The sequence below is a fragment of the Cyprinodon tularosa genome, unplaced genomic scaffold (assembly GCF_016077235.1).
Source record: "Cyprinodon tularosa strain WSP-4 unplaced genomic scaffold, ASM1607723v1 ctg1106, whole genome shotgun sequence".
NCBI lineage: Eukaryota > Metazoa > Chordata > Actinopteri > Cyprinodontiformes > Cyprinodontidae > Cyprinodon > Cyprinodon tularosa.
In genome coordinates, this window is record NW_024037901.1 from 1 (window position 1) to 137,759 (window position 137,759).

Here is a 137,759-nt window from a genome sequence, read left to right on the forward strand (position 1 = left end):
CATATAAGGACTCAAGCTTTTTGTAAATTCTAAGACTTTGGAAGTTTTATACTTTATATATGAAATCAAATTATTAATCAGTGTTAGACACGTGATTTTATAAATGGTTTTCCATAAAGATATGCTCTGACTCTGGTACAGTCTGGAATTATTAAGATAATTAGCTTGTTGTGGCAAAATATCAGGATCCAACAAAGGCACCCTTAAAGGACTTACAGAAGACAGCTAAATTTGTCACAATTTCAAATCTGTTTTTCATACCTATGAGAAAACAAAACTGCATCGGCTTGAAATCATTTTATAGCATTAATAGTTTTATGAAATTATTAAAATCCTAACAGGGAACCTTTTCATCGATCTCCAGCTACATCTGCACTTCCTGCTAAGATTTGAGGCATGAAAAGCTTGTTCTTGCTCTGTTACTCTAACAGAATATGAAGTAAGATGGAGGCAAAATTCAACAATTAACAGTCAGACACTTCAGCTGTTCTACAAAATATTAACACACAACTTTTTTTGTTTTCTTTTGAGAAAGATGAAATGGAAATTACTATCTAGATTAGTTACACAATTCAGGAGAAGATAATTGCAAACTTAACCAAAGAAAATTACTGACTGTTTAACCATCAGATTCACTGGTTATAGGTTGTTGCATAACTTTTGAAAATTAAATAAACAATTAATGAAATCTGCAGAATGAGTCCCCCTGGCCACAAATCGTGCTGAGGCCACATTGATGCCAAGGGGTTAGGCCATGATTTAGTTTCCTTTTCAATTATTTCCTTGGAAACCTGTAGAACCTGTTAACACGTACTTGAGAGTTTTTTTTTTTTTTTAGATAAAAGATAAAAAAATCAGCAGAACATTAAATCCTTCAGAGAAGGTGTAGATAATGTAACACATTTTACAATCCATGTTTATGTCATATTTATTGGCTACTTGTGGTAATTATTGATCATTGTCAAATGCTTATCTAAAGGTATTTTTTGTTTTTGGTTGAAAACCATTTTTACAAAGAAAGTAAATCTATGTATTTCCTTTTTAAACAAATCATGACGACAAACCTCTCAGACCCTGAAAACAGATATATTTTTTGTATTTACTATTTTTAAAATTGTCGCTTTCTCCATCATAACCCAAGTGTCAAATGTGTGATCATGTTTAAACAAACGTATGATTACATTATATATCTCAGATTTTGCAGTTTCCTCAATTCTTTTGCTGTTTCTATTTTCTATCAAAAAATAAGGTTAAACTTATTTGCAATCTCTTTAGCACACATTAACTAATGATAATTAAGTACAGTTTATAACTGTTCTGACAGAACTATAAGCAAAATATTCAGCCTTTCGAATGCTCAAATAGTCTAATTGAAATAAAAGTGAATTGTTATTAAGTGGAAGCAAAATTACTGCCAACCTATTCAGAGTTGTTTCTGTTTGGATAGCCTGCACCTGGGATCCTGCCTGGTGTGGTAGATCTGGGTCTCTGATGCTCTGTTGCTCAAGGTTTGCTCCTGTGCTGCCAGGATCAGTGCTTCTGTGCTGTGCTTCAGTCCAACCTTCTCTGTTAAAATGAGAAGAAGCCTTACAGAGACCAACTCACCAAGGACACAGGAGACCAGAGAGGTAACAACCTCTATCTATCTATCTATCTATCTATCTATCTATCTATCTATCTATCTATCTATCTATCTATCTATCTATCTATCTATCTATCTATCTATCTATCTATCTATCTATCTATCTATCTATCTATCTATCTATCTATCTATCTATCTATCTATCTATCTATCTATCTATCTATCTATCTATCTATCTATCTATCTATCTATCTATCTATCTATCTATCTATCTATCTATCTATCTATCTATCTATCTATCTATCTTCAGATGTGCTATTTTCCTGGTTTCCTTCATTTTTTTTATTTTGTCTCCAGCTGACACATGCCTTCAGTAAAAGCAGTGAGCCTCACCTCAGCAAGAAAAACAATTATCCTAAATATCAAAACCTCAGTCGGCCGAAAATACGTCCCCCCAGCAACAATTTGTCAAGAAATCTACAATTCAGGGTAATATGCTTGTCACTGGTATGGGCTCCCCATCGTTTCAACAAACACAGACGGAGCCCTGCAGAACATCAGCAGACAACTCAGCCTCCTCCGCCAAAGTTGTCCTCATCCTGCTTGGCCTCTGTATCTGCCTCCTGCAGTGAGTAGTTTCTTAGCTTGCTGCATTTTGTACATCATCTTAAGGAGCATACAGAGGAAATCAGTTTGACAACTTATGTTCAGAATTTAGCATGTTAATTACAGCTTTTCTGTTTGATTTACACTTTTCTGGTGCACATTTTTTTTAAATGCACATAGAAAAAAACTAAATTAAAACATGTCTATTGTTTGTTTAATTAAGAACCCAGTCAGATCCCAAAGATGCCATTAAAGACTACTCAGCAGATCTACTCGATAAATTTGTGTTCAATTCTTCTTCTTCAGGGAATCCAGAAGTGATTATATAGCAAAAAATGCTCTCTTATTTTAAAACCAAAAAACATCTAATGCACCTAATAATATCTGTACTGAAGCAAAAATAAAGAATCTTTTGCTTCAGTACAATGATTGATTGTGACAATTCTGAAAAGGCTATTTTTAATTTGTGTTTAGAATGGCTATGGTGTGAATTCTTTTTCTCTCTTCAATGCAAGATGTACTCTATTTATGACCTCATGCCTACATTTTCCCATAATTAGTAGGACCATGGGACAGTAGCAGAGCAAAAGAGTGATAATGATTATGGTGCTCCTTTCTTTCTGTTTGCAGTGAAAGTGAGTCGACATCAGCAACTCAAGGACCTTTACAATGAAGCTCAACAGAGACCTTCAGCTATTAATATTTTTTTTCTCCCAAATGTACTTTCTAAGTCACGACATAGTAAAGAAACTATGAGAAATAAACTGAATTTTGGCATTTCACAGAGAAAATTGAATCTGACCCCATGGAGTCTAACATATTTGTCTCACACCATGTTTAATCTCATAAATAATAACATGAACAATGGAGATCAAAGATTTTGTACAATTATAAACACCTCCATTAACTTGAACTGACTAAATCCATAATAATCAAAAGCATTTATTTTCCCTGAAGAGGAAGGTCCTGTTGTTTGGACGGAGCTAATCCCATTTTTTTTTTTTTTTTTTTTTTTTTTTGCTCCTTGTTTGAAAGCTGTGAAATTACCATGACTACAGAAAAACAAGCGAACCTCCAGGCTAGAAACATTTACAGACAGATCCTAAATGTTTGTTGCTTTTAAAGCTGCTAGTTCCCCAGACGGTTGCTGAGCTTTTGATACACGATGCTTTGAGCTTTAATTGTGGGCAATGTGTGTTTCTTTTTAAAAATATTTTTAAAAAGTCCCAATAGTTTTTTTCCACAATCCGTTCTGATAGTTCCTGCCAATATTTTACATTTCTTCAACTTTTCACCACCTTAAGCCTCTAATGTAGTTTGTTTCTAAATGTTGTGTCTTCAGCTTTTCTACTTTACAGGTCATACCCTTGTTTTCTACTGTTTCTGCTGCTTTATTAGATCTCAGCAGGTTTTATTTAGTCAATTTTGGCTATATTCCTTCATCTTTGCATTAAGCTTTTTCTTTTTCTTACAAATTCAGCAGATTCTGTTTATTACAGCTTGCTCAAAGTAAAAAAATAAACATTTCTCTTTTCATTAAATACAGTTTCAGTCAGTTTTGCTTCAATTTCTCTTTGTTTCTGCCATTTTCAGCTTACAGTTTAGTGTACAGTTTTCATAGAAAATGCTACTTTTTCTATCTGTGCTTCACGTTGGGCGTGAGACATGGTCGCCAAGTGCACTTTTATACAAGAAATACTCTAAAAGCTTTCTATAAGATCGGGCTGTGTAATTGTTCATCTCTGTGTGGCAGTTCACCATAAAAGGCTTTACATGCTGTGTTATTAAGGTAGGCTTTTGTTTCTTTCTTACAAGACAAACAGTATTGGTGTGTTTCAATTCATTTCCTTCGAAAATTTTTTTTTATTTTTAATTATGGTTTTAATAATCTTGTGATCTGTTGAAACTGGCATCTTATAGATGATGAGAAAATTAATAAAGAAGCCAGATGCTGCTAATAAAATGCACACAATGGAAGGACCCAAAGGAGGTTGAGCGCTTAAAAGAAGCAATCTTGGCTTTTTACTGATGTATTGTTTGGGGTTATGTAAGATTAGTGCCCTTCAGGCATTTGTCAAACTGATCTGTCCTCGATTCCTCTTTGCAAGTATGGAAAGTCAAGAGTACAAATAGTTTCTTACTAAAACAAAATGATAACATTACCATGTAAAATGTTGATCTTCAATGATAAACACTGAAAAAAACTTTAAATGTTATTGTTAAAAAGAACAGTTAGGTTAATGCCCCTCTGTAATCAATTGGACATAAGTGCTTATAAATCGACTGGTTTCTTTTGTCAAGCGCCAGAGGCTGAACTGAACTGATGTCAGAAAAATGATGAATAGAATAGACTTGTTGCATCTCATGTTTACAAAGATGCCTTTAGGGGAATAGTAATTCTTAAACATTATAATTGGGTAACACTTTATAATAAGGTACACAAAAGCTCAATAACCATTAAGGAACATCTTAGAAACTAATCATGCATCAATGGGTAGTTAACAAGCACTTACTGGGGAACACACAGACCAGCTTTAATAACCAGTACTTAGTGGGAAACACAGAGTCCAGGCTTATTAACGATTACTTGCTGAAGGGACACAGCCCTGTAGAAAAAAGGGCACAATTGCTGCATTTATACAAACACACTCTATTGCCAAAAGTTTCAGAATGAACGGTGAGCTGTCAACAAGATGCATCGGCCACAGAGGACAGAGAACAACAGGAGATCAGATCCAGGCAAATGAAGGAAGGCAGGAGAGGGCGAAGGCAAATTCAACTAAAAAAGGATGCATTTTAGGTCCATTAAAGGCATTTGTAGGATTAACCATCCAACAGAATTACTACATATTGATTAAAAAGTTAAAACACTGTCTCACTATTGGAGTTTAAGCTGAATTTTCTGAGTAAAATTTGAAACTCATATTTTCCCTTGAATTCTTTTTACACACTGAACACAATCTGTTTGTCTGGAATACATCATTCTGTACTTTCATCTTTAAATAATCTCTGCACTATATACTGTATCTTTGTGTTGCAACAAAGCTGGCCATCATGACAAACTTACTAGTTGGTTCAAACTAAATAAGTCCGCTTCATAAACCTGAGTAACATGCGACTATTCTACAGCTTAAATCAGTTACACACAGAAAATAGTTATGGCTTTGTTGAATACAACACAAGTGTAGATTCATTTACCAAAATGAAGTAAAGATGCTTGACAAACCTGTTACTAGTTATATTAATGAACTAGCCGCTACTCCTTTCAAAGTAGTTAAGTCCTCTCATACCCAACAGAGTATGTGTTAAAACCTCCATGAAGCTTCAAAATGAAGCCAACAGCACAGATTATGGCAATAAGAAGAATACAGTGTGATTTTGGGCTTTATAAATCCTTTTCAAACACAATTCTGAAAGATAATTGGAAATGCAATTTTTCTAGAGCTAAAACAATTAACAGTTCTGAATTAGACATGAACATAAAAGGAAAAAAAAACATAAGCAGAGAATACAGTAGTGTTTCAGAAACCAGTGCTGAGCCTTTTAGATGTGCTCTGTTTCCACGCTGGCTGCTTTCTTCACGTGCTAGAGCACACTGATGATCTTTTTCCTGTCTCTTTTGAATGCATGAGCATCTGCTGTAGCCCAGTCAGAGTTCAACAAATGTCATCTTGACCTAAGTGTGGTACAAGCTGAATGGAGCAGCAGCCGCCCCCACAGGTGGGAGTTGTGCAATACCATTGCTGCGGGGAGTAAGCAACAACATTGAAAGGACTATAGATAACTGTGGAACTGACAACTGCAACATTTGTTCCCCAAACCGTAGTGCAGTACTTAAGTTCTCTAAAATAAAACTAAATTAGAAGTTAGAGTCCACTTCTGTGTAATTTAATCTCAGAAAAATTCAGTTATTTCAGGGTTTGCAGTTGTAACTCTAGGATAAATGAGTTGACAGGATTACAGTCAGTTGTCTTCTCCATAAATGTGACCACCAGTGAAAATGACAAGCACTGCATGAAAAGTGAGATTTTCGTCCCCGTAAACCCCCGTAAACTCCCGCAGATCTGCCTGACTTTCGTCAGTTTCCGACAATTTGCAACCCGTGCTTGTCCGCGTTTGTCGTGCCACAAATTGTCGGAAACGGACAGTGACGTAGGTGGAGAGCGATCAGCTGTACTAATGGCCCTAATTAGCATATGAATGCAGCAAACCCGCGCGGCTGGCCAGGTCTGGCTTGAATAACCTTCTCAGTATTGGCTGAAACCACTATTCTCAAACAAATGAAATCGCTCGTGATTGGCAGCAAAACCACACGTGGCCACGCCAGGCTTTAATTTTCTTACTGAGTATTGGACGGAACCACTTCTTTTTAAACAAGTGAAGTCGCTCGTGATTGGTTGGCATATATATATATTTACATATATATATTTATTCATATATATATATATATTTATTCATTCATATATATATATATTCATATATTTATTCATTCATATGCTGTGTATTTATGTTATCCTACACTACTACACAATTATTATGCTACCATCAAGGACATGAATGAATTTATACAGGAAATGAACATTTGCCAGGAAGCTGTTTATGCAAAGAAAGAGCTTTATTAAAACACACACAACTATATACAACGGGTATCCAAACACATGCGTATCTAAAAATTACAACTCCGTGAACGGTCCGTTTGCTTCCTCGGGGTTGGAGGTAACAGGCAGCATTCCCTCCGAGGCAGGTCCGATGTGCAGACGCATACTGTGCGTGGCCTTGTACTTCGACATCGCTTCTAACCGGGACTGCAGCTTAACACAGAGTTCAGTGAGATCAGGCCTACGAAATGGCGGCGACCGTACAATCCATCCAGAGACACCGCCGACGACGCCATCTTCTTCGTCGGACATGAGGTCGACGGTGGCGGACTTACAGAGTTCCACTTCCTCATCTGCCAGCACACTCTGCCTCGCCTTCAGCAGCTGAAAAAAAAAAACATGAATCAGCGCACTGCATATGGACACAACACATCTATCAATGCACCTGAAAAATAGTCACCAAATAAAGTCTTACCCTCTTTCGTCTGGCCCGACTCCGAGCAGATAGCCTGGCGGCCTCCGCACGCAGCGTGCTGGCTAGCAACGTGTATCTGAAGCTCCTGCATACCGTCTCATAATACGTCTTACAGGCAGCTGGAAAACAATTAAATGAGAGTGGTATGAATAAAAAAAAAAAAAAAAATCAAACGCAAGTCACAGTAACAAGGAAGGAGAAAACATTAAAACAAGTCACTTACACACAATGTCGTCTTTATCAACATCGTGCAAATCCAAACAAATAGGAGGTCACCGCCTCATTGTGAGGCGACTGTAGTCTGTGAAAAAAAAAAAAAAAAGTACAGCTATGGTCGGTATCCATCCGTATCCATGTCCTTTTACCGCAGAATGAAAGCATATTCTTTAAACCTTACCCCTGCCGGTTCATAGCGCCTGCAATTAGTCTCTGAGTTGTTAAGACGGCATAATGCTTCCTGTGAATCACAAAAAATACACTTTAGTAAAGCTTTAGGCTAGGCTGCTTTTAGCTTACCTAGCTAGGCTAGGTTGTCTTTAGCTTGCCTAGCTAAGCTAGGCTGCTTTTAGCATAGCTACCAGTAATCGAACATATTTACCGCTAGCGTGGCGTTGTGCACCCGTCTTCTCTTCCTCGAGTTCGTATATATCCCGCAAAGTTGCTCGACTGTAGATAGGGTGGCCAGATGTCCGGCTTTAGGGCGGACAGTCCGGATTTTCATTGCACTGTCCGGCGTCCGGCGCTGCACCCAGCCGGACGTGTATTTGTCCTCCTTTACCCCCAGATTCCACATACTCCGTCAGCGCTCCGCCCCGCTCACGTACGGAGTACTTGTCTGTCTTCTTCTTCTTCTTGTCGAGTTTTATGGCGGTTGGCAACAAACTGTTAGTAGCATTACCGCCACTTACTGGTATGGAGTGTGGTTCGTGATGGTTTAAATATTGATCCTGATACATTCTACCCTAACTTCTTCTAAACATACATTCAAACATTCACACTTAAAAATATAAACATATTTGTGCACAGCTTTGTATATCATTCCTTCACTCACAAACACACTTACTATAATTAAATTCTATGGAATAATTTCGTTTTCTTTAGAAATCGAATAATTATTTGTATGTGTTTACTCCCTAAATTTTTCCTCAGTATATCTAATAAATTAACCTTCTCCTTAATGTCTTCAAACTCTCTTCTCATATATCTTCTCTCTTTTTCATATTTATGACATTCTAATATAACATGTTCTATGGTTTCATATTTATCACAGAAATCACATTTGCCCGTTTTATGTTTTTGTATTTTAAAAAGTGTATGATTAAGTCCTGTATGACCAAATCTTAACCTTGTTATCACTCTTTCATCCTTTCTATTTCTTCTTCCATTTCTTCTTTCTCCTACCATCTTCTGAATTTTATAAAACCATCTTCCTGTTTTATCTTCATCCCACCTTTTTTGCCAAATTTCCATAAGTTTCTCTTTAATAATACTCTTTCCTTCTGATTTACTTATTTTAACTATAAAACTAATAGAATGTTTAATTGCCCTTTTTGCCATTTTATCTGCCCTCTCGTTTCCTTCCACCCCAATATGTGCTGGAACCCACACAAATGTAACTATCAGCCCCATGTTTCGTATTCTGAACAGTGTATGATTTATTTCTAATAAAATGTCCATCCTACTATCTGTATTACTTGTCTGTCATGTAAATCAATGAGAGCTGTTCCACATCCTCCGCTCGTCACCGCCCACGTACGTCTTCTCCGTCCTTCACCGTCAAAATACGGAGCTGAGCTATTTTTTGCTCCCCTCCGGTCCGTCCAGATCAAGACCCGCTATTGCAATCGCACCAAACAGAAAAAAGAATGTAGAGAAGACCCGGTTTGTCAAATTAAATTATAGTAAAAACAGATCGGTATCTAGAAATTAGAGCATAGTTTGTATATATTCCCAAAAACTAAAACAATAAATTTAGATTTTATTTCCTGGGAAAACATTCAATTCGGTTTATCCATTAAAGAAAAAAAAATTTGGAATTTTTAATCAATATTCTAATAATTGTAACAAAGTATTATATCCATAAATGTCGCTATGCAAAATGCTCCCTCCCAATCTCTGCTCTCAAAAATGAACTTTCCCTTTTCAAAAGATGTCTGAGAAAGATGCAGAATTTAAATGCAATTAAATTGTTTGAGTTAATTGAAGAATTTCAGTTGGTAGTCCTCACTGATTAATTTACTTTAACTACTATTATTATTTTATTTATTTTTATTTATTTTATTTTATACTTTGTTCCAGCCTGTGCATTTAATTTTATTTTTCAAAAGCAGGAGTTGTGATATTTCTTCTTGTATTGAAATATTTGTTATTGACTTGTTATTTGAGATTGTTATTGTTTTCTTATATATTCAATAACAAAAAAAAAAAAAAGTGGAAATCTAAAAAAAAAAAATTAACCATTACAGCCAACTGATTCTGATTAAAACAAATTTTTGAAGTAAATTATTTTGTGTATTTTTTTTACATAACATTTGCATACACAGTAATCTAGCGTACTTTAATTAAATAAATCAATTCAAGCTAAAATGTAAGAGTCTATAATTAGGCTATACTGAGCCTGATCTATTTCTACCATCTATTTGGGGGATATTTATTGCCACACTTTGGGCCACTTAAAACCAATTTAGCATGCTGACCTATGTCCTTATGACCACAGTGTACCAATCTTCTGATGGCTACTTCCAACAGGATAATGCGCCATGTTATAAAGTGAATCATCTCAGAATCATTTCTTGAAACTTTTCCACTTAAGTAATTGTGAATTGAGCATATTGACAGACAACATTTTATTTTTTATCTTAAATGCAAATTTAAAAAAAAATAATTACTGCTCTAAATGTATTGCTCTGTCAGCTAAAGATCTGTTTTGGTCTCTATACTTTAATTAAATAAATCAATTCAAGCTAAAATGTAAGAGGCTATACCTGATCTCTTTGTATCAGAGATTTTCTTACCCAGGGTTGCAGGGGGGGGTAAAACCCCCCCTGCAACCCTGGTTTGCATTTGCATAGCTCACAGCATGTTCATTTACATGTTAAAGCCTCCCCTAGAATTCCATGGGGGGGAGGCATGGGGGGAACACTGCCTAAGAAATTCCACGTCAATTTCTGACAATTTACGGGAGTTTTCGTCGAAGCCTGCAAATTGCCGTATACTGCCGCTAACCTGAAGTTCCACGACAATCTACAGTGCCGTATATTGACGAAAATCCCACTTTTCATGCAGTGAAGAAGAGAGAATTTGAAAGGCTTTCAGATGTGTTGTTTAAAACTGCCACAATATATGTAACCGTGTTTGTAGTTCAGCAGACAACATGTGGAAAACCTCTATTACATGTTTACTTTTATCAATATGGATATAATTTTCTAATTACCAAAATTCACGGATTAGGGATATGTATGGAAGTAAATATGTGCCATCAGAATTTGAATAAAAAATACCTCTGAAATTTGAATGTTGTATATTAGTGCTTACTTTTTCAGTATTAAAATAAATTCAGAATATATTTTTAACCTAAAAAAAATTCAATGTCATTATTTGTACATTAAAAAAAAATCAGTGTAATTTTTTTTACATGGTTGCAATTTTCAGTTAGTAAAAAAATTCACATTCCTATTTCAAAGTGATAAAATTTTCAATATACATATTTTTCACAGTTTAAATTTTCAGTGTTAAAAAATTCAGCATATAAACATTCAACTTTTCAAAATTCAAATGCAATATTTTCGTTGTCCTCCAATTCAACTTGCTCAAATTCACTGTCTCAAATTCAGCGTCTAAAAATTCGCTGTAAAAATGGCCAAGGTTACTTCAGGTCACAGACATTAGCAATGGATGTCCGATTCCAACATCCACCTAATCACATGACACAACCGTCATATTGAAGAAGTACCAGTATCACCCAGGTTGGCGACCATGGAGGCGAACTCAAACCCAACGGTAAGTTTAATGCTTTCATATTTCTGTAGTATATTTTATTTTGCGCATGAAGTTTGATACATTATCTTAAAGCCTGATTTAAAACACTGGTTTGGGCCGTTGTTAATCTTACACCGTGTAGTGCCGGCATATTACTTCTCGCTACCTCCGAGCTAGACTTGGCGCAAGTGGTATTTCTTTTTTAAATAAAACGGGGGAAATTGGGTGGGGGGGAGGGGGGGGTGCTCAGAGGTAGCGAGAAGTAATATGCCGGCACTACACGGTGTAAGATTAACAACGGCCCAAACCAGTGTTTTAAATCAGGCTTTAAGATAATGTATCAAACTTCATGCGCAAAATAAAATATACTACAGAAATATGAAAGCATTAAACTTACCGTTGGGTTTGAGTTCGCCTCCATGGTCGCCAACCTGGGTGATACTGGTACTTCTTCAATATGACGGTTGTGTCACGTGATTAGGTGGATGTTGGAATCGGACATCCATTGCTAATGTCTGTGACCTGAAGTAACCTTGGCCATTTTTACAGCGAATTTTTAGACACTGAATTTGAGACAGTGAATTTGAGCAAGTTGAATTGGAGGACAACGAAAATATTGCATTTGAATTTTGAAAAGTTGAATTTTTTATATGCTGAATTTTTTAACACTGAAAATTTAAACTGTGAAAAATATGTATATTGAAAATTTTATCACTTTGAAATAGGAATGTGATTTTTTTTGAATAACTGAAAATTGCAACCATGTAAAAAAATTACACTGAAGTTTTTTTTTAATGTACAAATAATGACATTTAATTTTTTTTAGGTTAAAAATATATTCTGAATTTATTTTAATACTGAAAAAGTAAGCACTAATATACAACATTCAAATTTCAGAGGTATTTTTTTATTAAAATTCTGATGGCACATATTTACTGCCATAGATATGCAGATATAAATATTCACCACATGCAAAACTCAACTACAGTACTATTTTTTTTGCATCTTTCTAAACATTTCTGAAAAGTCAAGACCAAACTTTTATCCAAAAATTTCACACATGAGAAATTTCTTAGAGTATTGTGGTAAAAAAGGAAGCATTGGTAAAATATGAGCATGTACACACATTTGGATCGTGAAAATTAGTTATAGTAGAGTAATTTTAATAAAGAAAAACAAAAACGTTTGAACAAGCCAACAGAAAATATTGCAGAGGGACAGATTGAAGATTTTTATACAATTAATCAATCAATCAGTAGAAAGAAGGACTTTTGCTGATGTTTTATAATATTTTATATTTAAATTTAACGTTAGTTTTGATTTAATTATTTGTTTATTTGACAGGGAAAAGGCTATTTTTCATCTGTTGTTGTCCCTGGACCGATCTTAAAATTGTCTAGCATTTAACAATGAAAAATACCAATATAAAAATGAAATCCTACACCAGAGAACCAACAATATTTCTCATCAGGTAAAGATCAACCATTTATTTGCTTAACAAGAGCTTCTAGCTTAGTTAGATCCAGTGTTTATATGAACTCGGACTGTCGTAAAACTGATATCTGGGACCAATTCAGCAAGGATCCACCCTCTCTAGTTACATTGTTGCTTGAGAAGAGCAGCCTTCACACATATATTTGCATCAATATATATGAAATTATGTATATTTCATCTTAAAGGTATGGTGAAGGATGTTCTTTTTCCGGGTAAATCGTCAAGATAAGTGATCCTTCTAATTCTCAATCATTCTAGTTATATGCTTACGTAAGGCCATCCTACGTGCTCATCCCTATTTTCACTTACCGTCGGTGAGTCTGACATAGTAGAAAAATTGCATACTCGGTGAGCATCCGTACTGATAAGAGGAATTCATCGTTAAAAGAGAAAAGCATCATTTGGCTACATTAATAAAAATTTTATAAGCACTACACTCATCAGATGCTGTTTATCAATGTTTGAAGTATCACCGGCTCTGATGAATGTGGAATTAGGACTGTTTTCCACTTTGAAAACGGTTTCATTTGAACGACTAAGAGAGAAGGTAAATACAGTATTTTCTTTTGAAGATATATAATTGTGCAGAGTTAAACCCCACTCTTATATTTGTACCTACTATTCTCTCTCTGTATCAAGCAAAATAATACATTCATTAAAATATTAACTTCACTATAAAAGTTGAACATCTGGGCTGTAGTTACTCTGTGTAGCCAATTTCATGTATTTTATCTGGGGCTGAAAAAATGAATCGTATTAATTGATTATGTCAATAATTGTCATCTAATTTAGTAAGTGATTCATCATTAACTGGAGTATAGAGACTCTAAAACATGGAAATTATACCAAAATGTTTTTGTCTGTCAAAAAACTTCCGTCACCTGAAGCACTGAAGGGCCAGCTGCTTCACCTACAAGCTGCCCTGCATCATTATTACTGGATATCTGTGTTTCCTATAATCATATAATGTATAAGTGCAATTTTAATAGTAAAGGATTAAATGTAACACAACCTTTCATCATGATCCTATATTGCTTACTGTCTGACTGTTTAAATAGCTCCTTATGTCTATTTTCTTTTTTAGAGGCATCATCTACAAACACAACACTAAGAATGAGCCTAAGGGCCGGATCTATCAAAGGTTTGCGTGCATAAAAAAGTGCGTCTTGTGGGAGGAGAACATGTAAATATATTAATTTAGCACTCGCAAGGTGATTTATTAAACCTGAAAGCAATTTTGCTAACGGTATCTGATTCTATATTTAACACGTTTCAAAAGAAGGTGCAAATGGTCTGTATGCGTAATTGCACACACATGGCAGCGGTTATTGTCGCAAGAAGGAGACATCGAAATGAAGCAAGGAGACGCAGAGAACGCATTTTTTCACTCCGTGTGAAGATTTTTGGAATGAACGAGGAAACTATCATCAAAACATATCTTTTATCCAGCATTGCCATTTTGGAGCTGTTGGGGGAACTCCGAATGGATTTGGAGCCAGCCACCAGGAGGACCCACGCAATACCAGATATCACAAAACTCCTTGCAATATTGGATCTCCCAATCTAGTTTTTCAGAAGTGCTGTCTGACGTTCTAAATGCCATGTCGCCCTGACGCCCTAACGGAGAAACCAGACCTCCCCCCTGCGCCTGTGGAGCAACATGCCAATGCTGCGGGGATGCGTACGCGCAGTAATCTCATCCACAGTCACTTCTTGTGAGCCATTTGGTATGTGCATTTTTCTACAGGCCAATACAAAACACCTGTTTTTTGTTTTTTTTTACTGCAGTGAAGTAGAAATTTAGCCACATACCGCCTTAGGGAATAAAGGTTGCCAAAGTTTTTTCTTTATATATATATATATATATATATATATATATATATATATATATATATATATATATATATATATATATATATATATATATATATATATATATATTTTTTTTTTTTTTTTTTTTTTTTTTTTTTTTTCTAAATGCACTAGTTTGTACAAACTACAAACTACTTTGCCGCACACCACAAAACGCGCAAAACCATCATTTAAATAGGGCGTCTCCAACAGTTTTGCACCTGCCACCAGTTACGCAATCACTCTTGTTAAATCATCTGGTACCTGAGCACCTGAACCATGGTTCAGCCCCTTGCGCAAAATTCCAGTTTGCGAGTGCAAATTACTGCACGCAAAGTTGGATCTTGATAAATCCGGCCCTAAGTGTATTTAAATATAAAATATCTTTTAACAATTATAAAAGACTATATAACACTATCTTATCTGTAATTTAATAATATCCAAAATAAACAGCCAGATTCCAGCATTTTTACCACACAGTTTGTACACAGTCAGACTGTGTGGAAATCTATGTAAGATAAAATCGATGTTAATATTCTTCCTCTGTTTGTTCTTGTCTTTATCCTATTTCTAGAAGTATAAATAGTCAATTAAATTACTATTATTATGTGAAAAATAGCAGATGTTTAGGTGCCATCTCTTGTTGTTATACTCTATAAGAGAACTAACACCTGCTAATAACAATACCTGAACTTCCTCAAAGAGTCATCAAAAAATGAAAACAATAATAGCAACTAAATATCGGTAAAAAGGAAACCCTCACATTTTCTTTTTTGGTTGACTGTGGCTAAGAATCAGAAATGTTGATGGCTTACAGCCTTTATTTGCCCATTTTTCCAGCAGTCTTCAGAACTCCTGGCTGACTCAGAATATTTCGTTTTATAAAAGAAAAAAAAAAGGTTTTTGTTTTTTAGTGTACAGTACATGATATTCATTTTTTAAATTGTTTTGTAGCCTAATATTAATTGTAGTAACCGCGGCATTCCAGTGTGAATAAATATTCAATTTTGTGCTCCAAGCACACGCAGACTAGAAAAAAGCCAATCAGAGAGAGGGAAGGCAGAACTTAAGGCGAACAACCAATGAGAGTGGAGTTAAACAGCACAGTTCCATGCATTGCTAAGTGAAAGGGACAGGAGAGACCAGGCAGAGAAGCTGCGAGAGGAAAAGAAGCCACTGCTGCAACAGCTACTGCTGTAAATTATAAACATGTTGCTCACATCCAATTATTGGTAGGGACAATTAGGTCGGTTCAAATTTTGTAGGGACATGTCCCTATGGTCCCTATGCAGACCTACGCCCATGTGGGAGAATAATTCTGTATCAGTTCACTGGTAGTACAATAAATACCAGAGGCGCTTTTCATTTGACTGCATTGTCTCTGGAAAGTGCCTTGAGATGACATGTGTTGTGAATTGGCTCTATATAAATAAACCAAATTGAAGTTCTTAGTAGCAGTACTCTATATGGACATATTTGAAAAATGATTTCTGGCAAGATTCACAATCTCCATTGCTTGAGCAGATTTTCCTTTGAAATCACAAAAGATTTCCTGTACTGACTTTTTGATTGGGGTAAACATAATCTGCTTCTAAATCTATTGAGCATACATGTGTGACAAGGTACATTAGAGCATTCTTATGATACCCTTTTACTCTCGCTTAGACAGAAACACCTTAAATGACGGCGGAACTCTAAATAAATTCTTTGAGTGAGGTGACCTCTCAACATGTTGACATTTCATGTCTCCTTCAAAGCAGCGGGTTCTTTTAGTTTATTCTGTGTTCAGAGCAACCTTTAAGCAACAGACACGGTGAACACAGAATCACAGAACAGTGAATATGTGTTGACATTTCAATAATTATGTCTGTAAAGTGCAAATGTAAAGCCTACAAAATACCTACTCTCAAATGTACCCAGCTGCTCCATGTAGCCTCTGTTCCCAGCTCCACTGTAATTACAGTAATTGCCTCTGTTAAAGTTCTAAAGAGTTATGATTCACAAACAGGTCAATATAGCTGTAAAGCTAAATCATTATTAAATACAAAGGACTTCAACAAATAACAAATGTGTTCAATATGTCTTTAAAATGATAAAGTTGTAAGAATAAAACAGTAAAAACAAGAACAATTTAAAACGTTATATCTAATACCACAAGGATTTATCCAAACTAAACCAAATTCAGTTCTAAATGTAAACCACAACTGACCTGAAAACACAGATCCACCAATTAATTTATTAAACTAAATCAAAGTGATGTAAGAATTTTATTATTTGCAGGACTGGACTGGGACAAAAACGTTGTACAGGCGACCCATCATTATTGGCCGGGTATAATCTTTATACGTTGATATTAAGATGGTAATTTAGGAAAAAATCTAATTTAAGTTGTATTTTTTCTCATGCATACTCTTTTTGACATGGTAAATATGGCATTTGTGTTAAAACATGAAATTTTACATTTATTTTATGTAAAAATAGAATAAACGAAATTCCCTGACAATTTAGTTTTCACAAATTTAGCTCTAATTTAACCAAATTCTGTGTCTGGCTTCACAGTTGGCTTTATTACTGCTAAATAATTATGTTAAATACCTAACATAGACTTTATTATAATCATATTTGTGTCATATTAAGCTTAATGATGTGATATTGTTAACACATATAATATTGGCCACAGTTTACATCTTTGCTACATAATGAAATAGCTAAAGGACACCTCTCAACTTTTTCCACAAAATAGATTACACAATATTTATGCATTTTTTAGAACAATAAATGCTTAGAAATTCTTTTTGAATTACTTAATGTAAAAATAAAACAAGGTTAGAAATCATACACTAAGTGATCATGTTGTGGAAACATAAGGCTCAAACTATTAAATTTAAAATGTTGTAAACTAGTCTCTCTTCAATCCGTCCCTCTACTTCGTTTTGCTGTTCAATGTTTTGCTGCAGAATTAGAATACAAAGCAACTATTTTTGTATTTTTGCTCATTTGGCTGCATCTACCTGCACATTTTTTCTTATGTTTTAACTTTCCTTCTGCATCCTGTATGCTTAACTCCTAGTCCCGCACTGGTTCTGAGCAACAATTTTTCTTGCCTATGAATTACTGGTATGTCATAGGAAAGAGGAAAGATGCAAAAGTGGAAAAGTGCACCATGGCCATGATGAAGCATAATGGCCAATCAAGAACACAGCAGCGTTTCTTGGTTTCCTTTGAATCTCTGCATATTATGGAGGAAAAAGAACAAATCAAGCATCAGAAAGCCCTTTGAAAAAATTATGCCATGCCTAATGTCAAAACGTTGAAGACTGGCAGTTCAGTGAAAGTTTGGTAGGCACAGTGACTTAAACTCAAAGACATAATGAACTACTCATAATGGACATAAATTTCTCAGAAACCCTAGCAAGTAGCGTTTGGCTATCTATCACATGAGCAGGTATTTAATTGAGGTTACATTGATGCCCACACCTTATTTAAATCTAGCTAAAATTGTGTCCAACATTTGTATTAGTTAGTGCAGCAAACCTTTTCGATTGAGCAGCTATCCCGGTTAACCAGTACTGCCACCTTCTTTTAATCAAACCAAACCGGTGTCAATCAATTGGGCTATGTGTGTACACAGACTTTTTGAAGGCCGAGGGTGGAAAGGAAAAAAGGGTACACATTTTATGTCTTAACCAATGTAGAGGGTCCTTTAGCGTGTGATTTGGATCCCTAGAGGGCTTAAATATGCAATCTTCAATCATCTATTGTTTGCATTAGTTTTGTGTTTGGTCATTTGACTCCTGATGAGACTGCTTGTGTACTCTCTTTGAAATGAGATAAAAGGCAGAGATATGAATATGCTTGCAAGGGGAAATCACTCTCATTCTCCTCTGCTCACTGATGGCTTTTCTCTTCTAACAAAGAAAACTTCCTTCCTAATTTTAATCATGTTTTGTTGGTTCCATGAAGCAGGTGACAGAAATTATTCACTGGCATACTTAATACATGACAATGATGTTAGGTAATTTGTTTATAGTACCTTGCAAAAGTGATTACACCCACTTACCCTTTTCATATTAAGTAACATTACAACCCATAGCTACAGTGCATGTTATTTTAATTTCATGTAAATATGAAGAACAGCAACACATGTGGTGTTTGAAAAAAAATCCATAAATGCAGAAAGCTGGTGTAGATTCCCAGTCATCCAGGTCATAGTCATTCCAAAAACAAAATCCTTGTTTGCTTAGAACACATGCAAATTGAACCGAAACAGGTCCATCCCTTGTAATGGGGAGTCATTAGGGTTCTTTTTGGACTGGCTTACAGGAGCGATGTTTTGGTCACTTGCATGGAGATGAGGATTTATGTGATAGTGGGAAGGAATCAACTGTAAAGCTGTGATATAGGTTTTCAAGAGCTGAAACCTGAGCCCTCTTCCTGTTTAAGGTTCTTTTTTCTCTCTTAACACAAATGGCTTCCTTCACAAACCCTTTCAAACCATCTGTCTTCTTTATCCAAAGTGTGAACATTTTGGTCCTCAGAAGAATGTCCTTTGTCCTTACATTGTAGGTGGACAGCAGAGTTAGCTCTCTTGTGTTTAGCCATGCGTCTGCGGAGAGATAAAGATCAGAGCCTTTCTCAGTGCACTGAACTGCATATACCATTCTGCTCATCTTAATTTTAGGTTTAAATTTGCATGATTTCTAAGCCATAACAAGACTTTCTTTGGGCAAATCTATAAATCCTGGAGCTCCACATTACTCCAGAAATTTTGAATTGAGAAAGTTTTCTGGATGGGATGTGACATGTCGTCAAACCTGGAAAAAAAAAAAGTCCATTGGTTTTGTTTTTAACTTTTTTGGAATAAATGCAGAAAGTTCAGTTGTGAAAATTAATAACATAGTTTATTATATGCATCCAGCAAGTTTTTTATAGAGCTACAATTTGATGCACTAATGGGAACAACTCCTTTAGTGGAATATTGTCTTTCTTTTATATTTTATTGTAAAACTGCTCAATTTCAGTCAGCTTGGATAGAGAACAACAGCACACCACATTTTTTAAAATATTGTTACATAATCTCAATTACATCAGTTCTTCGAGTGGACCATAAAGCCCTGAACACAATTAACCCGGGTTTGCATCTGATCTGACAGTAAATCATGTCGGATGAGGTTGTGGCGTTTAGCGCTCATTGAAAGTCAACGGCATGTTTTTTTGCAAAGGGGCATACTCCCGGGTGAAATAGACTCGAAGTCGATTTTAGGTGGAATATGCAATAATTCAGATGCAATTTCAGTTTGGAGGAAAAATATAAAAAATAGAATCTGTCATTTCGGCATACACTGTATGAGTTCTTGCCCTTTTCGGGCCGGTTCTCCAGTGGTGTGAGATTTTTTTGGGATCAGACTCATTGTGTAGCCTACGTTGTGTAGTGCACAAGGGGTAAACGAGTGGCGATTAGCCTTTCATGACCCCCATATGTTCAGGAACCGTAAGGCTGGGAGAAAATCAAACTTGTTTGAAATTCAGTTGGCCCTCGTAAGGTGTTCATGGGCAAATCCTGCTGTTGAAGCAGAGCTACGAGCCGATTTACCTGAACTTCACGCACTGCACATTTGCAAACAAGGAATTCTTCTTCTTCTAACTTGACAGGCACAACCAGCAGCATCTCTTGCCACTGCGTGCAATATAGAGTTTTTGTATGTGCAGTGTAAACAGTTAGATCACATAAGAGCATCGAGCCGTACAGTGTAAAACATACTGTGAACTTTTAAAACCTGCGGTTATGTCGGACAGTTTGAGCTGTAGCTGAGTACAAAGATTGAAAATATCTACCATGTATGCCTGGCTTAAAGCAGGTGGGAGAGACTTGTGCATAAGTAATAAATAAAACCTTTTAAACATCAGAATACTTTACCCCTGATGGAAGTTCAGTAGGAAAGAATATGGATAAAGTCGTCATTCTCTTTGTTTTACAAAAAACAATGACGGATAGTAAAAAAGCACGGCTTATCACTCACCTAAAAAAACAACCTTCTAAAAGCTACAAAAACCTCAGGATAGAAAATAGATAATGAAATACTGATCCTCTTTCAGCCTCATGACAACAAAACAATGAAGAACAGACAACGCAGGTAAGCAAGGCTTATCATTCTAACCTCTTTATGAAAAAAAGAAGAAAAAAAACTTCAACAAACTTCACAGATCTCTCTCTGAGAATCACCTTTCACTGCCTCATCCAGTACCCATATAAACCTCCCAACAGCCTTTACTGCTGCGTTTTTATATTCTTTAAGCATAGTTTCTAATATTTCTAATATAAGCCTATTAAAATCCTCTCTCTGTTCTGGTTTGAGATACAGCGCAGTACTCTGGTAACGGAGTGGTGCTTCGCTTTGTAGCAGCAATGCTTTTTTTTTGCTTTTGTTTTTTTAAAATACATTTCTATAATCTTTCCCAGTCGAATGTGGTACATTGTTTGAATTTGTGGGGCACAGAGACAGAAGTGAAACAAATCTCTATACGAAGCCAGTGTGACATGGAAAAAAGTTGGATTGGAGATTAAAAAGGTTTACGCAATCGGTCTCCTAGCTAACATTCCAAAGTGAGTAACGTTACTTAAGCAAACCATAATCTGTACCGATTAAAGACAATATTTTTTTTAACCTCAATTAACCTGTTAGGAAATATGCGCTCCATACACTCCCATGCAGATGCTGTACCTGGACTTCAGTTCAGCTTTTAACACCATCATCCCACAGCATCTGATGGGCAAACTGAAACAGCTGGCATTCAATGCACCCCTCTCCAATTGGCTGCTAGACTTCTTTACAAACAGACCTCAGTCAATCTGGGTTGGACAGGACACCTCTGATGTCATCACCCTGAGCAGAGACTCACCCCCCTCAGGGCTGTGTCCTGAGTCCCCTTCTGTTCACTCTGATGACATGATTGCGCCCCAAGGTTCACCACAAATCAGATCGTGAAGTATGCAGATCACACTACAGTGGTTTACCTCATCACCGGCCTAACCACGCTCCACTGCTCATTAACAGCTCAGCTGTAGAGGTGGTCAGCAGCACCAAATTCCTGGGAGTGCACATCACAGACACCCTCACTTGAACTATGAACACCACCTAACTGGTCAAAAGGCACAGAAGCTTTCATACTTCTTGTGGAGGATGAGATCATGCCCCCACCCATCCTCACCACCTTCTAAAGAAGCGCCATAGAGTGTGTTCTGACCAGTTGTCTCACAGCCTGGTGTTGAGGCTGCAGCACCTCAGACTGGAAGAAAGTGAGGAGAGTGGTGAGAACAGCTGAGAGGATAATCGGGGCCCCTCTTTCCTCCATTAAAAAAAATTTAATCCCATCGCTGCGTGTCCCAAGCCCCTAACATCATCAGTAACCCCTCACACCCCCACCATGGACTGTTCTCCCTGCTGCACTCTGAGAAGAGACCTCATGGTGCAAAACGGGGACTGTACCCCGCAAATAGAGGACATCTGGTCATCATATTATTGGGGGTTGTAGATCTGTGCTTGTCCATGGCCTACCTTGCACTGCATTATGTTCAGTCAATCGGTTGTTAAGAGGAATTTGTCGGGGTAATCCCTAGGCCTGTCACGATAACAAATTTTGCAGAAAGATTAATTGTCTCAAAAATTATTGCGATAAACGATAATATTGTTTGAAGACCTTTTTACACTGATTTAATGGAAATGATGTAATAATGCATGCATTTTCCTGCCAAAGATAAACACACTTTATTTTCAACAGAACTCAGTCTCTGTTAACTTAAAATACACTTTAATAAAAATTAAACACAAGATAAAACCACAGTGAAAATAAAAACGTATATACAAAATATCACGTTGGTGATATATATGTTTTCTGGGGAATTCATACTGTCTATCAAATGTCTGGAACATTTTTCGAAATGCCGGCTTTTCAACAATATTAAATGGAAGCATCTCTTTAGCAATTAAATGAACTACGCTGTCTGTGAGCGCGCGGCCGCGCGCCACTTTGCGCCGTCCTTTTTGAATGCTACCTGTCGATTAATTGCTTCAGGGATGGTGGACTGTCACAAACTTGAAGACACAGACGGGCCACCGCTTGTACTTTTTGTTTCCAGCTGGAAAATCTTTGCTGGGCGGTTGTGCTTTAGGTGCTTGTGTAGGTTGGTTGTATTGCTGCTCTTAGTTGCTACTGTTTTATGACAAATGCGACATACTGGCTCGCATAGGTCCAGCGGTTCGGCTCTGTCTTTTGGTTTGAATCCGAAATACTCCCACACTGCGGCTGTTGCGCTCGGCTTTCAAACCAGTTCCATTTCGAGCTTTTTCCCCCAAAAATAAGATGTGGGTTTTTTTTTTACCTCGCTAACTCCTCTAACTCCTCACGGGGCTCTAAAGTTGCAGAAGTACAAAATGATGACTACCTAATGTGATAGTCCACTCCTCCTCCCTCCTCAAAAATGAGGTAGGGGAGGGGTCACTAGATAGCACCGGAGTTAAGCCTTTTCATCCAGCGTCATCAATAGGAGAAAAACACAGGCAGAGACGATATAGCCGATAAATTAAATGAGGTGGATAATTGTTATTTATCGTGCGATTAATTGATTTATTGATTATCGCAACAGGCCTAGTAATCCCAGCTATTTAGATTGTATGTCACAGCAAATTTGGTTTCCTCTCATGCATGAAGGTAGTGTTAGCAATAAAATACATTTTTCAAGGTGTTTTTGATTAATATTTAATCTGTTATTATCCAACTTTTATTTAGTTATTTATTTTTGTGAGTACCATGTACCATGTACCAAAAGTACCATGACTCAGCACTTTATCTTTATTTTATAACCACCTCAAAATAGCAGCACATTACAAATTTTACAAATTACAAATTTAAATGGGATGCAAACCAGTTTGCATGTTCTACGTTCATCGAGAGCAGCATTTGTAGCTCATCCAAAATACACCCACTTATTGGCGGTGCACGTTTTTTGCCCATGCAATTTAGCTAATTTGATTCTTTAAATAGATGTCATGATCTTGGAGCTGACGACTGGCCTGATTACTCATATTATTCACCTGCCTGGCTCTGCCCAGTTATCATTACCATTCACCTCATCCGCCTGCTTTAGCCTCATTTTAACCAGCCTTCAACTAGTCATCAATGCTAGATTATTCAAGCCTTTGCTGAGAGTTATCTAGATTGTTTCTAATCGCTTGATCCTGACCCGTTCTGCCTCTGGAACTCTGGGCCTGCCTGTTCCCGTTCTGATCTGTTTGCCTAACATGTCTTCGGACTCCTGCTGGATTCTGCCTGTTTACCAAACCTGAAACTGATTCCTCACACCGTCTTGGATTTCCCTTTGGTTCTTATTTGGATCTGAAATTCTGGCATGGACTTCTGAGCACCTCCTTGACCCTGGCTTTAGCTTCACCCTTTGGATTATCCTGCCTTCCTTCATCTGCTCGGTTCTGATCTCCTGCCTGTTCTCTGGACTTCATCGTCTGGGACTCTCTGGGTGGTGGCCACCAGGTCCTATTGGCAGCCGACCGGCTGAAACCAATCTCGTCCTCTGGGCAAGGACTGAACTTTAATAATAATAATAATAATAATACTTTGGAATTGTAATGCACTTTATATTTCAACAAATCCTAATGTGCTACATAGTAAAACAGGTAAGTGCTAAATAAATATACATGGAGAGCATGAGAAATAAAAAGTAAAAGAAAAGATAGAATAATCAAAGACAATAAAAAAGGGGGAAGAGTTCAATTAAAAGCTCTCCTAAGAAGTGGGTTTTAAGGCCAGGTTTAAAAGCATCCACAGTCTATGGGGTCCTCAGGTGGCCAGGGAGAGCGTTCCACAGCCTGGGAGCGGCTGAAAAGAAAGCCCTATCTCCCATTGTATGAAGATTCGTCCTTGGTGGTTTAAGCAGATATGTTGCAGTAGAACGGATGTTACGTGTTGAGGTCTGTGGGTTGAGAAGTTCCTTAAGGTATGGTGGGGCATCACCATGGATGCACTGGTGGGTAAGGAGGGACCAGGTTAGTGAGTGACATGTTCATCATCATCCTTCACCAAAAAGAAAGGTTACTAAACCAGTGTTCTCCTCCTGCAGAGGTTCCTGCCTTAGACACTGTTGCTGTTTTTTACTGCTATTTCCTAAATAAACATTTTGTTAATCTTTACTGTCACTCTGCCTCAAATATTGGGTCCTCTTGTTCTGAGCCTGACAATAAAAGGCACTAAGAATTCAAATGATAAAAAAAAAAACTTTTGGTCTTTCATAGGTTTTTATTTTATGTCCCAATATATGGCCAAGCAAGTAGTAATAGAAAAAAAAAGAGCTATGGCAAAAAAAAAAAAGGCAATCAAGCTTAGAGGGAGGAGATGTGTGATGAAAGAATGAGGCAAGGGTAGAGAAATGACAGGCCAACCAGAGAAGCTAATTAAAGTAAATTAGAAACATTTAAGGGAAAGGGCATAACAGAGCAATCAAGAGAGTAAAAAGAAATAAACCTATCAATGTATCTAATAGAACTGATCTAAAGTATGAAAAACACAAGAATAAATTAAGAGGAATTGCAGAGGAACGACCTGATAAGGCAGCACAATTCTGAAAATAATGAACACATAAGATAACAAGATAAGTACGGGCATAACAAAGAATTATTAAAATGAAAATACAGATGATAATCAAAGCATAAAACCGGTAACAACTGTTCCTCCAGAACTGCCTTGTATTCAACCCTTCCCACCGACTCTGACCACTTTCCCTGATCAAAAAGAACCTCCTATTGCCACCGCTTTTTTTTTTTCATTTCAGTGATCTACAAATGTATGGCTGTAACGGGATTAAAAGTAAAACATTTAAATTATTTTGCAAAACATTGACTTTTGTAGAAGTGAACAAAAAATCTAATTTGTTAAGTAAGTCTTAAGATGAAACATCTTTATTGGTATTTTCATTAGGGCAGTACTTTAATACTGTGCCTTAACACTTTCTCACTACAGCACTTTAGGTGGCAGTAACTTGATTAAAGTGGGTCTGCAACCACAAAGAATGGAAGGGAAAGTTGAAGTTTACAGGAAGACCCATTAACGAGAACAAAATTAAGTACTCTTCCACAAAATAGTAACAGTAAAAGGACAATGGCAACTTTAAAGTTCATAAAAACAAGGAGACCCTCTTAATGCAGAGGAAAAGCAGCATAAAATGGCAATAGCAAAATTTGTTAAGAAATTTTGTTTTGTTTTACAGTACTTGAATATTAATTTGGCCAGAAGATAAAAAGTATAACAGTCTTTTTCTGTATGTATGTTATTGTGAGGACTTGTTTCTCCCTGCCTAGGTGTCCCTAATCATCACTTGCATAAAGGGGGGTCTCAAACATCGAGGGGAGTGGTGGTCTAATAGTTAGAGCATTGCACTTTGGTCTCGGAGGTTCTGAGTTCAAGTTCCACACAATCCTACTAACTGCCAATTTGGCTCCCAGAGAAAGACTCTTAACCCCAAGCTGCTCCCAGGGCGTTGCACGATAGCAGCCCACTGCTCCCGAAGGGGATGGGTTAAATGCATTGTTCTGTACTTGTGACAGTATAATGACAATCAAAGTTGTAAAAAAAATAAGTACAGAGGTTACTTTCCAAATGCCAGACTCATTTTTGCTCCCAGATGTTTCATTTCCTTCATTTTCAATTATTTTCTTGAAATAATTGTCATTAATAGTTATTTCTCTCTTGCAGCTCCTGAGCTTGAGCAACAACAAAGGCAATGCTGGAGTCTTGTTGAGAACATATACCGGTAACCATAATTGTTCATTACCTTTCAAAAAAGGTTCACTCCAACCAGCTTTGTGTTACCACCGTGATTCCTCTGGCCCCTTAATAACATACAAGCTCTTAGACCACATATTAGGTAGTATTTCCACCCTAACACAAGGTCTTTCAGTAATAGAAGAGTGCAGATTTAACCATCTGTTTGAGCAACGTAGCTCTAAGCACCAGCTGCAAGTAATCTTTTTGAAAAACTAAATGTCTTTTTATCTAACATACCCTTGTGCTTTTATGTAAAAAAAACAAAACAAATACACTACAAAAAATTGTCGCTGTAATTGCAGCTTTTTTATTTATTGGCTAAAATATGACTACCGGTAGTAAAGTTATACGACTTCACTAAATGGTCAAATATATTCAATTTATTCATACAATAAGTTATCTTGTAAATTTTAGTGTCAGAAACTGTTCAAATATTTCTTGTTTGCTTGGATTTCGGTCTCATAGCAGCCCACTTAACTTGGTTGGTTGTAAATAGCAATTTAACTTCTAGTTGTCACAAAAGATGATAAGTGCACACTAAAACGTTGTTTTTAAGGCAGTCGTTTTTATTTATCAAATGGAGAAATACAGAAGTGCTTTCTTTTCTTCACATAAGCAGATTGTCTTTAAACAGTAACCCTTTACCTTCACAATCAAAATGTAGCCAACCAAACATTATTCTAAAGGCAGTCAGTCACATCACTTAAACTCAAAGCCAGTTTTCTAAATCCGTCATCAAAGACACTTCAAACTAATGCTACGTATGTGTTGGATGAAAAGGAAATTAAATCACTCTTAGGACACATTGAATATGAAACCGTCACTCAGTTTTAGGTTGTTACTGCCTGGTTTTTCCTTGTTTTTAGCTATTGAACCTTCTTATGGAGAAACCTGGTTTAAACAAGAGTGCTAACATAAAGTACATGTGCAGGTTTTTGGATGCAGTTGTTTTCAAATACTCAAAACTGACATGATTCAACAGTAGACTCTGGCACAGACACAATGCGAGTCGGGAAGCAGTTTTAGATTGTTTATTGAAAAGTTTTCACTGAATGAAGTTCGGCCTGGCGTGGTGGTTCGGACTACAGCGGCTTAATCAGGAACTGCACGGAGAGAGATATAAGTTAGATGCTGGCAGGAGGATCTGAGTTATTTAGAGAAGATGCTGATTCCTTACAGTTCTTGGAGAGCAGCTGGAGGGGAGGTTGGATGAGCCCACTGAGATTGAGTTTTGACTGAGATGGAAGGGCTTCGACTTGAGAGCTCCAGAGGGTGGACAGGCAGGTGAGCAGTCGAGGAAGGATCCAGGAGGACTGAGAGGAGGACCGGCTTGGAAACAGCAAGGCTTCTAGAAGAGAGAAGGAGGACACGGAGGTAAGCTTAAGTCTAAACTATCTGTTCAGTCTTAGGAGAGCTAGCAGGTAGGTTACCACTGTGTGGAATTTTAACCGACTGGCGTCCGTCCCAGGGAATCCACTCCTCTAAATACTGCTCCCTGACTGCGTCCAATTGGAACCAGCTGGAGGCTCGTCAGGACTGGAGTCTAAGGAGGAAAAGGTAAGAAAAAACCCTAACCCAGCTCAGCACACAATCCAGTGGGCCCAACAAAAACATATAGATGTACTGCCATTAGAGCTGTTGTAACCACAAAATAAACCTTTAGGCAACTAGTCAAGTGAACTTTTTAATTACATTTTTGTCATTTTATATGCTTCTGTTTGTCAGTTCCCCTTTAACTACCTTTTCCATGACTGCATTTTTAATAATTTCAAAGCATGTTGTTATATAGAAGACATCAGAGATGGGGACTCGAGTTTGTGACTCGTACTTGAGTCGCACTTAAGTCGCATATTTATTGACTTTAGACTCGACTTAGACTTGCATTTGAAGGACTTCAGACTCGACTGAGACTCTTGATTTCTGACTTGTGAACAATATTTTATTTTTAAGGTTTTTTTGTTTTACTAACTTGACTGATCGCCGCTTGCCTTACCAGCACACAGCAGAGGTAAAAAATAAAAATAAATAAAAAAAAAAACGGCAGAGGGGCTGTCAAACTGTCACGTAATACTGACGTCACTGACGCAACGCTACGTGACATATATGCCCGCGCACCCTTGTGCATGCATGCATGATCGACAAGCTAAGCTTTAAAAACTTCATGGCAGTCGTAGAGGAGAAATATGTTGTGAATAATGTTGTAAATTGGCACTAAATAATTAAACTGAATTGAATTTAAAATACTGCCCTCCAAGTCGGTTCTGTCTGTTCAAGGGCATTAAGTTACAAAAAGTTATTGCCACAATGTTTCTTTCATGAAATAATTGTTATTGTCCCGGTATTTTAGGGTTTTTCTTTATCTGTTGTAGTTGCTAACTTCATATGTATTAACAAAAAGCAGGATTGTGATTGTTTTTTTTTTTTCCCACAGCCCTCATTTTCACTTAAAAATATAACAGCAGACATTTACTCCTAAAACTAGAAAAAGTTGTAACCACAAATGTCAGGTAAATACTGTAAGAAAATTGTTGTTTTTGAAAGAAGAAAATAAAGATGCAAAATTTAACTGGAAAAAAAATTGCGTGTGTGCTTGTTTAAATTGTATTTTTCATTTACCAGTTCAAGATAATGATCATTCCATAGATATAGTAACCTTTAAGCTATACCGTCTCAGTGACGGAGATGAAAACACAAGGAGAAACAAGCAAGCACGCAAATTATTGCACTTATTTTAATTAATCGAGTGATTAGAATTTATTGTGCGATTAATTGATAATTGTGACAGGCCTTCTCAAGACTTGAGACTTGACTTGGACTTGAGCTCTTAAGACTTGACTTGGACTTGCAAAAAATGACTTGTGAACATGTCTGGAAGACATATACTTTGATGTACCTAGTATGTATGGATGATAGACAGGCAGGCAGGCAGACAGACAGACAGACAGACAAACAAAGGACGATTATCCCTCAGAACTGTCACTGCTTATGTAATTCATTCAAAGGGTCCGGGGGCAAGCAGAGGGTATTGCTTTTTAATAGCAGCATGAAAATAGTGAATCCTTCAGCTTTAAACTATTCTGTACAAGACATTTATAAGTTAAAAAAAAGCAAACATTCTCTGAAGCCCAAGGTATTTGTACATTTGAATAATTGCACAAAAACAGAACACATTTCTCTTTCATGGGAATAGAAATACAAACATTTGTGCCCTAAGCATTTTTGAATCCTTAAAAAAAAGCAAAACTTTGGACATATTTTATAAAATAAAAATGTATGCTTTAAGTGTGTATAAAATTCTGAATTAGCAAGATGCCTGGAGGGTGGGTTTAGCATCTTCCGCATAAAACACCTGAAGCAGAGGGTTTACAGGTTGTTTTGTTTATAAGTGATTTTACCACTGTTATTGATTTACAAGAATGCTTATTCTTAATAACCCTTGACAGCCTCTGTTTCTGCTCTTTTAATTATTTTTTTGTAATGGCTAAAACACAGCAGTCTCCTATTTTGCTAGGGGTTTCTGCTTCATTTTATTCTGCTTAACATATGTTAAGAAAAGGGAACGTAATGTTACTGTGCCAGGTGTAAGTACATAAGGTACTCTTGAGACTAAGAAATTGTTATTTTTGTTTATACTGTTAATTTCCTGACCTAATACAGACTAATTTTACCCATTCAGTATATTTCAATACACAGCAGTTCCAAATATGTTTAGCTATGAAATAGCATAACTGCATTTTATCTATAAGCCTGAACTAGGAAACTGACCAAAAGAAAAAATTGCACCTGTAATCTTTTTTACCTGCAAAGCTTTGGAAAATCCATTTCTATTATCACCACTTGGACATGATGGGCTTCTAGAAAAATAATTGCATGCTTAACATGCTTCTGGTCCAGGGTTGTTTCTGCCAGCATTTCCTGCTTCTTTGACTTTTAGGAATCAAATTAGTGAGTGCATCATCCCAACTCCCGATAACACCTGAAATGACTCAGAAAAAGTGGATTAATTCTCAGAACACCAAAGGCCTTGTTGCAGTTTTCAGTGAAGTTGGAATGAACAAACCATTTTAACCTCCTTGATGAAAGGTGACAGTACTCATTCAAAATATCTTTTCACTAGAGAGGTTTAGATAATATATGCCTGAAACTGCCAAATTCTTTTATAACTAAAGCTATAAATATACTTCAAAACAATATTAATAATCTTACAGATTTTCCCCTATCTCATTTAAAAATCTTATTTCTGCACATATGATAAATAAATCCATAAAATGGCAGCCCTAAGCTCTGTTGTTTAAAGGTAAACATCATATTCTTAATTTTCATTACAGAATAACCATTACTCAATAAAACCTTTCAAGCATGTTCTCTTTCAGTTCAATGTTTAAATGCTTTAATTAAACTGTGTTAGTTACCTTATTTTCAAAATAAGGCAGCAAGCTGGAAACTTTCAGCAAACACTTTATTAGCGTTAGGGATAGGGTAAGGAGGATCAGACATTTTTTTTAATATTCACAGCTAACATTTTTTTAAGGCAAAAACAAATACAGCTACATACATATATACAAAAACTTTACTGTATACACATATATAGACTTATAACAGGTTTTAACACAACAAAAAACTCGACTTTAGCAACAATTTTTTTGTATGCCTCAATTTAGCAGGCATAAAAATGTACAGACATATGAGTTTTTTTTTTTTTAAGAAAGCTGCCGTTTGTGCTAAACATCTTATTCAAAAATGTTGGAGGAAAGATTTGAGCCTTTACCATATTCTTTAATAGGTAGTCCCAAACTGCTGAATATTCCCATCCATTGCCTTCCTCTATATGTAGTTTGCCCCAAAAACATTAGGATGTCTAATTTTTCATTCCATAAAAGTTCAAAAAATATCCACTGGACTTGGCTTCCAAGATTGGAAGACGTTTCGCTACCTCTCCAGGAAGCTTTCTCAATTCAAATGACTGGATCCGCAGTGAGTTTGTGACCGACCTTCAGAAACATAGACAAGTTTCAGATATTACAGGCTAACAATGGAACCAAATGACCCATTCATCGGTTACCATTTGCATGTTTCAAAGCGATACAAGGCTTTGTCCATATAAGACCCAAACGGATCCAGACATTTGAATTGAGAAAGCTTCCTGGAGAGGTAGCGAAACGTCTTCAAATCTTGGAAACCAAGTCCAGTGGATATTTTTTGAACTTTTACGGAATGACTATGACCTGGATGACGGAGAATCTTCATCAGCACGATGTCTAATTTTTAAAAAAAAAGGTTAAATGAAACTCTTCATAAGCCTTTTTTTTAACAATTTAAAAATCTCTATGTATATCACTATTTAACATATGCCTTTCTGTCCAAAAACAGAGGGGAAGATGCCAAACCCCTAATTGTCTCACGAACACTTAATTACCATCAAAGGCATTCAGAAAACAACATTTTAATGTTTAATTTTACTCACTGCTGCTTTAAGTTTTTCAGTTGTATCTCTCTAACTATTGTCTGAAATTTAAATTAAGCCTAAAAACAAGCAAATTTTATGTAACGCATCTGGAGGTACATTAGGAGATTAAAAATGTTCTAACCTTTACCGCTTGCATGTAACCATGGTACAACTGCTGAAGCTTCTCAGGGATTAAATAAAAACAAAAATCTGAGAAAATAGTCAGGAACCAGACAATATCAAACATGTCATCAATATTGGAGATTTTAGAATTGATTGCTACTGTGGATAAGTTTTAGTTTTTAGTTTGTTTGGTTACTCTCCACTTCCACTCACAACATGCAGGACAGCGGCTGTGCATTCAAACTGTTTTACATGCACACATTAAATCCTTTAAAGGTCCCATATTATGCAAAATTCACTTTACAAACATTTTGTAATTGTCATATATGTCCTGAAGCCTGTGTATGATGTTGACAAATGAAATAAAATCCTTTCACATCAGTTAATGTGTGCTCAAAATGCTCTGTTTGAAATAATTCCTTTTATGATATCATAAGGGGAACGGAGCTTTCCATAGCAGTCTGTAGAAGCCCATTGGTCAAGCTACAGCATTCATCTAAAGCAGGGGTCACCAACGCGGTGCCCGCGGGCACCAAGGGGCCCTCAAGGACCAGACGAAAATTGATGGCCCCTGGTGCCACACTCTAATCAGCTAATTAACTCAAACCACCTGCAAAAGCCTTTAAATGGTCTTTCAGTCTAGTTCTATAGGCTACACAATCATGGGGAAGACTGCTGACTTGACAGTTGTCCAAAAGACGACCATCGACACCTTGCACAAGGAGGGCAAGACACAAAAGGTCATCGCTAAAGAGGCTGGCTGTTCACAGAGCTCAGTGTCCAAGCACATTAATAGAGAGGCGAAGGGAAGGAAAAGATGTGGTCGAAAAAAGTGTACAAGCAAGAGAGATAACCGCACCCTGGAGAGGATTGTGAAACAAAACCCATTCAAAAATGTGGGGGAGATTCACAAAGAGTGGACTGCAGCTGGAGTGAGTGCTTCAAGAACCACCACACACAGACGTATGAAAGACATGGGTTTCTGCTGTCGCATTCCTTGTGTCAAGCCACTCTTGAACCACAGACAGCGTCAGAAGCGTCTTGCCTGGGCTAAAGAGAAACAGGACTGGACTGCTGGTGAGTGGTCCAAAGTCATGTTCTCTGATGAAAGTAAATTTTGCATTTCCTTTGGAAATCAAGGTCCCAGAGTCTGGAGGAAAAGAAGAGAGGCACTTCATCCACGTTGCTTGAAGTCCAGTGTAAAGTTTCCACAGTCAGTGATGGTTTGGGGTGCCATGTCATCTGCTGGTGTTGGTCCATTGTGTTTTCTGAGGTCCAGGGTCAACGCAGCCACATACCAGGAAGTTTTAGAGCACTTCATGCTTCCTGCAGCTGACCAACTTTTTGGAGATGCAGATTTCATTTTCCAACAGGACTTGGCACCTGCACACAGTGCCAAAGCTACCAGTACCTGGTTGAAGGACCATGGTATCCCTGTTCTTAATTGGCCAGCAAACTCTCCTGACCTTAACCCCATAGAAAATCTATGGGGTATTGTGAAGAAGAAGATGCAATACACCAGACCCAACAATTCAGAAGAGCTAAAAGCCACTATTAGAGCAACCTGGGCTATCATAACACCTGAGCAGTGCCACAGACTGATCGACTCCATGCCACGCCGCATTGCTGCAGTAATACAGGCCAAAGGAGGCCCAACTAAATACTGAGTGCTGTACATGCTCATACTTTTCATGTTCATACTTTTCAGTTGGCCAACATTTCTATAAATCCTTTGTTTTTATTGGTCTTCAGTAATATTCTAATTTTCTGATATGATGAATTTGAGATTTTCATTTGTTGTCATTTGTAATCATCAAAATTAAACAAAATAAACATCTGAAATATATGAGTTTGTATGTAATGTATGAATATAATATACAAGTTTCACTTTTTAAATGGAATTACTGAAATCAATCTACTTTTTCATGATATTCTAATTTTATGACCAGCACCTGTACATGTTGTATGATCTATGACTTTGCACCTTGACCATTATATTTTATAGCACGAGCATCTCTGTGTCAACAGAGCAACACAAAGTTCTGCATATTTGTGATGTACAAGGAAAAAGAAATATACTGACATAGTTAATATAGCTAGTATAGTTTTTAGGTTTGTTTCCAAATAAAACATAAAACTGTGGAATGCACCTTTTACTCAGACACCATTCTTCATACTGCTAATTAAAATTTAGTGCATCACTGAAACAAAAAAAGGGAAATTTTATACCGTATTTCAGCAACAAAATCCTTAAATTCATATTTGTTTAAACCGTCCATCTGAGTGTAATTTAATCTCAGTATAAATCTGGCTGTTCTTTCAAGGCCTCAGAGGTTTGTTAGCAGGCATCAGTGAACAAACAGCTTCACAAAGACCAAGAAAGACAACTTTGGGAGGTCAGAGAGAAGATTACAGAGATGCTTGAAGCAGGGCTTGGTGAAGGTATAATGGGCAATGGACGGATCACACTCCATCATACACTTTCAAAAGAGTATGACGCAACATACCAATCAACATACTTAATAGGTCAGACAAGGAGATGGTTTATTAGCTGCAGCAGAATTGCTGATGAGAAGGCTATAAGCTGCACACTTCACAAATCTGACAATTACTGACCATTACCAAAAGGTAACAAAAAGCAAGGTATTAGAAATATATATATATATATATATATATATATATATATATATATATATATATATATATATATATATATATATATATATATATATATATATATATATATATATTTATCAAATATATATCAAACAGAAGCTATTTAGGGAAAACAAAGAAAGACAAAAATAAAATATAGGCCTGATCGGTTTCCATGTATTAAAACAATAGCAAACTTTTTTTTTTTTTCATTTATGCCTTTATAAATAAGCAGATCATATTGTAATGATCAAACCATGCAAAGTTATGGGTGATGATATGTAAATATGAAAAAAATACCACCCCAAAAAAACTATTTATCAGATCTGAAAGTGATTATGGGCATAGCTTTTGCTTCTATTTTTAGCATGTTTTAAAGGGACCACTCTCTCTGTCTGCAGTCAGACACCTCCCTTAGGAACTATTTTACCCCCAGCAATGATCACAGACAAAGATCAGTGCTGATAATGCAGTAACAGAATGAATACACATTCATGTAATTTAGCACTCTTTATTGGGCCCCATGTGTAGAAATACTAAACTAAAAACAACCGTACAGAACACGGACCATTTTCTGTACAAAGTACCACAGGTACAGTACTTTGTAATTTAATTTATAAATGTTTATAGACCAGAAATACTTTGGCGAATCATGTGCTGTGCATGTGTGAATCTTGTATGCTTGTGTAAATCATGCTGTGTGTGTGGAGCTTGTGGTGTGTATGTGTGAGTTTTTTTCTGCTTGTGTAAATCGTGCTCTGTGTGTGTGGATTTTTTTTCCGTTTGCATGAATTGCACTGTGTGTGTGTGGATTTTCTTTCTACTCGCATTAATTGTGCTGTGTTTCTGTGGATCTTGACTTGTGCATGTATGAATCACATATGTTTGTTTGTGAAAATTGAGACCGATGCTCCATAGATTTACAGTGCACAAAACAATAAAACAGAACTGCAAAAGGATGGACAATTACAAATAAAAAAGCAGAGGAAAAATGTTTTTTACAAGTGTCTTTTACAATCTTAAATACTCCTCAGCACAGTGGCAGCTGTGTCTAGTTATCTCACGGCAACAATAGGTTCCACTGAGAGGATGTCCGTCCTCCCAGTGATGGGTTGCCTGGCTGTGAATAGCACATGTGCATCTTTCAGGTTGTGGCTCTGACTAGAGGAAGCCTGACTCTGCTGCAATGACCCCTGGCCTGGGTGGGACAAAGCATTGCTCTGCCTTGAGGACTCATGGTTGTCGGGCCACGCAGCTCTGTGACATGGAGCACAGGCGATCGCAGGGCCTCGCTCTGGCTCTAACCCAACTGCGGCTCTCCGTTTGAGTCGGCACCTGTCAAGGAGCAGCCGCAGCTCCTGACGGAAGGTGGGGTTCAGGCAGCAGTAGATGAAGGGGTTATAGCAGGTGGAGCTCATTGCAAGCCAGTGAAAGCAGAAGTAGAGAGCGTTGGAGGAGTGGATGGCTTGGCTGGACAGCAGCACCACATAGCAGTTGAGTGGAAACCAGCATATAGCAAATACACCAACCACCAGAAGCAGCATGGCTAATGTTCTCCGGCGCTTCCTTCTCTGGGTGGCGTGCTGAGCTGTTGTTGTGTCGCCGATGGCGTTGTGGCGCCACAGCCGGCGAGCTACTGTGGTGTAGGAGGCCGTGATGATAAGGAGTGGCAGCATGTAAAGCAGGATGAAGGTCAGTAGATCAATGTACTGCCAGTAGACATCTGATGGCTCAGGGAAATCTGGGACACACAGGCTGCGCTCCATTTCCTGGCTGTTTGGGGACAGAAGGAGAGTTGGTCAGGACACAGGACTTTAACCCAGCTCTCTGTTGTGTACCTTGCCACACAGATGCATATTTAAAACCTCTAGGGAAATATAGTCATAGATGTTGTACAAGGACTGAATTTACAATTCTGCCATTTGCAATCTTTTTGGTCAGTAAAATGCCCTAAAATTGTGTAATCCACTCAAATCTAACAGCCTGTCTCTATCCGATGCAACTGCTAAGTCTCAACCCCAAGGAGCATCAGTGGAATCGCTAGAAGAAGGCTTGGGTTTTCTAACAATCGGATAGATCTTTAGAGATCCTATATGCGAAAGGCATATAGGCCACATAATGTAGGAATTTAATTCAACCCTACAGAAGACTGAACACTGAGTATTTGATAAGAGTCTACAAAAATTATAAACCTAGGTGATCATCATCCTAATCTTTTAAATAGATTGATTATTAGCAGGATTAGTGATTTACAATACACTGTAGGCCATTATATGAGATGTGTGTAAAATTTAGTAAAAACTTGTCTGTAGTAGTATTTTAAGATTTTTTTTTAAATGGTAGATTAAACAAATACCTAACTATTGATATCAGGAATATCTATAAATCTGTATAAAAACCCTTTCATTTTTTATCAGAATGCTCTTTAAATCTCCTTTTAGGGAAAGCTAACAACCCATTTAATATCACCACTGCTTTTATAAGATGACCTCTTCAGTCTTTTACATACAGCAATTACTAACTAACTGAAGGTTACATGAAAAAATGAGAATAAAGTTTACTTATATCGAATCAAAGCAAGCAACTGGGTAATCTTATACCCATTCTATCAAAAGGTCATAATGTGAATTGTATGAGAAAAAGGTCAGATTTATTTTTGGGGTTTTTTAAAAGATTTAACATGGATATCAGTTGGTGTAGAGCTAGAATAAATGTGGTGCTTTGACACTAGATCTTACCGTGGTAACAAACTGGACAAAATTAATCCGGATAGATATAAGCTTTGTTTAAAGCAGCATTGTGCAATGATTCAGTATTTTTTAATACAAAGAACAAAAAAATACAGATGTGAAGGGGGGTTACACTGACATTGCTCAACAGCCCACCTAAAGATGTTGTTCATTGCCGCTTTAAAGTCACACATGACCCTTGAGATAGACATGCTCTTTAATGACTAAAACTACCTATAAAGCTTTAATACATTTAAAAAAATTTACTGTTGTATTCCTTGCCTCCACTTCTGTGTTGTTCATAGTAAATGAAAATGTCAGATCTAGTCACTTATATGAGCTTTGATTAATTTACCAGTAGTCATCATGCAATCTGTGAAGTATAGGTTTAATTCCAGCTTCTGCCAACCATTTGTTGATGTGCCCCTGGGCAAGGCACATAATCATTGCCATTGATCTGTGTACAGGTATACTGATGTGTTTGTGAGCTTGAATGGGTGAATGAGAAGCTTTGAATGGTCAGTAAAACAACAAAATCACTCTTAGTCCATTTAACATTATAACTTAATGTATCTTATTTATATATTTGTGTGTCTGGGTTAAAATGTGGAAGATTGGTAGTGAGCTATTGCATAAGAACAAACTCTTTTGGTTTATTGCATAATGCAAAGCCTGGGATTACTCCAAAATAGTCAAGTAATGATCAGTTGGGCTATTTAAAAATTAATGGCTAACAGCCTTTAAAAATTAGAATGAACCATGTGGATTATTAACTATTAACTTAATTAACAGTAAATTTAGATATTTAAACCAGTTGTGGACCTTGGATTCAATTAACCATTGGTACATTTTTATAATTTATTTGTTAATAAAATTTGTAGTTATCAAACCTTAACCAAAACCACAGGAAATGTCTGTATACAATCAAGCAAGTACAGTAATCAAGTAAATGTACTTTGTTACTAGTGTTGCACCGATACCGATACCAGTATCGGGCGGGGCCCCGATCCAGCACTAAAATGGTGGTATTGGTATTGGCGAGTACCAGCAAATACGGCACCATTACCTTTTTGAGAGCCAAAAGTTTATTCAACTATTGTCAACCATTCCGGGTAGGCAATAAGAAGTTCTACTGGATTCACTTTGTATTAGTCTTTCTCCTGCTTCACAAAGGTAGGCAGCAGCTTGACAAAGTCATGATGGCAATTATTTTATCACAGGACTTTCCAGTTTATCCAATAACAGAGACGGTTTCGATCGACAGCTGACTTGGGAGACAAATCTGGAAACTCTGTAGAATGCGTTGGGCAGGCATTCCATGTGTTCCCAACAAATGGAATGCTGCAAGGCATACTGGGAGCTGTAGTTACACTGCGTTTATAGTTTTGTATTGCCTAGATGGGATCTGGAGACCCTATAATTAATCTCAGTAGTAAAATCGTTCAAGATTTTGTGCAAAAGTAAATTTGTATTGCGGGCCAAGAACTGACTGGAACTGGAATATTGATCCCAGTGGCTCAGTTTGGATGATTTGATTCACTGAATGAAAATCTTATGGTGCTAGCAGGGAAATCGTAGTGAGTCTAAGGGTCATCCACAGGGAAGAAGTCCACAGGGCAGAGGCTCGCAGAAGGGCTAGACGAGAGGTGAGAGAATCCAGGTGAGAGAATCAGTAACAGTGACTAGGCAGAGGTCTCCAGAGAGACATATGCATGAGGCAGATCCAAAGTCCAGGCTAGGGTCATACAGGATTGAGAGAAAAAACTTGTCAAGGGCAAAGGCAAAAGCATGTGGTTATAAATCAAGACAAGGCTGATGTCCTGAGATCAGAAGTCGACAGGAGTATCATACAGGGGCAAAGCAGACAGGAAAAAACAGGAATAAGACGGTTGAGATCAGAAGGTCAAAACAAGGATTGCTGCCTAGTCTACCCTCATGAATAGCTTGCAGGAATCTGGCGGTTACCTAATTTTAGAGCTAAGAATATATAGTGCTCCTTCAAGGTGCAGCAATTCCTGGTAATTGGTGTAACTGCCCACACCTGATTGCCAGTGCAGCAGAGTGAGAAGGGTCAGAAGTCACAGGACTGCACACTTATTTATTTTATTTTTCCGCTGTTTAGGTATGTATACTTTTCCAATGTTATTTTTTTTTTGTAATTTTTACACCTCCTTCATCACCTGCTTCATTTACACAGCAAATGCCCTTTTTAAACCTCTGCCTTTTGAAATTCATGTCAGTTTTTTGACCTAATCTAGTTAAAGGGAAAAAACAAGCCAATCTTTAAATGCAAAAGCAAATTGCTTGTTTACTTTGAAGCTGTCAAATCAAGTGTGACACAAGTGTGAGACAGTCTCTCAGGGTTGAAACAGTAATCACATGTTTGTTTCTGATCTTATTAAGTATGACCATCCATGTCAGTGCCCAGAAATGTACCTGTAGGTGAAAGTCAGAAGTTTTTGGTAGATTGCATGTGGAAGGGAAAAGCAGCTGGCCATTATCCAGATAACAGCCACCCATACACCACCCTGCGCTGCAGTCATCCGTGGTCTGAGTGGATGCAATATCACCTGAGGAAACAGAGCAAACATCACTGATCAACTGCTCCACAGACACATGGCAAATCAATAGCAAACTAATTTTCATTGGGAATTCAATCAATTTGATTGAATTTTCAAAAGAGGGGAAAATAACAAGTATTTTGTGTTTTTCTTTTTCTTTGGTGTATTAGAAAATAACCTTTAAAAAAAGTTATGCAAATGTCAGTTTGTATAAGGTGAGTTAATTGACCAGAGGCTTTAAGGTAGAGACACAATGTACCATTGGCTTTTGTTGTCAGACAGCTATGAAATAAGAAATAAAGAAGTGGTGAATAAAAAACTAAATATACTCCAGCTACAAGGCCTTTGGAGAAGCCACAACAATAAGATTGATTTATTTTTTTTCTGATAATAGGTCAATCTTATTCTTCAGTGAGCTTTAAACACAACAACTGGTTGTGCAAGATTGGATAGAATGTTATTCTTTTCTAATCTACACAACGCCTTAATTTGGTTTTAAAGAGGATCCGAAGGAAAAGATGAGGATGGGAACAGGATGATCAATCATGGCTTCTCATCAAAAAGGAAAAGACAATGGACAGCAACAGGGTAGTTACAAAAGAACCCAGAGAAAAAGTAGGCGGCAGATTGATAACAGCAGAGGATGTGACCATAAGCTGGAGGATCTAGGACGATTTTGCAAGGGAGGTTGTTTACTACATGAAAATGTGCAGCGAGCAGAAACAGTGGAGAAAGTATAGAGATAACGATGGAGTAAAATTACACTATATACTAGACAGAAAATCTCATAAACTCATAATAAAAAGCAGGAAATTAAAAACCACCAGATTCAGAGTCATAATTTGTGCAAAAAATAACATCAATACCAACACATGCTAATATTAGGTAAATGTTCCTTTAACAGATTGTAAGAATAATAAGCATTCTGCATAATTCTGGGCAGTTATTTGACTTTGTACAACTTATTAGAATTTAAAGTTTGTTTAAATTATTAAATTTAAACAAAAAAAATATATCACAAATTTACAGGAAATGTAAACGTTTTTAGCCAATTCTATTAAAATATTTATACAAGATTATACTATAATTATCCCTTCTTGAAAAAAAGAACAATCTGAATATGTTTTTTAACAGCTAACTTAATGGGTGAATTAAACCTTTCATGGGGAACAATATCACTTATTAACACCTCTCTCTCCTGTAGAGTTTCTTTTGTTGTGTATTTATTTAAGGTTTAATATCATCAGTGTGCAGTCTCTACTATCTCTTATCTAGATAGTTTAGGGTTAAAAAATGAAAGAGGGCTTGTTTTCTAAGTAGGACCAGGACTCAAAGAAACGGGCAAACACTGAACAGCCTTCGAGCTGCGGAGTAACCTGCCTGGGCACACAGCACCAGAGATCATTCTAGCTAAAATAATAACTTAGCTACCAAAGACTGGACAAAACATTTGCCCAAAATTATTTCTATATCCATTATGTTTTTTTGTATATATTAAACATAGTTCGACAAACGTTTACGCATTTTTAAAAACTCAGAAATTTTGCCAATTTCCAAGTTCTGTCTTTTCAAAAAGATTTTGAACAAAAACAGCCCTAAAGCTTCCTTCCCCTGTCCGTCGTGAAGAAAAAGGTGTAAGAATGACATCAATACGACTTTTTATGCCAAAGTTATAGGCATTTGTTTGGCATAACATCGTACAGTAGATTAAGCCAGGATTATTAAGAGGAGATAGTGGCTGAACAACTATTTTAAAATACACACCTCTCCCAAACCATTTAATGAACAAAAATAAAACCTCGTATGAAACATTCTTCAGACCCTTTTAGCACTCATATTGAAAGACATTTTTTCAATGTCATTTATGGTTTAGCTGTTTAGCTGGGTTGTTTGGGCCCATGATACTAAGATTAGGATGTTTTTTGGCATTAGGACCTGCCTATACTCAAATGCGATGTAGTAACTAGAGAAAGACTATTCCATAAAGTTTATATTTTAATCTGCTAAAATATAATCGGAGTCTTATTTCTAAATTCCCATATAAATTTCCCATCCTACTTTTTACTTAATGAATCAATTAATTATTTTCTATAGTGTTATAATCGTTCTCAGTGATTCCTTTAGCGACAAAATCCAATATTAACCTTTATTTTTCTGCCAAATTTTTGATATTTTAATTCTTCCATGGAGTGTGTGATTCAACCTCACAGTGAGTTTATATATATATATATATATATATATATATATATATATATATATATATATATATATATATATATATATATGTATATATATATATATATATAAACATGAATTCAGCTCTGCAAGCAATTCTTACATTGACCATCACAGACATCAATGAGCTCCAATAAGCTAATATACTGCACAGCAGCAGTGATCCTAGAGATGCTTGGCTGTAAGAACAACCATGTGATGAAATATGAAATAATATGAAAAAGCAAGTTCCCAAGAGGCAGGGGAACAATAGTAGAACAACCCCACCAAGGCTGGAAACTGAAAAGTACTGGAAAGGCATATGGGAGAAGGAGGCAGCAAACAACAGGGAGGCCCATTGGCTGGTAGCACTGAGAGAGGACCACAGCAACCTCCCTGAACAGAATCCGGTCAACATCACAGTGGCAGACAACCAAGAAAGAGTCTCAGGCATGAAAAACTGGACTATACCAGGCTCCAACATGATACACACTTACTGGCTTTAGAAACTCACGGCTCTCCACGAACGCTTGGCAGCACAAATGAACCAGCTGAGAGATGGGAACCACTCTGAATGGTTAACCAAAGGGTGCACAACTCTGATCCTGAAGGACCCCTCAAAGGGTACAATCCCATCCAAATATCAACCCATAACCTGCCTCTCCACAATGTGAAAGCTCATGTCCGGGATCATAGCCACTAAGATAAGCGGGCTCATGGATCAATACATGAGCCAAACACCAACTCCTGGTAGATAGAACAGTCACTCAAGATTGCAGAACCCAAAACACTAACCTAAGCACTGCTTGGATTGATTACAAGAAAGCCTATGTCTCAATGCCACATACTTGGATCATTTAATGCTTGGAGCTATACAATATCAACAGGACTCTAAGAGTCTTCATTGCTAACTCATTGAGGTTGTGAAATGCCATCCTTGAGGCCAATGGCTAGATACTTCCACAAGTCTCCATTAAATGTGGCATATACCAAAGAGATGTGCTGTCCCCACTGCTTTTCTGTTTAGGTCTGAACCCCCTTGGCCAAATAATCAACAACACTGGCTACAGGTATCGAATCAGTCACCTCCTCTACATGGATGACATCAAGTTATACGCTAAGAATGAGCGAGACATTGACTCACTTATCCTTACCACCCGAATCTTCAGCACAGACATCGATATGTCATTCGGACTAGAGAAGTGTGGTCAGATGGTGACTAAGAAAGGGAAGGTAGTCCACACAGAGGGGGTCTCACTCCCAGAAGGAACACTAGCAGACATTGAGGACAGCTACACGTACCATGGAATCCCACAAGCGAATGGCAACCTTGAAAAGGTGACAAGGAAAGCAGCTATGGCCAAATACCTCCAAAGAGTAAGGCAGGTCCTAAGGAGCCAGCTCAATAGCAAGAGTAAATCTCAGGGAATAAATATCTATGCTCTGCCAGTAATCAGATACCCTACAGGAATAATAAGCTGAACAAAGGAGGAGGTACAGGTCACAGATGTTAAGACACGAAAGCTCCTAACCATGCACAGAGGGTACCACCCCAAATCCAGCACCCTGAGACTGTACGCCATAAGGAAGGAGGCCGAGGACTAATGAGTGTAAGAGCCACTAGGCAGGATGAAACATCCTCAGTGAATGTCTCAGACAATGGGGAACAGAAGATGAGGTGCCAGAGACTCCATCATGTGAGCATAAGCCTCTACATGGGATGTACCACCGAAACATAATTGAAGTGGCAGATATCAGGAAATCCTAAAAATGGCTAGACAAAGCCGGACTGAAGGACAGCACAGAGGCACTCATCATGGCTGCACATGAGCAGGCCCTAAGCACAAGAGCAATGGAGGCCCAGATCTACCACACCAGACAAGACCCCAAGTGCAGACTGTACAAAGAGGCCCCTGAGACAATCCAGCACATAACTGCAGGGTGTAAGATGCTGGCAGGGAAAGCTTACATAGAGTGCCATAACCAAGTGGCTGGAATACTATACAGGGACATCTGTCCAGAGTATGGGCTGGAAACCCTAATGTCATAGTGGGAAACACCTCAAAAGGTGGTAGAGAATGACCGAGCTGAGATCCTGTTAGACGTCAATATACAGAAGGACTAATGGTAATAGCAGTTATAGGAACAGCGAAGATACTGCACAGAACCCTCAAGCTAACTATCTATATATATGTATAGCTTTTAGACTGATAAAAATATTTTATTTAATGACACTGATGAGTATGATACAAAAAAAATAGGTCCAAGTCCGATTTATCAATAAAGCACACAAGCTTACTAAAGTATTGAACAAGAGTAAGATAAACAAGGGATATAAACCAAGATCAGTTGTATTAGTCTTTAAATGAGGAAAGACATAACAAACTTTCATCAAGCAAAGTAAACACAGAGGTTTCTCATGGGGGTTGATTTTATATCCTGAGGGTACATTGGTGAGACGTTGTGAGAATGTCTATTAAGACAGTGGTGCATGTGTAAACATGATAACCTACAACATTCTAACAATGAAACCCATTCATATTAAACTGTTATTATTTAAATATTCAGTCCTTTAATAATTAATTATCATTGATATCCAATATTTTTATTCCCATATCTTTACTTCATGCTGCTTTCCTTTTGCTGTTCAAGCCTCCATGTGATTTCAAATCTTATGAAAGGTGTTTAGTATTCAATAACTGTTATGACAAACGGTCTCAAGCAACCTTACAAGCTAAGTAGACATCATCTCGAAGTGACAGGATACAATAAAACCACAATAAAAAGGCTGGTCAGATAAAGGAAATAAAATCAATAGAAGATTAAAATATACCTAGTAAAACTATGGAAAGAAAGCAAATAGATCACATAAAACAAGTGATCAATGTTGCATAACATTGTGAGATTATTTTGGAAGATGAGGTCAGCTTTATTTTGCCTTATTTAGACCAAAATGTTATGTAGTTGTTTGTTGAAAAACTTTTCAGACTTTAGTGAAAATCCTTTCCAGTAGAGTATGGTGTACCCACATGGGTTTGTGAATAACCTTTAAAGTGTCATTCTCATTCAAAACATCTCACTGCTGCATCTACTTCATTAAGATAGCAATATGCATCAGAATAATCCTGCAGAGGATACAATCAGCCTTAGGGTAAAAAAAAAAGGACAGAGGGCTTGCTCAGGAGGAGTCCATCTCACAACTACTTTGTGAGATGGAAAGTAAATTTTTGACAAAAAAAAAAGATATCAGGCTCTACATTAGAAAGATGGGGAAAACAACTTAGGCTTCATTTAGATACGGCTGTCGTCACAAAGATTGGATTTTCTGAGGGGACCATGGTCCTTTCAGCTGAACAATACCAAATCACATTGTGCACAGCTTGCAATATGGTTGCCTCACACAGTGTAAGTGTGCTCGCAGGCTATTTAATGGCTGCTGAAATTTTTATTTTATTTTTTAACCAAAAGGATAGGTCAATGTGTCTTAAACTCTCTGCAAAAAGAATGTGGAGCCTTGGAAATCCTGTTTATTTTCTGATAAATTCTGTAAGGAAAATACATTTTATGGCTCAAAAGAGTTGAGTGTGTTGGCAAAATTCATAAAAACCTGCCAAATCCTCTTGCCAATGCAGTTTTCTTTGGACAGTTACATAAACAGAGGCCCCAGTAGTGCATTAGAGCTGACACCACCTTGCTGACACCCTGATCACCAGCTTGGTCACATGCTGCTCTGGAAAGCCGCCCGTCCTTGAACAAACATTTTATTGAATGTCAGCCCAGTTGTGCTAGTTACTCTGATACTCTGTGTAGTTATGATTTCACCATAGGCTAAAGAATCATGGCCATTGGTGTATAAACAACTGAAATCTCAGAGTCAAGTAAAAGTATAGGTACCTCTCCAAAATATGACTTTGGTAAAAGTCCAAGTCACTGACTGAAATGTTACAGTTGAAGTATTAAAGTATCTGAAATCTATTGTATTTAAGTATAAACATTACTGTAAAAATAGATGTACTCAAATAATGTAATGAAAAGCACAAGTTAAAAAAAAATCAAGGAAAATGCAGTTTGAATGACATTTTTTATATGTTGGTAAGCTTTGAAGGTCAAATTCACTTAAAATAATATACGTAACCAAGTGCAGGATAAATTTAGACCAAGTTTAGACAGACAATAGAAACTTTTTGTCAGCCTTCAGTTTTCCTTCTTCAAGTAAGGTCAGTGGATTCTAACAATTTCATTAGAAGTTTTTGTAAGATAGAATTTCCACGTCTTTGGGCAGGCATAACAGACACTTCATGCGGTACGACAAATCTTTTACACCCATGAAAGAGTACATTGGGTTTAAATAAGTTCTCATCACCAACTGGTAGTTTCTCTGTAGCCGAGTCTGGCATTGTTGCAGTCGTTGTCGTTGTCTCTCTTCTTTTGCATGTGGATACTACTGATTGTGAGACTGGTTTTGTGTTTAACTGGAGAAGCGAAATAGGTGTATCCTATTAAAAAACATGAAAAATTTATCAGAGTAAAAGTATGCAATTAGGTTCTGAAATATAGTGAAGTAAAAGTAAAACTTATATATAAAAAAAAATGTTATATCGAGGAAAGTATAACATACTCCAAAATATACTTAAGTACAGTAGTGAAGTATTTTTACCTCATTACTATAGAACACTGATCATGGCCTCTCTTTTTTATAGATGTTGCCCTTAAAAAAGTGTACCTGCTTTTATTTTAACTTCTCTAAGAAAAAAATCCTTTTTACATGGCACACTGTGTGACAGAAAAGGTAATCTTATTAAAATAAATTACTAATAGATCGCGTATATGAAGAAGTCCATTTTTTTTTAGTGTAGGTTCATTCTGTACAGCTTCTGGTTTCCAATCAGAAACTAAGGCTACGTTCACACTGCCTTGATGCTCAATTCCGATTTTTTTGTGAAATCCGATTTTTTTGCATTGCCATTCACATATCCAAATATATGCACCTTGTATGTGATCTCCTGTGTGAACTCCAGTCATTTAGCTTAATTGTCCTGCATGCGCAGTAGAGGACGCAATGATGTCAGAAGCAAGCATACTCTGTGTTTACGGAAGTAAACATTGAAGTAGTGCTAGAGCGCACCTAGTGATCTTTCCAAACCTTAAAACCTCAATCTTTTCAAGATAGTTAACAAAAATACTGTTCTCTGCATCATTGTCCGCCATGGTGTTTGTTTTTCTTGCCGCTTCTGTGTAGCAAGAAGCAGAATAGTGACCTCTGTTGGTTACTCATGGCGTTCAGGTCGGAAGAATGCGACCTCATCCTTCATACACAGGTCACATTTGAAAAGATCAGATTCGTATCGGATTCAGGACCACATAGCCAAGCGGCCTGGGTCGCATTGGAAAAAGATCTGTGTGGTTCAGACTGTCATGAAAAGATGAGATCCAGCTTGCATCTGGGCAAAAAAATACGATTTGGGTCACTTCAGGCTGCAGTGTGAACGTAGCCGTCGAGTATCTCCAAACCAGGGGTGTTTTCTCAAAACACATGCACAGCATATCTTGCAAAAACAAAGAGGCACGGTGTCTAAAGAAGCGAAAGCTGGAATACCCGCAACATTTACATCTAACAACTCAGAAAACATGAAAATTACAACGGTAAAATTTTTACCAATATAGGCAGGTTAGAAAGCTTACATTCTCCAAAGCACAATTAACACAGATATAGCAGCATGTCAAAATGTAAACATGACAAAGCAGCCACAACAATATATCTTTGAAGGCATCCAGAAGCCATTTTATAAATCCAATCTTAAATTGTTTATACTCATTCATCCATGATAAAAACATTCCATGATGAGAAAATCGCCACATGACATCACAATGTTTTTTGATGTCAGAAAAGTCAGCTGCACATAGCTAATGCTTAGAATCTTGCTAATAAGACTTACTTCCTCAAATGTTTGCCTGCGCTGTTTTTTTTTTTTTTTTTACATCGTCTTCCTACCTACAAGACAAAAGTGTCCTCATCTTTGTATGACTCGATTTGATTCAGGGACAGCCAATGAAGTCTCACAGGCTCATTGCTCCTTGCCTTTCAGCCTATGCCGCACCGGGTAGTTATTTACTAAATGAAATGTTTTATATTTTTATATGTTAATTTATTTTTTATGTAAAACTTTTCACACTTTAAAAATGTGTTCATAAAAGCTCAATGAATGAATTATATATACCACTCAATAATCAGATGAAAATGAAAAAAAGTGGAAAAATACTTGCTTCGTAAATGTTTTGTGGCCATTGAAATGCTCCAGTCTTATTCTGTGGGTCAAATGGCACAGTGGACACAACTGGCACAATTTGGAGAGGTTTGGAGACGCTGGTTACACCAAAAGTTCAAAGCCCCACAGCTCTGGAACTGTTATACCTAGAGGTCTGAAATTTTCTGCTGTTGTGGTTTATGTGATGTAGAAGAAACGTAATATAATGAAACATGCCTATTCTCGTTACTTCTGTTCAAAAAAGTACCTTGAGTCATGTTTGAACCGATGCAGTTTAGGTTGTGTTTTATATATGAATTATTTTTATTAGGTATATTTAAACATTTATACAAAAACTGAAAAAGAAAGAACAATAACAGTGCAAAACTTATACAGCACTGATACAAAAAACAAGACAAAATCAAAAATCGGAGGCATGTACATAAATTACAGCATCATATGAGAAATATAACCAATTTATACATACACGTCATTCAGATTCACATTACTGGTGTTTCATTTTTGAGATTTTGAAGTAATCAAGAATACATTCCCATCTTTTTTTAAAAGCATGAAATTTCCCATTCATACAGTATCTCAATCTTTCTAGTACAATAACTTCAGAAAGCAAATTTTTCCATAACTGGATTGAAGGGGCATCAGAGCCAACCCATTTAAGCATTATTGATTTTCTGGCCAACATCAATAGAAATTGCACAGTTTCTTTATGAGTATCCAGATGACTGGGTATGAACCCAAGGAGACACATGACTGGGCTAGGGAGAAGTGCCTGTTTCATAGCGGAGCTAATTTCTTGACACACAGCTTGCCAGAATTCCTCTATAATTTTACATTCCCATAAACAGTGAATTCTAGTCTCGGTAATTATTTTACATTTGGAACAATTTGGGGAACTTCCCAGTGTGTATTTGCTATATATATATATATATATATATATATATATATATATATATATATATATATATATATATATATATATATATATATATATATATATATATATATATATATATATATATGGAGATATGTATACATTTTGTAAAATATTATACTACATTTCTTTGTAATGGTTGCATACTGAGATTCTAGAAGGCAGAGTCAAAATGTCTTCCCATGCTGTTTCCGACCACCAAGCCATTCTGTTCTCTGTCCCACTGTCCCTCCCTAAGCAGCCTAAAAAAAGGTTGATCACATACAGGAACATAAAGCGTGTGTGTATACCTACACTGGCTAACATCCTAGCTGCCAACCTTGCCATCCACCCCTCTAACCGCACTGTTGACGGCTTGGTGGAACACTATAACAGCGCCCTCAGCCTGGACTCTGTTGCTCCACCCATCACCAAACTGGTCTCCTACACCCGCCCCGCTCCCTGGTTTACCCCAGAGATGCGGAGGCTTAAGTCCATGGGGCGCTGGCTTGAGAGGCTTTACAAAAGATCCGGCCTGACTGTCCACCTCGAAGCCTACAGAGACCACGTCAAGTGCTACAAAGAGGCTCTCACCCAGGCAAAAACACTCCACTACTCCACACTTATAAATAGCCCACAAGAGCATCCGAAATTGCTTTTTTCCACCATCAGTCTTCTTCTTGACCCCCCCCGATGCTCCGCAACCTTCTGATGCCGCTGATCTCTGCTCTAGATTCCTGAACTTCTTCCACCAGAAAGTGGCCACCATCCACCAGCAGCTCCAGGCATCTACACCTCCCCTGCCGGCCACACTATCTCGCCAGGACATGTACTATCCTTCTGCCTGCCCACCACAGCACTGCCTCCCTACCTTCTCTCTGTTGGATGCTGATCAAGTCCTCGCCCTTTTGACCAAAGCCGGGACCTCATCCTGCAGCCTGGATCCACGACCCTTGTGAAGGCCTGTCTCCCCACCATCTGCCCCCTGGTGGCTGACATCATCCATGCCTCACTTGGCTCCGGTGTGGTACCCTCCAGCCTTAAGCTGGCGGCCGTGACTCCAACAATCAAAAAGCCAGGCCTGGACCCAGATGACCCCAACAACTACCGTCCGATCTCTAACCTTCCGTTCCTGAGCAAGATCTTGGAAAGAGCTGTGGCTGCTCAGCTACAACATCACATGTCCCACCATGAGCTCTTTGAACCTTTCCAATCGGGCTTTAGACCCCATCACAGCACCGAAACCGCCCTCATTAAAATAACAGACGACCTCCTGATTGCTGCAGATGATGGCCTTGTCTCCGTCCTCATCCTCCTTGACCTCTCTGCTGCCTTTGACACTATTTCCCACTCGATCCTCCTCTCCCGTCTCTCAGACCTCATCGGGCTCACCGACATTACACTCTCTTGGTTTCAGTCTTACCTCTCCAACCGTAAACAATATATCACTCTGCAAGGCTCCTACTCATCAACTGCAATAGTTGACCATGGCATTCCTCAGGGATCTGTCCTTGGTCCCCTCCTGTTTACTATCTACTTGCTCCCCCTCGGTCAGATCATCCGCAACCACGGACTCAGTTTCCACTGTTACGCAGACGACACCCAACTGTATGTCAGCACTACGCCCTCCTCACAACTCCCACAAATACAACTTAAGAACTGTCTCCTTGATATTAAAACCTGGATGACCAACAACCTTCTGAAACTCAACACCCACAAGACCGAGCTCATGGTGGTGGCCCCAGCACCACTGCTCAGGAAGGTTGGAGACCTCACCTTGGTCATTGATGGCTGTCCCACCTCCCCATCGCCCAAAGTGCGGAACCTGGGTGTCATTTTGGACTCCACACTCTCCCTCAGTTTCCACATCCAGAGCATCACTAAATCTGCCTTCTTTCACCTCCGTAACATTTCAAGACTCCGGCCGTCACTTACCGACTCAGTCACCGAAACTCTCATTCATTCATTTGTCACCTCCCGTCTGGACTACTGCAATGGTGTCCTGTCTGGGCTGCCCAACAAAGTGTTAACCCACACCAAGCCCTGGCAGCACATCACCCCATCCTCAAGAAACTCCATTGGCTGCCAATCAAACGACGCATCAGCTACAAAATCCTCTTCCTCACTTACAAAGCACTTCATTCTCTGGCCCCCAAGTACATCACTGACCTTCTTCACCCGCTCACTCAGTCACGGTCCCTGCGCTCCACCAGCAAGAACTTACTTTCCATCCCCCGTACCAGACTCAAGACCTTTGGCGACAGGGCTTTCTGTGCAATGGCCCCGGCTCTTTGGAATGCCCTCCCCCCTCCTATCCGTTCCGCAACTTCCCTGACACAGTTCCAAAAGCACCTTAAGGCCCCGTCCACACGAAGTCAAAACGAAACGCTAATATTTTCCAGAACGTTTGTCGTAAAGACGGAGACGTAAAATAAATGTGATCGTCCACACAAATGCATGAAAACGCTGCAAAATGTATGCCAGGCCTGTAAGTGGCGCTGTCGTGCAAAAGCAAAAATAGGCGACGAAATGTTGGGCATGCCCACTAATATTTATACATGGTTGCCCTGCGGGTCCATTTTCGTGGTTCAGTCAAATTTAGGTGCTGAACTATGTCGTCGATATTGCTCTGTTCTTCCTGGAGATATTCCAGAAGAAGAAGATTCTGTTGTAAGCCCGACAGCAGGGTGAGTAGCATGAGCAGCAACCATTCAACACAGTACGGCGCCATTGTTGTTGTGATACTGTGTCGCGCATGCGTGTTTAGAGGCGACGCTATGACGCATGCGTGTAAAAAAAAATGCGGTTAGAGCTTAAAGATGGAAACGCGAAAACGGCGTTTCAAAATCTTCCCACTCTGAAGGCTGAATAAAAAAAATATCGTTTACAGACCCCTGAAACGCCGGCTTCGTATGGATGAGAGGCTGGTTTGGTGAAATATTTGTGCGTTTAGACCAGGGTTCGGCTTCGTGTGGACGGGGCCTAAAACACACCTTTTCTCTCTTGCCTACCCTTCCTAATCCCCTCCCTGTCCCTGTCCCTGCCCCTACCCCCCTTACTTTACCTCTTGTAAAGCGACCTTGGGTGTCCTGAAAGGCGCTATATAAATCAAAGTCATTATTATTATTATTATTCCCATGCCTCTGAGTCAATTGTACTTTTCAGATTTATGTTCCAAATTGATCTCAGATTCTCCATATTATCTTTCTTTAGGGCTTGTAATTTAGCATAGAATCTTGACACAAATTTGCCACGTTTATGACAATCGAGAATACTGTTTTTAAGTAAATAGTAATCCCCTGGGAACTCAAGTGAGTCCATTTTTGCCTTGACATAATGCCTTACTTGAAGATATTTATAAAAGTCCCTGGAGACAATGTCATATTGTGTTCTTAAGTCCTCAAATTTCTTGAATTTTCCATTATTCCATAAATCATGTATTCTGGTAATGCCAGCCTCTTGCCAAGACCTGAGGTCAGGTCCAGTGCCCTCTACTATGAGATACGTATTATCTACCAGTGTTGTCAAAGATGAAAAATGTTTGTTCTGACCAAACATTTTCCTCAAAATGCCCCATGCCTTAATTGTATTAGTAATTAAAAAATTATCTTTGACCATGAGTGGGAGTTCTCTGTTTTGTTTATTTAACTTATTTATAGGGCGACAAGGTTTACAAGCAGTTTCCTCCATCTCAAGCCATGGATTAGTGTGTTTTTGAATAGCCCACAGTGAAATAATTCTTGCATATATAGACAATACATAGTTCTCAACCTTGGGCAGACCCCATCCACCCAAGGTTCTGGGAAGTTGTAAAACCTCAATTTTAATTTTAGGTTTCCTGCCTGCCCAAATAAATTCTGATATTGCTTTATTGATTCCAGCTAAATCTTTGGAGTCAAAAAACAAATACAGCATAGACACTGGATAAATTAACTTAGGGAGAATTATCATCTTAATGAGGTTAACTCTCCCCAAAAAAGATATGGGGAGCTTCTTCCATTTCAGCAACCTATCTTTAATATGAGTAATGATAGGATTGATGTTTCCAGAGTATAGCTGGCTAGTTCTAGCCCTTTGAGATTTTTTTTAAATGTAAAGTGCAATACAAATAAAATGTATTATTATTATTATTATTATTAGTTCTAGGTGTAATGTGTATTCCTAGATATTTTAATCCTGTAGGAGCCCATCGAAATGGCTTGATGAAATTTGGTTCTCCCTGGTCAATAGTATTTAGAGGCATTATTTCTGATTTTCCATAATTTACTTTATACCCAGATATTTTATCAATTTGTTGACACAGTCAATTAGAGCCGGAATAGATTTCACAGGGTCTGTCAAAGTTAACAGTATATCATCAGCGTATAATAATATTTTATACACTTTTTTTCCTATTAATATACCTTTAATGTCATTGCTTTGTCTAATTGCAATTGCAAGTGCCTCTATAGCCAAGGAGAAAAGTAGCGGAGAGAGAGGGCTTCCCTGCGCCGTCCCTCTACTCAATCCAAAGGGTGTAGATAAAAGGCCATTTGTCAAAAACGATGCCGTGGGTTTTTTATAAAGAAGTTTTACCCAATTTATAAAATTTTCTCCAAGTCCAAATCTTCTCAACACTTCAAACATATACTCTAATTCGACACGGTCCAAGGCCGTATTCATATCCATATTCAGATGGAAAAAAACTACCTTGAGTCATGTTTGAACTGATGCAGTTTAGGCCATGTTTTAGTCACACTATTTTCATTTATATTTTGAGAAACTTGAAGGTGATGGCTTTCAAATGATGTATCACACATTTAATTTGGGCTTACAATTCCTCAGTTATTTGCTTTTCCATTTGGGTATGCAAAATAGGTGAGGATTACCCAAAATTAGGTGGGGTTTTAGAGGCAAAACAAAAAGAAGAAAGACTTGAAAAGCAAGGATGACCAGAGAGGGAACACAGCTTGTATAAATCTCTGACCAGCATACTCAAGGAGAACTTTGTGGGATCGTCTCGGACTGAATCTAGACTTGAAACTGGCTGTAGTCCTCCAGACTGGTATCTTTTTTATTACTTTCGTTATTAGATGTGTGCATTATCACCTGCACATGAACAAAATAACGTTTTTTTCAATAGAAGGCTAGGGGCGGGGCTTATTGTTTAAACTAAACTGTCCACCTTGCTCATTCTTCAAAACTGTATGAAATCAGGAACTTTAATTGTGCAAGAACTTTGATTTTTAATCAGTTAGGAGGATGAAAACCCACACTATTACATTATAGCTCCCACCAAAAACCTTTACTCTATAATTCTAAAAACATAGGTTCTTATGTACCTTCTGACTATTGGTCTTAATAATCTAAACCATGTTTGTCCTACAAATAAGAAGAAGAAAAAAACAACCTTCTTGTTGTGTTTCTCACCTGCTTGGCATAGATACTTTTGATCCAGTCTCTGAATTTATCTGTTCCAAAAAAAAGAGACTGAATATTCTAATTCTAGAACTTACTCTATAAAGTGGGTAACCTTTTAATGTAACTAAGAAATCATTCTTTCAACAACAAAAAAATGTCTATACATTTTGTGCTGTTTATTTTGCTCTTGCAAAATTGTCAGTGAGACAATGACAACAGATATGTAAATCCCCTATTTTTAGCAGCCTGCAACGTCTAACTCGCGTTGTCATGTCAGCCACTTAAAACACGCATGCAAAGGTAGGCAGGTCTTTATCAGACAGAGCCAAGCATTAGATTAAATGTTTCATGGTCAAAGCAATGACATTTGCAAAGCACTTATGTAATTAGTTCAGAAAGCTCTAAAAACTGAGGCTTAATCACGCTTTTCCAATACAGTTTGTTTCTTTGAGTTGTTATTAGAACATAATTAAAGTGGAATACTGGGAACCTTTATTTTGTAGATTTTTTAAAAAGTTATTCTGGTGATCAGTCATACTTTATTTCCTCCTCCAGCAGCGTGGATCTGTTTAGTCATCAGAACTGGTGATAAGTGACCTGAGTTTGTCGTCACATTTCTGTAATATATGATGAAAAGTGACAACTCAAAGCAGAAATACTAACAGCTGCTGTGGTGAAATGTCTTGACAAATTGATTCATGAAAGTGCAGATGTTATAAAGGAGTTTTAACACAAAGGACCCTGCAAATAGAAAACAGAAGCTATGATCCCTTTTGTTCACTAGCTGCCTCATCGTCTGTTCAATTTCAGCAGTTTTTCTCGAGTTCATCTTTCATTTGCTGCCTGCATGGCTTCTCTGCCTCAGAGAAGATTATATTTCTTTTGCTTCCTAAATTTAGGGTTTATTTTCATTTTGGTATTTTTGCAGTCTGTCTGACTACCTATTTAAAGCCTTTATTCAGAAACAGTCCTCTGATCGTTTGACTGATCATTACCTATTTCTGTTTGCATCAGTTGTTAAACAGGTTTTTATTACCACGATGCATATTAATGAAGCACAATTTGGTGGTTTTGACGAATAACCAGTCTGTTACTTGAGCAACACATCCAAACAGTGATATTATGACCTAATGGTGTAAAGATGAAACATGGAAACTAAAATGATTTTGAGTGCTCTTTTTACACTCCAAATTCAATGTGGAGGTCTTCCACACAAAAAAGACCACCAGAGGTGCATATTATGATATTTTCTAAGAAGAGATGGATCCATGCATGGCATGAGAGCACTTTGAAATTTCTCTCAATGTGGAATAAATGAATCGTAAAGATGTGCTTCAAGTTTGGGGTCTGTTGAGGTTACTTAAAGCACTTTAGTAAAGCTGTAAAGAGCATCAGTATTAGCCAAGTACTGAGGGTTTGTAATGGTAATGGGGATTAGCATTTGAAGCCGGCAAAAACATTCATACTTGCCACTGAAACCATGGATTTACACAAGGAAATAGCACCTTCCAAATGTATTAAAGGAAAATTCTGGTCAGCAAGGAATGATCAATGGATCATTATCATGGCTGTCAACTCTCACCCATTGGGTATGAGACTCACAAATCTCAGTGCCCTCACTTAATCTCACTCCATTTCTGCAATTTTGCATGCAAAAAATACATGGACATTAAAACTCAACTCCATTCCACTTATTTATATATAAAAGTACCTTGCTGATAAAAACCCAGTCCACGTTTTCAACACAACCTTAGTGCTAATACACAAGGACATGCCAGGTTAATACCCAGTCTGAACCATTGCATTTTATTTTTTAAAAGATCAGCCACCCAACAAAGGACCTACCACATACAGAGAGGATGTGCAAACAACTCAGTTATCCAGGATTCATAGAGGAGAAACCACAGGGATGTTTTTATTTTATTATTACTTATCTTATACATTTATCTTTATTTTGGTCCCTTGAATATGTTTAAAAACTTGATTTTCATTGCATTTTCCAAAATGAAACATCCAGAGAAGTTCTATCTTGTGTCATGGACAGTTTTTTATAGAATCTACAGCCTCCTAGAAGGTCTGAATTGTTCAGCTGTTTTGTCAGTTGTAAAAAACAAAACAAAAAACTAATAAGATAATGAGTTAATATTTTTAATCCTTAGTGTCATTATCGTTTTAAGGAATCTGACTCACATGCAGAGAAACCACTCCGAGAAAAGTTTAACAGGTCCTCTCCAAGTATGTTCTAGAGAACAACACAGGAAAGTTTGGACTTGGGGAGAAAGGGAGCAAACAGCATAAATCTAGGTCAATTGGAACAGAAGCGTACTCGTGACGTCACCACATGCTCTAGAGCTGCATTTCACCTCCTGTTATTTATAGTCTCTAGATATTAATAAATTATTACTTTTTTCATTTCAGATAAACATAAATCAAATCACATTTTGCCAAATAAAACAACAAAAAAATCGCCATCAGAGTCATCAGTACTTCACACATGACTATGCCAAGAGAGGGCTAAAATTACCCCTGGCTGTGGTTAACCTTGGTGGTCCGCTGATTGACGAGGTCATCTCAACATCTGAATTTTTATTTTATTTTTTTACAGTGTCCTGTCTGGCAATGTGGTAGTTAGAAAAATTGTCTTGATGCCAAAAGAGCCCTACAGATTTCACTTTCATTTTACTTTATTCTGAATTTTTTTAAAATGTATGCACTAAATCAGTAAATGGGCCATATAGTGACGCTTAAAGTTATAATGTTATCGCCTTAAATGATCTTGAAACAAACTTTTATAGAACAACGGCAACAGAAAAGATAACTTTTTACTTAATACTCTTTGTGAACGCTCCTCTGAAAGCTGCTGCTGCCGCAGTGCATGTTGGGACAGCTGTCAATCACAAGAAAGGAAAAGTCTGCTCTGATGCATACTCGGTAAAAAGGGAGGGGTGAGAAATGCATCCGGGGACTTCTGTTCTTGTGAATTGAAACAGTTCTAGGGCTGAGGGTGATGACGTTTCACAAGTACATGAGCACATGAGAACACAAATACACATGTTGAGAAACGGCCAGTGTTTCCCTGTTTTCAGGTTTAGAAAACTAGTTACTCTTGAAATGAACCCATGATCTATCTGTGATTCTGGTTCATAAATGTTGTTAACTCCTGAATTATGCAGCAATGAAATCTGCTGTGTAGTTTGGAGAATTTCTGAACGCAATCACTTCCTTTAGATTTTATGTGTAGTTAGCTAAGTAGAGCGAAATGCAAAATCCAGGATTTCTTCACTTCTCTACTTTACGGCCCAGCTTTGTGTTTATCACATTAACTTCTAGGAATAAATTTCTAATGCTCTTTGAGAAATGACACAGATCTCTGGAGTATTTGCACAAACGATAAAATTTTCCTCTATATAGATGTGCAAAGCTTTTGAAATATAATGTAAGTGCACCTGATGCCAAAAGAGTGTTACAAAATGTTTTGACAGCAAGGGTGTAAAAATGTGACTAGGCTAACACCATTACAGAACACACTGAGAAGAAACAACAGCAGCAACAACAAAAAAAGTTTTTTTGAACATTAGATAACATTTTTCCTCAAATTAAAGGATTTGTTTTGTAAAGCTGTGTGATATTCCTTAGCTGCAGCAAAATAATATTTCATTCTAAGGATTTCAACACATCATAACAAAGTGGAAAAATATGTTGAAGGGAAATGCGGGGAGAACAGGTGTGTTAGTATGGAAGTAACAGTAAAATTACCTGCAATTAAATTAAGACTTTCTTCTTCCAGGTGTACACAGATAGGGGCTTTAAACGATATGTTCCAACATGCTGCTATAAAAGGATGAACCTCTTACCAATAGTTTGTAGATAATCATTAGCATGTGAGCACAAAATGATAGGAGACTCTTAGGGAACAGCAAGAGAAAGAACAGCCGCAGGCAAAAAGAGGTAAGACCACTCTAATCAGCACCAGGATGGGAAGTACAAGGATAAAACCCCAGCCTACCCTTTTAGAGAGTTGTCCAAAATTGGCAACCACTCACTCCTCACTGATGTAAATGGAGTAGGAGAACTGAGAGAGGGACACTGAATACATACCTTTGATTTTTTTTTGTCTATTTTTTGTAGATTTCAGATTTCATTTAAAAGGGTCCTTTTAATTACTATCATATTAAAAGGTTCTATTGTTACAAGAGGGGATTTAAACATACATTGTGTCATGAAAACAACTTAGTGGTTTAAAACAAAACAATGTGTCACTAAGAGCCAAGATGCTGTTGGACAGTAAAGTGTCTTTGCTATTTTATATTAAAAAACCTTGTATGTATGTTTCTGGCTCCTAAAAATAAGTACTTGTTGAATTTTCCTGTGGTGCTAGTGTACAACAATGAGGTAGGAAAGAATGTTAGGGCATAGGAGTGTTACAATAAACACAAAAAGCAAAAACCCATCAAACCCAGGACCAGTGAAAAAATACTCAAAATAATTGGGAATATTGTGACCCCTGTTCTGCCTTTCAGGCACTTTAGGTTTTTTTATTTCAGACATGCCTCAATCTTTCAATGGCTTATCCATGCTTTATTTTCATGCATCAATTAGAAGATCAAAGTGAAAATATGGAAATAACCAGAGTACTACACCAAAGGCAAATATGCAAAAGAAGCAGAGCTACAATTAGTAAAATCAAGACTGAAAATTGAACTGAGCACACTGACATTTAAAAGGGAAGCAGCTGAAGCCACACAATGAACTGAAACACTGGAGGCAGCAGAAGAATGAGAATCATTAAAGTCAAAATCATCAGCTCGAGAAAAATTAAAGAAAGACTTTGCTGTATAAACTCCAGAATATGTCCCAAAAAAACGGAGCTAGGTCAAGAAGTTGCAAACCACACAGCAAGCAATCTTTCAACTGCAGAAGCAACCTTTGTCACCTGAAATGATTATTCGCAACAAAACTTAAAAGGACAGAGCAAAATAATTATGTAAATAATACACAAGCACCTATTCATAAAGGACATACATGTATACATACATACATATTATACACACAGAAGTATAATGCTTTCAGTAGACCTGAAGAATTCAAGAAAATTATATTTTAAAACACTTGGGATATTCATAAAGTAAATTATGTGTGATTTCATTTTGAACTCAACGCTATTTCTGACATTTTGAATGGAAAAAGCTTCCTGGATTGGAAGCAAAAGATCCTCAACCTTGGAAACAAAGTCCAGTGGATTGGTTTTTAACTAATTTTGAAGGAGCTTCCAATACTGAGCCATTTTTGATCAGATGCTTTCATGCAAAACTTGCTTCCACATGTACAGCATGTGTTTTACTGAACATCATCTCAGCTTTAGGTTTTTAGAGTGGCCGCAGGGACTTTTATTTAGCCAAGAAGTGATAGGGTGGTTAAAGTCACTTTCTATAATAAAAAAAAAAACAACAGCAAATTCTTCTTAATGGTTTTGAGCTAGAAAAATTACTCTAGTACATACTTCTGGAACTTGTATTCTCCTCAGTCATCTCAGTCATAAATCCGTGCTGTGCACTTCTTCTACTAGTTCAAGCAGCCTGCTGATTGTTTTAAGCACTGCTACCATGGATTAAAGGCTTGCTAATCATTGCAGTGTGAAGAAATACACTTACCTACAATTACCTCTCATACATCCTCCCAATAACTCAATGAACTTTGCTAATTGAGAAATAATGCTGTAAACGGAGACTATCCATGCCGGCCATGAAAATGTCCTTGATGCACTTCAGGAGGATCCTCTCGAAGCATGGATGATTTTGGGGAAAAGAAACAACCATCCACTTACTGCAAAATTGGTTGTCGTTGTTGAAGTGTTCCTTGATGTGCTGTTTGTACCTGTGCATTTCCTGCTGGATGCCCTTTAAGTTCACTCCGGGCCCTGCTGTAGGTCTTTACCCTAAAGCAGGGGTCACCAACCTTTTTAAGGCTGAGGGCTACTTCAAGGATGCTGGGTCACAAGAAGGGGTACTAATGACTGGAGGGATCAGCATTCAAACTTGATAATAAACATATTTTTATTTTTTATTTTTATTTCTAATTTCCTTTAAGGTATTGTCGTTTTTAAATGTTTATAAATGCTTAAAGGCTCTATTAATGATTAAAAAAGAAGAGCAGCAAAAATAAAATTAAGTTTCAAAGTGAGTTGTTCTTTTTTCAGAAGATGTTGAGGGCCCCCCATGTGGTCCTGGAGGGCTCCTTGGTGCCCATGGGCACTGCATTGGTGACCCCAGCCCTAAAGTATATTCTATATCCCAGAATGTCAGCAGAGGCTACACTGTGCTGCCTTCCTATGGTTTTGGTTAGGAAGTTAATATTCAATTCAATTTAGTTTATTTATATAGCGCCAAATTCACAACACATGTCATCACAAGGCACTTTACAGTTCAACCAGATCATACAGTCAAATTAGTAATATGTTTACTAATTTGATACTATAAAATACTATAAAAATACTAATTTTTATGAGTAGGAGGGCATTAGTAAAAAATTTAACAAATGGTAAATGGCATGTACTTATATAGCGCCTTTATTCAAGTTGGGAGACTTGACCAAAGCACTTTACACTACATTCATTCACCCATTCACACTCACACACTGATGGTGGCAAGCTACATTGTAGCCACAGCTGCCCTGGGGCTCACTGACAGAAGCAGGGCTGCTTTACACTGGCACCAGCGGGCCCTCTGACCACCATCAGTAGACAATGCAGGTGAAGTGTCTTGCCCAAGGACACAACGACACTGAACGTTGGAGTCGGGGCTTGAACCGTCAACCCTTTGATTTCAGGGCAAACTCCTACATCCAACGCCACTGTCGCCCAAGCAAACAAAGGACAATTCAGATAATGTATATTCCTCCAGATCAGTGCCCTCTTTGAATACTCTCCAGTCTGTGTACTTAAACCAGTCCAGTGAGGCTGAGATAGGCCTGCTCATACCAAGCCTAGATGGTTCTGGCGATTGGTAAGTCCTAAATTGGGCAGCAGAAAATTCTGATTGTGTTGCTGCTGCGCAACAGAATTTATAAATGTACAGTGTAAGGTTAGGTAAAAATATTGAACCATCAATTAACTCCATTCATTAGTTCTCTCTGACCAGCAGGCTCACAATAAACAGCTTTGTCTGACTTGCATCATACAGAGAAAAGCCGGACACTTGGAATATAAAACTAAATGTCATTACCACTGTAGTGATACAGTGGCATACAAGACCACTGTGATTTCCCTCCAAGGGTTGTGGTTCAGGTGTGGAGGTCCTGTTGCACTCAAACATTTAATCATGAAGCACGCTGTTGTTTTCCAGTGGAAATACTTTCTCTTATTCTGCTTACAATGCAGACATGGAGTGGGCCTGTTTGTTACCAAGCACTATGGAGCTGCTGGTAGACAGTGAGCTGCAGAGATCCAAAAATTATTTGCCATATAAAAAGCCTTGCCAACAAAGAAAGAGAGAGATGCAGAGTGATTTAGCTTGAGCTGGTCATGGTTTTCATGCTAAAACACATGTAATCATCTTTGACTTGTAGCCTATTATGAATAGAACTAAGATTTTCTACTGAAGTTGTCAGCACAGTACTTGGGCAAGAAAATGAATTAATCTTAAAAATATATCAAAATGCAGTGAAAAAAATGTATATATCTGCTAACTACAAAACCAATATTGAAGCATTTAAATAAAATTTTAATTGAATAAATATATAATCAAATTATCACCAAGAGACATGGCCAATCAAATTGTCAGGATCAGATAGAATGTTAAGCTTCCTTAAAAATAAAAATAGAATAAATAATAATTTCCAGCTCTAGAACAGTTCTAAATCTCAGCTTTGATCTCCCCTTAGCCTTGTTTGTAGTATTGCAAAGATAATCATTGCCAAATACCCTACTAATGTGTGTACATACTCTCCCTCTACCCGCCATATTGATCACTCATGTGCTGCTTCAAGAGAAAAAGGGTGAAAGAGAAAGGGAGAGAGGAAAGGCTCATGTCATTCACTTCAAAGGGGTGTTTCATACATATATATATATATATATATATATATATATGTATATATATGTATGAAACACCCCTTTGAAGTGAATGACATGAGCCTTTCCTCTCTCCCTTTCTCTTTCACCCTTTTTCTCTTGAAGCAGCACATGAGTGATCAATATGGCGGGTAGAGGGAGAGTATGTACACACATTAGTAGGGTATTTGGCAATGATTATCTTTGCAATACTACAAACAAGGCTAAGGGGAGATCAAAGCTGAGATTTAGAACTGTTCTAGAGCTGGAAATTATTATTTATATATATATATATATATATATATATATATATATATATATATATATATATATATATATATATATATATATATATATATATATATATATATATATATATATATATATACATACACTATATTGCCAAAAGTATTTGCTCACCCATCCAAATTATTGGAATCAGGTGTTCCAATCACTTCCATGGCCACAGGTGTATAAATTCAAGCACCTAGGCATGCAGACTGTTTTTACAAACATTTGTGAAAGAATGGGTCGCTCTCAGGAGCTCAGTGAATTCCAGCGTGGAACTGTGATAGGATGCCACCTGTGCAACAAATCCAGTCGTGAAATTTCCTCGCTCCTAAATATTCCACAGTCAACTGTCAGCTGTATTATAAGAAAATGGAAGTGTTTGGGAACGACAGCAACTCAGCCACGAAGTGGTAGGCCACGTAAACTGACGGAGCGGGGTCAGCGGATGCTGACGCGCATAGTGCGAAGAGGTCGCCAACTTTCTGCAGAGTCAATCACTACAGACCTCCAAACTTCATGTGGCCTTCAGATTAGCTCAAGAACAGTGCGCAGAGAGCTTCATGGAATGGGTTTCCATGGTCGAGCAGCTGCATCCAAGCCATACATCACCAAGTGCAATGCAAAGCGTCGGATGCGGTGGTGTAAAGCACGCCGCCACTGGACTCTAGAGCAGTGGAGACGCGTTCTCTGGAGTGACGAATCGCGTTTCTCCATCTGGCAATCTGATGGACGGGTCTGGGTTTGGCGGTTGCCAGGAGAACGGTACTTGTCTGACTGCATTGTGCCAAGTGTAAAGTTTGGTGGAGGGGGGATTATGGTGTGAGGTTGTTTTTCAGGAGCTGGGCTTGGCCCCTTAGTTCCAGTGAAAGGAACTCTGAATGCTTCAGCATACCAAGACATTTTGGACAATTCCATGCTCCCAACTTTGTGGGAACAGTTTGGAGCTGGCCCCTTCCTCTTCCAACATGACTGTGCACCAGTGCACAAAGCAAGGTCCATAAAGACATGGATGACAGAGTCTGGTGTGGATGAACTTGACTGGCCTGCACAGAGTCCTGACCTCAACCCGATAGAACACCTTTGGGATGAATTAGAGCGGAGACTGAGAGCCAGGCCTTCTCGTCCAACATCAGTGTGCGACCTCACAAATGCGCTTCTGGAAGAATGGTCAAAAATTCCCATAAACACACTCCTAAACCTTGTGGACAGCCTTCCCAGAAGAGTTGAAGCTGTTCTAGCTGCAAAGGGTGGACCGACGTCATATTGAACCCTATGGATTAGGAACGGGATGTAACTTAAGCTCATATGTGAGTCAAGGCAGGTGAGCAAATACTTTTGGCAATATAGTGTATGTACGTCCCTTTTTTTCCCTCCAAGCTTGGGTCCTCTATCAGAGGCTTCTTAGCTTGAGGGTTCTGCGCAGTGTCTTTGCTGTTCCTAGAACTGCACTTTTCGGGAACGAGATGTCTGATGTATTTCCAGGGATCTGCTGTACCACTCAAGTTTGAGGGTCACTGTCCCGAGTGCCTCATTAACCTAGGGCACTACTTGACTCTCCAGGTTTTCTCCAGCTCTTCTCTGAGCTCCTGGCATATCTCTAGTTTCTCATGTTCATTTTTCCTGATATTGCAGTCACTTGGTATTGTTATTTCAACCACAACAGCTTTCCTCTGCTTTTTGTCCACCACCACCACCACCCGTTGTTTGCCATTATCATTAGTCTGTCTTGATCTGGACGTCTAACAGGATCTTGGCTTGGTCATACTCTCCCATCTTTGGAGGTATTTCCCACTTTGACCTTGTGGTTTTCAGCCCATACTCTGCACAGATGTTCATGTACACTATTCCAGCCACTTGGTTATGGCGCTCAATGTAAGCTTTCCCTGCCAGCATCTTACACCCTACAGTTGTGTGCTGGATTGTCTCAGGGGCCTCTTTGTACAGTCTGCACCTGGGGTCTTGTCTGATGTGGTAGATCTGGGCCTCTATTGCTCTGGTGCTCAGGGCCTGCTCCTTCATTCCAGCTTTGTCTAGCCATTGGTAGGATTTCCTGATATCAGCCATTTCCTGATATCTGGCACAGTGAATAGGTGGGAATATGGACTGGATATGAACCTGGTTAGCACTAAGGTTGTATTAAAAACATGGACTAGTTTTTTTTACCACCATGGTATTTCTATACATACATAAGGGGAATGGGGTTGAGTTTTAATGTCTGTCATTTTTAAGTGTATTTTTAAGAAATTGTGAATATGGAGTGAGAGTGTGTGAAGACACTGAGAGGGGTGAGTCTCACTCCCAATGAGAGTTGAATACCCTGAATAATAGTAGTCCATGTATTATTTAAGTGGATTCAAAATAACAGTAAATAAGTAAAAGGAAAGTGTTTTAATTTAAGTTAGCCAGCTTAAGGTAGACAGCAAAATGGAACAGAGCATTTTTTTCCAGTTGGCTCTCTATTTGAATATTTACATATAAATATGGTTGAACCTGTAATAAATTCTGATACTCTGCGCATGAACAACATTATTCATTTTTATCCCTTCAAATTTGCTCCTATACATCTAGCTGAGGTTTTCAAAGAGTTAACAAGTGACAATACTAAAAAAGCCGCAGTTCAGTTTGATATTTTATTGTTAAGTTGGCGGCGGATTTTATAGCAGAACCACTGCCTGATGTCTTCAATCAAAGCATAAATTATAGGTAAACTAAATTATCATTGCTTGGTAATCAGCTTTTGCATTAATTTGACTGAAAAGTAGGGAATTACCATATTAAGAATTACTTTTGGAAAAAATAGACCAACTAAGGGTGTTTTTATAGTGAAACTAGACTTTACCTAATTTACAATCTGGTTTCATTAAAAAAAACACACAAAACTGTTGCTGCTACTTCAAAGGTTCTAAATAATTTTATTCCACCTCTTGATTGCAGAAAACACTGTGTCCCTTCATTTATTGAGTGTCTAAGGTATCTCAATCAAGATTTTGTATAAGAGCAACCTTTTAAATCAAGCTGCCTTATGGGTGGCTAATTGTTAGATACAACCTAAAGTGTTTATTTAGGTGGGTCCTGCCTGCGATTTCAAGAAATTTGTCAAACATCTCTCAATAATTTTATGCAACGGATCTGGCATTCTATTTATGTTCTTTACACCCAGAGGTGATAGTTATTACAGTCTGTTTTCCATATACTTCAGTCTTGTTTACAAACTCCTAAATTGGTTTTGAGATAGGGTTTTATTACTGCACTGGATCTTATTTCCAGAGGTACCTCCAGCTTCAGAAAGTAAAAACTCTGCCTAGATTTTCTTTAATCTGTTCACTTACCTAGATGATTCTAAACCAGTGCCCTCAATCAAACTCAAATCTTCTAGGGCTGCTGTCCTGCAACATTTAGATATGTCCACTGCCGTGCACACAGAAAGTACATGGCTAAAATACCTCACTATTGCCTCTCAATCACACAGACTCCTCGATTCATTCATCTCCATTCGATCACAAACTAAAGTGCTTCTAGTCAGTATAGGAATTCCTACTGGCTGTTTAATTGCATGACGCATAGCTCCCCTCCTACATTCATTCAAGATATGGATTGAGTCTTGTTGTGACAGATAACAGAGCAAAATTCATCAATCTCTAAAAATCTGTTGAGTCACACAGGAAGTCAGACACAGGGAGAAGAAAGTGTATCAATAAAGTTTCAGAACAAGAGGCGAAGCTTAAAGCTACAGTGTGTAATTTTCAGCGACATCTAGCGGTCAGACTGCAGACCGCAGCAACATGAACATCTCCCGCCCACCACTTCTCCCCCCCAACAGTACGGCGAGCGTTACGGGACAAAATGTCTTCCACGACGTCCGCATCACCTACCTTCTCAAGTGATGAGGTTTGTTTACATAGATAATTTTACAGATAGTATTTCATTAGTCTGTGTAGGGTATAGATTTCATGTAGACTTAAGATAATAAATATACCCGTTATTTTTTCTACGTCGTTGTGACGTTTTGGTGAGCTGCTTTGCATGGTGATATAAACAGACGAAGTAATTGTAGTCATTAGTTTAACAGCGAGATTGTGTTCGCTGGAAGAATATATATTCCCCGTTTACAGAGTCCAAGTCTTGTTTGTGGCACGGGGTTACAAGGCGAGGAAGAGGCAGAGGAAGAGGGCGAGGAAGAGGGCAAAGAGGCCGGGGTGGGCGTGCAGCCAGGGCCAGGCGAGGGAGAGGTGCCAGCGGGGTGACTAGAGCAGAGGAGGAAAGGCTTGAAGATCTCCAAAGGAGCCGGAGAGAAGTAGCCGAGGTATAAATCCAGAAAATTATTTTACAGAAAATTACTGAATCATTACCTGTGAAACGTCAGGGACGTTGCTGAATAAGTATAGTGGAGAGAAACAGCATCATCACGCAGCATGTTATTGTAATGGGCGATCTCGCAATCGCTAGTTTGTTGGCTCTGCGCTGCCGTAGCGCAAAGATGTCTGCCTCCATGGCTGCGAGACCCGCTCCTATGTAATTATAAATAACGAATTCTAAGGCAACGCAAATATTAAGCTTTAGAGGCTGAGCTCGTAGATGATGATAAATAACATAGTTATGTATAATATATTACATTTCTGACTGTATATCCCTGTAATTATTACACACTGTAGCTTTAAGCAGTTCCTGCACCCATCGAGTGAGCAGTGCTGCACGGCTTATTGCGATGAATGAGGGACACATGATGTAGTACATTTGAACCTTTAACACTAGAACTACCAGGATTTTTCTGCCTTCCTTGAACTACCAGAGAGGGGTCAATTGACCAGGAAAAATCCACTAAAAACTATACTAAAAGCTTGCCTTAGGGTTCCCTTCCCCACACAGGCTCAAGCGACTCTGTGACAGCTATGAGCTGCTAACAGCTACATTTCCACAACAAAAGGAGTGTCCGCAGGAGGTCCAAAGGTCAAATGACCCTCTTGTAGGGCTTTTAGGTAAAAAAGGACAATTGACCCCTCCGTAGTAGTTCTAGTGTTATGTAGTGAAGCTACGGAGAGTTCTGAGGATGGGATCATATTGTGTTCAGGTGTGTTGAAGCAGAGACACATTTAAAATGGCAGGATACCTGGCCAGGACTGGGACTTGATTAGTCCCCGTCTCTTCTGTGAAGCTGGGAAAGCATATGGCTGGAACTAATCTCTGTGTAGGCTTTTTATTTTCTAAAACTGGATTATATACTCCTATTCCTCCCTCAGAGCCAGAAAATTATTTTGCCTCTACTTCATTTTGGAGATTGTCTGTAGATAAACGCCTCAGCCAAACTCTTTTTTGTAATGGTGTTTGTACCGGGCAGTAGATGTCTCACAAATCAATGTGAGCTCTACACCAATGTTGGTTGGCATCCTTTTAATGTAAACAGATACACTCACTTGTATTCACTTGATAAAACTCTGCTTGGCCAGGGTCTTGAAAATATAAATTTCACTGGAAAATACAAAACTGTATTGACAAACAAAGATGTTTATCAGCATTTTTGCATCTGGTCTGGCAGTTTGTGTAGCAGTGACACCAACCTGAGGGGATGCATATGCTGAGTAACTGCTGCCAGCAACTTCATCTTCTGCAACAGATTACACACTTGGCCTCAAGGTACATACTGGGACTACGACACAGCCCTGGATATTGACACAGCTTTGTATTTAAACACTTGCAGTGCTGTCAGGTATTTTCTCTTATTTTAAGAATTGCATGGAAAAATAAACTCTAGGCTGTGACTGTCTGACTTTGGGAATTTAAAGTTAGTTAAGGTTAATCTGGCAGGGCTATTATTGTATGCCCTCAGTGTAGGGTCAACTTCTAGAAACAAATGCTGGAATGCATAAAAAATGGTTTTATATACTGAGAGACCGGGTTCAAAACCTACACAGGGCATTTATATCACAGGGATATATAACAGGTTTATGACATCATCCAGTGTTGGTCTTTTGGCAAGGGACTACATTGTAATATGAAAACGAATAAACAGAGAATCATACCAGCTCAGACATTGCCCAGTCGAACACGGTCTATATTAAGTGACGAAGAACCAGTGTGTTGTGACAACAAGACACTGCTAGTGGAATACAAAGGAATTGAAACAAGAATAATAATTTTTATGCTATTACTACAGTAACTGTAGCCAGTGGGGCTAAATCAATAGGCTGGAATACATTGATGAGTCTAAATTAACTTCAACCATCTGATATTGCAGTGTTCTAGCATCGAAAAACAACAGCTGCTTTCACATCTAGAGTTCCAGGAGCTAAAACACATGAATGCTAAGAAAAGGGAAAGTTAAAATCAGCCCCTCCAGATATTTGCTAAATAAAACATAGCGATGCAAGAACAACTGAATGCCAGAAGGACTGACTTGAACAATAAAATCCCAGAAAAATGAAGAGCCTGTTAATCCTGACTTCAGCTAGCTAAGTTAAATGCTATCAGACAATCTCATATTATGTCAATACAGAACCTATTATGATCTCTAGATTGATCACACCATACAAACCACTAAGCTAAAACACAGTGCAGCGTTAATGATCCTTGAGCTGATGACTAATGTTAAAAGTGGCCAGAATAAATAAGATCCACTATAGAGGAGAAGGTTGGAATCTATAATCAAGGAGAAACGGAAGGAGTAAGCCAGCCGTAAGAACTCCAGAAGGGTGCATCGAGAAAGGAAATACCTCAAAAATGCATATAGCACTGGAAACTGCCAAAGACTCCAAGCCTTGGCTGAGTAACTGAAGGGGTCCAGAGTTGAGATAGAAGACATATGAATAAACGGGCTATTCTCCACTGAACTAGGTAAAGTGGTAGGGTAATAATAAAACACAAGCCAATCCACCAGGGCTGGAGAGTGAACAATATTGGAATCGTATCCTGAAAATAGAATCATTACATAATTATGGAGAGTAACTAATAAACCTCAGAGCAGATCACACTAATCTCCTTGGACAAAGTCTAGTGAACATCATGAGGGCATGCATTTAACAAAACACTCAGCCATGTAGAACTGGACAGCACCAGCCCTGGACATGATACACACCTCCCAGTTAAAGAATCTGACTTCTTTCCACGAGTGCCTGGAAACACAAATGAACCAACCGCTGAAAAATGGTAGCACCTTGAAGGGCTGAACAGTTGTGAGTAGTTCTGAGAAAGGAACAATCCCAACCAACTACTGGCCAATAATCTGTCTCTCCACAACATGGAAGCTTCTGTCAGGTATGATAGTAGCTAAGATTTACCACAACAGAGGCTCAGAAAGGCATTGGTAAAACACAACAGGAGCCAAACAATAACTGTTGGTTCACAGAATAGTTGGCTGAAACAAAAAATAAACAAACCTGTGCACTACCTGCATTAACTTTATGAAAGCCTAATGATTTAATCATAGTTAAAATAATAAAAATGCTGACCAGTTATAATAGGAATATGGAGATGTGAAATCATTTTTAGACATCCAGAATGTTTATTCTAGATGTGGAGAATGTTATTTTGTTTAAAATGGTCATTTAGATAAAGAAAAAAATAATTTTTAGGTATCAGGAATACAAATTCAGTAAAACTAGTACATATAAAAATTGGCTTTCCAAAGCTGTTGTTACCGTGAAAATATTACGTGATTATTTCTTGAATGGTAGTAGATCAATCTATCTATTTAGGTGAAATCTTCTGGCAGCAGGTGAAGATGAAGAATAAAAATGTTGTTCTAATATATCCTCTCAAAAGCCACCGGGTCGCCAGCGACCCGTTTTAAAGCGTTTACATATAATAACTCAGAATGCATGAACATTACACTGGTAAAATGTTTACCAATATAGACATGTTAGACGTCGTTGCAAAGCCTCGATTCTCCACAATTCACCTAGTTCATTTTATGGACACAGTGAGCATCAAAGCACAGTTAACACAGATATAGCAGCATGTCAAAATGTACCATTTGTATTGAGTCATTTCTTTATAACTGCTGTTCAAAAAAGACCTATTATTTTTGAGAATAAAAAAAACAACTTTGAGTCTTGTTTGAACTGATGCAGCTTGGGCTTGATGCAGCTTGAATGTTGAGTGTACTCACCCAATTTTCATGTATATATTCAGAAACTAGTAGAGCTTAGCTTCAAAATGACGTATCCCACATGTAATTTGGGCTTACAGTTCCTAAGCTACTTGCTTTTCCATTTGGGTATGCAAAATAGGCGAGAATTTCCCAAAATAACCCTGTGGATCATCTCATGTGTCCCTCCTCATGTTGATTCAGTCTTCTTTTACACAGTAAGGGGTCTCTTTGCAGATAAATGGCCGTTATAAGCGGCTATCAGTCCCATAGAATGGCTTCAGATTGTGCCAGTAGGCTCATTAGGTTGTAATCATCGAATGAATGCTAATCCTAACCCGAAAGTAATTAATTTTCCCCCATGGAATTAAGGAATCTATTTATGTGTAATCTGAAAATAATTCAAGTTCTTCATGTACTGTAAATATAATTAAATAAAAAAAAAAATGATCGGCATCTCTAAACAAACCAAAAACAAGTAATCTCATGCCCTGTCAACTGAGTTGTAGAATCCTCTCCCTATTAATATTTACAGTGGGCACTGGTTGGAAATGGACACTTCACTCACGCTCCCCGTGTTTCACGAAAAACATGTGACTACTATAGCCACTAGGTGGCAGTCTGAGTCCATTTCGGCGTCCCATGAGTCAGGATTAGATAGGTCAATGAGCAGACTGGGAGGGGTCTCACGTGTTGCGAGCTGAGCAGACCACTGTTCTCCAGCTTTTTCTTCCAAAGCCTGCGGTGCAGCTGTGTGTTTTGGAGAGAAGAACATAGTGATGTGATTAACGCACAAGTCAGTGAGCTAATCCGGTGTATTCCTATTTTAAATAATGTACTATTTAACCACGTATGACCAGAACGTAATCTGGATATAATGGGTTCCTCTTTTGTATGTCATCCTATTCTAAACATCACCAATTAATTAAGCAACCACTTAATGCAGGAATGTCGCTACTACTGTAAATAGTGGTGCTTGAATTCTATCTTGTGAGAACAAGAGTGTAAATGTCTACACATCGGTTTTTCCAAGACAACGATCCCAAACACACGGCTGCCAGTGCAAGAGCCTGCATCCAGAGTGAGGGGAGTAACTGGGTGTTATCACCAGCTGATTCGCCGGATCTCAACCCCATCGAGTTAGTCTGGGCTGCGATGAAACAATACATTCGCTGCGAGGCCAAACCCTAGAGCAGGGATGAACTGATCTCTGCTATAGAGTCATTTTGGAGGGACAAACTCACCAGAACGGACTGTAATAAATACATAGATCACCTGGACAATGTAATCGATGAGGTCATAGCCTTGAATGGAGCAGCGACTGGCATGTAATATTCCCAGGGCCAAGAGATATATGTCATTTGCTATCAGTAATACATTGATTTGAGTTGAAATGCAAATAAAAAAAATTTTCTACGACACATTTTCCTGACTTTATGTTTCACTATTATATTATGGGCTACTATATAAATCTTTTTTTAAGCAAACCTGTAAAAAACCCATTTCCATTTCTTTCGTTTTTAAAATTAAATAAAAAATAAAAAAGGCAAAAATCCAAACGTGTCTGCTAGTTTAAAGTCCATCTTATTTATTTGAATATTTAACGAAAACATTGCAGATGCCACACACGCACACAAAATGACAGAAAGAAAGATCCGAGCGTTTTAGTTTATATATATATATATATATATATATATATATATATATATATATATATATATATATATATATATAATACCTTTCAAAAACTATGAGTGTTTTTAAAATCTAGTGATTTTTTGAAAGAAAATAAAATAATAAAAACAGTTAAGCATTTTAAAAGCAATTTTACAAAAAAAGGAACATAACAGCATTTTTTAAATAAATGATTTATTATGAGAAAATATCATTTAACCATATATTGGGGGGTAATTAAATGAATGCTTATTTATTTATTGACCATGTATTTATTTATGTATTTATTTAGATTAGATTTGATTAGATGAGCTTTATTGATCTCACAGCGGAGAAATTCACTCTTCACATATTGGCATAGAAGTTACAGAAGGTGCAAACAAGGAGGAAAAAGGTGCATTAAGAATAAGCATTATATATACCGTATATCCAGGTATATACAGTATATCAAGATAAATAGGATTAAGGTGCATGTGTACATGTATCGCAACCCCATCAAGGCTAAACGTTTAAGTGATAAAATCTGTTAATTTTGTGAGTCTGAACGTGAAATGTTTTTTACTATGGCTATTTTTTTTTTATAACAGACCAAGCACAAACTCTCGATGGATTTTAAAGAACACAGTTAAAGATTAGCTTAACTTTTGATCCTCAAAGCTGTCAACGGCACTTATATTTTACAAAACTAAAGAAAATATGTTTTCTTACATACCTTTTTTAGCAACTATGGCTTATCTTAATGAGGAATCAACTTTGGATATGATTTTAATTCCAAAATCACCAGCCGCAGTACTGTCTCCGTCGCCTTTCTCTGGTTGCGCCTCAGTCCGTATCCCCGGCTCCAACTTAATTAATTAAATTTTTCATTAAATAATAGAGATGCAGATAATGCAGTCACTATGTTAAATTAATTAATTAACTTTATTTTAATCAAAAACATCATAAAATAGCACAATATCACACCAAGATCCCCAATAAACCTGCTTTCCAGTTGACTGCAGGCCCACAAACGTCACCTTTAGCACGGCAGAGCTCCCAAGCGCCACCTGGTGGTTGTCCGGGTACATTGCAGTTCTTTTTGAAATAAAAAAAACTGGCCTCAGGAAATACATTGTGATTCACGCAGGAATCACACAGGATACCGTCCATTTCCAACCAGTACCCACTGTAATACTCTGTAAAAAAGTGGAGATCATTCTTTAATAAGATCCTCAGCAAATGGACATGCAATGTTTGTTTTTAAAACCCGATGTGTCTAACGGACCTAGTGAGTGATATATATATATATATATATATATATATATATATATATATATATATATATATATATATATATATATATATATATATATATATATATATATATATATATATATATATATATATATATATATATATATTCTATGCACAAAACTACAACAAAAATCTGCGGAAACTCGGAGTTTACTGAAGAAAACCAGCTACCGACCAGGTTAGCTCTGGGGAGAATGTTACTATGGTGACTGAAACAGAGGTTGAGGAACCTCTCTTTGTGGAGAACCGAAACGGAAAATTCAAGGGTTTCGTTGTTTTCAGGTTTAGACAACTTGGAGTTTTTGGTGAACCTGCTTCATAAAACGGACCCAAAGTCACCTACAGCCTCTGCAAACATGTGTCATGCCCATAAATTCAAACCCACCCACCGCTGCAAAGTCAATTGTTTGGCTTATTTTTTTCCCCAACAGAGATGCTGCAGCTGGTCCTATCATCCACCTGCTAGTTAATTAATAAAAAGGCAAAATATGGAAAAAGGACAATTGGGTACACATGACCAGACCATACTTTCAGAAGGTGAAAGTGTGGTCTGGTACTTGTACTTTTAGCCACCACAGAAGAGCTATTTACCATCATCCTTCTTTCTTTACTATCTCAACTTTTTTCTGCGACAGCCCTAACTTGTATCAGTGCTAATAGCCAATGAAACATGGATGAGATCCCGCTTCCACACAATCTCCAAACACACATACATACCTTGAAAAAAACAATTGTTTCTGTTCTGATGCCTGACTACATTTTCAGTTTTTTATTACCAAGAAGGTGGATTCTGTAGCATCTTTGTGGGTAAAAAAAAGCCAAATAATGAATTTCAAATGTGGAATTTTATTTATTTATTGTTTGACAAGTGTTATACGAAGGATATTAGGAACCAGGGTGACCGGTGAAGCCCGATGTTGCTTTACTAGTGCTCGGCAAAGCCAGAGGTGATGAACTGGTATCCAAGAAGAGAACATGACAAAATCAGAGAATTTTAGGTAAATTGCCGAAAGATGTTCAGGGTAGTGGTGCAAAGTTAGTAAATAGTTTTTTAATAGCCTGATCCCTAAAATAGCGTTTAAATAGCCTGAGTTTGTATCTTTGTAAGTTCTTATTTACCAACGTATGTTTGCAGAAAGCATTCAATGCATCAAAGAGATACATACTTAAAAATATACAACGGAGGATCAAAGATCTTTTCCCCACAGTCTCCCAAAATTACTGCTGCAAACACTGCTGCACACCGCATGAAGTTTAGCAAACACAGTCCATTGTTTTCTTCCCAAACAGCAAAGGTGACATGCTGGTAAAGAACTGGGCCCTTAATGTGGATAAATTTCACTCTAACCATGTTAAATGTCTGACGGGTGGCCATGGTCTGCTTAGAATAACTAAAGACCATTGGTCTGGATTATGGCATGTTACTGTTAAGTTAGCCTCCTGAGACCATCCTGATCTCGCGAGCTTTCAAGGTTTCACTCGCAGATCAGTCTGGAGACTCTCCGTTAAAGAAAATTTGAAGCCGTTCACCAAACAAACGTCCAATCAGCGTTGGCTTTGAGGCGGGTTGAGGTGTGACGCTACGAGAAGCGCGACAGTCAGTCTAAAGAACATGCCGGCTTCAGCCGATGAAACTAGCGTTAGCGTGTCTATCGAGCAAGTTTTATCGGAATTACAGTATTTCTTCACTGAAAGAAGAGCAAAACACTGCGATAAAACTATAACGATATGCATTGTGATATAAATATGATCACTAATAGGGCTGGGCGATATAGAAAAAAAGCTTATCGATAAAAAAAAATGCATATTGATCGATATCGATAATTATTGAAAAGATTTGAAACTATATTTTATGTGCAGCTCTGCCTGGACTTTTTATGATATTGCTAAATGATTTAATTTTAATAAAGAACACAAACACAGACTTCCAATTAAATATTTATTTAACCAACTTTTTTAACCATAACAGAATTGTTTTAAAGAAAAATAACTTAAGAGACATGAGTTATGTTATTAAATACTGACAAAGAATAAACTAAAGTGACCAGAAAAGTGACCAAAATAAATATAACAAAAATACATAAATAGAATACCCTATTTGGGTGGGAATAGTACACCACCAGCGTGTGGTAATTAAAAGATTGTAGGACTAGGCTACCATGTAAACTCCACTCAACAAGAACAAAAACCTAAATCAACTCACCCTTTAGCCTAGCATTTCTATGGTATTTTTCCTCACCCCTATTCTTCTAGAGGTACTGCTGGCACCTGGTTATGGTTCAGCTTAGTTTCCTGCTTTAACCTGAGTTATTACTTTGAAGTTGCTGGCCCCTCAGCATTTTTCTCTCAACTGTTAGAACTACATGGGAAACTGCCCAGAACTAAATATATATATATATATATATATATATATATATATATATATATATATATATATATATATATATATATATATATTTTTTTTTTTTTTTCCGAAATTCCCAAAGATTCCTCGGAGAGCCGCGCCGGGGCCTACACAGCTCGTACTCCTGCGAGTGTGAGTGGCTGAGATGATAAAAAAAAAAAGTTGGTTGTGTTATCAGACTTCGTTTTCACTGGTTCCCTACACATTTTACAGATGACTGTGGTTTGTTTTTTGTCCGACTTGCCATGACCGAAATACTGCCAAACTGGCAAACTACAAAAACCCTTCTTTGGAACAATTTCCTCCGCCTCTCCTTCCTGCGACATCTTCATATGCTCTGTGTTGTGGTTTGAGAGGGCGGCGCATTGTGCCTGGGTCCGCGATTGCGATTGGTTGGGAGGAAGTAGTGACTAGCATAAACCTACATGATAGGCTACAATGAGAAGGAAGGAAAACTGCGTTTCTTTATCGAACTTTTATGAACACTCTTTTTTTCTATTGCGCCACACGTCTATGGATCGATATATATCGTTATTGAATTATCGCCCAGCCCTAATTACTAACAACAATTTTTTTATAATTGCTGAATAAAAGGTCTGGAACTCTGTGAGAAACTTGACCTTAAATAACAGGAAATGAGGAGGTGCACAAGGTATTCTAGGGGTGTAATTTAGAGGAGAGCATCTCAACCAAGCAGTGGGAGCTAAAGGCTAACTATACACAAGCTAGCAAGCACATGCTTTCTCAACAGTGCCGTACCGCTTTAAAACTACATTGGATAAATAGAGGAAATGGGTTTGGCATGATATAAAACAAAATACTTAAATATTTTCATTTATATTTAAAATAAATGCCTATGAATGCCTTTTAGGTAAATTCAGTCCTTATTTTGCATGGTACAAAGAATTTTCACTTATTATCGATATCATTAATATGATTTTGGCCAGAATGAGATGGAATTAGAAGCCTTCAGCTGGGCCAACACACCTGCCCTCTTCTGTTTTCATCCACAACATTTTCTATTGACCGTTGCTTATTGCACTTTGCTGTTCCAGTTTATTATCCTCCCTGTCTACCCAGGGGGGTTATATTAGCCTCGTTGATATATCAATAACTGAACTCCCTTTAATTGCCATCCGTTCCATTCACTTTTACTTCCAACTGTGAATTTACTAATAAACTACTGCCTAAATTAGCCTCACAGGAATTAAAAATGTACATAACAATATTGTTACTGATGCAAACATTACCTTTATCAGTCATAGATTTGATTTTTTTATTATTATTATTATTATTATACTAGAATAAAATAGAATATAATAGAATAACCAAAGAGGACATTTGGGTGTTTTTCTTTTTAAATTTCTTTCTTTCCAACTGTTTCCCAAAAAGGGATTTTTCCCCCAATCCGCTGAGGGCAATTTTTGAAAGAGCTTTATATCAGAGGATAAGCATTATGTAATGCTTATGTCATGATGGGTTCACTGAAAGCGACCCAAGAATGCAGAACACCACTGACGGACACAAGGATGAAAGTTTAACAGTTTTATTTTGTACAAAAACACTGAATATTCTGGTTCAGGTTCGGGGCCTGGATTCTGGTTCACCGGAGTCTGTGTGAGAGACAGTTCAGTTAGCGTTGCCAACAGAGGTTTGATTTCCAGAAGTCTACTGATTGTACCTTGAGGGTTCTTGAGGTTAGCTTTGGGAGAGTCACTGTTGGTTCTGGAGAAGAGTTCATCAGCAGAGTCCGTAGCTGCTTCAGCGTCTCACGTCTACTTAGAACAGACCTTGGCTTTGGGTTACCCAGCTCAAGTCCAGAGCTGCTTGGAGGTTCTCTGTGAATCTTCGGGTTTGGCTCAGAGGGTCGGCTCGGCAGGTTAGCTCTTCCAGAGCTTTCACAGAGGAGGCACAGGTTTCCTGGAAAACAGACACAGGGGTTAGAATCCAAGCTGGATTCAAAAGTCATAGATTTACTCTGAGGATCTTGGCTTAAGCGCTGACCAACTGGAACAACACTGCGGCGTTGAGGCAAGGTCTGAAGACAGCTTAAGTAGTGGATCCTCTGATGATCTAGACGAGCTGCAGCTGTGCAGGAGGCTCTCTCAGAGGATCCACGGCGGACTCTGCTGGAGAAAGGTGTAACTTCTCCAGCTCCCAACAGTACCCCCCCCTCAACGACCGCCCCTTGGCGGTCCGGAAGAGGTTGATGGGCAGGAGCGCTCGTACTCCTCGATAAGGGCTGGATCGAGGATGTACGAGCCCGGAACCCACTGGCGATCCTCCGGTCCGTAGCCCTCCCAGTCGACGAGGTACTGTCATCCGCGACCTCGTCGACGGGAGTCCACGATGCGGCGAACCGTGAAGGCCGGATGTCCATCGACCTCCAGGGCGGGTGGTGGGGAGTCGGACGGAGGGCACAGAGGGCTCGAGGAGACAGGCTTGATCTGGGACACGTGGAAGGTGGGGTGGATCCGGAGGGACTGAGGTAACTGGAGACGGACGGCTGAGGGGTTGATGACTCGAGTGATCCTGTAGGGTCCGATGAATCTAGGGGAGAGTTTTCGAGACATCCCCTTGAGGGGGATGTCTCGAGTGGACAGCCATACCTCCTGGCCTTCGGTGTACTCGGGGGCGGGACGTCTCCGAGCGTCGGCGAAGCGCTTAGTCGCTTCTGAAGACTGGTTGAGAGTGGCGATGGTTTCCCTCCAGATCCTTTGGCAACGGCGGATATGATGGTTGACGGACTGCACCGAAATCTCTCTCTCGTCTGCGGGAAAAAGAGGTGGTTGATAGCCGAGACTGACCTGAAATGGGGATTGACCAGTGGATGCAGATCTGAGGGAGTTATGGGCGTATTCTATCCATGGCAGAAATTGGCTCCAATCCACGGGGTTGTTGGACGTGAGGCAGCGAAGGGTGGATTCCAATTGCTGATTCATGCGTTCAGTCTGACCATTCGATTGGGGGTGGTAACCAGAGGTGAGAGAGGGTTTGCAGCCGAGAGCAGAACAGAAAGCCTTCCAGACCTGGGAGATGAACTGCGGGCCTCTGTCCGAGAGGATCTCTTGGGGAATGCCGTGTAACCGAAATACATGCTTGATGAGAAGCTGGGCGGTCTGGAAGGCCGTGGGAAGTTTTCTGAGGGGAATAAGATGGCAGGACTTCGAGAAGCGGTCAACAATAGTGAATATGGTGGACATACCTCGGGAGATAGGGAGACCGGTGACGAAATCAATGGCGATATGGGACCAGGGACGCGAGGGAACAGGAAGTGGTTGAAGCAGGCCAGAAGGAGGTTGGTGTGAGGCTTTGTTACGGGCACATGTGGGACAAGCCAACACATACTCCTTTACGTCCCTGTGGAGAGTGGGACACCAGAAGCGTCTGGAGATGAGAGCTACTGTTCTACTGACTCCTGGATGAGCAGAGAATTTGGCGGCATGCATCCACTGGATGAGACGGGACCTGACAGAAAATGGAACATATGTACGATTAGGTGGACCGTTACCTGGATCGGGTTCAGTGGCCAGGGCTGAGTTGATGAGGTCAGTTATCTCCCAGTTGACCACTCCCACTGTACATGAAGCCGGAAGGACAGGTTCAGGTGTCTCGGGATGATCGACGGAGTAGAGACGAGAGAGAGAATCGGGCTTCACGTTCTTGGATCCGGGTCTGTAGGAGATGATTAGATTGAACCGAGAAAAGAAGATTGACCACCTGGATTGGCGAGGATTAGCTTGTTTTGTTGACTGGATGTAAGCCAGGTTCTTGTGGTCAGTCCAAACAAGAACCGGGTGCTCAGCTCCCTCCAGCCAATGCCTCCATTCCTCCAGTGCCAGTTTAATGGCCAGGAGTTCTCGGTCACCCACATCATAGTTCTGCTCAGCGGAAGAAAGCCTACGGGAGAAGAAAGCACAGGGGTGTATCTTCTGATGAGATTCTAGTCTCTGGGAAAGGACTGCTCCAACACCGGAATCTGAAGCATCCACCTCTAGGATGAATTGCTTAGCTGGATCAGGTTGCATGAGGACTGGTGCTCTGGAAAACAATGACTTTAATTTTTCAAATGCTGCTTGAGCCTCGGGAGTCCACTGAAAACTGCGTTTTACAGAGGTCAGAGAAGTTAAAGGAAGGGCGGTCTGGCTGTAGTTTCTGATAAACCGACGATAGAAGTTAGCAAAACCCAAAAACCTTTGAAGTTGTTTGCGGTTCTCTGGAACTGGCCAGTCTAAAACTGCCTTAATCTTGTCCTCAGATGGTTTAACCTGGCCGCCCTCGAGCACAAACCCCAAAAAGGTGACTGATGGTTGATAAAATTCGCACTTCTCGGCTTTCACGAACAGTTTATTTTCAAGCAGTCTCTGTAAAACAAGACGGACATGTCTTTTATGTTCATCAAGGTCCTTGGAGTAAATGAGAATGTCATCAATGTACACAAAAACAAATACGTTGAGAAAGTCTCTTAGAACATCGTTAACGAGGGCCTGGAAGCAGGCTGGAGCGTTGGTTAGACCAAAGGGCATAACTAGGTATTCGAATTGGCCCAAGGGTGTTTTGAAGGCAGTTTTCCACTCGTCGCCTTCACGGATCCTAAGGAGATGATAAGCGTTTCTTAAATCCAGTTTAGAAAATACAGTAGCCCCCTGTAAGGGCTCAAAAGCAGAGGCGAGAAGAGGCAGTGGGTATTTATTTTTAATAGTGATCTGGTTCAAACCTCGATAGTCAATACAAGGTCTCAGGGAACCATCCTTTTTTCCCACGAAGAAGAACCCGGCGCCCAATGGAGAAGATGAAGGGCGAATTATTCCAGCAGCTAGTGATTCGTTGATGTACTTTTCCATTGTTTCTCTCTCGGGCTTAGAAATGTTATACAATCTACTGCTAGGTAAAGGAGCACCAGGTAGAAGTTCAATGGCACAATCGTATGGTCTGTGTGGAGGTAGGGACGTCGCACTGACCTTACTGAAGACAGGGGCAAGATCATGGTACTCAGGGGGAACTGAAAAAAGGTCAGGAGAGTCCATCTCCCCCCCACCTCTAGGAGACCCCAACAAGGGGGCAGCAGAACGAAGGCATGTCTCGTGGCATGAGATGGACCATGATTCCAGGTGACGTTTAGTCCAGTTAATGTGAGGATTATGCTTCTCCAACCATTCGAAACCGAGCACCAGCGGAGAACATGCAGAGGGAAAAACAAAAAATGTTATAGTCTCTCGGTGGTTACCTGACAGAAGTAGCTCGAGGGGCTGAGTTTGGTGGGTAACTTGATGAAGTCTTTTTCCGTCAATAGCGGATACACAGAGAGGCTGAGCCAGAGGAATAGTTTCAATTTGGAGTTGCTGGACGAGGTTTGAATCGATAAGGTTACATTCACAACCTGAGTCGATGAATGCAGAGAAGGAGAGGCTCTGGTTAGCACAGAAAAGTGTGGCAGGCAGCAACAGACGAGGAGATTTCTTAGTGTTTATTTGGCCCGCCAGACTCCTCAGATCCTCTGGCGGGCCCAGGCTTTTGATTTAGCCGGGCAGGAGGCAATGAAGTGTCCACTCTCACCACAGTAGATACATAGTTTGCTTAGAATACGCCTTTGTCTCTCCTCTGGAGTGAGCCTGGTGTGTCCCACCTGCATGGGTTCGACATCCTTTTCACCCGAATGAGAGGCCTGAACAGGCAACGGTAGAGACTGGGGCTTAGGCCTCTGAATGGGCAGCTGCTCTGTAGAGGGAGAACAAACAGTCACGTTATGTGAGGCAGAAGAAAGTGTACCCTGCTTCTTAGAACTGTTTCTGGCTCGAATTCTATTATCTAATCTGATGGAGAGGCGAATTAAATCTTCGAGGGTAGCAGGTTCGTCGAGGGTTGCGAGTTCATCTTTAATGTGCTCGTTTAATGCCATGAAAAAGGCTCCCTTTAAGGCGCTCTGGTTCCATCCGGAAGCTGCCGCTTTAACCCGGAAGTCAATAGAAAATTCAGCCACCGAAGAGTGTCCCTGTTTAAGATTGAAAAGAGCTCTAGAATCAATAGTTTGGTCTGTTTCTTGGTTGAATACCTGGTTAAATTCAGAAATGAAGTCAGAGTAAAAGCAGTTTAAGCTATCGTCGGTGGCAAATCTTGCCTGAGCCCACTCCAAGGCTCTTCCTGTTAGCTGAGAGAGAATAAAGGTTATTTTCTTGTAGTCCGTGGGAAAGCTGCCAGGGGAGTTCATAAAAATCAAACGACACTGAAATAAAAATCCTTTGCATTCTTTCATGTTACCAGAAAATCTTTCTGGAAGACTAGGGCGGAACTCAGATGACGTCACTGCCGGTGACCTCGGAGGTGGAATTGGACCCGGAAATGGTTGTGGAACTGGTGTAGCGTTAGCATTGTTTAAACGACTGGTGAAGTTTCGGACAACATGGTCTTGGTATTCTATACGGGAGTTTAACTCACTCAGAGCTTGAACTTGTCTGTGGATTTGGGCATCCCGTTCCTCCAATAGTTGACGGAGATGTTCTGCTGGGCCTTGAGTTTGGCCGCAGTGTTCTGTCATGATGGGTTCACTGAAAGCGACCCAAGAATGCAGAACACCACTGACGGACACAAGGATGAAAGTTTAACAGTTTTATTTTGTACAAACACACTGAATATTCTGGTTCAGGTTCGGGGCCTGGATTCTGGTTCACCGGAGTCTGTGTGAGAGACAGTTCAGTTAGTGTTGCCAACAGAGGTTTGATTTCCAGAAGTCTACTGATTGTACCTTGAGGGTTCTTGAGGTTAGCTTTGGGAGAGTCACTGTTGGTTCTGGAGAAGAGTTCATCAGCAGAGTCCGTAGCTGCTTCAGCGTCTCACGTCTACTTAGAACAGACCTTGGCTTTGGGTTACCCAGCTCAAGTCCAGAGCTGCTTGGAGGTTCTCTGTGAATCTTCGGGTTTGGCTCAGAGGGTCGGCTCGGCAGGTTAGCTCTTCCAGAGCTTTCACAGAGGAGGCACAGGTTTCCTGGAAAACAGACACAGGGGTTAGAATCCAAGCTGGATTCAAAAGTCATAGATTTACTCTGAGGATCTTGGCTTAAGCGCTGACCAACTGGAACAACACTGCGGCGTTGAGGCAAGGTCTGAAGACAGCTTAAGTAGTGGATCCTCTGATGACTCTGACTCTGACCCTCGGATCCTCTGACTCTGCTGGAGAAAGGTGGAACTTCTCCAGCTCCCAACAGCTTATATATATATATATATATATATATATATATATATATATATATATATATATATATATATATTGAAACTACTATATATGTATATATATATATATATATATATATATATATATATATATATATATATATATATATATATATATATATATCCTTCAAAATTATGTATACATTTTACTGATAGACTTTATTGTAAACTGAATATTCGCTGGTCATTAAAAAAGTTTCCGTCAATGCAAGTGCTCAGCAAATAACCTCTCCTATTTCCTGATTCATACAGCCAGACAAAAAAGACAGACGGCTTTAGAAAAAGTGGCCACAGTTCATAAAATCCTGCAGAGCTTTAGATGGCTCCAGATACACTGGGTTTTAGTTTTGTGTTTTTCAATAACACATTTCATCTGAAAAGCTGCCCAATGTCTCACTATTTTATTGTTACCTCCAGTCACAACAGCAGAATCCAAAATTAGGTTGAAGAAAAGAACATTTCATTTGCCTTTGATTTGTAGCAAGAACTGAAAAGCGATCAATGGCAGGTTTTGTTGTTTTTAATTATTTTTCTTTTCTTCCACTGAGCTTTTTCATTTTACTTGCCAGTTTACAAGCTGTCAAGGAACAAGAGATGTGCAAATCTCTATATATTATTTCTCATTGTAATTATGCTTTGCTATTATAAGATTAAACTAATTCAGCTTATCCTAGCTTTAATTAAGGGCTGTATTTGAGTCTGTTGTTGTCAATGTTACCTTGCAGGAAAAAGGTCCTGGATTTGTATGTTAGCCTGGAGTCTATCTTTATTAAATTTTCCTCTTCTCCCTGAGCATGTATGGGATATCTAGAGGTAAAGGTTAGAGACTGTAAACTTCATTGGTCTTTCTAAATTGCCCTTAGATATCGGTGTGTGCATGCCTCATACAGTAGTTTGTCTGGATTAACTCAAGCTCAAACCATTAACTCTGCACGGACCTGTAGGTATACAAAATTAACGGGTGTATACTGTACTTAGATATATGATTAAACATCCCCTTTGCTTCTAACCCCTTGTTTCCACCAGAAGCCGAAATGACGCCATGATGTGGCTCTATTCTAGCCAATTGGAGTGGTTCCACTGTAAGTGCTGCAGCGTGTTTTCTTAAGAATTCCAAAAGCGTCCTCCGCTGGCTGCTTCTCTAAAATAGGCAACTGTTCTACTTTTGCAGTTTACTATTTCAAATGCATGTCCCTCTGAAGCAGAGTTGCTCATTAGGGCAGGAAGTTGGCTGATCATCTGTTCCTGTTTGGCTGTGACACCATTCTGGAGAGAAATATCAGCTGTGCTGCTGCTATCAACAACTTTGTTTATAGATAGATATTCGAGATGGGCCTGTTTTTCAGTTTAGTCCTGTTTCTCTGACTGTGACCGGTTGGATGTGCTCTCTCCGTCCTCTGACATGGGAGTTGGCTTGGAGCTCATCTGCCTGGCTGTGTGTTTGCTGGATGGGGCCGCCTTTTACAGTTGCTTTTTGTATCTCTGCTTCTGTCTCCATGAACCCCAGTCGGCCTCGGCAGATGGCCGCTCACAATGAGCCTGGTTCTGCTGGAGGTTTCTTCCTGTTTAAAGGGAGTTTTTCCTCTCCACTGTCACAACAAGCATGCTTAGTTTGAGGGATTGCCTTCGAGTGAATACGTAAGTCGATGCAATCAACTGGTTTTCTGTGGATAGAAAAGTGAATCAAATTAACTGTATGATCTGGTTCTGTGAAGTGCCTTGAGATGACATGTGTTGGGAATTTGCACTATATAAATAAATTGAATTGAAAAATCAAAGGCATAGCTGATCTGGTCAAGTTTACAACTCTAAATTAAAATTGAGATAGCGGTGGAAGCTCGGCTGTCAAAGCCTAATGAAAATTCTAATTTAAGCAAAACTACAATAAATTCATGTTAGCACATAAAATTTCCTGAGGTCCGGGTAAAAGCTACACAGATCTGGACCCAGACAAGAGTCTGCTTGTTGGTGACCTCCTGTATAAATCATGCCATTGCTCCGTCTATCCATCCATCCATCCATCCATCCTGGTTGCAGGCTGTGTAATAAGAATTAATTGGATAATTGAACTTTATTGATCTCACATTGGAGAAATTTACCTCTGCATTTAACCCATCCCCTTGAGGGGCAGTGGGCTGCCATTGTGGGGTGCCCGGGAAGCAATCAGGGGGTCATGCTCAGAGACCCAGAGTGGCAGTCTGTGGGAGTGGGGCTTGAACTCAGAACCTCAGGATTCCAAGCTAACCACTGTGTAGCTTGTGAAAGGAGGACAGAAGGCTTGACCTTGCGTCTAGTACTGTTTTTAAAATATGAATCCATCCCATCAGAGTACTTAGATGTGATGCTGCCTTTTCTACTTCCCTCTAGTACCACTAGCTTGGCATTAGCAGCAGCTATTTTAGTGTCCATCTCAAGTTGTTTCCTTTTTTCTTTAAAGGAATAGTACACCCAAAACATGATTAGCCTTCATTTTCTACTCACCCTCATGCTGAACAACACTCTGGAGTACTTTTTTGATATCTCAAATGCATCTGGAGATCTGGGAGGCTTCTTGCTGTCTGCTGATATTCAAATAATGGAGGTCTATTGTGCCCGAGACAGAAAGGTCCATAAAAGTCCACAAAAACGTGTCAATATTCCTCCATACTGCTCGTCCAATGTATTCCAAGTGTCCTGAGTGGGTAGCACCCAGAATTTACTCGAAACGAAGTCATTTAGAATGTTTTTAGAGCATAAACAGTAGTGTATAGGATTTCCTGAAAGCGCGCACATGCGCGTTCACGACGCTACGGAAGCCGGCACACCAAACCAGCGCATTCAGCTCGGCAAAGAACTCCTGCTCTTCCTCAACACTGAAGTCCTCAGACATTTTTCTTTCGTTGTTTCTTTCTTTGCACAGGTAAACAGCACATTTCTTCTTCTACGCTTGCATTATTGGCAGAGCAGACGCTGAATGCGCACTTTCATCTGGTTTGGTGTGCCGGCTTCCGTAGCGTCGTGAACGCGCATGTGCGCGCTTTCAGGAAATCCTATACACTACTGTTTATGCTCTAAAAACATTCTAAATGACTTCGTTTCGAGTAAATTCTGGATGCTACCCACTCAGGACACTTGGAATACATTGGACGAGCAGTATGGAGGAATATTGACATGTTTTTTGTGGACTTTTATGGACCTTTCTGTCTCGGGCACCATGGACCTCCATTATTTGAATGTCAGCAGACAGCAAGAAGCCTCCCAGACCTCCAGATGCATTTGAGATATCAAAAAAGTACTCCAGAGTGTTGTTCAGCATGGGGGTGAGTAGAAAATGAAGGCTAATCATGTTTTGGGTGTACTATTCCTTTAACATATGCTCCTGTTTCTCCAGTGCATGTTTTCCCTTTAGAGCTGTTGCGCAAGCCAACAGTGCAGCCCTTTCTGCTTCTGCCTTTATTTATTCAACCAGTGCTGAAGCTTTACTGCTTGAGGACGAACTTGTCATAGAAGAACCCCTTTTGCTTTTGATTCTTCTGAAAGCTTTTATGAATTTATTTGAAATGCTGTCATAAGGTTCAACCTGAGGCTCCTCCTTTATCGTGCCACTACTGGCAACTTTTGTTTCAGCTTTAGTATGACTTATTAATGCATTCTGTGCAAGATCTTCAGGCAGCATGGCTGAACGCTGAGCCTCAGCTAACCATATGTGGGTAGCAGCAAAATCATGAACGCTTGAATCCATAGTTCATGTTTCTGTGCTTCATCCACAGGCAATAAACCAAATATTGGTGCACCTTGTGTGTTTCTTCATACAAACCCCAAAAACTGTAATTCTTCCTTTATGTAACTACACACAATGTCATTTTTAAGAAAGTAATATCTTCCCTTAGTTTTATAAGCTCATTTAACTTAGATTTTCTTTTACTTTACAAAATTCTTAATTTTCATCAACAAAGCTTTGGCTATTAATGTAACCTCTCTCTTTTCAGTCCTCTCTTTGATCCGTGTTTGAATCCATGTAGTCATCCACATCCATCTGTTCCAGTTCAGTCATAAAAGCCTACATCTATAGTTTGTCTATTTACAACTTGTGTCAATTTAATGTTACTTTACATTCACTTGAAAACAAACATATCTATTTATAGAGATCTCTCCTTTTTATTTTTAAAGCAGTCTTGAGACTGCCACCAATGTATTAAATTTTAATATGAACTTTGTGTGCACACATTCGTATTACAGTGGCCATTCATATGCATATGCCCCATTTACACTACCCTCTGAAACCGTTCCATTACAAGTTCAGACCAAGCTGCTAAGCAGGTTTCCGACATTTTGAGTTAATTAAGGCATTAATAAACTGTTTCACAGGAGTGATCATAGTGATCTGCCTCATCAGTGCTCTGCCAGCTCCCAGATCAGCTTCTCTGATTGGTTGATGTAAATGGTAAATGGCATGTACTTATATAGCGCCTTTATTCAAGTCAGGAGACTTGACCAAAGCGCTTTACACTACATTCATTCATCCATTCACACACACACTCACGGTGGCAAGCTACATTGTAGCCACAGCTGTCCTGGGGCTCACTGACAGAAGTGGGGCTGCCGTACTCTGGCGCCAAAGGGCCCTCTGACCACCATCAGTAGACAATGCAGGTGTCTTGCCCAAGGACACAATGACACTGAGAGTCGGAGTCGGTGCTTGTACCTCCTTTCACTTCAGGGCAAACTCCTACATCCAACGCCACTGTCGCCACTGTCAATGTGGTGTGTCAAGCAGCAAAAGTTACAGTTTTCCAACCCCAGCAGCTGCTGCATTCACATTGCGTGTGTCAGATGCTCAGAAGCTCATGACACGCTGCGACCTTTTGCTGAGCCAAGATGCGCATCACACATTGACTTTGCATGTAAACTAGCTGCTCTTGCTGCTTCTGCTGCTTGCGGTGTGCGTTAGTCATTTCACACACAAAACTGGATACCAAAAGCATAATGGTAGCATAATGGTATAAAAACAATCTGCTTAGAATTCTATTTTAAAAAGCATCTGTAAAGACAAAATATTTCAATTTTTATTGATTTTTACAATTGTAAGGGGGGTATTCAAATTCCACCTGGTACAACTGAGACAAAGCATAATTCAAATAATTAGAGCTCTTAAATCTCAGATTTTACCAAAGTGTTATGAAGCTACATGAATGAGCTCCTTTCAGGTTGCTGTTTTTATGTCACCTCATCTCCTCTTTTCTCCAGCCTGTAATATAGAATCAATCACAGTGTGTTATTATAAAACAAGTGTCATTCGTAAGATGTGTCTAGAGGTTTGGAGAGGAGAGGAGGCATGCTGGTGGAGTCAAGAGAGAAGTGTTTTTGATCTGCAGAACTAATAACAGATGGATTCAGAATTAAGTCACATTGTCAGTAGCATACATTTCTTCTGAAGTAAGTTCAAATTAAGCAGAGGGTCAGAACTAAAAATCCCCCTTGTATGCAATTAAATCAAAAGTGTTTATGCTCTTTCTTACTGATCCTTGCTTGTATAGAGACTTAGATGCAAGGCAAGGAGTAGAACAGGGGATAGTACAAGAGGTTAGAAGAGAGGTATTTGATTAGATTAGGAAAGCTTGGAGCTCTACAGAGGAGAAATGGTAAACACCCTTTGGCACATGTATGGGCTGACCTGTCTTCTGTCCAGAGCAATGGCGGTGAGCGTCAAAGTGGATACGTGCAGAGAGCAGTATTGTACAAATCGACTGATGTGGCACATTGTCCTCCCAAACACCCAGGTGCTGTGCACAAATCGGACCTAAGAAAACACAAACACACCTGGGAGCTCAGCTTAAAGTGGTTAAACATTCAATAAGCTCATATGACAGAACTAATCTCAGAATTTAGCATTTACGTTTCTCATCTGTGATGGAAGAGTCACAGAGAGAAACAAATAGCTTGTGAAGGCACCGCCGATGCCATGTACTAGTGTGCAAAACCATACCTTAGCATATGCGGTCATATTCAGTAAATTGCAATGATGCTTATCCGTTAAGAAGGTATCAAATTTACTATTTATTTAGCATTTGATTGAATGCATTTCTGTATTTATCACCACCCTGTAAGCAAAAACAAAAAAAAGCCTTAAAAACATCAGTTTTTGCATTTATTCCTATCTAATAAACCACTAATTACCCTGAGTTTCTGAAATAAATGAACTTTAATGGTGTCTTAATATGTTAAATAGAACTGTACACCAGTTTGTGAAACGAGTCTGGATAAAAGCATGTTTTATTTTAAACTGTAGGGATCCTACAGTAATGCAGCATTGCCCCACCACCGCCAGTTTCTGTAAACCATCAGTTAACAAATTAACAGTAGGTTCAGTTCTTTACTCATAAAGGGACATATTTGGCTTTTTAGAAACAGATCCAGCTCTTTTTTTTTATTATTCAATTTTAAAACAACAGCCTACAAAACAAGCTGATTGGCAAGGTTCTTGCACCTGAAACAGATGCTGAAATTGTATGAAGTAAATGCAAATTGTGATAAATATGTAACTCATTTTAGACCAATAAATTGTTCTATTCAAATAACAATATTTCTGCTTAAAAAATCTACCAAAATCAAACTTTTGCTGCTACATTAGCTCGTTTTATGTTTTGTTTTTCTTTCTAAGTAATTCTATTTTTGTCATCTACACAATAAAACAATAGCAGCCTTTCTTTGGTTGCTGGTTAGTTATGAGAATTTGGCCCCTTTATTGAATGGGGCCCCATATAGAGATTTGTTAGTGTCCAGTAAAGTTCTTACCAGAGTAAATGGGGTATTGAGCACTGTGATGAAAATATCGGCAACTGCCAGGTTCAGGATGAACAAGCTGGTGGAGGACTGGGTGCGCTTGTTTTTGGCCACCACATGGCACACCAGCGTGTTCCCGAACAGGGACACCACGATGATGAGCGAGTAGGCGGCCACCAGCAGCACCTTGACTCCGCACTCCTGCGACTCTTTCCCGCTGCTCTTCCTATTCGCCAATGAGCGCCATTCCTCCAGCATCCCATCATCGAAATCCAAGAGGAAAAATCCCGAAGTCCGGTTCCCCGAATCCGCAGAAACATTCAGTAAACTCTCCATGCGCGGCACCACCTCTCCAAGAAGAGAGGAGTCGTTACGCGTTGCTGCCCGCTGGGAGCCGACCACCCAGACAGCAACAAATGCCCAAACACACGCGGCTCGCATGGTTCCACTCTTAAATATGAAAGAAAAAGTGATGTGAGGCGCGGAGTTGGAGGTGATGCTGAAGCTGCAGCAACAAGTTGAGTGATGCTGCGCTGTTTTAAACGCACGGAGCCCCTCTGCGCCTGGTCCAGGTGGGCTGCAGCTGACTGACTGCTGCTCTGCCCATATTGATTTGCACCTCAAGAACCTGTTTGTCTGCAGGCATCCCTGTTTTAAAAGTCAAATGTCGCTGTTTAACCCTGGAGACTTTGCAGGGAGTGAGAATTTAAATCCTTTAGAGGATAAAAAAAATTCAGATATGCATGTAGATGAAATGTTTGCCTTTCACTGCTGTCGTTTATTTTGTTTCTTTCACTTGTCTTTATAAAGAAAATATCCACATTTCTGACCAAGTTATTTTATGTAACCTAAAAACATTTCACTGCAGCTGAAGAAGTCATGGTTTGCTCCATACTCCTGGAAAAAATGTTTCTCCAGGGGGAGCTATAAATTCAAAATAGACTTATAGGCTACCTATAACAAATAAACGTATAATAAGTTACCACACCAGTATATTTATTTAAATGACAACAACATTATAAAAACACTTAATAAAAACAAAAACACAAAATCATGTGCAGTTTCACCTTTTTTTGCAGATAAATTTTGCCCTTCTGTCTGTTAGGATAATTATCATTGAAGATGAGTGAGTTTATCACACCCTGGTATGGGCTGCCTGTTGCGCATCAGAACTGAAATTTTAATCTAATTAGGACAATTCCTCTGTCTAGATATACAGTTATAATCTTCATTTTGTACATGGAGAAGATTTGGAAATGGAATGAGAGCGATGTCCTATCTTGATAAGACTGGAGACATGGAAGTCTAATAATCTGCTTAGGTGTATGATGTAAAATGTGATGATGTGGCAGAGTGGAGATGTATAAATTGCCTTTTTCAACCATTAATCGGGGCCACTTCCTTAGAGGTGAGCCCAGAGGTAAGCAGCTACCATTCAGCAACCCTAAGCAATTTCTCTGATCTGAGTGATTACAATTTCTATCAAAAGCTGTTGTTATGTCTCCTGGTTATTAAATAAATATAAGTTATGAAATGATATCTAAAGAGTTTGTCCCGAGTGATCTCTTTTCAGAGAAAAGAACCGGAGAGATAGAGCATCAGGGTGCATACACAGAGCCTATCTTGTCCTTGAGAGAACCAAATTTCTCAATGACTCTGGTTGAAGTCAGGGGTGGGTTTGATTAGGTGCTTCTCCATAGAGAGCATGTTCAGGTCATTGAGACGATCCTGTGACATGATGGTCCTGAGCAAGGTCTTGACCCTCTGCAGTGTTGAGAAGCACCTCTCAGATTCAGCTGTGAGACTTTTGATGAGGATCTTCAGCAGAGCCACAGTCTCTTAGAGGGTGTGCTGAAGATTTTTCCCTATGAAGTGCTGGTACAGAGCCACGGCTCCAGCTCTTGAACTCATCATTGCTGTAGATAAGAACCTGCTCAGTTTTCAGTTTGTTCTTGTTGAGCAGTGGGTGGGCTCCATGGTGGTGTTGAGTGCAGCTTCAGGGAACTGGCTGCGGTCCTGGAGTCTGTCTGCCTGCAGCATTGTAGCAATGATCAGAGGCTTTTCAAAGGAAAATCTGTGTTTTGCATGGTCCAATATGGTGTCACAAAACCTAATATAAATAATCTACCAGTTTAAAAATGGAGAAGCTATTAGTCAGCTTTATATTTTTTAATATATAAAACCTATTTCTTTTCTGAGAATGTGTTTATTTAAGAGCAACTATTTCCAATTAACAAACACCTATAAAAAGTAGATTATATTATATTATTTTCCATGTAAATCCCTGTTTGTTCATTCTTCTTTGCCTTTTCTAAAAAGTGCTTTAAATCAGTCCTACCTGCCTTTATCTATGCTGGCTCAGGTCCTGATGTTTGAAAAAGGAGGCAGGGAAAGCAGAATAAAGCCTTAGCCTCACTGCATGCAGTTAGCCAAGCCTTGTAGCTAAAGCAGGTTCCTGGAAAAAGACCGATTGTACCGTCTCCCTCTGTATTTGGACATTAATTTTAATGTTCGGCTGATTGGGTCCAAACGATCTCACTTTCCATGAACAGCAGACATGTTCATAAGTCACTTTTTGCAAGTCCAAGTCAAGTCTTAAGAGCTCAAGTCCAAGTCAAGTCCCAAGTCTTGAGAAGGCCTGTCACAATTATCAATTAATCGCACAATAAATTCTAATCACGCGATTAATTAAAATAAGTGCAATAATTTGCGTGCTTGCTTGTTTCTCCTTGTGTTTTCATCTCCGTCACTGAGACGGTATAGCTTAAAGGTTACTATATCTTTGGAATGATCATTATCTTGAACTGGTAAATGAAAAATACAATTAAAAAAAGCACACACGCTATTTTTTTTCCAGTTAAATTTTGCATCTTTATTTTCTTCTTTCAAAACAACAATTTTCTTGAAGTATTTACCTGACATTTGTGGTTACAACTTTTTCTAGTTTTAGGAGTAAATGTCTGCTCTTTTATTTTTAAGTGAAAATGAGGGCTGTGGGGAAAAAAACAATCACAATCCTGCTTTTTGTTAATACATATGAAGTTAGCAACTACAACAGATAAAGAAAAACCCTAAAATACCGGGACAATAACAATTATTTCATGAAAGAAACATTGTGGCAATAACTTTTTGTAGCTTAATGCCCTGGAACAGACAGAACCGACTTGGAGGGCAGTATTTTAAATTCAAATCAGTTTATTTATTTAATGCCAATTCACAACATTATTCACAACATATTTCTCCTCTACTGCCATGAAGTTTTTAAAGCTTAGCTTGTCGATCATGCATGCATGCACATGGGCGCGCGGGCATATATGTCACGTGGCGTTGCGTCAGTGACGTCAGTGCTACATGCCCCTCTGCCGTTTTTTTTAATTTATTTTTTTTTTTTACCTCTGCTGTGTGCTGGTAAGGCAAGCGGCGATCAGTCAAGTTAGTAAAACAAAAAAACCTTAAAAATAAAATATAGTTCACAAGTCAGAAATCACGAGTCTCAGACGAGTCTGAAGTCCTTCAAATGCAAGTCTAAGTCGAGTCTAAAGTCATTAAATATGCGACTTAAGTGCGACTCGAGTACGAGTCACAAACTCGAGTCCCCATATCTGATGAACAGTGTTTTATATATGTGTGCACAGTGTCAAAAAGCTTTTTGGGTATTTCATCCATAAATATGAATTCCTAATGAATTTTCATATGTCCAGTCTTTCTTTGGATCTACTCATCAAAATAGAGTTTCACATTTTAGGGGCAGGGGACAAATAGCTGGGATGGGCTTGGAACCCATTCATACATAATTGCTCGCAATTGTAGTTAAAATTAGTTTTGTGTCAAAAATCACCTTCCAAAAAAATGTCATATTTGTTTTTTTGTCTTTAACTCTTCCATCAATACCATCTAACCCAGGAAATTTCTTGTACACTGACTTCGGTCACAGTGCTTAAGATGTTGTTCTGTGTTCTCTTTCCACCTTGAGAAGGTTCCTGACTATTTCCTATTTGATTGTTATGTAGTACACATGGCTAAATCCAGGGGTCTGCAACCTGCCAAACCACTTATGGCTCTTTTGGATTACAGTGGCTCATACTAAACTGAGGATTTTCCTTTTTATATGAAAGTAATAAAATTACATGTTATCACAGGCTTCCTATTTATTTAATGCAGTATCATAAAATAAATTAATAGCCCAAGAAATCACTCAGACCAAAAACCACATGTTTCTTCACATCTTCTCCCTTGATAAGAAGAAACATTCCTCTCTGAAAATCTCTTCTCTATTTTTGAAATATTTAAATTTTCCTTTGTTTTAAAACATAAATATGAATATTAAATGTGTTCCTACATTTTTCAAATGTGGATTTTCTTTTCAACTTAGGTTTCTTTATCTGTCCCTCTGTACAATGTAAAACATCATAAGCTAACTAATCTGAAGCATTAAATAGGTACTGTGGTTGTATACAAACTGTATTTAGTGGAAATGGGACAGAAAATAGTTTGATTTGTACAGTTAAAGAGATAAAAACCCTCACAAATATATTACATTTAATCTTACACTTTTTTGAAAAGTTGTCAGGTATTAGCAGTCATGATTGACTCTTCCCACCAGTTTATGATGGTCAAAATTGTTAAAAAGATATGGCTGCCTTTTAAACATTTTCTAGTTTTCTGTCCAACACCCTTAATTTGCCCTCTTCTTTTTCAGTATATTGGCTAATTTTTTGCCTTTATGGTTTGTTAAGCCACATAGGAATGATTTATGATTCACTTTGGAACTTTTGAAACATTATTTATAGATATCTTCCAAACTTTTAGACTTTTTTCGTCATCCTTTTGTTGAACACAGTTTTCAAGGACATTCTGCAACATATTTTGCCATAGTCATTTAACCTTTAAAGGACCTACCGGCAAGCTTAAAAGATATATCTCTTTTTAGGCATATTTCTCAAAGAAGAAGCATAAAAATTTTTGAAAACTAATGCTTAACCACTTGAATTAGAAAAAAGTTATAATTTCAAGGAAAGACAATGTCTGTCTGAGATACTTCAATGATCATTGCTGCAGCCACAGATTTAAACGGACATGTTTAAGCATTGATTTCTGTAGTGTCTTTGCACAAAAGTGACTATGTTAATGTGACATTTACTTTGCATTTCATTTTCATCTCAATCTTTATCCCCATTTTGGTATGTTAGTATCCTGTGCTCATGAGTGATTAAAAACACCCTAGATGATAAGATCTGTGAAGATGAGATAAATGCCATCCTGCTTTATTACTCATCTGACTCCCGTAGCACTGATTCTGTTGTAATAAATAGGTTGTAAAATGACTGGAATCAAATGAGAGATTATATGTCTGGGACATAAGGCGTAGATATATATGTGCTAAAAGGATGACAATTTAGGTACTTGTATTCCTTTGGGGCATTTTGTATAAGGCTTGTGTCAGTTGGAACCCATTGTGGGCATGTTTTGTACCTACCTGGTTTAACAGCCACCTTCTCAAAGTAATTTTATGTACTTAAGGCAAAATCCTTTGATTGTTCCTGCGTGGAAACTGACCACAGTTTTGTAGTATAAATTTGGTCCTCAAACACCAACAGTCTTGGTTCTGTTATGTTTTCTTTTGAGTATTCAGTTTGACTTTGCTCCATGTTTTCTAGTTTTAGTGGTTTAATTCTTATTTTGTTGTGTTCTCTGGTTATTTTTCAGTTTTCAGGTTTTTATTTGTTGCCCTCTGCTGCCCTCTTGTGTTCTCCTTTTTCCCTAGCTTCTTTCCTGTCTGCTCTGTTCACACCTGCTCCCAATCTGCTCGTTAGTCCTCTCTCTGTTCAGTCTCCCATAAATACACTCCTTATGCAGTTCCTCAGTGCTGGTTCCTCGTCTAACTTCCTCCACCGCCGTCTCTCTGAGTCTTCCTCGTCGAGATTGTTTTTTCCCCCTGATGTATCCATGGTTTCTGGTTTGTTTGACTTTTTTACACGTTTGACTTTTTGGATTTTTGGTTTCCTGCCTTTGTTCTCTGTTAACAGTTCATTGAATCATCAAGAAACTCACCTTTGCCTCCCTGCCTCTGCATTTGGGTCCTCAAACCGCAACCAACGCCTGACATCATTGTAATACATGCTGGCTTACACTTACATCATGCACCAAATTTGTTTCCAGTTTCCTATCAATTTACAACATCAATCTTCAGAAGAGATATTCTATATCTTATATTATTTGTCCCCTGGTAAAGAAAAGGAAGGTGAGTTATTTTTTATAGCATATTTCAGTAACAACACAACTAAAAGTAAATATTAGGTACAGGAAAAGAAAAAGTCACAGTACAAACTGAGTTTTCAGTTAACAATTTAATTGGCAAATCTAATGAAGAGGTTAGTCAACTTAATTTAAAGAAACTTTGGGCTTCCCCACTCATACAGTCTTATGGCAGTTCGTTACAGACCATTTCTTACCCTTTATATAGTCCATAATATAGTCCCAATGATATTAAGGAGTTCTGGCTGAGCAGCAGTAAAACAAGTAAATAACATATAATAAACTGTATGAAAAACAGGTACATGTTATTCAATCTGTCTCAAAACTGTTTAGTCTGGTAGTAGAAAGAGTCAATTTAATACGTTTCATTAAAGTTTTCTGAAGCAAGTTCTGAAAGGATGGAACTGAGTGAAAAAAATTCTTGTTGCTCAACTCAATCTGAGCAAAGGCACAGAAAGAAGCAGAAAATTATACCTAATTTCTCAGTGCATTTGCAGGACAGATAGAGGCTGGAAGTCGACTAAGTTATACCTTGAAAAAAAAGTTAACCAATGGGGAAGTCTTGAAGCAACCAAATCGGGCCATTCTACCTATGAACATAAATCACAATAGTGTGTTGACAGTTTGCAGTTCATAATAAATTTCAGCAGGATGGTCAGAGTCGAACATCGACATTGTGACAAAGCAACCATGTATAAAAGATCTCAATAGTCCAACATACAGTTGGTCAAATTTGTATTGAACACTCCACTCTTATTCTCATTAAGTATATTTGCAGAGGTGCTATTGACATGACGTTTTCCACAACGTCAGTAACATTTCATGCAATCCTCACATACAAAAATAATCAAAACATAGCTGTCCAGAAACAAAGTTATGTGTAATGAGGTTAAATGACACAGGGAAAAGGTATTGAACGCACTTGCTGAAACTTATTTAATACTTTCTACAAAAGCCTTTGTTGGCATTGACAGCTTCAGGACGTCTTCTGTAAGAAATTTGTTGCATTGATTGCTCGGGTGTGATTTTGGCCCATTCTTCCAAAAAGTCTTCATATCTTCAAGATTTCTTGAGTGTCTTCTATGAACTCTGATCCTAAGTTCTTTCCATAGATTTTCTATTGGATTAAAGTCAGGTGACTGGCTGGGCCATTCTAGAAGCTTTATGTTCTTTCTCTGAAACAATGGAAGGGGGTCATTGTCTGGCTGAAAATCCACCCATATTTCCTCTTCATCATCCTAGTGGATGGCAGCAGATTTTTATCAAGAATGTCTCTGTACATTTTTCCAATCACCCTTCCTTCAATTACCATATACTGAAAAACAGCACCACACCATGATGTTCCCACCTTCAAACTTCCCTGTTAGTATGTTCTTTTTGGGATGATGTGCTGTACCCTTTGACTTCCAAACATGATTTGTACTATGGCATCCAAAGAGTTACATTTTGGTCTCATCTGAGCAGACTATATACCCCCAATATTTAACAGGTTTGTCTAAATGTTGTGCAGCAAACTGCAAACAAGCCTCAAAATGCTTTTTCTCAGCAATGGAGTCTTGCGTGCTCAGTGTGCATACAGGCCATGGCGGAGTGCATTACGTTTTTGTTTAAAAAAACAAACAAACAGTTGTACCTATTAATTCTAGGCCTTTCTTAAGCTCTCCACGAGTGGCTTTTCTGCTCTTGGACAACTCTTCTAATAATTTGTTTCACTCCTGTGTTAGCAAACTAATGAGGAGCACTTGGTTGTGGTCAGTTTATGGTGAAATTATGTTCTTTCCACTTCCATATTATGGCCCCAACAGTGCTTACTGGAACATTCAGAGGTTTAAAAATCCTTCTATACCAATGTAATTATTAAGGTTGCAAAGGTCTTGAGAGATCTCTTTACATTTACCCATGATGAGATGTTTCTTGTGTGATACCAGAAATGTCATGATGGGCTTCACTGACTTAACCCACATGCAGAACACACCACAGAGACAGGGATAAAAAGTTCAACAGTTTATTGAAAAAGCACAAACATGCAATCACAGAGTCAGGTACAAGCCCGGGACAGACTTCATGGGATCCTCTGTAGAGAAGGGAGAGTTTGGTTAGCCAGGGGTCTGGAGTAGCTTGACTGAGTTTGAAGTTGATCAATACCTGAAGGTACTCAGACAGACACGATGAGAGGGGGAACCAGTTGGGTCAGAGTTTGAGGGTTCAGCAGAGAGTTTACAGCGGCAGAGCTTGTCTTCAGACTTGAGTATTTTCAGACCTTGTGGTTTTGCCAGAGTTCTCTCCTGAGAACTGAGTTCAGATCCAATGCGATTCTTCAGGTTTGGCTCGTGAGGGCAGGCGGACAGGTCTAGGAAGCAAAGAAGACAAAAACAGATTAGGTCACTGACAAATTCTCTGTAACACGGTAGATCAGACTGGCAGGCTTGGCTCAGGTTCTGCTAACCATAACTTGGCAACACTCTGGCACTGAAGACAGGTCTGGCTGCTGCTTTTGTAGTAGGTCTTCTGATCAGGTGATGATCCTCAGGTGTGCAGGAGGCTCCAGCTCAGGAGACCCATAGCGCTCTCTGCTGGAGACAGGTGGCAGAAACTCCAGATCCCAACAAGAAATACCTTTTTATAGGCCATCATTTAGGACTGAACCAGCTGATATTAATTTGCACAGACATCTTTGCTTTCTAATTACTGAGAGATAGTGGCTGGTGTCTTGGTTTTCCATGCCTTGTTGCATCTCCCTTTCTTCATGTGTTCAGTACTATTCCCCTGTGCCATTCCACATGATTACACACAACTTAATTTCTGGACATCTATGATTTGATTTCTTTTTATGTGTGGATTGTTACCAACAAGTGATGAAAATGTCTGGTCAATAGCACCTCTAGAATTATAAAATTATGGAGAAAACTGTTGGCATGTTCAATACTTATATGGAGTTTCTGAAAAAAGCTAATTTCTGGCAGCATATGAAAAACAACACTTTATATGAAAATAAAACCCCACCAAATAACAAAGAGCATTGGTAGTCAACAGTCAACAAGGCTTTTTGCAAAGGTTAACTGGCCTGAGTAGGACTGGATCAGATGCAATATGTCATCTATGTGAAACCGCACCATTTCAGCAGGCACAATCTGCCCTAATATGTTTATATAAATCAGTAACAGAAAAGGACCTAACATAGATTCCTGCAGCACTCCCCCATGGCCTGCTACAGCTTCATATGGATTTTAGAGCTAATCTTTTTAACCAAGGAATAGCTTGCTCAAAAAAACAGGGGTGCCAAAGTCTGACTGTCAAAGTTTTGGGGTCCACACTATCAAAGGTTTTTTTAACAAATCCATCAAAGAGCTTTTCCTTTCTTTCAAGGGCAATAATAATAGCGTTAACCTCCTTAAATGCAGGTGTTGTTGTAGTATACCTCCAGCTAAAACCTAGAGTAACTGAAAGGAAGAGACAACCTCCTTTACTTGGTGGCTCTCAAGAGATTCAGAGTGGTTACAGAGGATTGCCAGGGGCTCGACTACTGTCAGTTTCAACCTTTGAAAACAAAGAATCTATTAGATCAGGTCTTTGAGATTTCTTGTGGCCTAAAGCTTTGAGGGGTATATATTTATCAGCAACAGAGAAAGGTTCACAGCTTAAAAGCTTAGATGGAACACTGTGAGTTACAGCAGAATCAGTTTGCTAATAATAAAATAAAAAGACAGATGGTATGAAATGCTTCTTAAAACAACTCTACCTTGTCTCTTTTTATCAAGTACGGTAACAGAGTTTTTTTAAACATCGATAGGCAGCCAGCTCCTGAGAGCTGTTTTTTTTTTTTTTTTTATCATGGTGAAGTTTTTCAATATTTATCCAAAATTTGCTCAGTACCCAGCAAAAAGGTTTAGCTTATAGGAGGGAAAGCAATAAAAGAGAGCATTTATATTTTAATCGTCAAAATACAGTGGTATATAATCTCGGCCCATATTTTATCTTCAGTATTGTGTGTGTGTGTGTGTGTGTGTGTGTGTGTGTGTGTGTGTGTGTGTGTGTGTGTGTGTGTGTGTGTGTGTGTGTGTGTGTGTGTGTGTGGGTGTGTGTGTGTGTGTGTGTGTGTGTGTGGGTGTGTGTGTGTGTGTGTGTGTGTGTATGTGTGTGTTGATTTTTTTTTTGTTTGCTTGACCATAAATTGAACTGCTTCATGAGATAAAGTAGAACTATTGAGTTTCCAATATGAAGAATTTGGACGGCAAGAGGAAGGGATCAGAGAAACGTTAATTTGAATTGCTTTATGATTGGTCAAAGGGGTGGAGAGAATTTTGACATCTGAGTTGTCTTTAAAATTACTTAAAATTAACCACAAGTCTATTCTAGATTGTCTAGATCTTGATTTATTGCACCAAGTAAAGTTTCGAACAGAAGGATTTTTTTTCTCTCCATATATCAAGTCAAATTTTTGCATGAATATTTTTGAATTTGCATTGGAACTAGCAGAGTTCCATCTGGCCATCTATCCATTGAATCATCCAAAGTGATATTAAAATCCCCTCCACAGACCAGGTAAGCATTAGGAAATTTGGCCAGCCAAAATATAATTTTGCTTTCTACCTCATTTAACAAGTCTTTATTTTAATGTACTGTGTTGTAGCCATAAAGCTTGACAGGTATAAAATTAAACCTGTATGAATATCTCTCTAATAACTGACACCAAATTCTCTTCTTGACATAACCCTCTCCATTTATCTGGGCTTGGGACCAGCACCAAGAGCACATTAAGACTGTAGGCCCCTTGTGGCAGGATTATTATGTGTGTGTGTGTGTGTGTGATGTATAATGGAGGTATATGTGGGAGTTTTGGTAATGTTTTTTATGATTTGTTTATGATTTTTATTTTTATTTTTTTATCAGGAATACATTTTTGTATTTATCATTAAAAAAAATTTAATATGAATACATTTGACTGTGACGAAAGAAGACAAAGAAAGGGTGGGCAAGCCGGAGCACCCGGAGAGAACCCACACAGGCACGGGAGAGTATGGCAGCTCCATGCAGAAAGGTCTCCTTCTACAAGGGAACAGCACTAAGCACTATTCCACCGTGCAGCCCCACTCTGTTTACCAGGATCTAATCAATGCCAAGGTAGGAATCTACCTCAGAAAAAGGCCCTGGTATGGAGGCAGTGCTTTTTTATTTACAGGGAACCATAGAGTTTTATGGAGGGTGACGGGTAATATTATGGACTGGATTACGGATGTTGTGAATGGGTCTGGGGAGTTAAGGGTTAAAGGAAGAATAATGAAAGTTAAAGGTAATGGTTATAGGGAAGGGGTTGGGGAGTTAATGTAAAGCGTGAAGGGAGGTAAAGGTATGAGATTCAGTAAATGTTTTGTCAGTTTTAAGTTTGTTTGGAGGACAGTTTTCTTGAGTTTTAGCAGAAATTATTTTTCTGACTTATGGCTTTTAAAGAGGTTGACAATTCTTTTCCTTAAAGATTTCTTTTTTTGTTTTCTTTCCGACTCCTGTTGCAGATTTTTGAGCTCCTCCATAAGGCTCTCTGTTACTTTGTTCTTCTCCTCCTCCATCTCTTTCAGAGTCTTCTGAGCATCTTTAACTTTCTTTCGAAGGTAGTACTTCTCTGTTTCCCACTGCTCCCTTTCATCATAAAGAACCTCCTCAAGCTCTTCAATAGCTACGTCCAGTTTTCTAATAGTGTTCTGCTGCTGAACACTCCTGAGCAGCGTTCCCTTGCTTAGGAGACAGGACTTTTCACGGTCCCAGAGCCTTGTTTGCTTCTTCATATCTTGTTCCATCTTCAGCAAAGCAGCCTTTAAGTCACTGGTTTCCTGCTCTTTCTCAGCTAAGCAGGTATCAGCCTCCTTTGTTCTGGCTTTCTCAGCAAGCAGACTCGTTTCCAGTTCCATGATTTTTCTTGCAGCGTCCTGATGTAATTGGTTGTTTTCCTGCTCTTTCAGACGCAGAGAAGCATTTTCCTGTTCTAACTCAGCTTTCTGTAACTCCAACTGCATTTTCAGCTCTTCCACCTCATCCCTTTGTTGTTGGTTAGCCATAAGTTGGCATTTTTCTTCCTCCCACTGGTGCTGCTGTTCCTCCAAGTCTTTCTCCATTTTGACCAAAGTAGCCTTTATTTCACTGGTTTCCTGCACTTGTTTGGCTAAGCAGATCTCAGCCTCCTTTGTTCTGGCTTTCTCAGCAAGCAGACTCGTTTCCAGTTCCATGATTTTTCTTGCAGCGTCCTGATGTAATTGGTTGTTTTCCTGCTCTTTCAGACGCAGAGAAGCATTTTCCTGTTCTAACTCAGCTTTCTGTAACTCCAACTGCATTTTCAGCTCTTCCACCTCATCCCTTTGTTGTTGGTTAGCCATAAGTTGGCATTTTTCTTTCTCCCACTGGTGCTGCTGTTCCTCCAGATCTTTCTCCATTTTGACCAAAGCAGCCTTTAAGTCACTGGTTTCCTGCACTTGTTTGGCTAAGCAGATCTCAGCCTCCTTTGCTTTTGCCGACTCAGCAAGAAGAGCTGCCTCCATTTCCTTAATTTGTCCTAATAATCTGGTGTTTTCTTGTTGAAGTGCTGCTCTCCCATCTTCTGTGGACTTTAAGTTGAGGCCAGCTTCCTGTACTGCTTTTCTCTTCAGGTTTTCAGATAATTTGATGTTTTCTTGTTGAAGTGCTGTGATCTGCTTATCTTTTGAGCTTATGCAGATCACAGCTTCCTGCACCCTTTGCTTCATACAAATTGCCACGGTTTCCAGGTGTCCCGCTTTTTCATTGGCAGATTTAAGCCCTGCTTCCATTTTCTGAAGCTCAGCAGCAGTAGTCTTGATGTTTTCTGACAGCTTCTTGATTTCTTGTTGCAATGCCGTGATCGTCTCGTCTTTTGCCCTTATGCAGATCGCAGCTTCCTGCATCCTTTGCATGTTAGCATTCAGCACAATCTGAAGCTGGCTAGCTTTCCAGTTGCTATGTTGATGAACTGCCTCTAATTTGTTAAGCTCAGCAGTGAGAACATTCACATGTTGGGATAGTCTGATGTTTTCATTGTGAAGTCCTGCGATTGTCCAGTCTCTGGAGCTTAAGGCGGCTTGAAAGTCTATCTCAGAAGTCATGATACTACCTCCTGCATTTCCAGAAGAGTTTGCAGCTATGCTACCAGATGTAACTTCCATAGTATTTTCTACTAGAGATTGCGCCCACATGTTGGCTTTAACTGGAGGCACCACGTTTGACTGACCTGATTTACGAACAAAGAAAGAGGAATTGGCAAATTCCAACGTTTGTTGCTGATTCAAGGCAGCCTTTTAAGCGCAACAAGAATTTGTTGGTTGGTTTGAAACACAAAGCTATATTTTCAACAAAAAAGCTGGAGTGATTTGCTCCGTTGGAAAACAAAAACTGTTTCTCTAATCAAAAGACGTAAGTCAAGAGACGCTAACCATACGAGAGGTTTCAGGAAATGGAATGACTTAATGTCTGCACTATACTTGTAGTCTGACTGAGTCACAAGTGATGATGTCACAAGTTGGACTGAACCATTTAAGTTGGACTGAACCATTTAAGTTGGACTGAACCATTTAAGGTGGACAGAACCATTTAATTAAACAAAAACAATATAAAACCTCCTTTCTGGCTTTGGGAAAAAACAATATTAACAGATGGATCGAGCTGAGAGAACGGGAGGGAACAGACATTTAAATGAGGTTTGACAGATAATTAGGGGTAAGACCATCTAAACACTTGAAAAAAAAACAACTTTAAAATCAATACCCAAACAATTCCAAACCAATGAACAGAGGCTGAAACAGGAGTGATATATGTTCTTGTTTTCTTTACCAGTCGCAGTGTTTTAAACCAGCTAAAGTTGATTCTTTGCTCAGCCCAACATAAAGACCATTACAATAACCTAGCTGAGTCGTAAAAGAAGCATCACATATGGTCCTCACTACGCAGAATGTGTGTGTGTGTGTGTGGTCTTGTTTTACCTACATGCGAGGACTTACAGGTACATATGGGGACATTTGGGTAAGGTTTAGGACTAAGGTGTGAATTCAGTTTAGGTTAGGATTAGGTACATCTTAGGGTTAGGGTAAGGGTCTGGGTTAGGCCATATAAAATGAATGCAATTCAATGAAATCACCCCATATGTCATGAAAACAAAGCTGTGTGTGTGTGTGTGTGTGTGTGTGTGTGTGTGTGTGTGTGTGTGTGTGTGTGTGTGTGTGTGTGTGTGTGTGTGTGTGTGTGTGTGTGTGTGTGTGTGTGTGAGAGGAGAGGCGGTTTTGGGGTGGGGGGAGGGGGGCTTAAGAAAGTCTCAGAAAAATAACCAGGTTATCTCTACACCAGGGATAAATACTATTTTCTTCCATTCAATAGTTAAAAAGTTGTGAAGAGCGGCTTGTCAGCTTAAGGGTTTAAGATTCAATATTATTAGAATGCATTGTTTAGATTTTATTTTGCCAATCGATTAATCCGTAAATTGTTTTTTTTCTCCATTAATCGATTAATAATCAGATAGCCAAAGATTCCTCCAGAAGACTTGACAAAATTAAACCAGGTGAAACTCAAATCTTTCCACATGAGGAGTTCTGGATAGAGCCTATTGACAGACAATGTTTTTTTTTTCTTCTTTTTTTATACATTAAATGCAAAGTGTTTATATTTATTTACAATCTTGGTATAATTACTGCTCTAATTGGGTTGATCTGTCAGATAGAGGCATGGTTTACAGTCTCTGTCCTCCAGTTAATGTTTAATTAATTTCTAGTGGCTGCAACAAAACAACATCACTTAAGTGTTTTATCCTGTTCTCTTCCAGTCATAGCCAAGGGCTCATCTGTTTTTTTACTGACTATGTTTGTCTCACTTTCATCAGTTCCTAATTTGTCTGATTAACTGTTTCCTTTCTAAACAGAGCCATCTATGGAGCTAGTTTACTTTAAGTACTGTTTCTAACATCGATCGATCATTCCATGACTTATAGATCGGTCATTCTGTGTCCCTTTTGAGTGTTGTAATTAAATTGTTTCATTAATTATTAAGAAAAATGGTAATTAAAATGTGGATTATTATGAAATATTCTATGGTATATTATCCATCACTTCCTACATCAAAGTATTCGGGCCTTGATCCCCATATGGCCACAATGACTATAAAAATAACAATATGCAGTAATTTGTATAATTGTCTGTATAATTCATTTGTAACGTTACAACAAGTGCAACATGAGTAAAACTGCAAAAGTAACAAGTTGTGAAGAGGGGAAATTACCAATGATACAAACGGAGGTCACATTTAAACCAAACAGAGAAAATTGTGAAGTTTTCTGAAAATATTTTCTACTAGATTATTCTCTAAAATCACCTAAAAACATCTCACAATAACATGAACAGATGCAGAATGGATTGTTTGAAAAAAAAAAAGTCAAAGTAGGAAAAGGGGGAAACTGTAAGGTGTGGGTCAGAAGTTGGAGAGCAAACTGGGAAATGTGTGAAAGGACCTGGAGCCTTACAGTATCATTTTGCATCTTTCCCTTTAAGTAAAAAAAAAAAAATCATGAATTACAGGATATTTTTTAAAGTTATGATAATAGTGCATAACTTTTAAATTGTATCTTCTATAAATTATTGGACCACCAAATAGCTGGGTGGGGGGGGGTGGGGGGGGATAAATAAAACATAATAATAATTTATACTGTGCATTAATTATTATTATTAAATCATTATTTTCTATTTAGCTTAGTTTATGTCTAAAATAACAGAATTTCTTATATATAGTTTGATCTTTCTGACTAAAAAACTTCCAACATATTAAATCAAGTGTTGTGATAAGTTCAGTACATATAGAACTACGGTTTTATTGAAGTACGAAGTCTGGGTACTTGGACCTCTGTCATTGTACCGAAGCGTCAGAGAGCAAAGTCTAGCTTTACTCTACCGAAAATAGAACCGGCGAAGAAGTGTGCAAGCCGAATGGGTTTCTGGGTAATGAAGTTTTCCTCCTCATAAGGCTCCATTCCTGAATTCTGTAAAGAACTTCATGTCCCATGTTCCTTTTCAGACATTTGTTTAAGGCTAAAACACTACAGGACAGTTGCTTGTTTTAATTGTTGGAAGTGAATACATTTTTAAGCTCAGCTGAGATGTTTCAGGCGTAAGCATTAAGGTAATTTTGAAACAGCCGATGTTTAGTGTCCACAGTTGATAACTAGTCTCGGTTTCAATATACGTCTAATTATACAAGGCAAGAATTATATATGATATAATTACTGTTTTATGTGAAGGGGTTGATTTTGCTTCGAATTATCCTTCGTTTTGTCTCACACGAACTTTGTGTTAGCTCTGTGTCGCTAACGTTAGCCTAAATAACTTTATATTATACAATTTTAATATAAAAACAACACCTTATAATCATATTATGTATTTCATTGATTTGTTTGTGTTTTGCAGCTGATATGAATGATAACACAATATAATATACATAAGCATTTTTCTGGCAGCTAATAGCTTCCGTTTCTGTAACGTTTTTGATATAAATGTTTGTTTTCTTTATGTATTCATAAGTTTCTATCATTTAATGTTTTCCAATTGTTTGCACAATATATAAACACTATTTAGAAAATGCTGTTTATCTAAAACAATCTGACTTTGTAATACTGATCCTAATAATTATCTGTTTAAAGTGGCAAAGGTCATTTATTTGATAAAACATCAAGGGTTCTTCAAAAAGTTTACAGCAGGTTTTAGAGTCTTAATTTTACTTATTCTTGTTTTAACTCTATTACAATATAATGTAAAATATGCGTTTTAAGATTCAAAAGCAGATTACTTCAAATAGAACATTTTAAGTTCACTGTTTAGCAAATTTTCTAATTTTTATTTGCCATATATATACACTTAACAGTTATGTTTTAGAGTCTGTACACTCCAGTTAATGATTTAATTTATCGATTACTAAATTAGTTGACGATTATTTCAATAATCGATTAATCACAATTAATCTGATTTTTTCAGCCCTAAACCACATTACTGCTGATGAGACGGTATCAAAGTTAATTTATTTCAGCAAGTGCTTTTAAAGGACATCAGAAATTGTGCTAATGTTTGACCTTAAAATAAAAATGTAAGGTATATAAAAATGACAAAATAGCTAAACAGTGAACTTAAAATGTTCTATTTGAAGTGGCATCTTAAAACGCATATTTTACATTATTCTCTCTCCCCCTCTCTCTCTCTCTCTCTCTCTCTCTCTCTCTCTATATATATATATATATATATATATATATATATATACACACACACACACACACCTATATAAGCCTCGGTTTTTGGGCTTAGTGAAACGCTGACAGATTCAAAGAAATAGCTGGTGTTCTACGATCTGTTTCTCAAGGTTTCATTTACTTTTTACAGGGTAATTAATAGACCAGGAAACTCTTTGGAGACAAAAGTGTAAAACAAGTGGAGCAAATTTAAATAGACTATGGCATTATCTTTCACTGTACACTTGCCAAAGAGGATTAAAATAATTTAAACGTATATTGAATTTTATTGATCTCACATTGGAGAAATTAACTCTCTGCCTGCATTTAAACCATCCCCTTTGGGGAGCAGTGAGCTGCACTGTGCAGCGCCAAGGGAGCCGTGTGGGGCTAGGGGTCTTGCTCAGAGAGCTGGAATGGCAGTCTGTCGGAATGGGTTTCAAACTCACAACCTCAGGATTCCAAGCCCTATGCCCTTACCACTAGGCCACCATTCCCCACTTTACCATTAATTAAACGGTAAATTAGTTAGTAAATTAAATGAGAGAGAGGCTGCAGTGCATCAGCATACATATATATAAATGTGTTATATAAATGTGTTAAAACAGTTATTTTGTTGTATTTGCTTTTCTAAGGCTCATATTGTGTTAAAGATGACTTTTGATGGAATAGTTCAAGCAATGGTAGTAATTTATGCTGTATGCATAAAGCAAAGAATGCGTGAACATCAATGGGTGTCGACTTATCATTTAGACACCATGTGTTCAAGCTTTCTTTCTTAGCCTGAATTGTCCAAACCCACTCTCATTATTCTATAGATGCCAGGCTTCTTCATAATACTAAGCATTATGGGTAGGATGGTTAAAAAAAAGCAGCAGTAGAAATGCTTTTTGTTTTTTACACTTTGCCAATAGGGATCAGCATCGCTCTTCCCCTTGGGGAATGTATTAATTTAATTCTTTTGGGACCATAGATTAGTTGGTAACATAATGTTAATTGTTTTTTTATTTAGCTCTTTGGTTATTCAAACCATTCTGATTCAGTTCTCATTTGTTCTAGTGTTTTAGACTCTCCAAAAAACTTAGTGAAGAATGGAGTTTCCCGAAGATTTCAACCAGCTTGAGCTTCTTGACACCCATGGACAGCTGATCCCCAAAGGGCCCATGAGTTCCTGGACCGCAAGCAAGGAGGAGGAGGAAGAGGTGGACGAGGAGACGCACAGTGAGGAGTGGTATCAAGAGAAGGAGGAAGCTCTCAAAGACAAGCCGAAGGAGCTCATTCTCTGGGCAGCAGAAAACAACCGCGTAAGTGTCTGTGAACACGAGTTAAACCCGACCAAAACTTCAAATAGTTGCTTTAAGGTCAGTCTGGGTCATTAGTTGCTTGTAGTGTTATATGCATCATCATGATGAGCGTCCCTGAACAATGCTGTGTATTACTCTTCCGAGGCATAAAAAAAAAAAAAAAAAAAGGGAAAAAGGATCTTCCTAGAACAAAATTCAACAGGATGATAAATATACATCAAAAATATTTGGGAAGAACAAACCTGAGAGCTATCAATTACAGCCTTTTTGATTATTGTTTACCAGATTCATACATCAAAAGACTGAGATTTTTGGCCATTTAATTTCCCCAAATGGCTCAAATTCAGTTATTCAATGGACAGAGAGAGAATGTGGTTTTAAAAGTATAGTGGAGAAGACCTGCCCTCTCCACTTAAAAAAAAAATAAAAAATCCACATGCAAAACCCCTGCACCCGTTCCCAAGAGGGAAAGCCTATTAAACAGAGCGAGTGCGTGCAGGAGCCCATTTCTCCTTATGCACGCTGTTTGCATCGCTCATACAAGCTTACTTTCCAAAAGAAGATCTGCAGTTTTTCCACTATGTCAGATTCCCCACCGGTAAGTGAAAATGGGGACGAGCATGTGGGACGGCCTTACATAAACATATCACCAGAATGTTTGACCATTAGGAAGACAGCTCATTTTGATGATCCACTAAAAAAAAGAACATCCTACACTGTACCTTTTAAGGCCAATTTATGCTTCTGATGAATAGCCTCTGCAGCCGTCAAATCTGTCTCTGAGCGCGACCACGCCCCCCACGTAGAGGTTCTGCGACCGTCATTGCACAACTCAAAAAAATCCTGACTACGTGTTGGACACTCGCAAACCTGTGCGGACAAAAAGCAGCCATGATTGGTCCTTGGTATGCTTTTCCGGCTGCCTGTATGGTCGTCCTTCTCGATTCGGTGCCGGGGCGCGCCATTTTTACAAACCGAGGAACAACCATCTGCCGAAGTTCTCGCGAGTTGTTGAATAGGCTCCCCCTTGCACTTTGGAGGGAAACTGCTGTGCGTCCCTAGAAATTCCAGACCGATGGAGCAGAAGCATACCAACTAAACTGGTTCGCAACCAGACCCGAGCGACATTTGATGTGTGCGGTTGCAGAAGTATAATCTGCCCTTAGGTCTTTCAAAATACTCTGAGGTATCAGATTTATAAAGTGCATAACTAGTAGTTACCCTAATAAAAGGCTCACACCTGGGCTGTGGTTCTCTGCAGCTTCTCCTGAGTTACTGTCGGCATTTCAGTGGTTTACTGATCAATGCTGCCTGGTCTGTCAGCTTAGGTGGATTTCATGTTCCAGAAGGTTTGCAGCTGTTTCCTTCTCTCTCATTTTCGGATGATGGATTCATGTTCAGTGTTTAAAGCTTCAGATATTGAATAATAACTGGATCTTTCTTCTTCTGTGTTTATGGGTTTCACATAATATTATTATTTAAATTAGATTTAACCAAACACAAGTGGACATTCCCTAATTGTGAAAGAAATTGGGTTTTATTGAGGGGCTTTGGGGTAAAGTGGGCTTAATATGCCTTGGATGGCTGCACGATGTTTTCCAGATTTCATATTATAAATATATAATACTCTACATTCCTATCATAAAGAATTACTGACACTGGGTAACATATTAATTATTCAGACTCTCCATGCTCCATATGTTTTTTGTTATTTTTGTTGTTTTATTCAATATAAAGAAAACCCAAAATAAAGCTTGTTACAAGAACATATATAGAAAATTAGAGGAGATTACTATTTTACCTTCTGTTTACACTTTATTTGAAGTATAAGTAAACTGGGGTGTTCAGGAGCTTCAGTTAGATACGTAAAACCTGTGATCTGCCTCGATTCAGATAAATTGAATGAGCTGAGGAGGTTACTTCTGACAGCTCGAAGAAGTTGACACAGAGGCCAGGTTTAGAATAATTTGTACCTTCAAGGGTAATGCTGGCAAACTTCTTTAGTTTATACAGGATGTTATTCTCTCCAAGTTGTTGCTGTTTACACCCACTGTCAGTAAGGTGCCTTTAATGAGATGTTTGCTGCGTGTTTGTAGCTCAGGGGTTTGAAAATGAGCTTGGTGACCAAAATAGATCTTGACAAAGAGCCGCCATTTATTTTCTACATATTAAATAGGTTATCTAATGTCCACAGCTATGGACACTAGATGACCTGCAGGTTGAGGTGCTATGCCCCATGTGGATAGCGTGGATTTTTTATCCAGGTCCTGTGTGAGAAACCACTGCGCTTGTATCATCCAAAGGAAAAAGTCCTTTTCCTGGGTTGGAGGATAAGTTTAATCCTAATGTATGATTCTGGGTTAGGGTTTGATATCTGCTGGTGATGAATAAGTAAAGACCTTTCTCCTTCTTTAGGTTGCAAGTATTAGACAAAAAGTGTGATTTTCCTCAATGAAATAAATTTTCCAAAAGAAGCTCATCTGCCAAAGTCCACCCCTTTATAACACACGTAATTGAAGATCGATACAGTGGAAATGGGGAAGGAGGGCACACAGAGTGATCGGCCCAAAGAGCAGGCGGAGAGCTTAAAGTAGAGGAGCAGACAGAAATAAGAGCTCACTGTGTGCTTTGACACTATTTGTAAAGACTACAGTGGAGGAGTGCAGTGCTATGGGAGGTGGGACTGTCCCACTAGGATAATTTGTAGGAGTGACTGCAAGTGAGCAGAACTGGCATGTTTGCCTAAACCACCAGTTTCATTGTGTGTTTAAAGTGCTGTTGGACAGAAAACTCAGGCATCTCCACTTTTCCAGTTTAACCACACATATATAAATCCTCTCCTTTGACAGTGCAGTGCAGTCCCTAAAACCAGACATACACTGTACGATATTTGCAATTGTTGTACTCAGCTACAGTTTACAATGTACAACAAAACCGCAGGGTTTAAAACTTCTCAGCTCACTATGTTTGTTCTTACACCATACTGCCCTAATCTCTGATGCAATCTACCTGCTCACACTGTATGTTCAAAAACCACATGTCGGACTCGGTGCCGAGAGATGGCGCTGAGTCGGACTCGTCAATCTGGTAGAAGAGCAACTCCCTTGTTTGGCCATGCGCAGGGCTCAAGGTTCTGGTAAATCGGCTCTTAGCTCTGCTTCAACAGCAGGATTTACCCACGAATGTACATGTTTGAATTTCTCCCGACCTTATGATTCCTGATTGGGAGGTGGTCACAAGAGGCTGATCGCTCCTAGTTACCCCCAGTACAATTCACCATGCATGACGCACAATGAGGCTGAAACTAGGCCCGATCCATAAAATTATTGCACGACTGGAAAATCGTACAGTGTATGCCTGTCTTAACATCTCTGTTGGATAATGTCTCCCACTCCATGTATGAAGCTGTTGCTGAACTGGATGTCCTTCAGTGACACACTGCGGCACCCTAAATGCATCAGGGGGGCGTCATCACAGATCCTTCCTCCCAACAGCTGTAAGACACTATAACTATCACTGTTCCCAACAACCTCAATAAGTTGTTATAGTCATGCTTATTTTGGCTAAGTTGTGTCCTAGTCACTTATATAACATGCTGCTGTCTTTTTTGGATATCTCTGATTTTTCTGCAATTTTTTTTTTACATATCCATTACAGTAAAAATGTCAACAGCTGTTTATTGATTATGTATTATTTCCAGATGCACTGAATTTAAGTTGTAAAAACACTGAACAGCACAGAATTTTATTTATTTTCCTAACTGAGTCACTTATTCTGTCCTTATTCTTATTTTATACAGTTTATGTTAGGTCCACATATGTGTGACCACTTTTGCTATAATCATTTGCTCCTGTAACACCACTATTTCGCCATTGTGGGACAATAAAGGGTCACACAGGATCCTAACCAGGCCCAGAGTACAAAAAGATGCCCTGTGCTGCAGGAGCAAGAAAACTGTCCCTGTTCTTATGGAGCATGTAGCAGCCCTAAAAATCCTATTTATGCACTAAAAATGCACGGAAGTCAGTGTAAAGGCCCTACAAAGGGTGTGTGTCTGTATTTAAGTGGGAACGTGTTGGAACTGTGCCTTTAAAAGAGGCAAGTTCTAACAAACTGCAATGAACTCGATTGTTGTAAAAAACTGTTTTTGTTGAAACTGACATCTTGTGTTTGTGCTGATGAAGCTGCTAAATCATGTTCCTAGATTGTTAGCTTTTCATTCAGAATGTATTTTCACTTTATAAATAATGCAGGGATTCAGGTGTATGAGTTCTCACATTTTCGCATAATTAGTTCATATATAAAGGTCACCAAATGGCCTTTCCATATATTTTCACATCTTATATAAATCAGGAGCCATAGAAAATCTAACCCAAAGGATTTTCTCATAGGAAAGTTGGACTGAGATAGTGGAGCTGTCATACTATCTGTCTGGTTCTTGTTTTTGGACTATTTAAAAAAAAAAAAAAAAAAGATTGCTTTATATTGTCCATCACAAAACTCTAGCGGAGCTAAAATCATGCTCTTAAAATAAATGTTATAAGCTTTCCTGAGATAAAGGGACTTTAGTTTAGCTAATGAGAATGTGGCTTCATACATGTCAGATTTATAAACAATATTTGATCAGATCAGCTAATAAGTTTATCCGTTTCACTCTTGAATCCAAGACAAAGCACTGGGATGCTTCTGAATTAGTGTTGCTGCAGCCTTTCATGAATTTTTCAGATTGTTTAAAAGTTGCAATTTTTTCAGTGGTGTCTTCATAATAGGGCATCTTTTTTCTATTTTCACCAGCTCTCTTTCTTTAATAGCAGCATTTAGAGCTCCCCCCTTTTAGCAAGTCTGGTTCTTTATCATGAACAACTTGTCCTTCTCTTCTTTTCCTCCTTATTTCACTGCTTTTAGTGCAGTCAGACAAGAAGCACAGCAACTGTCACAGAGTTTATTTCATTACTATTATTGAACTGTGAAGTTTTCCATCAGTCTAACCAACCATTCTGTATAAAGGTGTTAAAAACAGTAAAAAAAAAAAAAGATCCTGCACCGCCTATAGCTAAGACTGTTGTAATGCACAGTGGCAGTGACGTGCAACAGGCTTACAGGTATAAAGGTAATGATATTGATGAATTAGTATTAATAATAATATCATTAATAGTGCTATTATCATTTAAAATACGAGGGGCATTCAATACCTTTTTTCAAATTTTGCATGTGAGGTTATTTAAATCTCTATAGATTAAGTAGCAAATTACAGCTCTGAACTATTTGTGGTTTCTGACTTACAGGTGTTTGAACATAGTAAAGTCTGAAATGGAGCCTGTTGAGTGTCGAGCAGTGATCCGGTTTTTCTATTGGAAAGGACTCACACCACGGGAGACTTTTGATGAAATTAAAGTAACTTATGGTGATGACGCCCATTATATGACCTTGCAAAATGTTCGACAAGGTTATAATATGGGACATTATCACTATTAGTTACTTTCGTTTAATCAAAAGTCTCCCGTTGGGTGCGTCCTTTCAAATGCAAAAACACAGACTTGACTCAGTTTGAACACCTGTAAATCAGAAAACACAATTAGTTCAGAGTTGTACTTTGCTATTTAATCTATAGAGATTTAAATAATTTCACATGCAAAATTTCAGGTCAATGAAACATCTGGAAGTGGGTCAGGGGCATTACTTATTGAACGCCCCTCATACTATTGCTTTGCTTCACTTTCTTAAGTAGGATTATAATGATACTAAAACTTAAATCTCAATATAAACCCTGGGAAAACTACTCCATGCTCTATTCATTTTATTATATTGCTAATGATAATAGATTTTACGACTGAGGTACAAACAGACTCATTTCATATAACTATTGATTCATAGCACACTTGAATCGGGCGCATGCCAAATCTAAATTTTAGTGTAACCAAGGATTGCGTAATGAGAATTATATTGTAAACACTAGTATAGAGCTACTTGGTGTATTAAATGTAAAAACATTAACTCATAAGAAGAAAATAAAAGCACAACTAAGAGACACTCTCAGTTGCAGAGGCATGAAACCTTGAAAAGAAAAACTGCTGGACAAAACCAATAAAAAATAAATAAATATTCCCAGCATATTATGTGTTCTATAATTGTAGCTGTGTAACAATTTTCTGCTAAGCTCGGTTGCTGGTCACATAATGATATAGCCTGCAGGGAGAAGGGAAATATGCTTGAATTGAATGATTGATTAATTGCATAGAAACAGGAATATTTAAACATTACCAACACTTTGTATGAAAGGCACATGTTTGGTAAAGTGGTTAATTTAAATAGTAAGGAAAGCATAGTGGTTGTCGAACGAGAGGTAGAAGCTGCTTTGCATTATGATTACGTTGGCTGTTATCAAATTAGACCTAATATAGATGTTATTACACTGTGGTGTCAGTACAATGAAGGGACTCTGACAGCACAGTTTGATCTCTGTGATTAATTCTTGACAAGCCAAAGATGAAAAGAGCGTCATCCCTTTGAGCCCCCGCTTCTCTGAACAAAGGAGGCTGATTCAGTTTGTTACAGTGGGAATTTAACTTGTTTTATATCTATGAGGTTGAGTTGTTGAAAATGATTTTAGTAATCTGATGGTGCTGCTATTCCTGGGTTGTGAAATGGAAACCACTCCCTGTGTCGGTGTCTGCTGGGTTTCTCCGAACTTTTATTCCAAAGAAATTAGAAATTTAGTATGTGGCAGTGTATGTATGAATCACAGCCAGAGAGAAATAGAGCTGACTGAGGAGCCATTGCCAACTCGGACTGGTTTGTTCTATCATTTCTGGCAAAAACAGGTTTGATGTGAGGTGAGCTTTAGAAATCTTTAGTTGAGAAAAGATTTTCTGTAGTATCAGTATCATATTAAATGTACATAGAATTAAAGTCTTATAGTGTTGAAATGGGGTTTTTCACCCAGATAAAAACTAAACCCTAGCACATTACTGCTTCAAACACGTATTGCTACAATAATGGCTGCCGTGTGTCATAAAACCTAGTCATCTCAGACATAACCCTGTCATCTGAAGTGAAATGAAGTCTCTACAAGCTAGCATTTCCTGTGACAAAACATTTCCTTTGAAAGCTGCTAAACCCATTTAATTATGTGCGAAGAATATTGGTTTAAGTTTATAGGGGCCGTGTCCCAACGTATGCCCTAACCCCTAAATCCCTCAATCACTGTATAGAACAAGGACTACCGTATTTTCACGACCATAAGGCACACCGTACTAAAAGGCGCACTCTCAGTTATGTGTGCCATTTCTGTATTTAACACACATAAGGCGCACCGGACTATAGGGCGCGTTTTTTATATACAGGTACATGTCCTCTACTACGTTTAAATAGCTCTACTGCGTATTTAAAAATAGAGCGGGAGCAAAACTGAGTATGAGTGTGCTTTATTCATGTATTTATTACAAAGTATTAATCAAACCCATCAAAGTCATCATCCTCTGTTTCTGAATTAAACAGCTGCACTAAATCAGACATGCCAATTTCCCCTTCTTCGCTGTCAGAGTCACTTTCCGTGCCGTGCGGCTCCTCAGAAATAATGCCGGCTTTTGCGAAAGCTCGAACAACAGTGCCAGCAGACACGTTAGTCCAAGCATCTACAATCCATCCGCAAACTGTGGTGTAACTTGCCCGGCGCTGCCTTCCACTTTTCCTGAATCTGTGCTCTCCGTCGGTCATCCACGCCACTCGCAGCCTTACTTTGAATGGCCGGTTCACACCGATGTCGAGCGGTTAAAGTTCCTTTGTCAGACCTCCCGGGATAACGGCGAGCACAGCGTTAATTTGATTCACCATGTTTTTCACATCGGCTGTGAGATGGTCACGCATGGAGTCACAGATTAACAGAGATGGTGATGCGTGGAAAAAAATACTTGGTCTCCTCACATACACCTGCCTCAGCCACTCTTTCATCATCTCCTCATCCATCCAGCCTTTTTCATTTGCCTTAATATCATATGTCATCAGAGCGCTGTGTCTGTCTCGCTGTCAGCTCCCAGATCAGCTTCTCTGATTGGTTGATGCGGCGCTTCCAGCAGCAAAACTTCAATATTTCCATCTCGAGCAGCAGCAGCGCGTTGGCGGCGCGTCAGATAAACGCTCCCGACGCGCTGCGCCTGCTGCTCAAAATGCGCTGCGGGACCTTTTGCTGCGCCTATACGCGCGTAAACCGTTGACTTTGCATGTAAACTCACTGCTTCTGCTGCACCTGCTGGGTCCGGTTCACACCGATGTCAAGCGGTTGAATGACAGCGAGCACAGCGTTAATTTGTTTCCCCATGTTTTTCACATCAGCTGTGAGATGGGCACGCATGGAGTTACAGATTAACAGCGATGGTGATGAGTGGAAAAAAAACACCTGGTCTCCTTACATTCAGCCACTCTTTCATCATCTCCTCAATGAGGTGGTCTCAAAAGTCGCAGTTACAACACACATAGGGCGCACCGCACCAAAGGGCGCACCGCACATTTTGAGGGGAAAAAAAGACGTTTATGTGCGCCTTATAGTAGTGAAAATACGGTATATAGTGGACTTTATAGCAAACTCAGTTAACTGACCATTTGGACAGATGATCACTACTTTTCTCTCCTTGTTGGTCACCTAACTCTGCCTCCTCACACCTGTGGCATCTTTGTTATTTCTTACCTGTGTTGGGTAGCGACAGCTGTAGGCGACAGTGTGCCGCTGTCACAATAAATACCGTGATGCTTTGCGATGATAGTTCTCCCCGCAAAGCATTCCGGGATATATCTGCTCGTCTAGTGACCATGGATGATCACTGCATTTCAAGTCCATTACTTTTTCATCCACTAGACATTCTGACACGCATCTAAAATGGGGGTAACCACTATATAGTGCCCTACTTGTCAAGTAGAAACATGGGCTCTGTTGGAAATCCTGGGCTGCATCCTCCAAGGACGCGGTCTACCTAGACTGGATCCTTCGAAGTCCTTGAAAATAAGGAGACCGGAAGAGTTTTGGCTGTGAATTTGAACAGGTCTACCCTTTGGCAGGTTGCCGTAGGCTATGTTGCTTAGCAACCGTGATAGTTGACGCACAAAGCAGGAAAAGAATGAATACCGAAGTTTTAAAAACTGTTTATTTCTTTCAATTTATTGAGTGGAATAAAGGTTCCAACCACCGGGAGCAGGAACAAATAAAATCAAATGTAATGATAGAAACCTTAATCAGTTAAATAACATCCTGCTGTCATTCTGCACATCTCTGATGTTGTTGCTATTTTCAAATATCCATTACTGTAAAAATGTCTATTGCTGCATATTGGTTATTTATTCCCCAGTTTTATATTGTTAAAACACTTTCTAGTATTTTATTGTTTGTATTTTAAATCTTCCCTATTATGTTATTCTTATACATTTTTCTAAGGTCCACATTTGTGTGACCATTTTCAATAATCTTTCTGCTGCTGTAAATTTGCCCATTGTGGGACAATAAAGACATTGTCTATTCTATGAAAGAGGTAGAAATATATAAGTAAATCTAAACAATGTATGTATATAGAATATATCTGCAAAATCTCTAATATTCCACAAAAAATGTCTTTGTTAAGCATATTGTGCAAAACAGCAATAAAAATTTTTAATCCTGTCAGGTTTATATCCCCCCCCTGCAGATATATTAGAATCTGTCCTTAAATTACAGCCAAACCCATTTACACAGTAACAGATAAAAACCTTTAGATAAACCACATATCTGACTCAATAACCATTAAAACAACTATTTTCATTCATTTTAGATGGAACTATTCACAGACCTTTCCTCTGATCATGGCTTGCTTGGTCTCGCAATGAATCCTAGGAAATCCAAGGATAGCGAGAATACATCGGACCCGTCCTTCAAATCGGGCAAAAAGAAGGACACATTTTTAAGCCGCATACAGTGGAGTCTTGGAATCCGACCAGACCTCGGCGCCGCGCTATGACGTAATCGTCTTTCGAATCTGGCCTTCTAAGGACGAGTCCCAGGATTTCGAACAGAGCCATAGTAACTTTAGCTTCCCTTTTAGCTCCTTCCACCTGGAGTAGGCCTGCCAAGTGATTATCCTTGTTTTTGATATCTCCGGTTTTGTTGTCTTTTAATTTCTCTCCATTTAACTTTTTCCTGCTGCTGCTCCATATGTGTGATCATAAATTGTGCTGCAGCAGCGCAGACCTTTAGTGGTTGGGTTAGCATCTCCAGATGATCTTTACTGCTGCCTCTCAATCACACTGAACTGGCAGCAAGTGGAAACACCTTATTTCCCACGTCCAGTACTATTTAATCCCTCATTGGCGTCTGTTCTTTCCAGATGGCAGATTGTCATCTGCTGACTGTCGTTTGCAAATAGACCAGCCTTATGTTTAGACTTATATAAAATTCCTAGCTTATGAACATGTATGCGATTGTTAGTGATTGTAGTAATGCAGCAATAAAAATAAAATAACATTGGGTAAATGCATGGTCTATTTCAGACAGTAAAAACAAATTGTTCTAGAATGTTTTAAAACTCCATTTATTTTGTAGCAGCTTTCAGTTTCGAATTAACAGCATAGTGTGTTCTGCAGCTTAATCTGTGTTTAAAACATCACCCTAATTACTCCAGATTTGACAGCAAGAGGCTGAGAGTAATCATTGTCTTTTATTATGACTAAGTAAAGTGATTAAAGTGACACTACGGTGTGTAGTCGAGCTAAATGAGGGGTCCTATTGAGCCTGGCTGGCCTCTGGAACTATACTGGAATACCCAAGGTTGGACATTAGCTCCTTCTAAAAAGAAAAAAAAAAGGGTTTAAATCTCTTTTTTTATTTTCAATTTTGATTGTCATTACACTGTCACAAGTGCAGAGGAATTAAATAAACTCTCTGCCTTTACCCATCCCCTTGGGGAGCAGTGGGCTGCCATTGTGCGGCGCCCGGGGAGTAGTCTGGGATTAAGGGTCTTGCTCTGGGACCCAGATTGGCGTCCATGAGAGGGTGTGGGACTTGAAATTAGAACCTCTTTGACACAAGCGCAGTGCTCTAACCGAAAGGCCACCACCCCCCCTGGATCTTGTTCACAATTGGGTTGATTTAGGTCTCCCAGCAGCAAAGTGAAGCACTAAGGGAAGTATGCAGATTCACACAAATGTGAAGAAGTCTTATAAAACAGGACTGTTCAACTATTTGTGTTAATGGACTCCCGTTCTAATTGCTCCTCTTATAGCAGTCATTACCTGCACTTGTCTTGGATCTTTGCCACATTATTGTTGGGTCTATTTTGGTTGTTTGGATTTAAAAAATGCTTTTATTCTCTGTGCTGCTTTCTTCTTTTTTCTGCCAGGGGTCGTGTGAAACAGTCTCTATATGACTCATAATGAATATTTAACAGAGTTCATGGTCACCTTGTCATGCATTTGCTGCAAACCAGACATGTGGCTGCTAAAAGACTACTTTGTCAGACGGATGAATCATTGTAATGCATTTCTCCTAAATCTGCAGCCAATCTACACCTTTTTGTTGCAGCACCTTCAACCTTTCTGTTATAAGCTGAAGTCTTATGCACTCCTGCAGGTTGAAACCATAGTCTGACAGATCATAGACAATTTTTAAATTGAAATGGCTCCCTAATTCTCTTTGGTGCACCAGACTTTATGTAGAAAAAATAAGGGTAGTGAAAAAATAAAATATATTGTTCTTTACTGATTCTTTTTGCTAATTATGGATGGAATTTTGAGTCAGACCTACTGTTTACTGGTTACATTTGATTAAGTAAACACAACATTTAGATGTATCACTATTCTATAATACAGGTAATATTACAGTTAAAAGGCTCTTACTGAATGTGGGGGTGTATTATCTAAACCCCCACTTTAGGTAGAGTAGTGGAGGAAAGCTGATAAGATGGTCTATTGGCTGAAATGGCAAGAATATTTCAAGGAGAGAATTTAAATAAGAAAAAGTTGCTAAATAAGTAGAAACGGTGTATTCATGTAGTTTTTTTAATGGCTTACTTTAATACTTTCTGAGAATGTTGAACTAAATAGCAGTTTTATATTAATGAGGATGAAAAGGATTTTTACTTGCAATGCTGAGTGTCTTTTCTTTGAGTATGATTGGCTGCTGTGAAGTGAGATCCTTTCAGCCTGTGATGGAGTGTAATTACAGCTGTAGCCTTAGTGATGCAGAGTTGCCCTTCTGCCTGCATCACACAGGTGTTTACTTTAAAGGAAGCCTCTTTGTGAGTGAAAGTGGGTCTTTAATTGATACAAGATAATTGGACAGACAACTAGTTCGTGATCATTCAAAGATTCAGATTTTTTTTCCCACTGTGGCAAGAAGATAACTTTATTCAAATGAAATTAATTGAATAAAACTTCTGAGAGAAAGGTCTTTACTTTTTAAAACTAAAAGCTAATATATTTGGAAGATTTGGAAGATTATATAACGAAAACGTTTCAACAGCAGATAAAAGCAAATCTGACCACTTCAAATGTTTTTAGGCATGACTGGGATCAAATAATGACCACATATCTTTCAAATGGATGAATGAGAAATGAAAATGTAAAAAAAAAAAAGAGACTTTATTAATAAAGATCTTTACATCTTTGATTTTATTTTTATAACTTTCTTCCAGCCTATTCAGTGAACTAGGGTGACACCCTGCTGATTAGACTGATTAGAGTGCAGGCAATGTATGACAGAACGATATGACTTCAATAAGCACTATTAAATTAAGTCTTTCTGGTGCAAATGAATTGACTTTTGGTCAAAAGGATTTGTTAAAAAGGATTCGTGACTGAAGTTGTAGATTTTTTTAAAGCACATTTTCAGTTGATTGAAAACGAAGTTGTGATCTTTTTTCAAAGCAATAAAGGATACGCTGCTGAAAGAAGCAGCAAAACAAAAGGGTCCTGAAAATGGTTTGTGTATTTTAGCTAACATGTCACGTCTTGTGCTCGTAGGAAATGTTTTCTTCTCCTTTCTAACTCCTTGCTGTTCTAGTTTATTTTCAATTATATCTTTCTTTTTTCTTGATCCCATTTGGCATTGAATAAATAATCTTGACAACATCCTTAGTGGCATCTCTGCTTGTTGATAAACAGTCTTTTACATAGTAAATGTAGGTTTTAAAAAAAAAGAGAGAAACTTAAAGATTATCATCTTCAATATGATATTAAAAGTTATACCAGGTCCTTCATCTTTTGAACATCTACAGTATAAACAATCTGGAGTGTAAAGAAACCGTGTTCTGTCGGATGAGCATACCCAGTCAGACCAACATACCCGTATGAAATACCCTTTAGATTTGTATAAAAAATAAACTGTAAACTACCTCAACGGGTTTCACTTTAGTAATGTTCAAAAAAACAATTTAATTACTTACTTTTTCCTGTTTTGTTTGAAGTGTTTTGCGATCTCACCTTAAATTGTTTTTTTTTTTTTAGATGTCCAAAGGGGTACATGCCCGTTGAGGTAGTTTAAAGTTTATTTTTCGCTCAAAACTAAAGGGATAAACACAAATCTGACATCTTGCGCACGTGTATTGACTATGGGTTTGCTGGTCTGATGAGGTATGCTCATCTGACAGAACAACGGCCTTGTTTTATGAACAAGCATATTTAATGAAATATCCCTCCATACTCGCAGTGATAGACAAAACAAATTATTTTAATTAGCTGCTCTATGCTGTTAAATCCCAGATTATTTTAGTGTTGGTGGCTTAGGAGGGAGTGGTGTGTTGCCAGTTTGGGTCCCTGATCTGTCAGTCATTATACATTATTATTGTTATACATTATTTTTGAGGAATAATCACTCCTCTAACCCTTTGGGCTCTTATGAAAGGTATTTTTAACAGTAAACACACATGACAACAATAATCATTAATTTAAAAACAAAAGTCCCTCGAGTATGCAGGCTTGTAAAGGTGTTGTCCTTTTCTCTGTTCTCTCTAGCTCCCGACAGTCCTCCGTTTGTTAGCGGCTGATCCTCAGCTGGTGCACTACTGTGACGAGGACGGATACACTCCACTGCACCGTGCGGCGTACAGCGGCCACCTAGAGGTTGTGAGAACTCTACTGGCCGCCGGCTCCACGGTGAATCACCGCACGATCGATGGGTGGACGCCCCTGCACAGCGCCTGCCGATGGAGCCACGTTGCCGTGGCGAGCTGTCTGCTGCAACACGGCGCCCAGCTTAATGCCCAGACCAACGGTGGGCTCACACCACTCCACCTGGCTGCCTCCCACTCCAACTCCCTTAAACCAAACACTGCACACATCTTAGAGTTCCTCCTCTCCAAGAGAAACCTGAATCCTGGGCTCCGCAGCAGCAGCGGGGAGACGGCCGGAGACGTGGCCCGACGTAGCGGCCCATACTACTTCATGTTTGAGATGGTGGAAGATTGTGTTAACGTGGTCCCATCTGTCACAGCATCCTAATCTACTGTAGCTTTTGAGGTTCAGTAACACTAGCTGGGTTTTGAACTACTCTTCCTTGCAAAAAAACGCTGATACTGGAAAAATGACTCCTCATTTAGTTACATTACAACATGATATAAAAGGATAGGAGAACATAAAGTGATGTATCATATTTCCTAATTTCCTGGAAGGTGAATTAAGGCCTATATGGCTCTAATATTCTGGCCTCCACATGTTGCACTGTTCCTGGCTTCATTCATCTTCCCATTAACTGTTTGCCTTCTAAAGGGCAAAATCCCCTCAGCACAATGCTGCCACCACTATACATCACCATGGGAATGATGTGTTTTTGAATGTTAGGTGTTTTCTGCTTTTCATAACATTTTCCATGTTGGCCAAAAGTAAAATTGTTGGTTCAGAGAAGCTTCTCCCACATTTCCAGTTCTCTTCTACATTACTCTTTGATGATATGAAGACAGGACGCATTCAATCTTTCGTTTAACAACAGAGTTGTCGTCTGCCAGTCTCTCTATTAATACCTGAATGGGTTAAAAAGGCCCTGTCACTTATAACTATTACTTCCAAATTCTTACAAAGCTACTTCTGGTCCTGGAATACATAATATCTAAAAATACTTCAAATTTGAACACAAACTTGAAGGGGTATGATCACTTCATATGGACAATAAATGTCTGATTCAGTTGATTTTGGGTCGGTCTGTTAATGAAATGTTGGTTTTTTTGGTTGCAGCTGTATGTTTGGTTAAAGGAAGTTACAAATAAAGGCAACTTAAACCTTGTATTTTGATCTTTTTTATCTTCTAATAACTAAAATTCATTGATCTCACACTAGAGAAATTTCTCTCTGCATTTAACCAATGGTGCAGCGCCTGGGGAGCAGTGTGGTGTTAGGGATTACGTGGGGTTTCAAACTCACTACTACATAGGGTTCTTGGTCAGGGACCCAGAGAGGAGGCAGCGAGGATCAAACCGGGTACTTGCAACCTTCACAGAGTTTAAGCAGACTGCTCTAACCACTAGGCCAACACTTGGGTCATTTTGAAAAGAGATTCATCCTTGAGTAAACACATTTCTTATCATTTGTTCTCTGAAAGCCCTCTGAAGTTAAATGCAGTCTGATCTTTTGTTCGTGTTAAATATGTTAAAAAAATAGGTACATTTTTGCTGATAACATCAGGAGGTCTTTGCATATGAAAGAATCTAAAAAGCATTGTCTACTGATGCTTTTATATTATTTTGAGTGCATGGAAAATAAAGATGTGTAAGAATACAGCACTGTGAAATCCTCCTCTTACCAGTGCAGACTGGCTCAGAAAAGCTTTTGACAAGTTTGCATCAAGTTTTCCTGAATCTTTTCCCTCTACCTAAAAGGATGGATAAATAGGCTTGAATAGGCAAAGTCTTCGTTGTCTTTAAAGCAACACCAGTTTAAATCCCTCACCGACTGTGTCCTTATGTTAACCTTATTTCTGAAGTATGATGGCTTCCCAGTCAGGCTTTGCTAAATGGTTATAAAATATTTTAATACGAGGACCCAAACAGATGTAAACATGTTTATCCAAGCTGATCCTAGGACTGCGCTCTTCTGAACTACAAACTCAGTTTCTCCAGGTACTTGTTCGATATCTCCAGCATGCAGGTCACTGACCTGAAAGCTCCAATGACCACAGGCATTACAGTAGCCCTCACATCAAAATAAGGTAGGTAAAAACATCAAAGAAAACAAAAATGATACAATTACCTCATTTATTTTAAAGACAATGATATACTTGATGCCATTTTTTTAAATAAATGACCCGCAAAATACATTGTAACTTTAAATGTAAAATTTTTGAAGCATTGGTAAAACTATACTGTTGATCAAATGTTTTTACCAATCTTTTAACTCTTTAAACTTACCGGTAACTGAATCATACTTTATCCTCAAAAGGAGCCAGCAGACAAATGATAAAACATTTTAACAACTGTTTATTTTTAGTCAGTGTAAAAAAAATAAAATAAAATTAGACCAAAGAAATGCAATTTTAAACCAGTTTAAGAGTCCAGCTTTCTGTGGCTTACTTTTTGCCAACTTTTAACAATTTTAGAAAGTCATGCTTTTACAAAAACCAATCTGACACCTTGTGGACATACAAAGACCAAAACTTTCAAATATAAAGCAGTCAACTGCTGTGCCTGAACATCTGCCATATAGAGCACTATATCATGGTTGCACCATTTTATGTGTTTGCATGTCTAGTGGTTAAAATAGTAGAGGACCGATCATTCCCAAATGCACCTTAAAGTAGCGTGTAGAAGGAGGACGGCCTCTTCCCTCCAACAAAAAAAAGAAAGCAGTCATTGCTAAGGCGTCTGTAGCTCTGTGGCGTACGGTGACTTCAAATCATCAACCATTTGCCCCTTTCTTAAAAAAAATGTATACAGTCAAATAAATCTATGTCAAAGAGCACCTTCCATTATGTAATTATGTCTTTTTCTTATACTTTTTTGTCAGTGTGATGAAGATTCAGCAAACCTGTGAAACTTACATTTAAATGCACAAGTTTCCTCCGCCATCAAGCCATTGTTACATCCTCTGCCAAATTCCAGCGAGCCTGCAATTACAGGTGCTGGTCATAAAATTAGAATATCATGAAAAAGTAGATTGATTTCAGTAATTCCATTTAAAAAGTGAAACTTGTATATTATATTCATACATTACATACAAACTCATATATTTCAGATGTTTATTTTGTTTAATTTTGATGATTACAAATGACAACAAATGAAAATCTCAAATTCATCATATCAGAAAATTAGAATATTACTGAAGACCAATAAAAACAAAGGATTTATAGAAATGTTGGCCAACTGAAAAGTATGAACATGAAAAGTATGAGCATGTACAGCACTCAGTATTTAGTTGGGCCTCCTTTGGCCTGTATTACTGCAGCAATGCGGCGTGGCATGGAGTCGATCAGTCTGTGGCACTGCTCAGGTGTTATGATAGCCCAGGTTGCTCTAATAGTGGCTTTTAGCTCTTCTGAATTGTTGGGTCTGGTGTATTGCATCTTCTTCTTCACAATACCCCATAGATTTTCTATGGGGTTAAGGTCAGGAGAGTTTGCTGGCCAATTAAGAACAGGGATACCATGGTCCTTCAACCAGGTACTGGTAGCTTTGGCACTGTGTGCAGGTGCCAAGTCCTCTTGGAAAATGAAATCTGCATCTCCAAAAAGTTGGTCAGCTGCAGGAAGCATGAAGTGCTCTAAAACTTCCTGGTATGTGGCTGCGTTGACCCTGGACCTCAGAAAACACAATGGACCAACACCAGCAGATGACATGGCACCCCAAACCATCACTGACTGTGGAAACTTTACACTGGACTTCAAGCAACGTGGATGAAGTGCCTCTCTTCTTTTCCTCCAGACTCTGGGACCTTGATTTCCAAAGGAAATGCAAAATTTACTTTCATCAGAGAACATGACTTTGGACCACTCACCAGCAGTCCAGTCCTGTTTCTCTTTAGCCCAGGCAAGACGCTTCTGACGCTGTCTGTGGTTCAAGAGTGGCTTGACACAAGGAATGCGACAGCAGAAACCCATGTCTTTCATACGTCTGTGTGTGGTGGTTCTTGAAGCACTCACTCCAGCTGCAGTCCACTCTTTGTGAATCTCCCCCACATTTTTGAAGGGGTTTTGTTTCACAATCCTCTCCAGGGTGCGGTTATCTCTCTTGCTTGTACACTTTTTTCGACCACATCTTTTCCTTCCCTTCGCCTCTCTATTAATGTGCTTGGACACTGAGCTCTGTGAACAGCCAGCCTCTTTAGCGATGACCTTTTGTGTCTTGCCCTCCTTGTGCAAGGTGTCGATGGTCGTCTTTTGGACAACTGTCAAGTCAGCAGTCTTCCCCATGATTGTGTAGCCTATAGAACTAGACTGAAAGACCATTTAAAGGCTTTTGCAGGTGGTTTGAGTTAATTAGCTGATTAGAGTGTGGCACCAGGGGCCATCAATTTTGAACCTTTTCACAATATTCTAATTTTCTGATATGATGAATTTGAGATTTTCATTTGTTGTCATTTGTAATCATCAAAATTAAACAAAATAAACATCTGAAATATATGAGTTTGTATGTAATGTATGAATATAATATACAAGTTTCACTTTTTAAATGGAATTACTGAAATCAATCTACTTTTTCATGATATTCTAATTTTATGACCAGCACCTGTATGCAGACTTGACATTTAAGGGTTGAATGGTCCACTCACCCTACCCAATATGTGGTTTGGGATGGAACCTTAACGTGGCGGACCCTCCAGGGGAACGGGTGGACAGAGGGTTAGTGCTAAGGGTTAGTGCTTAGGGGCCGGTTGGCATTGGCCATAGTGATCATCTGTCCAAACGATATAACTGAGTTCACTATAAACTCCACTATATAGTGATTGAGGGGTAGGGTGGACGTTCGGACACAGCCAATAAGTGTTTTTTCAAGGGAGTGATGCGGAAGCTCACTGAACCTCACTGGGCCTGAGGCTAAATCAAAAACCAGTCCCTAAACACTAACCCTGAGCACTAACCCTCCGTTTGCGCAGAGCAGGTGTAATGGTGTGCTTGTGGCTGAGAAAATTGCATTGTAGCACTGCTGCCTTGCAGCAAGAAGGTTCTGGGTTCGATCCCCGGCCCGGGGTCTTACTGCATGGAGTTTGCATGTTCTCCCTGAGCATGTGTGGGTTCTCTCCGGGTACTCCGACTTCCTCCCACAGTCCAAAAACATGACTGCTAGGTTATTTGACTTCTCTAAATTGCCCTTAGGTGTGAGTGTGTGCATGAATGGTTGTTTGTCCTGTGTGTCTCTGTGTTGCCCTGTGATGGAATGGTGACTTGTCCAGGGTGTACCCCCCCTCTCGCCCATAGACTGCTGGAGATAGGCACCAGCACCCCTCGCGACCCCAATTGGGACAAGTGTGTCAGATAATGGATGGATGTGTGTAAGTTCTGCTGGTGTGCTGAAACTTCATTACACTGACAGAAAATCACAAGTTAGGAAAAATCAAAAGATGCCATAAACCCTAAGCTGAAGGTGCTCTTTGAAATAGTTTTATTTGACTGGATAGATTTATTTTTAAGAAAATGGTAAATATTTGGTATTATGTTAACCTGTGCCACAGAGCTACAGCTATGCACATGCGGCGTCACTCTGTTGCCATAGGAACGTCTACTTTCCGTTGGAGGGAAAATACCTTCCCATTCACCTTTACATCTCTCACGTACATCTAGATTCCTTCCACAGCTGTGAGTGTGACTTTATTGCAAGTGACACTTGATAGTTAAGGGGGAGCGGTTTGGGATTCAGCCTGAGACCTCATGACATATCAAAGATAACGTCTGGATGGCCCCTCCTTGAACCGCCTTGAACCGCCACCTTAACGTGGTGGAGGGGTTTCAGCACCTGAGTGATCCCAGAGGCTATGTTGTCGGGGGCTAAATGCCCCTGGTAGGGTCTCCCAAGGCAAACAGGCTCTGGGTGACAGGTCAGACGAAGAGCGGTTCAAAAACCCTTATGATGAGGACTACAGCGAGGCACGTGACGTCGCCCGGTACGGCGGAGCCGGGACCCCACCCTGGAGCCAGACCTGGGGTTGGGGTTCGTCGGCGAGCGCCTGGTGGTCGGGCTCTTCCTCGCGGGGCCCGGCCGGGCCCAGCCCGAAGGAGCGACGCGAGGCCATCCCCCAGTGGGCCCACCACCTGCAGGGGGAACCATGAGGGACCGGTGCATAGAGGATTGGGCGGCAGTCAGAGGCGGAGACCTCGGCGACCTGATCCGCGGGCGCTTAGACTGGCTCTGGGGACGTGGAACGTCACCTCACTGGCGGGGAAGGAGCCCGAGCTTGTGCGGGAGGTGGAGCGATACCGGCTAGAAATAGTTGGGCTCACCTCTACGCACAGTCAGGGCTCTGGAACCCAGCTCCTTGAGAGAGGCTGGACTCTCTTCTACTCTGGAGTGACCCGCGGGGAGAGACGGAGGGCGGGGGTGGGGCTGCTTGTCTCCCCTCAGCTCAGCCGTCTCGTGTTGGAGTTCACCCCGGTAGATGAGAGGGTCGCATCCCTTCGCCTTCGGGTCGAAGGGAGGACTCTGACAGTTGTTTCGGCCTATGGGCCGAACGGCAGTACAGAGTACCAGGCCTTCTTAGCATCCTTGGGGAGGGTGTTAGAAAGCGCCCCTCCCGGGGATTCCATCATTCTGCTGGGAGACTTCAACGCCCACGTGGGAAACGACAGTGACACCTGGAGGGGCGTGGTCGGGAGGAACGGGCCCCCAGCTCTGAACCTGAGTGGTGTCTCATTATTGGACTTCTGTGCAAGTCATGGATTGTCCATAATGAACACCATGTTCAAGCATAAGGATGTCCATCGGTGCACCTGGCACCAGGACACCCTAGGCCGAAGGTCGATGATCGACTTTGTAGTCGTATCTTCTGATCTTCGGCCGCATGTCTTGGACATTCGGGTGAAGAGAGGGGCGGAGCTGTCCACCGACCACCACCTGGTGGTGAGCTGGATACGCTGGAAGAGGAGGAAGCCTGAAAGACTCGGCAGGCCCAAACGTGTAGTGAGGGTCTGCTGGGAACGTCTGGTGGAACCCTCGGTCAGGGACATGTTCAACTCCCACCTCCGGGAGCGCTTCTCTCAGGTTCCGAGGGAGGTTGGAGACATGGAGTCCGAATGGGCTGTGTTCTCTGCCTCTATTGTCGATGCGGCTGCCCGTAGCTGTGGCCGTAAGGTTTGCGGTGCCTGTCGTGGTGGCAATCCCCGAACCCGGTGGTGGACACCGATAGTAAGGGATGCTGTCAAGCTGAAGAAGGAGTCTTATCGAGCTTGGCTGGCTTGTGGGACCCCTGAAGCAGCAAGCAGGTACCGTGAGGCCAAGCGTGTCGCGGCCCGGGCGGTTGCAGAGGCAAAATCTCGGGCCTGGGAGGAGTTCGGAGAGGCCATGGAAAAAGACTATCGGTTGGCCTCAAAGCGATTCTGGCAAACCGTCCGGCGCCTCCGGAGGGGAAAGCAGTGCTTCGCTAACACGGTTTTCAGTGGGAGTGGGGAGCTGCTGACCTTGAAGGAGGATATTGTCGGGCGGTGGAAGGAATACTTTGAGGATCTCCTCAACCCGACAGACACGCCTTCCATGGGGGAAGAAGAGACGGGGTGCTTGGGGCTGGATTCGTTCATCACCCAGGCTGAAATCACCGAGGTGGTCAAAAACTCCACGGTGGCAAGGCTTCGGGGGTGGACGAGATCCGTCCTGAGTATCTTAAAGCTCTGGATGTTGTTGGGCTGTCATGGTTGACACGTCTATTCAGCATCGCGTGGAGGTCGGGAACAGTCCCCCTGGATTGGCAGACTGGGGTGGTGGTTCCCCTCCATAAGAAGGGGGACCGGAGGGTGTGTTCCAACTATCGGGGAATCACACTTCTCAGCCTCCCCGGAAAGGTCTATGCCAGGGTGCTGGAGAGGAGAGTCCGGCTGATTGTCGAACCTCGGCTGCAGGAGGAGCAGTGTGGTTTTCGTCCTGGCCGTGGAACAGTGGACCAGCTCTACACCCTCTGCGGGGTGCTTGAGGGTTCTTGGGAGTTTGCCCAACCAGTCCACATGTGTTTTGTGGACTTGGAGAAGGCATTCGACCGTGTCCCTCGTGCTGCCCTGTGGGGGGTGCTCCAGGAGTATGGAGTCGGGGGCCCTTTATTAGGGAAATGAAGCAAAAGAAAATGCCCCAAACAGAAAATGGATAAATGATGCTAACACAAAAAGCACATGCAAAAAAAAAAAAAAAATGCTGCAAACAAATGAAGGAAAAACTAAAAACTAGCTCTGCTAAACAGAAATGCTCCAGACCCAAAAGGGAAGATGAACATCAACACATATTGTACTAGAGCATAGATCGCACTATGATTTCATTAATCTCATAGAATCCCTTTTATAGCCTTACTAATAGTCTGTTCCTAAATTAATGGATGACCATCTCACTCTAGTGATATACAGCACTGCCCTTTTTTGATACCAGTTGGAAGCTGTTCTTAACAGTTCTTATTGCCACTTTTTATTGGTTTGCATCATCAATGAGGTTTGCTGCAGGTTTAGTATTTGGATCTTAGTTGCACTTCGCATTTCACTATTTTCTGGGATTACCTGATTTCTGTGCTTTATCTTTGCATGTTTTTAAGTACTAGTCTCATTTTGAGATTGCTAGTCTCACTTTTGTGTTTGCTTATCTAAATTTAGAGTTTGCAACGCATCTTAAATTAGCTTTGAATGCATTTATTTGCAAGGTGTTTTTGCACCCTCAGCCACCATAGTTTTTCCAAGGAAATGTAAACTTCCAGGAATACAGGCAGCAACACTTGCACGTGACAAAATGGTTTGTTTTTTGTTTCAACTTTACACTCCTTGCTAAGGCTGTGTCATTTTCTCATCTACCTCATGCCAGAGTCCTGTATTAACTAGAAAAAACTTCCAATCTATACCACCAAAGTCATATTTTACATTTTTATTTCCAGAGTTTTTTTTTTGTTATTCAGTTCAGACATGAAACTATGTGGACTGTCTTTATCAAATCAAACATTTTTTGTACTTTTACTTCCAGTGTCAGAGTGCAGCAGTATGTCACTGAAGGAGCTCTCCAGTTCTGCAAAAGCTTCATGCATGGGGTGGGAGACATTATCCAACAGAGATGTTAATTTAGTTAGGATCCTTCTGTTTCTCACCTGAAACCTCCCACTGAGTTCAGAGGGCCTCACTAAAATCACTCTATCACTAAAATCAGGTTTAATAAACTAAGAATTTATCTAAAAAACGTGATACATATTTTGTCTCCCATTATAAACCAAGTCAGAAAAAGGCCAGTATGTTGCTGGAAAACACATCATCCTGCATTTTAATATGTGGTAAATGTACCACTGAAATGTGTGCATGATGAAGCATATGATTATTTACTTGGGAAAAAAGATACATAAGTAGTTTAACATTTAATCAGTGAAGCAGCTGGTGGTTTTATGCCAAAACGCTTATCACAATCATTTCCATAACTTAATTTCACAGTAAATGTAAAAGGTGCCACGAAAACACTATCATGACATTTTAAGTGTTTGTAATTTGAGACAATTTCTTTTCCTAAGCAACGAAAACAAAATCCATAATAAATGTCAACCCACTTGTTGAATATGGTATTCATCTAGGAGAGAAAGAGGACTAAAGACATAAAAGGGAACAAACAAGGAACATGTTAGTATGGTTGTAGAAGGAAGCTGGTTGTAATGTGAAATGTGATTTATATTATCTTATACAAAGAAATAAACTTAAATAAACTAAGCTTAAGGTATTACAAAGATCACAAATTTTCATGGATATCTACTAAAATGAGTCTGAAAGTAGATTTTTGTTGTTATTTCATAATTTGGTCTTGCTGTTAATGGACTGCCAGTTAGGCCTTTGTCTAACAACACTCTGAATCCAGGTTCATTTCATTTCATCTGTCCATGGTCTAAACAGCACAACCTGACAACAGCTCCTTAACAGCTTATCATTGCTGGGGAATTTAACCAGGTTAATTTGAAGACTGTGCTCCCTCATTTTTACCAATATATGGATTTTGCAACTCGGGGTCAAAACATTTTATATATAGCCTACTCTAACATCGAAGATGCATTCAGAGCAGCTCCCTGCCCCCACTTTGGGTCATCAGATCACCTTTCTGTCATGCTAAATCCTGCATACAGGCCCCAGCTAATCAAGGCTAAACCATCAAATATGGAGGTCAGAGTGTGGTCTGAGGGAGCCATGGAGAAACTACCTGGTACATGTTCAAATTTGCAGCAACCTATGACAACAAAATAAATATAGGTGAGTATGCCATGACTGTGTCAGCCTACGTCAACAAATGCATTGAAGAATTCGGCATCACAAAGAACATCACCACCCAGGTCAACCAACGACCCTGGATGAATGGGGAGGTCCGGAAATTGCTAAAAGCACAGAACTCATCTTTCAAGTCTGGTGATAGAGAAGCACCGAGGACAGCATGTGCCAACTTGAGCCGTGCCATCAGATCAGCAAACCAGAACCACAGCTAAAGATCCAGGATCTCTTCCATGATGCCAGCAACACCAGGAGGATTTGGCAAGGCATATGGGCGATCACAGTTGGGACCTAGTTAGGTCTAGGAGTCTGATTTTGATCAGGAAGAATCTTATTTTAGTGATCTACAAATGGAACAACAGAGAGGATTGCTTTTAATAAATATAAAATTGGCCTGCTTCACATAAACTTTCGCATTATCAGGAAACAACAAACTTCTCCTTCACCATCTTCCTCTCCTTTGTAGCTGTAGCGCTGTTTCTCTGTCTTTTAAACACATTTTCCTTTTGTATTCTATAGTTTTGCATTTCTGCATTAAAATCTCTAGTTCCAGTGGGATGAAATAGACACTTCTTGTTGCCTGTTGTCATGGTGACTCGTCGAATCAGTGCTCCACTGATAATGGCTTTTCATACTTTTGGCAGACGCGCATAACTCTGAGTGGATCTAGTTAAAAAATATTGAACTAATTGATAGCAGCCTTTTTTGAAACCGAACACTTAGAGTTCCCCACTTTAGGCTAGGTCAGTTTAGAGTTGCGGATAGCAATCTGAATTTGTTACACCTGCTTTGCGAAACGGACCCCAGTTCATCTCAGCTTCAGAGCTCACTTTGGTGTAGTCTGAACTCTTCACATAAGGTTTGGTGCAGTGGGTAATCCCCCTTGGAGAACCCTCTCAATTCTGCCAACCAGGAAGATATCTGGGTGAGGGCAGGTTACTGCGGGACAGTGAGGAGTCAGCCCGAGGCCTTCAGGAGGACCATCGCTGATGATATCTGAACTGGACCTGCTGCCATGACCAAATGTCACAAAATGCCACCAAGACGTAGATGGGGAGTGGTGGCCTAGTAGTTAGAGCATAGAGCTTGGAATTCTGAGGTAGTGAGTTCGAAACCCACTCCAACAGACTGTCACTCTGGGTCCCAGAGAAAGACCCTTAACTCCACCCTGCTCCCCGGGTGCTGCAAATAGCAGCCCACTGCGCCCCAAGTGGATGGGTTAAATGCAGAGAGTATTTGTGACAGTGTAATGACATTTAAATGCTGGAAAAATAAAAATAAAGAAATGAACAAACAATAGCGGGTCAACAACCATATAGGGGTGCTGACACCCCATCAATTGACTGAAATCAAAAGGGAAGAAAGGGGAATGACTTTATTCAACACTAAGAGGAATCTTAAAGATTCAGTTACATGTGCCTCAGGCCAATGATAAGAGGTTTGTCTCCTTAAGGAAACAAAATAAATAAACCTTTGTTTTACGAATTTGTCCAAGGATGGGACTATCTAAATTTGTTAAAAACTTCAGACTTGTTTGGGTGAATCAAGTTTGAAACAAGCATCACCTAAAAAAGATATTTCTACACTTTAGATGTCAGTGGATGTGAAGATGTTAACAAGACTCTGGAAACATCTCAGACTCTGGAATCAGTTGCTTTCTAAAAATGAACCTGGACAATTATAATCCATCTACAGTTTAGAAAAGCAAGACACTACAAGTCACAGTTAAAGGGACAACGAAAAGTTGCAATGTGCCATTAACTTAAATGGCTCCAACCTTTCCAAGCTAACAGAGGGAAACCGTCAGATGCAACAGCTAATGGGTAACGAGGCTAAAAACCGATGCAGGATTTTAACAAGCTGTTAGGTGACTTATCTGAAGAAAAAAACTGTTTACACACATATTTCTGAACAAGAAAATGTATTTTCTCTCAAAGAAGGAAGTCTGATCATTTTTCATTTACATAAATTTCTGCTTTCTCCCTCTGCCTATAGGTAAAGAAGACCTACCTTTCCCGCTAAAGCATCTGCTTTAAAATAGAACCAACTTTTGAAGGAAAATGAAGTGTAACTGATCTTAAATGATTTTGAAAGCATTAAAATCTCATCATGAAGAATTTACCTCACATCTGAGTTTACATTGAGATATTTTAGTCTCACAGACAGACAAGAGACACATAAATCTAGGCAATCAAATTTAAATTGATACAACCACATAGCAACAAGGAGGAGCCTTAAGGCACAACAGTGTTTTCAGAAACTCTTATGTCTTAAAAACTGTTTAGCCTGCCTATATTAACTATTCCTGTGTTCAGAGGGGGCACCCTCATATATCATTTCGAATAAGAGCTCTTGAACATGGAGGAGAAGATAGATGAGCATCAAAGGGTACTGCTTACTGTACCTAGATGAGTTTCATCCCTGCTGAAAGCACAGTGTAGGCCCATGGCTAGAATCACTGTAATCATCAGCTACAGTTTAATGGATTAGATTTCTTATTTTTTTTAAACAGCCTTGCTTGTCAGTAACATTATTACACTAGAATGCAAATGTTAGTTTATAATTGAACATCAGTGTCAAGGTTAGAAATAAACTGCAGGTGAAACAGTTGCTGAACACGTCTGTTTCTAATCCTCTGACATGGAAGTTTGCTCAGAGCTCGTCTGCCTGGCTGTGTGTGTTTCCTGGACCAGGCCGCCTTTTACAGCTGTTTTTTGTATCTCTGCTTCTGTCTCCTTGAACCCCAGTCAGCCTCGGCAGATGGCCGCTCACACTGAGCCTGGTTCTGCTGCAGGTTTCTTCCTGTTAAAAGGGAGGTTGTCCTCTCCACTGTCGCTACAAGCATGCTTAGTGTGAGGGATTGCATCCGAGTCAATGGGATAATGCAATCAACTGTTTTTTCTTAGATAGAAAACGGAATTAAATTGACTGAATGATCTGGTGAACTTTTAAGTGCCTTGAGACATGTTGTGAATAGACCTTTTTCACGACAACCGGAAGTTGCGTCTGAAAGGGCTGGAGCACTTCCTGTTTTACTCTGAAAAATGTCTCTCCTCCGGTGCTTTTCGTCATCCTTACTTAGTTTGCCAACACTTTCTTTTGCGGATGCGGAGGAAATCGCTGCGGCGAATTCCCCCACCAACAAATCTGTGAGGGGATACAAGTTCTTCCACGAAGAATATATCCACAGCTATCAAGGTAAGAAAAGACGTAGCTTAGCGAGCTAACCGCTAGCTGCAAGATATGAGCTACACAAACATCGTAATCAAGTGGGAATGCTTATGCATTCCCACTTATTGTTTTTCTGTTTTTCTTTATTATCAAGTGGGAATGCTTATGCATTCCCACTTATTGTTTTTCTGTTTTTCTTTATTATTATTATTATTATTATTCCGTAGGTTTTTCTTCGTTTAACTAGTTCAACAGTTTTCAGCTGATTTAAACAAATTTGGTATCAAAACGTTCAGCTTGTTCAGGAGAAATCTGCTATGACTTTTGGTAAAGATGTTGTTTGTAGTTTTCGCGATATTCAGCTTTTTCTGCGATTTTTTGCCCCATTGAAATGCATGTAAAACTTCAAAAATTCTGCTAAAACTTTAGCTACTTTGCCCTTTAACTACTTCAGCATACTTTCAGCTAGAAACACCATTCAACTTTTAAAATGTTTCCGTATCTTTCTGCTATTACTGTTTAACTCAGCTTTTTGCTAACTTTTACAGTTTTGCTTCAGTGAAGCTTCAAACTTTAGAAGAAAATTTTAAGATTTTCAAATTTATAATGGAAGTCTATGGACGGAATGTTCAGCAGCTAGAGTGTGCCACTCTAGCGTTTTCAAACATTTCACTCATGCCGAACAGCTTCAACTCACTCGCTCATCTTTTACTCTATCTAGACAAATTTTACATCAAAATGTAGGGATTTTTGTCAGGATTCAGAAAATGTAACCCTAATTTGTGTGGCATTTACGGTTTTCCGACAGTTTGGCCCAGACCACGAAGAAGTCCACACTTCCCCAACAGAAATCCAATGAGAGCTCTCTGAAAATCCGAACTGAAAATTCAAAAAAAACAGACTTTTTCGTATCGCTCCCATTCGGGAACCGTTCG

At 39.1% G+C, this 137,759-nt stretch overlaps 3 protein-coding genes across 4 annotated transcripts; 1 reads left to right on the forward strand and 2 right to left on the reverse strand.

Annotated features, from left to right (window-relative positions):
* Nucleotides 1-35,617: 35,617 nt before the first annotated feature.
* Nucleotides 35,618-91,008, reverse strand: gpr83 (G protein-coupled receptor 83). The gene is made up of 4 exons (XM_038298085.1): nucleotides 90,507-91,008; nucleotides 89,386-89,511; nucleotides 39,806-39,939; nucleotides 35,618-36,413 (listed from the first exon to the last, which is right to left on the reverse strand). Exons 1-4 carry the CDS (start codon nucleotides 90,933-90,935, stop codon nucleotides 35,696-35,698), a joined length of 1,407 nt encoding a protein of 468 aa, XP_038154013.1. The 5' UTR covers nucleotides 90,936-91,008; the 3' UTR covers nucleotides 35,618-35,695.
* Nucleotides 91,009-102,169: 11,161 nt separating this feature from the next.
* LOC119791788 (GRIP1-associated protein 1-like) lies at nucleotides 102,170-103,855 on the reverse strand. The gene has a single exon (XM_038298098.1). It carries the CDS (start codon nucleotides 103,853-103,855, stop codon nucleotides 102,170-102,172), a length of 1,686 nt encoding a protein of 561 aa, XP_038154026.1.
* Nucleotides 103,856-106,756: 2,901 nt separating this feature from the next.
* On the forward strand, nucleotides 106,757-123,873 carry ankrd49 (ankyrin repeat domain 49). 2 transcript variants are annotated; one of them, XM_038298111.1, is made up of 3 exons: nucleotides 106,757-106,907; nucleotides 109,063-109,307; nucleotides 123,276-123,873. In XM_038298111.1, exons 2-3 carry the CDS (start codon nucleotides 109,095-109,097, stop codon nucleotides 123,759-123,761), a joined length of 699 nt encoding a protein of 232 aa, XP_038154039.1. In that variant the 5' UTR covers nucleotides 106,757-106,907; nucleotides 109,063-109,094; the 3' UTR covers nucleotides 123,762-123,873. The 2 variants fall into 2 exon arrangements, with proteins under 2 accessions (XP_038154039.1, XP_038154047.1); XM_038298119.1 differs by having other exon boundaries at nucleotides 106,780-106,907; nucleotides 109,089-109,307.
* The last annotated feature ends 13,886 nt before the right edge of the window (nucleotides 123,874-137,759 follow it).

Bases quoted from the DNA above. Each gene is read 5' to 3' on its own strand.
- ankrd49 (XM_038298111.1), top strand. From the start codon at position 109,095: ATGGAGTTTCCCGAAGATTTCAACCAGCTTGAGCTTCTTGACACCCAT. The intron at 109,308-123,275 runs GTAAGTGTCTGT...TGTTCTCTCTAG, and splicing joins GGGCAGCAGAAAACAACCGC to CTCCCGACAGTCCTCCGTTT.
- LOC119791788 (XM_038298098.1), bottom strand. From the start codon at position 103,855: ATGACTTCTGAGATAGACTTTCAAGCCGCCTTAAGCTCCAGAGACTGG.
- gpr83 (XM_038298085.1), bottom strand. From the start codon at position 90,935: ATGCGAGCCGCGTGTGTTTGGGCATTTGTTGCTGTCTGGGTGGTCGGC. The intron at 89,512-90,506 runs GTAAGAACTTTA...GTGTTTTCTTAG, and splicing joins TCAATACCCCATTTACTCTG to GTCCGATTTGTGCACAGCAC. The intron at 39,940-89,385 runs GTCAGCCCATAC...CTGTTTCCTCAG, and splicing joins TTGCTCTGGACAGAAGACAG to GTGATATTGCATCCACTCAG.